This window comes from Triturus cristatus, chromosome 2_1 (assembly GCF_964204655.1).
Source record: "Triturus cristatus chromosome 2_1, aTriCri1.1, whole genome shotgun sequence".
In the NCBI taxonomy this organism is placed as follows: domain Eukaryota; kingdom Metazoa; phylum Chordata; class Amphibia; order Caudata; family Salamandridae; genus Triturus; species Triturus cristatus.
This window is the reverse complement of record NC_140581.1, coordinates 490,633,402-490,777,580: the sequence shown is the minus strand read 5'-3', so window position 1 is coordinate 490,777,580 and position 144,179 is coordinate 490,633,402. Positions and strand designations below refer to the sequence as shown.

The window sequence follows — 144,179 nt, the reverse complement described above, 5'->3', positions numbered from 1 at the left end:
GAGAGTATTAGAGAGTGAGTAGTGGAGACTGAGTAGCAGAGAGACAGTAGCAGAGAATGAGTAGTAGAGAATGAGTAGTAGAGTGAGAGTAGTAGAGTGAGAGTAGTAGAGTGAGAGTAGTAGAGAGAGAGTAGTAGAGAGTAGTAGAGAGTGAGTAGTAGAGAGAGAGTAGTAGAGAGAGAGTAGTAGAGAGTGAGTAGTAGAGAGTGAGTAGTAGAGAGTGAGTAGTAGAGAGTAGTACAGAGTGAGTGGTAGAGAGTGATTAGTAGAGAGTGAGTAGTAGAGTGAGTAGTAGGGAGTAGTAGAGAGTTAGTAGTAGAGTGAGTAGTAAAGTGAGTAGTAGAGAGCAAGTAGTAGAGAGTGTGTAGTAAAGAGAGTAGTAGAGAGTGAGTAGTAGAGAGTGAGTAGAGAGTGAGTAGCAGAGAGAGTAGTAGAGTAGTAGAGAGTGAGAAGTAGAGTGAGTAGTAGAGAGTGAGTAGTAGAGTAGTAGAGAGTGAGTAGTAGAGAGTGAGTAGTAGAGAGTGAGTAGTAGAGAGAGTAGTAGAGAGTAGTAGAGTAGTAGAGAGAGAGTAGTAGAGAGTAGTAGAGAGTGAGTAGTAGAGAGTGAGTGGTAGAGAGCAGTAGAGAGTGAGTAGTAGAGAGAGTAGTTGAGAGTGGTAGAGTAGTAGAGAGTGAGTAGTAGAGAGTGAGTAGTAGAGAGTGAGTAGTAGAGTGAGTAGTAGAGAGAGAGTAGTAGAGAGTGAGTAGTAGAGTGTGAGTGGTAGAGAGTAGTAGAGAGCAGTAGAGTGAGTAGTAGAGAGTAGTAGAGTGAGTAGTAGAGAGTGAGTAGTAGAGAGTAGTAGTAGAGAGTAGTAGTAGAGAGTAGTGGTAGAGAGTAGTAGAGAGTGAGTAGTAGAGAGTGAGTAGTAGAAAGTAGTAGTGAGTGAGTAGTAGAGAGTGAGTAGTTTAATTTAAAAGGAACACAATGAGGAGGTTCATTTTGCCATAGAAATTATGATTAGTGCGTCAAAAAGAAAAACTAGGGCACATTTTGAGTGACTTCTCAAATCCTCTTCCATTTCATTAAAAAATTCTGACATGCAGACTGAAACATGCACTTTCAATACCAGCAGCAGACTTCCCTGGTGAGCAGTAGCTTTACTACAGTGATCTAATAAGCAACTAGAGTGCTAACATTCCAAATTTATGGCAAATGTGTGACACATCTGAATGCCTTCTTGATTGAATGAAAGTAAAAAACCTGAAATTCTACAGCAGGAGCGGAGGCGAGGATTATGCATTACTTTCCTCACTTTTAATAAACAGCAAGTTAAAAGACACAATATAAAAAACAAAAGACCACAACTCCCATGAAGCTCGGGAGTAACCGTGGCAACCAGTAGTCCAATCATAGCAACGATGTAGTCCATAAACAGTAGCAGTCTCCGTAGTCCTTCCTCTTTCTTCACTGCTGGCCCGTCAGTTAAGTCCCTTCTCTCCTTACTGTGGTTTTGGGTCTTGGCTGGATGGGCTCTGTGTAGTTTTCTCTCATTGCTTGGCTTGATTCTGTTTTTGTTTTTCCACTGTGTACTGTAGCGGGTTACTCTCTCGCTGTCAGTCGCGCGGTAGGCTTCGACCCGAGCGCGTTTGTTCTTGATACGGAGCGGGTCCACTAGGTGGCGCTATTTCGCGCTTCTAGCGCACCGCTCCGTCTTAGGCGCCGGTGAAGCGCTGTTTGTGAGGCTTCGGCCTCGGTGTTTCGAGCGATCGCTCGTATTTAGATCCCTACCCCTCGCCTGACACCGCTTTAGCGGTAAGACTGACGGGCGTAGCCCCTTTTGATTAATCTACCGGGCTGACTCCTCCGCATGTGGTGTTAGTCACCAGGGGGGTGTCGGCTCCTGGGCACCGGTGAGGGGAGAGCCCCCCTTAACTTATTTGGGGCGTTTTGACTTGGTGCCCTCACCTCCTATTGTGATGAATGCTCAGAGGGAACATGATTATACTCCATCTTTGTCCTCTGAGGAGGACCGGCTGTACCAGGTGCGCAGACCTGCAGAGGTGGACAAGCTCCTCTCTTCGGCCATCACCCAGGCGCTTGCCCCTCTGCAGGAAAGCGCTGACCGTTTGTCCGCCCATGTGTTCAAGGGCACAGGTATTTTGGGGGACGGGGAAGCCGGGCCTAGCGGTGTGCCTACTTCTCTCCCGCGCAAGGCCCACAAGCGTGACGCGGGGCACCTTGAGGGCTTCAGCCGTCTGGCGGAAGCCTTTCAGAAAAGTGCGCGCACGCTTCGTGATGCACCCTACCGGGAGGAGGTTTTACCCGGAGAAACCGGCGACGAAGGCGCCACGGATTACGACCCTGAAGAGGGGTTTCCCGAATTGGGGGAGGTGGAATGCGAGGATGATGGGGATTCCTCGGATGGGTACCAGGAGCACGACAGGTCTTGGCGTCCTCAGTCTTCTGCCTCTTCAGTAGGAGAAGGGGAAGGTCCCTCAACTGATATGTTTAATCCCCTGTGCATTTATAGACCCCGGTCCACGGAATGGGTCCCCGACAAAAAGGTAGCTGATTATGTGGCTGACAAAATTCGGCGACCGCTCAATAAAGAGGTTAGGGCCCGACTTCGGTCCGAATGTCCCAGACCCTCCCTTCCCAACGGAGTCACTCTGACCCCCGAGATTGACCCCAGATTGTTTACCTTCTTTTCTAAGTATATGAAGGATCCCAAGAAAGGGATAGATAGATCATGGCGGGCTTGCCAGGACAAGCTCTTAGATGTAGTGGGCCCTTTGACTAAAGTGATCGAATTAGCAGAGAGGTCCCGAATTTCTGGGGAGCCCCTACCTGCAGAAGAGGTGACGGGTTGGGCGCAGCGGGCGATATGCCTGCTAGGCAATGCGAATTGCGCCCTCTCGGCCGAGCGCCGCCGTTCCCTGTTGCTGAAGATAGACCCCAAGCTTGGTGAGCTCTCTTCCTCGGAGGCAGGTCCGATAGCCCAGGGTTCCCTGTTTGGCGATCCTTTCGTCAAGGAGTTAGGGAAGTTTGTGGCTACCTTTTCGGCCCTGGATAAGGCGCAGGCTTCGATGAAGAAGATTTTCCCGGGGAAGGTTTTCGGTGGGGCCGGAAGAGGCAGGGGTCGCTCCTCCGGCCGACAATCGAATCAAGGCCCTAATAGAGCCCAAGCCAAACGCAATAATGGATGGCAGGACGGTCGCCAAGGGACCTTCTACCCCTCCCGGGGCGGCAGAGGAAAGAACAGCCGAGGCCGGGGAGGTGCCCACAACAACACCGGAGGATACAACGGTAAGCGTGCCTTTGTTAACCCTGGTTCGGTTGGGGGGGGGGGGAGAGAATCGCCCTGTTCTATCACAAGTGGGCGGAGATTACTTACGATCCTTGGGTACTGGATACGGTCAGAGGATTTCACATAGAGTTCTACGGAACACCGGTTCAAGGGGTCAGACCCAGACCCTTGGTGTTTTCTTCTCAGGACGAGTCTCTCATAGACCAAGAGGTTCAGGAGCTTTTATCCAAAGGGGCGATCGGCCCTTCAGATCTTCATCCCACGGGGTTTTTGAGCAACATCTTCCTGGTGGAAAAAAAGGACAAGGGTTACCGTCCCGTTATCAATCTCAGGGACTTCAACGAGTGGCTAGTCTATCGCCACTTCAAAATGGAGGGGATCCATCTTCTCAGAGACCTTTTGTTGCAGGACGATTGGCTGGTGCGTCTGGACCTCAAGGACGCCTACCTCTCGGTCCCCATTATTCCTCCACACCGCAGGTTCCTCCAGTTTCGGTGGAGGACACAGGTTTTCGAATTTCTGACTCTTCCCTTTGGCCTGTCTTCGGCTCCGTGGTGCTTTACGAAGCTCCTCAAGCCGGTGATGGAGCATCTCCGGACTCTGGGCATTCGGTTGATCATTTATTTGCACGACATCCTGATAATGGATCAGTCCAGGTCGCATCTACGCTCCCACTTACAGATTGTAATCTCCCTCCTTCAGAGCTTGGGGTTTACACTCAATCAAGAAATGTCAGACTTAGTCCCGCGGCAGAGCATGACCTTTTGGGGGTTCAGGATAGACTGCAGGTCGGCGACCCTACACCTCCCGGAACAGAAGATTGGGAAGATCAAGAAGGAATTGAGGAAGGTCCTGCGGAGGGACAGGATCTCCTTGCGGCAGTTGGCCAGGATTGTTGGCCTGTTATCTTCATCGATTCAGGCCATCTTCCCGGGGCCCCTGAACCGTGCCCTGCAGAGACTGAAGGCGTCCCATCTACGGAAGAGCCTTACCTACTCCCAGTTGATCTATCTGAATCGGGAACTCCAGTGGTGGATCGACCACATGGAGGCGTGGAATGGCAGAGCGATCTTTGGGTCGCAGCCGGATCTGGTGATAGAGTTGGACGCCAGTCGCCTTGGTTGGGGAGCCTGTTGCGGCTCGACCTCAGTGGGGGACAGATGGACGGCGGAGGAGCTTTCCCTGCATATCAACTGTTTGGAACTCCTGGCGGGGTCCTTTGCTATTCGATCCTTCACGAAGGACAAAGTGTCTTGTTGTGTGCTCCTCCGGATGGACAACATGACGGCGGTGCAATACATCAACCGCTTGGGCGGCACGCGGTCCAGGGTTCTGGTGGACCTAGCCAAAGACTTCTGGCATTATTGCCTTCAATGCCAGATTTCGGTGACGGCCGAATACCTCCCGGGAACTCAGAACTCGGTGGCGGACTGGAACTCCAGGCACTTCCGGGACGCCAGCGATTGGAGACTGGATGCAACAGTCTTCAGTTCACTGATGACCTCCTGGGGTCCCTGCCAGGTGGATCTCTTCGCTTCCAGATGGAACGCCCAGCTTCCCAGGTACTTCAGCTGGAAACCGGATCCCGGGGCAGAGGCGGTGGACGCTTTTCTCCAGGACTGGTCATCGATACCAGCTTATGCCTTTCCGCCATTCTTGTTCATTCAGAGAGTGGCGGCCCAGGTTCGGCGGCAGAGAGCCTCCTTGATCCTGGTAACCCCGATTTGGCGCTCTCAAGCGTGGTTCCCTTCTTTACTAGAGCTGAGCTGGGACCTTCCAATTAGTCTACCATTCTTCGACGAGGTCTTGGTGGACCCCCTGGGCAATTCTCACCCCCTGGTTCTTCAGGGCCATCTTCATCTTATGGCGTGGAGGATTTCAGGCGACGTTTGTCGGACGGAGCTCTTTCGCGGGAGGCTGAATTCCTCATCCAGCAAGCATGGGCCCCGGCGACCATCAAAAGGTACAGATCAGCTTGGAGGCGATGGGTAAGTTGGTGTATGGTGAAACACCTGGATCCCGTGGGCTCCAGCGTTTCGGATGTCATCAATTTCTTAACAGAGCTTTTTCAGGAAGGGCTCGCTTATTGTACCATTAACTCATTTAGATCTGCCATTTCGGCGGGCCATGTTCCCATTGATAACAATCCGGTGGGAGAACATCCCTGGGTGTGTAAACTCTTGAAGGGCATTAGATTTCTCCCCCCCCTGAGCCTCGTTATGCAGGCCTCTGGGATGTCAACCTGGTTCTACGTTTACTGATGTCCTAGCAAGACAACCAGTATCTGTCTAGAAAGGAGATGTCAGCGAAATTGGCTATGTTGTTATGCCTTATTTCATGCAAGAGGGCGTCAGATGTCAGAGCTTTGGATCTCACAGCACGGATTTTTACCCCGGAAGGGGTCACTTTTAACATCTCCAGGAGAACCAAGACGAGTACAAGGTCAATATCTTATCCTGCTTTTCCAGATTCCCCGAAATTGTGTGTAGTTAGATGCCTCAAGGCCTATGAGGATATGACCTTGGAGGTACGGCCTCCGGGCGAACGGCAGATTCTGATTGCCATTAAGAAACCGTTTAAGGCGGTGTCTTCCCCGACCATTGCCAGATGGGTCAGGTGGATTATGACTGAGGCTGGTATTGACACTACTGAGTTTGGCGCACACTCTACCAGGGGAGCAATGGCTTCTAAGGCCATTCAGGTAGGGGGTAGATTGGAGGACATTATGAATGCGGCGGATTGGTCTTCAGATTAAACTTTTAAAAAGTTCTACTTTAAACCAATCCATGAAGCGGCCGTTTTGGTGGTAAGGAGGCTTTGAATATGCATAATCCTCGCCTCCGCTCCTGCTGTAGAATGAGAAATTTCCTAATTAGCACGAAGGAAAGTTTCAATTCTAATAAGGAGACGGAGGCGAGGATTATCCCCCCCGGGCAAGTTTTTTCTCTTATGCCTTCCCACCCTTGGTAATTTCTGGTAATGGCTCTAAGAGCAGAGTGTTTCAGAGTTTCGTATCAGGGAAGTAACCTTTTGAGACTTCTATTGTCAATGATTCTTGCTGATGTTCAATACTTTGTATGCATCTGTTTTTCAAGGTTTGATGTTATATCATGCTGTGCCATTCTCGTAATATATCTATTTCTGATTGGTTTGGCAAGATTTTGCAATTGTATTGATATCATACTTAGCATGTTGACCTTGATAAATGTTATGGTTTTGTAGCAGCCTTCAATATTTTGTGCATATCATCCTAGGTTCCGACTCCAAGACGGAATAGGACCCACAGGGCTTAACTTCCTGCAGCAGAGAAAGTGGAAGGACTACGGAGACTGCTACTGTTTATGGACTACATCGTTGCTATGATTGGACTACTGGTTGCCACGGTTACTCCCGAGCTTCATGGGAGTTGTGGTCTTTTGTTTTTTATATTGTGTCTTTTAACTTGCTGTTTATTAAAAGTGAGGAAAGTAATGCATAATCCTCGCCTCCGTCTCCTTATTAGAATTGAAACTTTCCTTTTTGCTAACTAGGAAATTTCTCAGTATTTCCTACTGAGGAGACTGTTGTAAATGAGGAAATTAGGAAACTTCAAAACAAATAAGTCTCCCAAGATGGCCACCAGAGACAAAAGAGCCCAAATGTAGCACAAATATCACCGAGATGTAGCCCAAGTATAGCCCAATGACAGAATGTCCCAGAGTGTTTTAAAGAACAACTAGAGCGCTAACAGTCTTAGTTATGACAAAAGTATGGCACACCTGATGCCATCTTGATTGGAATAAAGTGGTAACACTTAAAACATTTAATTTGCAAAGGAACACAATGAGGGGGTTCATTTTGCCATAGAAATTATGATTAGTGCTGCAGAAAGAAAGATTAGGGCACATTGACTTCTCAAATACTCTTCCATTTCATTAAAAAATTCTGACATGCAGACTGAAACATGCACTTTGAATACCAGCAGCAGGCTTCCCTGGTGAGCAGTAGCTTTACCACAGTGATCTAATGAGCAACTAGAGTGCTACCATTCAGAATTTATGGAAAATGTGTGACAAATCTGAATGCCTTCTTGATGGAATCAAAGTAAACAAGCATTGAAAATGCAATAGGTCCCGCCCTCGTTTAAGTTAAAGCAATTCTGTTTGTAATTAGGTGGCTTTCTAGCTTTGCTTGTATTCGAATTTTTCAAACTTTCATGTACATACCATGCATATGTATGCATATATGTATATGTTTGCATGCATTTATATTTATATAGATATGCAGATTATATGTATATGTTTATATATATACACATATATATAAATGCATATGCATATATATGCATATATATATATATATATGCATATGTGTGCATGTACAGAGAGGTAGAGAGGTAGAGGTGTATAGGTAGAGGTAGAGAGGTAGAGAGAGAGGTAGAGTGAGGTAGTGAGGTAGAGAGTAGAGAGCGAGTAATAGAGAGTAGAGAGTGAGTAGTAGAGAGTAGTAGAGAGTAGTAGAGAGTGAGTAGTAGAGAGTGGTAGAGAGTAGTAGAGAGTGAGTAGTAGAGAGTGAGTAGTAGAGAGTGAGTAGTAGAGAGTGAGTAGTAGAGAGTAGTGGAGTAGTAGAGAGTGAGTAGTAGAGAGTAGTAGAGAGTGAGTAGTAGAGAGTGAGTAGTAGAGAGATTAGTAGAGAGTGAGAAGTAGAGAGAGTAGTAGAGTAGTAGAGAGTGAGTAGTAGAGTGAGTAGTAGAGAGTAGTTGAGAGCGAGTAGTAGAGAATGAGTAGAGGAGAGTGAGCAGTAGAGAGTAGTAGAGAGTGAGTTGTAGAGAGTGAGTAGTAGAGTAGTAGAGAGTGAGTGGTAGAGAGTAGGAGAGAGTAGTAGAGTGAGTAGTAGAGAATAGTAGAGTGAGTAGTAGAGAATAGTAGAGAGTGAGTAGTAGAGCGAGTAGTAGAGAGTAGGTAGTAGAGAGTGAGTAGCAGAGAGAGTACTAGAGAGTGAGTAGTAGACAGTGAGTAGTAGAGAGTAGTAGAGAGCGAGTAGTAGAGAGTGAGTAGTGGAGAGCGAGTAGTAGAGAGCGAGTAGTAGAGAGCGAGTAGTAGAGAGTGAGTAGTAGGTAGAGAGTAGTAGAGTGAGTAGTAGAAAGTGAGTAGTAGAGAGTAGTAGAGAGAGAGTAGTAGAGTAGTAGAGAGTGAGTGGTAGAGAGCAGCAGAGAGTAGTAGAGTGAGTAGTAGAGAGTAAATAGTAGAGAGTAGTAGTAGAGAGTAGTAGAGAGACAGTAGTAGAGAGTGTAGTAGAGAGTGAGTAGTAGAGAGTAGTAGCGAGTGAGTAGTAGAGAGTAATAGAGAGTGAGTAGTAGAGTAGTAGAGAGTAGTAGAAAGTAGTAGAGTGTGTAGTAGAGAGTGAATAGTAGAGAGTAGTAGAGAGTGAGCAGTAGAGAGAGTAATAGTAGACAGAGAGTAGTAGAGCGTGAGTAGTAGAGAGTGAGTGGTAGAGAGTGAGTAGTAGAGAGTAGTAGCGAGTGAGTAGTAGAGAGTGAGTAGTAGAGAGTAGTAGACAGTGAGTAGTAGACAGTGAGTAGTAGAGAGAGTAGTAGAGAGTAGTAGAGAGACAGTAGTAGAGTAGTAGAGAGTAGTCAGTCAGTGTCAGTCAGTGTCAGTCAATCAGTGTCAGTCAGTGTCAGTCAATCAGTGTCAGTCAGTCAGTGTCAGTCAGTCAGTCAGTGTCAGTCAGTCAGTCAGTGTCAGTCAGTCAGTCAGTGTCAGTCAGTCAGTGTCAGTCAGTCAGTGTCAGTCAGTGTCAGTCAATCTGTGTCAGTCAGTGTCAATCAGTCAGTCTCAGTCAGTCAGTGTCAGCTAGAGCAGCTCTGCTGACCTGGTTCTCTGGCTCTAAAGCAGCTCTGCTGACCTGGTTCTCTCTCTCTAAAGCAGCTCTGCTGACCTGGTTTCTCTGGCTCTACAGCAGGTCTGCTGACCTGGTTCTCTGGCTCTAGAGCAGCTCTGCTGACCTAGTTCTTATGCTACAGAGCAGCTCTGCTGATCTGGTTCTCTGGCTCTACAACAGCTCTGCTGACCTGGTTCTCTGGCTCTAAAGCAGCTCCGCTGACCCAGTTCTTTGGCTCTGAAGCAGTTCTGCTGACATGGTTCTCTGGCTCTAGAGCAGCTCTGCTGACCTGGTTCTCTCCCTCTAAAGCAGCTCTACTGACCTGGTTCTCTGGCTCTAGAGCAGCTCTGTTGACCTGGTTCTTAGGCTCTAGAGCAGCTCTACTGACCTGGTTCTCTGGCTCTAAAGCACTTCTGCTGACCTGGTTCTCTGGCTCTAGAGTGGCTCTGCTGAACTGGTTCTCTGGCTCTAAAGCAGCTCTGCTAACCTGGTTCTCTGGCTCTAAAGCAGCTCTGCTGGCCTGGTTCTCTGGCTCTAAAGCAGCTCTGCTGACCTGGTTCTCTCCCTCTAAAGCAGCTCTGCTGACCTGGTTTCTCTGGCTCTACAGCAGCTCTGCTGACCTGGTTCTCTGGCTCTAGAGCAGCTCTGCTGACCTAGTTCTTAGGCTCTAGAGCAGCTCTGCTGACCTAGTTCTCTGGCTCTACAGCAGCTCTGCTGACCTGGTTTTCTGCACTCACGATGCACGCACCTGACTTCGCGAAAGTATATTTAAAAATAATATACGTTTATTATAAGTACAAATATATTATTTTGATGAATATCTTACATAATCTCTTGCCTTAATATGTATATTAAAGACACATACATATCATTTTGGAACATACATTTTTTTTGCGGGAGTCGCGCACCCAGCGCGCCCCAGCACGTATATGATGTCACACGGGACCCGCAACTACGCAAACATCTCGTACCGTAATGCGCATGTGTCGCGAATGCGCGGGAGCAGAAGTCGCATACCAATCGCGCATTTTACGTGATATGAAATGTATATGATGTAACTGAAAAACACGCAGCCGTCGCACACCATACGCGGATCATTCATGACTTTTCTAAAATGGCGGCTAGAATGCGTGCACCAACCATGATGTGTACACTTTGAGTGCGCGACTCCGAAAAAAATTTGAATTTTTTTAAAGAAAATGATATAAATATATTAAAATAAAAACTGAAAGCAAGAAAATTAATAATATTTCAGTTTTAATTTTCAGAAAAATATATAATGTTATTTAATTAATAAAATATTTATAAATAGTTACAAAACTGTAGAAAATCAGTACAAAAAAATAGATATAACTACTATCACACTTAAAAGTTAGCATTTAAAAAACCTTTGAAATTCACTGAAAAAAAACATAGGTTTCAGAGACGTTATAGTTAGCTGCCCATTTCACTCAAATACAAAACCATAGAAATTCCTCCATTATAGTTAGTTCTGCTAACTATAACTCACGCGCCCGCAATGCACTGCTGATGATGTCACATATTGCATCATTCATGACATGGTCAGTGACATCACTGATGACATCTCAAATGACATCACTGATGACATCATCCACTTGACAATCTGATACACCTCATCATACACTAGTATAACCTTTCATCACTCACCGTAAAATACAGAGTACCATATTTGAAACCATTGACACACCAATACCAGTTACCACATACCCACTCACTGATTCCTAAGTCTACACACACAACTACCCATTCAACAACAGAATTATGTATACATGCAGTCATTAATTAATAGAACACTATCAAATGCACTTATACACATATGTAGACATTGACACATCAGCAGTCATCTTAGTCGGTTATGCAGTCAACCTACTCACTCATGAAAAAAATTTATCGCACTTAAATTTACTCACTTACACAATCATCCAACAACACCTCATTTATTCAAACACATAGTAACTCATCGTTAATATGTTAAAAAAGTACCATTACAATTATACACTCATTCATATAGTTACTCTCACAATCACTGACACTTACACATACTTATTTATATACACCAACTCTCACATACAATGCCTTTTATTTTTTTACTTTGTTGAAGATGTACAACTAAAACATATATTCACTCACCAACACACAAATAAATACACTCAGTCACCCAAACAACTGTTTCCACATGCACTCTTAAACCCATACACCTAGTCAATCAACCTTTAAGAGTGCATGTGGAAACAGTTGTTTGAGTGGGTGATTCAGTGGGTGCATGGTTTTAAGAGTGCATCTGTGATGGACTATATGGTTGGGTGACTGTATGTAAGGATGTGTTAGTGATTGAATGTATATCTCAGTTGTACATGTGTCAGTAACTACATATGTGAAACACAGTGTATATGTGTGTAAGAGTATATAACTATTTATATGTGAGAGTGTGTGATTTTGGGAGTGGCTGTATGGATGAGTATGTGCTTGTATCAGTAATTTTATAAGAGCGTCAGAATTTGTTAGTATTTTTATGAGTAAGTGAACTTTAGTGTGTTTAACTGTATAGGTGAGTAAATTGGACTGTAATTAATTATTTGCATGACTGACTAGGTGTGTCAGTACCTCAATGGATGATTGGTGGTGTGTGAGTGTCTATATAGGTGTATAAATGCATATGATTGTCCTGTACTGAGTGACTGTAAGTATGAGTGACTGTACAGGTGAGTGAGTGGAGATGTATGTAGACCTAAGAGTCAATGAGTGGGTATGTAGTTATTGGTATTGAAGTATCTATGGTTTTCAAAATGGCCGTCTAAAATTTTGAGTCGGTGTATCAAAGGTTATATTAGGGTGTGAGAAGATGCACTAATTTATCACATGGATGACGTCATCAGTGATGTCATTTGAGATGTCATCAGTGAGGTCATCAGTGATGTCACTGACCATGTCATGAGTGATGTAATATGTGACGTCATCAGCAGTGCATTGCGGGGGTGCGAGTTATAGTTAGCTGAACTAACTATAACAGGGGAATTTCTAGGGTTTTGTACGAGGGAAATGTCCAGCTAACTATAACGCCCCTGAAACCTATGTTTTTTTAGTGAATTTCTAAGGTTTTTTAAATGGCAATTCCTAACTATAACGCCCCTGAAACCTTTGGTTTTTTCAGTGTATATATATATATATATATATATATATATATATACACACACAAATCGATATTTTGTACAACTGTATTTTTTGCATCGACATTTTTTCCAATGTTTTTGTACTTACCTGTTTAATCATAGGGAGTCGATATTTTTGCATTCTATATTTTTTCATCCATATTTTTTACATTGATATTCTGTCAGTGAACCGGTTAAACTTCCTACACACCGCACAGGACACATTCTGGATGGGGTATGCTATAATTTCCCAACCCTGACAGTCAAAACCCCCTCTCCTCAAACCTGGTCAGACCATATGCTAATCCCGTTTAGCATTAAATTACCCAGTGCTAGTTCTTCCCCTACTTCCCCAACATCCATTACAATCGTGATTCGTAAATGGCCAATCCTGATTTAACCGAAAGTGTATTAGCAACCAGACCCATTTTATCAGGGAACACTACTGTCGATGCTTAGCGTTTTAAGTCCTGGATCACCAAGGTCAGTGACAAATTAGCCTCTACAGCCCAATCAAAAAAGAAACACATTCTCTGGGCCTCAACCCCTTGGTATACACAGGCATTGGCAGACTACCATTTCCATTGTAAACAGCTGGAGCGGAATTCGAGAAGAGCCTTTGAAACAGAAGAGCTATCCCAATTCAGATCGGCAATCAAAACAAACCACTTGCAAATCAAATTAGCAAAAAAGGACTATTTTTCTAAGCAAATAACAGACGCTCAACAGGACCAAAAATCTATTTTTAAAATGGTTAAATCCTTCATACACCCAAAAGCTTGAGGTAAAGTTCTCTCCTTCTCAGACCTCATGTAATCAAATCTCTTCTTTCCTAAAGAAAACTTCCATTACATCCAAAAAGATTTTAGTATTACTCAGACATCCATTTCAGATCTAGAGTTGGATCGCTCTTACATAGGACCATCTCTCCAGGCTTTTCATAGCATTAGCCTAGAACTATCTCGTCAAGCAATTCTTTCATGTAAATCTAGCTCCCCTTTTGACGCGTGCCCAACTGTTGTTCTTCATGCCATTGTGGATATCATCAATCCAGTAATTATATATAAACTTTTTCACTCGCCACAGCGGAAGTCCCTGCATACTGGAAACTTGCTGCAGTTAAATGACTTCAGAAAAAACTGGTCATTGATCCCTCTACCCTCTCCAACCTCCGGCCCATCTCCCTACTTTCTACCCTTGGCAAAGTTATTGAAAAACTGATCAATAAGCAGGTAACAAACTTCCTGGAAGAGGCCAGGACTTTGCACTCCCGACAGCTGGGTTTCCATTGTAAACACTCGACTGAATCAGCACTATTGGAAATTGCAGATACTTTAAAACTAAACCGAGATTCGGGGAAGAATGCAGTGCTGATCCCGTTGGACCTATCAGCCGCATTCGACACCATAATACATCATATCACATCGTATGAAAAAATGTGGCATATCCCATCTTGCCCTAGCCTGGCTGAAGTCCTTCCTTCAAACGGTTAATCTAGGACCCCGTTTGTCAACTGAGCGACCGATTTCCTCAGGAGTACCACAGGAATCTTCTCTTAGCCCGGTGCTATTCAACATCTACTTGACCCCTCTCATCTCATTGATATCATCTTTTAATATTGAAACAACTTCATACACTGATGACACCCAGTTGATTTTAGTCCTAGATAAAGACTCAACAGATTCGGCGAACAACTTTATGCTATGCCTAACGGAAGTCATTCGGTGAATGTAACTCAACCACCTCAAATGCAACACTGATAAGACAGAGATCATGCTGGTAAGGAAATTAAACCCCTTCAACCCGGTCTTATTGTGGCTTGAAGATGCCCCCTCCCCACCCAATACCGTAGAGGTGGTAAAAAACCTTGGTATAAAATTTGACACCTCTCTCCTTCCGCCCACAAGCACTCTGTCAGGGAACAGATCAGGATACCACTAACCTTAAATCCTGTGCACAGCAGGGGTGATGTACGTGGCTATACAACCTTTTCCCCCTTCCTGGTATCTCCTGGGAGTGTGCCAAAGACCAAAAGGGACAAAAGAAACCTAAAACAAAGACTCAGCAGTGTTGAACACACGGCGGAAGGACTTCCCCTGACAGACGGGCATCAGTTCTATTCTCTACCCAGAATGTCTAGTCCCGTGTACGTTCTACAATGCCGCAAACATCCATATGCAATAAATCAAGAAAACAAGACACTCCTGTGTCAAGAATTAGGTAGTGTACAAAGTTTGTCTCTGAATGCGTAACAGAAGAAGAAGCAATACCAAAGAATACTGAATATAGTACTTAGCTGAACGATGTCCTTCAGATAAGACGAGTATTGCAATGTGCTTCTGTGCGTGTAGATTGAATGAAGAGATTGCTTCCACACTGCTTTAGCCTCTCCAAGTATTTCAGATAGAAATCTATCAATAGCGCTCCTGCGCTATATAACACTTCAATATCGAAATGTCATTCAACCACCATGAGAAAAATAAAATACTGGTCTTGAACGCTCCTGCGCAGAAACAAACACAAAATACATACGCTTTAAATGAGTGCTTTGAAAGGCTTGAATGCGCTCCTGCGCGGAAAACAAAAGAGAAAAACAAATGTTCTCTCGTTGTTGTTGGCCCTGTATTTCCCCACACATTGCGCTCCTGCACGGGAACAAAGAGGTTTGATTACGCTTGTCCGAGCGTTGTACCAGAAATTAGCCTCAATCTTAAAGATGCACTCCTGCTCGGAAGTAGCGCGATAACTCCTTTTCTGTCTTCAACTCAAATTGTCAAGCACTGGACAATTTGAGTTCAGTGTCTTAAATAGCATGCTGCTGAGTTTGAAAGGACCCCCTCCTATGCGGGTGTTATGGGTGATGTAGTCCCTCATGTACACATCCATAACATTCTACAACCATGCCATCAAACATACCTAAGACTACAGATGTACTCAACCCTGCTTTCTGCGCAAGGTCATGACAGAACCCCCTCTCAAGGACCGACGTCCCGGCGGTCTACCAGGCTTTGTGAGATACTTCAGGTGAAAACACCTAAGGAGCCCCGGGCAACTAAGGTTACGTCTTGGTTCCCATGATCTGTCTTCAGGCCCATAACCTTTCCAGTCAATTAGGTAATGTATCTGCCCTCTAACAAGTATGGAATCTAGACTGCGTTTGACTTCCTATTCTTCGTTCCCATCTATGTCTATGGGCAAGGGTTTCAATGGAAGTCTAGTTTGCACAGGGCAGGGACGCAACAAGGAGACATGAAACACAGGATGGATGTGCCACAAGGAAGAGATTGTCAATGTCATGGCCAAAGAGTTGACTGTTTTTTCATTGAGATAAGAATCTATGAACTTAGCTTTCAATCTAGTGATTCCTTTCAACTTTAGATGTTTTGTGTTTAATCAAACCTTAACCCCCACCTCATATGTAGGTTTTAATGAGTGTTACTTATTTGCATGGTGTTTGTCTGACTCTTGGGCCTTAACCAAATGTGTTTGAGCATCCTGCATCACCGTTCTAAGATGAGCATGGTGTTCCTGTATAGAAGGGTGTTTAGATTTTATGTGTCATTCGAAGCGTAACATATTAGGATGATGTCCATTAAGGCAAAAGAACGGAAAGCAACCCAAAGTGGAGTGTTCAGCATTGTTATACGCGAATTCCGCCATCCATAACAGTGTGTTCCACTCTTCTTCATGTTGTAGTGTAAAACATCGTAGGTATTGTTCTAGGGTTTGGTTGAGTCTTTCTGTTTTGCCGTCTGTCTGCGGATGGTAACTTGTGGAAAGACAAACTTCAACCCTCATTACGTCACATAGCGCTTTCAAAGCCTATGACGTGAATTGAGAGCCTCTATGAGGGATAAGAACTGCTGGTATGCCATGAGAACACACTACATGTTGTAGAAATGTTTGAGCCAATTCCAGGGAGGTAGGTAGTCTCTGCATGGAAATGAAGTTACCCATCTTGGTTAAATGGTCAATCACAACCAGTATGGTATTGTGGCCATGACTGGGAGGCATTTCAACAATAAAGTCCATAGAAACAGTGTGCCAAGGAACAGGAGGTTTGGGTATTGAGTGCAACAACCCACTTGGTCGTTGATGTTGTGCTTTTCCTTGTGCACAAATGGCGCACTTCGACACATACTTAGTGGTATCTGCCTGCGGTGATGACCACCAGAAATGTCTCTTCATAGCTTGAATGGTTTTAGGTATTCCCAAGTGCCCTCCAAATGTAGAATCATGTATCCACTGCAAAACCTGTATTTGTAGAGGACCATCCGGAATGTACAAACACTTATTTTGGTACAGCAAGTCACTCTCAACAGTACGGTGTTCTGGGTCTTTAAATAACCATGAGTTTTGATCTATTTTGGCCGTCTGTTTGCGGACTTCTTCTAGGAAATCATTTGTAGTTACCAGTGCGAGATCCGCTTCAGGAGAAACAGCTTTTTGGAATATGATAGATGGTTAATCAGAAGACACCTGACTGTTCTCTGTCATATGGCTTGGTCTGGAGAGGGCTTCTGCTTTACCATTTTGAGGTCGTGGTCTGTACTTGCTTACAAAGTCGTAATCAGAAAAGAAAGGAGACCAAACGTAATTGGCGGGGTGGTCAGTGCTCTTGCGGTCTTCAGAAATAGCAAGTTGCAGTGGTCAGTATATATCTCAATTGTGTGTTGAGCCCCCAACAAGTTATGTCTCCACTCTTTACACACTCTTTTTATGGCCAGGAGCTCCTTGTCTGTGATACTGTAATTTACTTCACACGGTGTTAGTTTCTTGGAAAAGTATGCTACAGGGTGTAGCTGTCCTGTGTCTGGATGTCTCTAGGACAAAACACCTCCTAACACTTAGTGCGATGCATCCGTCTCCACCACAAGAGGAACAGTCACATTCGGATGTCTTAACACAGGTGCTTGCGTAAAGCGTTTTTTTAATGTTTGGAAAGCTTGGTTTGCTGCATCATTCCATACGAACACAACACCTTTCCGTAACAGATGTGTTATGGCTTGTATGATTTTTGAAAAGTCTTTTATGAATCCTCTGTAGAAGTTGGCGAAGCCTAGGAAGCTCTGCAATGTTTTCACATTAGACTGAATCGTCCATTGAGTAATGGCTTGGATCTTTTTATTATCTATGCATAATCCACCTATTGCAGGGATTCTGCTTATGCACAGAACTATGCACAGGAAACCAGGACCTCAGTGAATTGTGGTGTACCAAAAACTCACCTCAGAACCCAGAATCCCTTATCTGACCAGCATCAGTGTCCCATTCGTTATCCGAGTTTTATCTCGGCGGTCCCAATGTATAGACAACCCAGAACAAGCGACTTAGTGTATTCTCAGGAATGGTGGGAATCAGAAATACCTGTTGGTAATTATTCGCATTTCAGTCCACAACAGATTAAACAGAGACACGGTAAAGTTTAAAGAGTTTATTTTATAAACCTCGTGTCCTAAGATGCAGTACTTTGGCTAACATAAGCAGACAAATGATTAAGATCAAAACCATCAGCATAGTTACAATACCATAGGAAATTAAAGGAGTAATCATAATAAAATGACAGTGGATGACAGCCACCTTCCTTTCGCTAGTAAACTAATATTATTATTATTAGACTAATGAAAGGTCTCTAGGCTTGAATGGGGAACCCCATACCGTAAAGATCAGCTTAGTGGAATCACATCACAGGATCAGCTAGACTCTGCTCCTGGGAAAGCTCTTTTCCGAATGTGTCTAAAGCATGCAGCACTGCAATATTAAAAGCACTAGACTTTCAGGTATTTGCAGCTGCGTGCGTGTTATGGCTAAATAGTGGGCCGATCAACCTGAACCCAACAACATGCACCGTCTAGCGACCCAGACTGTTTCTTTACACAATATTCAGACCAAGGTCGCTGCTCACTGTTAGGGATGTGAACAACAGACAGTTCTCATGTGAAGCAAAGGCGAGCAAACATTTCTCAATTAATAACATGTAACTACAGTGTCGTGTGCAAAAGCAGCAAAAGTGGCAAGATGGCTTTCTAAAATCTAACGCGGTTGTGCTAACTTAGCATTGTACGTATATAAATAGCAGTCTTCACTACACACCTTTACCTATTATGTACCCCAGGAACTCAACTTCCGAGGTGTGAAATAGGCATTTCTCCAATTTGGCAAAGAGCGAATACTGCTGTAGGTGTTCCAATACCGCTTTCACATGAGAGACATGGTCTTTCATGGATGTAGAGTAAATAATGAGGTTGTCAATATAGACGATACAGGAAACATCTAATAGCCCTCTTAGTACTTCATCCATGAAGTACTTGAAATGCGGCAGGCGCATTACACACACCAAAGGGCATCACTTGGTACTCGTATAATCTGAGCTTTGTCTGAAACGCCGTTTTCCATTTGTCAACTTGCTTTATCCGTACCAGGTGATATGCTCCACGAAGATCAAATTTGGTGAGCAGTTTGGCCCCTTTTAACTGCTCCAACAATACCGGAATTAAGGGTAGCGGGTATCGATTCTTTATGGTTACTCTGTTTATTGCCCTGTAGTCTATGCAGGCTCTCAACTCCCCTTCCTTCTTCGGTATGAAAAGCAGAGGCGAAGAGGCTGGGGAAGAGGGACGTATGAAGCCAGAAGCCAATAGTGCCTCTAGGTATTGTTGAAGATAAGTGGTCTCTGGCTCTGTGAGTGCATAAATCTGCATGCATGGAATGGAGGCTCCTGGCACCAAGTCAATTCTACAGTCGTAGTCCCGGTGAGGGGGTATCCTCCCAGCTTCTTTTTGACTAAACACAGTATGAAATTGCTCATACACTTTGGGCAATTTAGTGACAAAATTCAAGGTTTATCAGTGCGCACAATGGATAAGAGACCAGTGGGGGTTTCCTTCGGATAGACCTGGAATGCTCTCTCTCGGGTACAGTGTTCCTTACAAAATGTTGAATCCGTTGTGAGAGTTCGTGCCGCACACTTTACAGATGGATCATGATGTGTTATCCAAGGCATACCTAATATAAGTTTGAAATGTGGAGCGTCGATTAGGTCAAATTGTATTTGTTCAAAGTGATTTTCTCCCATTTGCATCAATTGCAATTGTGTTTGGTAGCGTACAGGTCGGGCCGTCAATGATGTTCCATCCACCGCCTCTACTGGGTCTGGGATTTCTTTCTGGATGCAAGTGAGACCTATTTTTTGGGCATACTGTTGATCCATAAAATTACCTTTGGCCCCCGAATCCAATAGGGCATGGGTGGCCACTTGTTCACTTGTGTGTAACCACAATGTTACACATACATTCAAGTGAGCTACTGTAGACTGGAGAGTGTTAGACACTGCTGAAGAGACCTCAGCTTTCTTTGTCCTCAAACAAGGGATCTCCGTCTTGTTTGAGTTCTTAAGTTTTCTGAGTATGCTGTAGAAATATCCACCACCGGAATTCTTCTTGGCCCTAGGGTGGTCTTTTCACTGGGTTTAATTATAGCCTTACATTTTTTGATAAAATGTCCAGGCTTGTCGCAATACATGCACAGTTTTTGCCTGGTCTTTTCACTGGGTTTAATTATAGCCTTACATTTTTTGATAAAATGTCCAGGCTTGTCGCAATACATGCCCAGTTTTTGCCTGCATACAATTTTCTTAAAGTCGGACAGGTTTTCCCCGTTCCGATTTGCTCGATGCTTAACAATAGTTCTTCATGTGAGTGCTGACTCGTTGTGAAGAAAAGGTAAAAAATAGATAGATAATAGACATGGATTCTGGGACATGTGAGGAAATTAAGAAAATATGAAACAACATAGAATATGAAACTTATGTTTCCCATACAGGTCGCTAAGTAACACTAGAAGGAAGAAAACGTCCACAGTACTTCGGCGTTTTTTATAAAAAGTTGAAAATCGAAAAGAACTACAACTACCTCTATCTACTAAATTTTACGGTGAGCGATGGTAGGACCATTTAATATATAACTATTACTCTAGAGAGGTTTCTCAGCTAACAGAGCCCCTTTTAATATGTGTTCCTCAGAGAGAGACAAACTCCTAATGATTTAAAGTGGATTTAACTCTCCTGGACAAAGAACAAATACGGTGGCTTTCACGGAACATAGATAGAAAATCTTGATTATCATTAAGGTAGGCCTGTTGATTCATCTATCATACGCCCTACACTTTAGCTCTGAGAGCAATTGAATTGTTGATTTAAAATCGATTCTTGCTTATATCATAGGCAATAGAGCCTGTGGGCCGAAAATTACATTCCCACTTGGAAAGGTCATCCTCCTATCATAACTTTATCAATTAAAAAAGATGAGGTATGCAATTTCTTGTTTGTTCTGAAGTGTAGTATTTTACTTAAGTGTAATGTTTTTCTTATGTTTTTCTAATGTTTTGATTAATGTTTTTCCTGAAGTGTAGCGATTTTACTTGCGGATTTGGAAATATGGCTATATAAATTGTGCGAGTTAGAATAATAACATGTATAACTAATCACAACGGTGGTGTCGACCTATAACACCCATGTTAAGCAATTGAGCATAGGCTGTCTATAGAAATGAGAACACTGTTTATTTGCACTTTTTGTACACTAAGGTTCATATCGTCAATTTTCCTTTTTATTGTAGATTTGGAAAAACCGATTTTTAGTCCTGAAGAAGGTGGAAATATTACTATTAACACCGAAACGCTGCGTCGACTTTTAACCTTGTGTTTAGAATGAACTGGACCATTCCCTTATATAGCAGGTTATAGATTGTAACCCACTAAGGGAGGTATACAGATATGTTTTTAATGTGTGGTGCTAAGAATTTTATGATTTATAATAAATGATCATGTTTTAATTGATACGTTTGACAAAGAGCCTCTTTAATTGTGCAGATAGCTTACAGTGTTCTCAGTAACTCCAGACAGTGAGGATTACAACAGTCCTTGGTGTATACTTTTATGTTGTTCTAGATAAACGATGGAATAGGGACACTTTGTTTACTTCTTCTCCAGCTAGCCGCATTACCACCAAGATAGGACATTATAAATGCTGTATTAGCTTGATCATTGAGGAGTACAGTGGGTTTCCACATAAAATGTAGCCTACACTGGCTGTGAAAAATTCCACATTTCTTTAGGTCCCCAAAGAATCATTCAGGAGGGGCAAAGGGTAACTGCAGGGATTGAACTACCAGAATGGAAGTGGGTCCTGATTGGGATGCATTAGTGTAAGAGGTAGAGAAGTGTCCCGACCCAGGGATCCCCCCCCCTTGAGCCTGTCCCAAGAGCCTGTCCCTGTCAGTATCATGTGTTTGTAGAGAAGTAGGTAACTTCCAGTCTTTTATTAAAGATCCTCCTCTGTTACTAGTTGGGCTCTTACGTGACAGACCTGCTATTTCTCTTAGGGGCCGAGTCCGATCTCTCTCGGAAGGGCTCCGAACGCGATCCGGACAGAAAAGTACGAGCCGTACGCGTGTTCTCCGCTTGACTCGTACAGCTGTATGAGCGAGCAACTACGATGCGAGCAACGCGAAATTCGCCGACCGAATCGTTTCCGGGTCCGAACCGCACCGTACGTCTCGTCCGTAAGCAAACCGTGCCGAGCAATGGATGCGATTTCCGACCGTGCATGCGGCAGACAGCCGGATCGAGCCGAAGTTTCCGGCTCGCAAAACGTCCGGGAAGCTGCCTTTGTGGGTCGGACCTCCCCCCCCCCCCGTCACCCGCAGCCTTACGACTCGGACACAGGGAGACCCAAGGGTCTCTCCAACACAGGCTTGTACGGTGCAGATGGCACTGACACGTACCCACTGTAGGGGGCGCCCTTGTGCGAGACGTACCCATTCAGTCAATGGGAGCCCATGTACGTGTCGTACGACCAGCTCCCATTGACTTCTATGGGAGTCCGACCGAACCGAGTCCGGCAGCATGCGGCCGCATCGTACTCGCTCGGGCGGACTGCAGGAGTCCGGCTCGGTTGGAAAACACTCTGGATCCGGCTCGGTAGAAGAGCTTTCCCACCCAGATCGGAATCGGCCCCTTAGTGTTCCCATCTCATTCCTTAATTCTACGTTTTCACTACAGAAAACATCAACCTCCATTCGCAAAGTAGTGAGGGTTTCTAATACTGAAGTAAGCACAGTATTGGTATCCATTGCCTAGGCCGTAAATATACGTGGACTAACCTTAAATCCTGTGCACAGCAGGAGTGATGTACATGGCTATACAACTGTTTACCCCTTCCTGGTATATCGTGAGTGTATGCCAAATACCACTCAAACGGAAAACACAATTTTGGGGAAAGGGAAAAAAGGGACAAAAGAAACATAAAACAAAGACTTCCCGGATGGGCATCAGTGCTATTCTCTCTACCCAGAATGTCTAGTCCCGAGTACGTTCTACAATGCCACAAACATCCATATGCGAACAGGACACGAGACTCTCCTGTGTCAAGTATTAGGTAGTGTACAGTTTGTCTCTGAGTGCGTAACAGCAGAAGAAGCAATATAAGAGAAGACTGAATATAGTACTGAGCTGAACAATTTCCTTCAGATAAGACCAGTATTTCAATGCCCCCCCTGTGTAGATTGATTGAAGAGATTACTTACACACTGCTTTAGCCTCTCCAAGTATTCCAGATAGAAATCTACCAATGGCGCTCCTGCGCTATATAACACTTCAATACCGAAATGTCAATCAAACTCAATGAGAAAAATAAAATACTGGTCTTGAACACAAAATACATATGCTTCAAATGAGAGCTTTGAAAGGCTTGAATTCGTTCCTGCGCGGAAAACAAAAGAGGAAAACAAACGTTCTCTCGCTGCTTTGTGGCCCTGTATTTCCCCACCCGATGTGCTCCTGCGCGGGAACAACAAGGTTTGACTACGCTCATCCAAGCGTTGTACCAGGAATTAGTCTCAATCTTGAAATGCGCTCTTGCGCGGAAAACAAAAGACAAAAACAAACATTCTCTCACTGTTGTGGGTCCCGGTATTTCCCCACACGACGCGCTCCTGCGCGGGAACAATGAGGTTTGATTACGCTCATCCGAGCATTTTACCAGGAATTAGCCTCAATCTTAAAGACGCGCTCCTGTGCGGAAGTAGCAAGATCACTCCTTTCCTGTCTCCGACTCGAATTGTGAAGCACTGGACAATGCGAGTTCGGTGTCTTAAATAGCATGCAGCTGGGTCTGAAAGGAAGCCCCTCCCATGCGGGTGTTATGGGTGATGTAGTCCCTCATGTACACACCCATAGTCAAACATGCCTAAAGCTACGGATGTATTCAACCCCGCTTTCTGCCCAAGGTCATGACACACTTGCAGGGGCAGGGATTTGTTTCATCCGGATTTAATATTTATTTGAAGAGTTTTATATAGTGCGAACATGACCCCAAAAAGGGTATCAGAGCCCTGTACAAAGGAGGGTACAAGGCAAGAGTTTTAAAACAAGGGTCGGTACCAAATAGAACACATGAAGTTACTAAAACGTTACAGCAGGTGATACATCAAAACAGACCTGTGAAGAGAAAACATAACAAATTAAGAGTGATCAGAAAAAGAAAGATTGTTCAGCTGGCGAAGGGAGTAGATTAAAGATGGCATCAGAGATATTGGTTGTTCAGTATTAGCCACTTGACATGTTTTTTGAAAGAGGTAGTTGAAGGGTTGGATCTGATCTTGGGAGAAAGAGCATTCCAGATTCTAGGAGCCAGACCCGAGAAGGCACGGTTGTAAGTTCTTTTCTTATTAAATTTGGGTGGTTTCAAAAGTAGAGTATTAGAGCTTCTTAAGTTCTGACTCGAGCCAGATAGCTCAAGTTTTTTTGCTGATAAAATCTCTCAAAACGTTTTTGGATCTCATTCCCTGCTCTGCACGGAAGACAGTGGTGCGGCACTAATTATGTCAAGATTAGACTTCTGCAAAAGCTTGTATGCAGATGCCAACAAACAAGTGCAGCAACTCGTCTGATACTGAAATTGCCCTGCTGCTCCTTGGCTTCAGCAGCTCTAAAGATCCTGCGTTGGCTGCCCATTCATAAAAGAGAACTGTTTAAGATCCTGCTAATTACTTTCAGACAGCGGCGGCTGCTGCCAATCTGACTTGGGAGGGTAGCGGGGAGAAAGAAATAAAAAATAAAAGTTTAAACATTTACCTTTCACTGCCGGCCCGGGTTCTTATGCTCCCTTGGCAGCCCACGCTCTTCTTCTCCCTCATTGTACCACACCTTGCTGCTCCTGACACTACAATCCCCAGGAGCACAGGCTCCCAGACCCCACCCAATCCCAGTGCTTCTCCCAGCATGAAAGAAGCGCTGGGATTGGGCGGAGCACAGGGCTTTAAGTGGGCCGGGTCTGTCCGGGTCTGAGCACCGGCAGTTTTTTTTTGGGGCCCTCGAAACGGGTCTCTATCGGGCTCTATTTTCGTGGCTACTAAAGGTAGTCCGTTCTTTATTTTTATTTTTTCGGACCCGTTTTGAGGGCCCAAAAAAAAACTGCCGGTGCTCAGACTCAGACATAAAGTAAAATGGCAGACCAGGCACGTCCATTATAGCATTATAGCAAAGGGGTGCACACCTATGTGGAACACACCCCCGTCTGGAGGTAAAGGTGAGCAGGCCCTCGGACTACCCTGTTTACCTTAACCACTCGACTCGCTTCACCCGGCGCCGAGGGGAGGGGAAGAGGGGGGGGGGGGGTGAGAGGTAGGTGGGAGGATGATGGAGGCCAGGATCACTCTTGGCAGGATCACAATGCCACTCAGCAGCTGAGATTAGTGCGGAGTGCTAAACAGGCACACGAGTGTAACTAATTAATAAATGGGCGCAGCCCTAACCGTCTGCAAGGAAGGCGAGCACCGCCCCTCTTCCCCCCCCCACACCCTTCCCCCCCTCCCGGTGCCACGCCAATACAACTAGAGAGCCCTTCCTTCTCTGGTTGTCCTCCAAGTGTCTGCACACCAAACCGCCTACGGTTCATCTCCTGTTGATACACAAATACGGGCGGCGCCTTTTATTTATAGCATCATTTTAACTCACGGCTGGCACCATGCCAGGTGCCCTGCTGCTGTGTCACCGTATGGAGGCCGTGTGGCTGGCACTGATGGCATACGCTGGTGTTTCACCGTTAGGGAACCGTGTGACCACCACAATGCCAGGTACTCTCCTGCTGGCCCTATGGGGACCATGTGACTGGCACTGATGGCAGACGGGAGTGTTTCACCGTGTGAGGGCCGTGTGACTGGCACTGATGGCAGACGGGAGTGTTTCACCGTGTGAGGGCCGTGTGACTGGCACTGATGGCAGACGCGGGTGTTTCACCGTTAGAGAACCGTGTGAGCGGCACAATGCCAGGTTCTCTGCTGATGGTTCACCGTATGGGGATCATGTGATTGGCACTTATGGCAGACGGGAGTGTTTCACCGTGTGACTTCATGATTTTCTTAAGCACAGAGTGCTAGTTATTTTGATTTAGACCACCCCCCTACTCGGATAGGCCACGCCCCTTCAAGACATTAACCACGCCCCTTTTAGAGCACCCCCAGTTTTTTTTTTCCACTTAAAGCACTGGCGGAGCAGGCCAGTTTAACGCTCCGTGGGGACTGGAAACCTGTGCCATGAGCGCTGATGATTTCTCCCAGGAACAGCCTGGAGATATCAAAATGCACATGTTGGTTTGGCCAGCCATGGAGGATCGGCAAAACTTACCTGATCACTTTTAGTGCTTCTACCACTCCTCCCCCCCCCCTCACCCCCCTGACGTGGAGACATGGCCCCGCCCTTCCCCATACTCACGGTCACAGACTAGAAGTGAAAAATAAAGTGACAATAAAATAGTTGTATTGTCATTTTATTTTTCTTCTGAATGCTGGCCTTTCACCAGTGGAGCAACGCTCCTCTGCCACAGCGGAGGAGCCGCCCTGCTTTCAGAGCCTTAGCGCCAACATATTTAACCTCCAGGTTTACGCCTTATGTTACTGCCTGTGGCTGAGATCTTCATCAGCAAACTTGCTTAAACCTCCTTCCTTCAGGTATAAGACAAAAGGTGGCAAATCCCTTGCCGCCCTTGGGTCCAGCGGTACAAAAGGGGTGGTGATGGACGGAGCATCAGAACCAATCAAACACTCACACCCAGTCAACAGATCTGGGTTTGATCCATCACCATTCTTTAGCCCACTCTGCCACCCCAGTTCAGACATGGCCACATGCAAATCAGTCTGACCCTGTGCCTCATGGGAACAGTCCAACCCGAACTACCAAGCCATGCCTTCCCTGGACCGGAAACAAGCTTCCTAGGACCGGTTTCTGGCATTTCAGCCGTCTTCAGCCAGGCTTGCTTGAATCCAGTGGCAAAGTGAGCAAGGGACTCACGTCTGAGCATACCCTGCCAACTTATGGCGAACAAAGCGGTACAAAAGGGGGTGGTGATGGACGGAGCATCAGAACCAATCAAACACTCACACCCAGTCAACAGATCTGGGTTTGATCCATCACCGTTCTTTAGCCCACTCTGCCACCCCAGTTCAGACATGGCCACATGCAAATCAGACAGACCCTGTGCCTCATGGGAACAGTCCAACCCGAACTACCAAGCCATGCCTTCCCTGGACCGGAAACAAGCTTCCTAGGACCGGTTTCTGGCATTTCAGCCGTCTTCAGCCAGGCTTGCTTGAATCCAGTGGCAAAGTGAGCAAGGGACTCACGTCTGAGCATACCCTGCCAACTTATGGCGAACAAAGCGGTACAAAAGGGGGTGGTGATGGACAGAGCATCAGAACCAATCAAACACTCACACCCAGTCAACAGATCTGGGTTTGATCCAACACCGTTCTTTAGCCCACTCTGCCACCCCAGTTCAGACATGGCCACATGCAAATCAGTCTGACCCTGTGCCTCATGGGAACAGTCCAACCCGAACTACCAAGCCATGCCTTCCCTGGACCGGAAACAAGCTTCCTAGGACCGGTTTCTGGCATTTCAGCCGTCTTGATCCAGTGGCAAAGTGAGCAAGGGACTCACGTCTGAGCATACCCTGCCAACTTATGGCGAACAAAGCGGTACAAAAGGGGGTGGTGATGGACGGAGCATCAGAACCAATCAAACACTCACACCCAGTCAACAGATCTGGGTTTGATCCATCACCGTTCTTTAGCCCACTCTGCCACCCCAGTTCAGATATGGCCACATGCAAATCAGTCTGACCCTGTGCCTCGTGGGAACAGTCCAACCCAAACTACCAAGCCATGCCTTCCCTGGACCGGAAACAAGCTTCCTAGGACTGGTTTCTGGCATTTCGGCCGTCTTCAGCCAGGCTTGCTTGAATCCAGTGGCAAAGTGAGCAAGGGACTCACGTCTCAGCATACCCTGCCAACTTATGGCGAACAAAGCGGTACAAAAGGGGGTGGTGATGGACGGAGCATCAGAACCAATCAAACACTCACACCCAGTCAACAGATCTGGGTTTGATCCATCACCGTTCTTTAGCCCACTCTGCCACCCCAGTTCAGACATGGCCACATGCAAATCAGTCTGACCCTGTGCCTCATGGGAACAGTCCAACCCGAACTACCAAGCCATGCCTTCCCTGGACCGGAAACAAGCTTCCTAGGACCGGTTTCTGGCATTTCAGCCGTCTTCAGCCTTGGGTCCAGAGCCTGGATTCTTCTCTCAGCCCCTTTGATCTATCGAATCAGAACCGCTGTTTAAAAAACTACTGAAAACCTGGATCTTGGCAGCCCCGGACTCTTTGTGCGCCTCACTTATCTAAGAATTCGATGTCATTCATGCATGCTCTGAACCCTATCTGTATTTCCGTATAGCGCCAGGATGCTCCTTCCGGAGCGAAAGTAGCGCTTTATAAATACAAACACAAATCAAAATCAAAAGACTTCCGAGGTGTGCTATTTGTCCAGAGTAGGTCAGAGTATTAGGTGAAAAGAGGTTTGAGACTTTGGATGCCACTGTTTTGAAGAAAGTGGCAGGAAAGCAGAGTAGAACCAAAGAATTTTATGATGGTAAATTTAAAGTGAAATTGTCAGATGTTGGGGACTGGGTTTTAGTTCGGATTCCCACAAGGGTAAGAAGAAGTCAGTCAAGATTGTCTGCACCAGTTGTGGTGGACAGTTTCGAAAGGATCTGTGTTTTTGCATGGGAAGGGATGGTGGAGTAAACGAGTTTTAGTTAAAGTTATGCGTGAGCACGCACTGAAGATTAGGCAAATCAAAGCCTTTGGGAATTTTGAAACCTATGATTTTCGATGTGAACAAAAGTTGGAAGGTGCCTTTGCTGGTTCGTGTACTGAAGCCGAGGTACGTATGCCGTGGGCTCCGTTTCCACTTGGAATAAAAGAAGCAGTTTGTCTAAAGAAACTTCTTTGTCTTGATTACCTCACCCTATTGATCACCTCCTTGGTACAATGGGGCATAATGCAACCAGAAAATATTTATTATTTCTTGTCCGAAGCTGCCAAACTCAGAACATGTGGTGTTTGTAAGTACAAACTCGGTCACTTTCTACTTAGGGGAAAACATGTTGTGGTGGGCAAGTGGGGTGTGCTGTGAACGCGCCCATTATAATCTTGGTGCAAGCTCTTGCTTGTGCAGAACTGGGACTCTCAGAGCTCAGAATTATGCCCTACACAACACGGCACAAATGAAACGCGTGCATGCATGGTCTCAGATGTGATTCTGCATCCAATTCACATCTCTGTTAATCAGGGCTCGAGTCGGGGTACCACGCGGGTGGACGGCGTCCCCCCACTTATTTTACCAGGTTTTTACCGGGTGGACGCCGTCCCCCCTGCCCAAAAGCTGGACTTCACTCTTTGGCCCAGGAGATTCCTATCGTGACGTCACTTCCGGTGACAGCGTCCCCCCACTTCTTTTTTTAGGACTTGTGCCCTGCTGTTAATGATACATAAACGACTTTTAAGTCCTTTTTGCAAGTGTTATTACCCATTTTACCCTTTTTTACTTCCTGGTGGTTTGTGCTTGACTCGTCTAGGCGCTAGTTAAAATAAGTAGAGATTTGGAACAACCACTATCGTTGCTCAATTTAAATACAATGCAAGTCAGGAGCCTGGAAATGTTTACTCAGCTGTAGTGATTCGGAACAACGAGTTTGTTGTTTACCTGCCCGCTCTCCGTCTAGGCACACGCAGAGATCTGTGTACTTTCTCCACTACACGCCCCGCCCTAGTTGATTGTTTTCTTTTTACGCAAATACACTTGGTATGTGGCCTTTGTTTTCCCCGGGGTTCGCTGGCCGGTGGCCAGGTAGAAGGGAGGAAGCAGGTGCTCGGCATTAGCAGTTCCCGATAAGTGCGCGTGCAGGGACGGCGCGCGACGAGAAGCACCCATGGGAGCTCGGCTGCGGGGGTCTGGAGCGGAGCGGGCCGCTAGTCAGGTGAGTGGTCGGGAGCAGGTCAATATGAGGGGAAAAACAGGCGCATTCGATTCCTTTCTCTTTACACGCAACTGCTCTCGCAATGTGCTCACTTATGGTAGCAACACCGAACTGTCGCACAGGACGGTGTTTTGTATGCAATGCGCCTTCTTAAACTGAGTTCAATCCGAGAAGACTTTATGGAGGTGTTTAAGAATCTCGGCTTCCTATAGGCTAATGCCATCGCTTAATTCGTTCCGGTCTGTTATATAGGGGGTTCAGCCCCATATCACGAGGGAACCCGTGTGGGGCTGTTTCTACATTAAACACCGAAGCACTCGGATACTCGTAGTTCCGTTTTTCACATTAAAAGTATGGGACTGAAACCAGAGCTGGTAAAAAGCTACTATGATGGCAAGGGCCAGCTTGGTGTTATGTTTGTTTGTCGAGTACATGTCCTAGCTTCAGAGGTATCCTTTCCGCCTGAATCTTCCATGTTGCATTTCAACGCCCCACCGTCACCTGGCGTGCAATCCGTGCCCCACGCTTAGCTTTCTTTCTCACTCTGGTGTGGTTCCTTGCGACTTACCCCTCACCACCAAGCCCCGAAGTGTTCAAGGGTGTCGTTCACTACGGTTCTTCAAACGGCAGGTCACTCCCCTGCAGCGCTTATCTGTTCACTGGCAGACGCTGCTGCTTGCAGGTATTTCATGGTCCTCTGCTTTGTATTTATAATAAAACCTGTAAACCAGGAGATGCTGTCTTTCATAAGAGACAAATATTTCAAATGAATTGCGTCATACTGGTGGTAGGCGTATGTGCGCGAACAGCAGTTTGTCAGTTGTCTCTGAATTCCGCACCTGGAGTCGAGTCGTAGTCACAAAGCCCGCCCATCAAACTTCCCCTCGCTCTTTCAATCTCATTAACAAATTACTCCTAGGTAGGCGGACTCCGCGAAAATGTTTGTGATTTGAGCCTAAGCCAGTCGTGTGCGTTGTGGTGTTGAAACATTTTTTTGGGTGTGCTGGTCAGCTGCTTCACCCGACCAAAACGAGGTGGACTCCTGAAACAATGTGGGAAAGGAGTAAAGCATTTTATTCTAGGCAATATGAAGCTGCATCTCTGCCCACCACCATGTTTAGGTTTGGTTGCTTGTGTTCCTCACCGACGCCAAACACAGACTTGTGGCATATTTCTCTCCAAGTCCGTGCGGAGTCTGTCTCCAGTCCTGAATTGTTCCGTTCAAACCAATCCTTTCAGGTGTTAGTCCAATTAGTTCAATTGAAGTAAAACAACTACAATACCCAGAAGGCTTTAGATTATGATAGCAAAGTCAGGGTCTGGAAACGGTGTGTGTAATGAATAAGAGCTAGGCAATCACCCTTGGGGGCTTTGAGTCAACCCACCTCCGCCATTAGTTGGTTTTGGTCAGCTGCCATCAGTAAGTGCTTGAAGAAAATGTCATTCACATTTTAGATGGTGGTAGAGGAATATTTTAGTCTTACAGCTTGCAGTTGGCTAATAGGTAGCAGTCCGCTGTCTTGAGCGCTTCCACTGGCCAGTGCATGTAGAAAGAAGCAAAGCATCCATGTCCTGCAATAAAGGTCTTTGTGCACATAGAAGTATTCCACACTCTGGTTGCTGTTGCACCAAAATTGACTTTACACATAAATGGGATTTTGCTTCTAAATGTAATATTATGTTTACTTTGCACCAAATGTGATTTTTGCACCTAAATTTGATTTGTACAGCTAAAGTTTTTCTACACTAATGCTTATGGTGATTTAGCAACTACATGTGCAGATCATCAACCAGATGTGATGTCATATTGATGCACACCACTTACAACTGATACCTCTTACTAACTCCTTTTTTGGTCTCACCTGGTTAGCAGCGCATGCACTGCGCTCGCCATGCAAGGGCTTCTTGGAATCAATTCGGTTCCATAAGTCGTCTCAGCTCCACCTGCAAACTTGATTGGTATGCGTAATTTGTCGTCACATATTATTCAGAACAGACTTTGTTGATTGTGCAGGAGGGTTTTAAGCCCCTCCTGGTTGCCACCCTGTCCTTTTTAGGCCACACCCAGCGTGATTGGATATTTTACTGGCTGCGTGAGACGTTGGGTTTAATCAGTGCTTTAAGTGGGAAAAAAAACCTGGGGGTGCTCTAAAAGGGGCGTGGTTAATGTCTTGAAGGGGCGTGGCCTATCCGAGTAGGGGCGTGGTCTAAATCAAAATAACTAGCACTGTGTGCTTAAGAAAATCATGAAGTCGCATCCAGCAAAGGATAATAAAATAGGCAAAAAGGTATATTTATTAAGTATAACCCATAAAAATACCAAACACTTTAAAAAACACGCGTTGGGGTGTTGCTTTCACCAGCCCCACATAAAAACCATAAACAAAAACACCCAAGAGTAGCTTTGACCTCGCTGGCCTTTTAATGTTTGCACACATGGTGCCCAACTCTAAGAATCTAGGATTTTCCAACAAGGAAGAGCTGGCGAGAATCACCGCGGCCTGCGCATATTTTGTGTTTTATCGCCCACTGTATACTATGCGCGATGCAACGTTTTTAAAAAAAAACAGAAAAATACATTAAAATAATGATAGTAAGAAATATATATATATTTTATTAGCACGGGGTATTATAGTTCCAGTCATTGTAATGACGTCACGCCCATTCCCTTTTCCAAAACGCATCCCGGGCACAGCAGGGCCCAACTGAAACTGTAAAAGCCGCCGCGTCGCTGTTCCAAACCCCCCGAGACCGGAAGTCTGTCCATTCGCTACTTCGACTGCATTTGACTAAATGTGTATATTTTTCAAAAGTCGGAGAAATAAACTCCACCGTTACGGTCGCGTTTCTCTCGACCAAGTTGTACCGCTAATGTTTTTTTATTCTTACCCAAAGCCTCTTTCGCAGCCGGTATAAGTCTTGCGCAAATACGAGGTTCCTCGGACCCCGGCAGGCTATTTGTACTTTACTCTGCGGATACATGTTATATACACTGTATACTGTATATTAACACGCATATATTAATTAATGAATAGCCAAAAGACACTCCCTTAAATGGTAGCAGGTAAGTAAGAGTAAACCATCTCGAGGGGGCTACTTCTGGCTGTTATTCTTCGAAAACGTTGCTAACAACGCTTGTAACTTTAACGTCCTGTATCCCATTAAACGTACAAGTTACCAACCGACCTACAAAAAATGTGCTCGTTCAAGCCTCCTTTTGACTTCAGAAGTTTAAGGAGGATGCGCCAATGGGGGAGGGTGGCCACCCTCGAGGCTGCCCCTGGGGCGAGGGGGGTGTACGGAAGGCTACGGACGGGTTTTAGCCCAGGGCGGAACATTACAGGTAGGGCGAAGAAAAGCAATCTAGAAGCGTGTTGTTTTCATGGAACTATGAGCTGAAAGCTGCAAGCCACGAGGGGCCGTGTGCGAGACTCGTACAGTAACGTGGGCATGGAATGCCAACCATGACAGTGCCAGGCTCCTACTTGCCTGGTGGCGCTGCGCCTACTTTTAAAAGAGTTTAAGAACCGGGCTGAAGAATGTACCTTGGCAGCAGCATGCACGAGAGAGGTTCACACTGTGCAACCTTCGCTCCAGTGCAAGACCCTTCGGGACCGAGACGCACCACAGCACGTTGAAATTAGGTTCAGAAACACGTTCCTCATACCAACCTTCTTGCACCACGGCATTTAAGTGCGGGGGAAGGCACTCGTGCAAGGCACCTCGGAGAGTCGGAGCCTCGTGTGTTTATCTGTGTTGCAGGAGGGGAGACTCATTCAAGGCAGCTAGGTGCACGCCGAGGGGCCTTCTGTAGTGACGTCAGGCCGTGACCACTGAGCTGATAGGTTCCCAACAAGTTCAGCAAAGTGGAGGATGGCGAAGGGAGACGGGGTCAGGTTACCTAACAGTGCAGCAACAGTGGGCAGAGTCTGAGCACCGGCAGTTTTTTTTTAGGCCCTCAAAACTGGTCCGAAAAAAAAAAAAATAAAGAACGGACTACCTTTAGTAGCCACGAAAATAGAGCCCGATAGAGACCCGTTTCGAGGGCCCCAAAAAAAAACAGCCGGTGCTCAGACCCGGACAGACCCGGCCCACTTAAAGCCCTGGGTTTAATATTGGATAGCTGCACTTTAAAAAAAAAAAAAAAAAAAAAAAAAAGAAATTTTCGAAACTATTGCATGCGTTTGTGTGTAGAATGCATTCAACACTATTTTGGTACGCTACTTTGTTACTACACACTTTTTTAAAAATCTAAACAATGCGTGAATGTGCGTGACTGTGCACCTGCCGTTGGAAGATTTTTGAGGGGATGTCCGTATCATTAGCATCCAGACCGCAGACTTGGCATAAAAGTTAGGCTTTTGTGGATAAGGGCTCAGAATAAAAATTAAGCTGTAGTGTATTATGCGTTTCTGGTTTATGTATGACTTTTTTGGGTGATATCGGTTATGCTATTAAGGTGCAGTCTCTTGCGTGTGGGATGCATTTTGTTTATTCTACGCTACTTGTTGCTATATCTTGCATGTGGGATACTTTTTCTTCATTTTATGCTACTTTGTTACTATGTGCTTGAGGTGCGGTTGATGTTTTCTTTATCTAAAGAATGCGTGAATGTGTACACGCTGCTGCTGACACGCCGCAGCCACCGCAGCAGACGCCGCCGCTGCTGACAAACCACAGCTGTGTGCCCCAGTGATGTAGGCAGAATTAAATGCAGACCAATTTGGAAGAGGTGGGCATGCACAGCACATACCCACGTCATCTGAAGGAGGAGGGTGCAAGAAGCTGCCAGCACAGCTACGATAGGAGGAACATTAGACAGGTGCATGAAAGACCAGGACAAAATCCATTTGATTCCAAAGCGGAGTCACGCGGGTAGGGGATAAAAAAGTGGGTGCAACTAAAGTGGAGTAGGAGGAGGCAAGAGCTCTAATGTAAAGAAACCACTAGCTCTGTAGAGCAGATTGATGACAAGGGGTGCTACCGGGTGGACGAGGCTTTACAGAGCAGATTAAGGCTGCTCGGCCCTCACTAAGGTTAATCGCAAATGCAGGTAGAAGGGATGTTTGGCAAGGATAGTAGGGGGAGAGGACATGGGAGAGTTAAGTAGGCTTTGGAGTCTCAGAGACCACTCTGAGAGAGTCCACTGCGCTTAGGGAGCCTCTCGCAACAGAGATGGGGTAATGACACCACTCCCCCTGGGATCACAGTTTACTGGACTTTGGGCGCAGCTTTGATTCGTCTTCCGGTTTGTGTCCCCGTCACCCTCCCCATCCTCTTTCCCTCCTCCATTCTGTCTACTTTCCCTGCTCTTACCCGCCCACCCCCCCGGAATCTCTCCCTTTGCCTGCTATTTCCCTGACCTATATGTTCCTTTTTGTTTGTCTCAACCTTACTTGTCACTATATTGCCATGCTCTAATAACTGTTTAACCTTTGTAAAGATGTAACCTGCAATTATTGTCCGATACTCTTGTAAAGCGCTCTGTTACCTCCGGGTCTAGCCAGCGCTATATCAAACCTTAAAAATAAATAAAATACACGAATAGAACAAGCACTGAAAATGCAATAGGTCTCGCCTTTGATTAAGTTAGACATTTGCTTTGCTAATGGTATTGTATAACAAAGCAAATGGCTTTAACCCCTTCGACGCTCATGACGGAACGGTTCCGTCATGAGCGTCGGTTGAGCTGTGCTCATGACTGAACCGTTCCGTCATGACCACGCCCGCGCAAGCAGCAGTCAGCACCGCGGGGGAATCAGCCCCGCATGGAAGGGGTTAACTTAATAAAAGGCAAGACCTATTGCATTTTTAATGCTTGTTATTTATCTGCACTCCATTTTTCCAAGTGATTTTACATCTAAAGGATTTTTTTCTCCTGAATATGATCTGTGCTCCTAAAATTGTTTTCACACCCTTGCAGAGTTTGCACATATATATAATTCCTTCCCGTAAAGGGTTTACCCACTGTGGTTGCTGTTGCACCAAGGATAACTTTTGACCTACATATGCTGTCAACCAAATTAGATGTCATTGCACATAATTTAAACCAAAGATGCAATCTTACTATGCTTTTCCCCTCTAGTCATTTTGCATGTGGTGCAAAACTCCAGCTGACTTTGGACCAAGGGTAATTTTGTACATAAATGTGATTTATTCAAGTGCTGCTGCTCCTACATTTGATACCACAACACTTACTTTCGATGAATGTATGTTTGCGTGTATACATGATGTGGGCTCTTAAAAATTGTCAACAGTCAGTGATTTTTGCACCTTGATATGCTTCCAATCAAATGGGGCGGGGTGAAGGGGGCTTACTGATGCAACCTTTTTATACGTCATGAACAATAACCCACTACTCTCTTTCCTGAGTGATACTCCATGACTACATATTGTGGCTGTACCCTATAGAATCTGCTCTCAAGACCAACAGTAATCAATTTTTTAAATATATTATTATTGACAACTGGTTTAAAACGAAAAGAGTTTCATACAAGATCAGCCTCGGACTCCGGTATGCATGTGGAAAACGCAGAGCACTGCTGGTAACCCAGAAACCTCAATCGGTGTTAAATACCATAATCTCAAACTGGGCTCCATATATGTTTTACATTTTTATTGAGGACGTATGCTTCTGGACAGACGCATTTTTTCCTTCCTAGATTCAAAGACCACAAAAGAATCACTATCCCAGTTTACCACAACCAAAAATGTGAACTCCACTTCACCCTAGATGAAAATTAAGGTCCTGCTTCAAATACTCCATCGCCCTCCATAACTACACCTTCACCACATTCTTTGATGCACAGACAGCAGTAAATGTTTGTACAATGGCTAGAAACTTTAAAACTGATAGCATACCCACTATTCCTACTAATAAAAAACCAGTAGCAGGAGTTGGGTGAAGTATTCCGTTCTGCTGATGGAATTGTAGCAATTTTGTAGACTTCCCTCTCCTCTTCCCCCCCCCCCCCCTCTATCTTTGTGCACACCTCTCCTCTCCACCCTCCGGCCCCCATCTTTGTGCACACCTCTCCTCGTCCCCTCCCTTTGAGCACACCTCTCTTCTTCCCCCTCCACTCTCCCTCTGAGCACCCCTCTTCTCTCAAGCCTCCCACCTCCCCCTCTCTTCGAGCACCCCTCTCCTCTTACCTTCCCGCTCTCTTTGAGCACACCTCTTCTTCCCCCTCCACTCTCCCTCTGAGCACCCCTCTTCTCTCAAGCCTCCCACCTCCCCCTCTCTTCGAGCACCCCTCTCCTCTTCCCCCTTCTCCCTGTCTCTTTGAGCACACCTCTTCTTCCACCTCCACTCTCCCTCTGAGCACCCCTCTCTCTCTCTCCTCCTCATCTCTTCCCTCTTTGTGCACCCCTCTCCTCTCCCCCCCTCCCACTCTTTGAGCACCGCTCTCTCCCCCTCATCTCCTTTTTCCTCTCTTTGAGCACCCCTCCCCCCTCCCTCTCTTTGAGCACCCCTCTCCCCCTCCCTCTCTTTGAGCACTCCTCACCCCCGGATTGCTCTCTTCCTGGTTACATCTTACTCTGCACACATAGTCCTAAAACGTCGAGCAGAGGCACCAACCCCGACACTTCAGAGCATTCTTCCAATCGCATCACCTGCTAAAGAACTCAAACCACTGGAATACTTCTTGATCATAGTTCCTGTTGCAATCTCCAACTCTAAATGTTATTAACACAAAGATCGGTCTGTTTAGGAAACCCCAGAAAAAAAACACCTACTTACAATCCAGTAATCCATCTTCTAGACAGAGCATCACATCTGGCTTCTTGGGCTGCGGTCTCTAATGCAACTTTAATATCTGCACTCATGAAAGACCTCCCCCGATGCAATCTGCTCACCCTCAGTACCATTATTGTATCACTATCCTGCAGCATCCTACACCTCCCTAGAACACTACCGGGGTGCCCTCCCCCTCCCCCCCACAAGGATTCTTTTAAGTGCAACCTGATTAACTCATAAACTTCTCATTTCAGTGCTTCTCTGTGGAGATTACTAATACCAAAGGTAAATCACTGAGGCTGGTCACCTTATACAGTCCACCTAGCGACAACATTTTTTTTATAGACCATTTCTAGATTATAGAACTGATCAAGTCATCTCTTTAGTGACAACCATGCATCTCTTAGAAAATTCTTTCCATTGAAAAACAATTTACCACAACATTGCACCTTCCCTACCCGCAGTAAGAGTTCTACTCTGTACCAATTGTCATTAAACACACCACTTACAACCTCTAACCCTCTCAGATTAGATTGGTTAGAGCCCTTCTTTAGTCTTTCCAAATGTCGTGACCATAATTCATATTCCCAGTGATAAACTGGAGATGGAAATCTTAAAATGGAGACCAAGAAGACATTGCCGGCATGCATTAGCAAAGCCCACAGAGCTGGCTTCAATGTCCCAACACCAGCGTGCAAAATGCACTCGGACAATTTGTATAGTATCTCTGTGCAGCCTATCTCATTCTGTGGATTTTGTATCCAGCTTCTTTATTGCCCAAGATATTTGAATTCTAACAAGTTTGTCTGTACTTTTGGGCACATATTAGTACCAGTACTATAGTACCCTTCACTGGGTGTTAACTATGCTCACAACACTACCTGCTCACATTACAGTTGAGTCACCGTGAATCCTGCTGGTGCTTGTCAATTTCCTAATATTATATGATGTCTGAGTTTGACAGTATAACCTGTGAGTAAAGATGCTCGGAGGTCTGACTTCTTCTCAGTACTGACTGTCTGAAATTAGTCTTATCATGGTATCCATGGTTTACTGCTGCCAGACTTCAGTTTCTTCTAAGCTGCATTACTAGTGCAGGAGACATTGCGGGGTGCAGGAATAGGCACACATAGATAAGGATGCAGCGATGAGTAGAAGCCCACTTCCTTATAAAAAATGCAGTGGGCAATGCAAAGTGCCTTCAATTAGATGAGCTTCTCGACTGGAAGTTAGAGTAAGGTGCGAAGTTGCAGGGATACTGCACAGTTCTTGGAATGTGGTATAGAAGCCAATCTGCCACTTTTTAAATTATTTATAGCCTTTAAAAAAAAATGTATTCAAACTTTTTTTATAATAAAACCATAAAGCAATAGCGGCAAGGATATGTTCCAAATAATAATGCATTGCAGTGTCACATAATAAATACATTTTAAAATGTCAAGCATGGAAATGTATTTATTTTTAATTTTTATTTAACAGAGTTTTACATAGCGCGAACTTGACCCGCACCGGGTATCAGACGCTTTGCATAGCACCAGTTGCATTACATGAGGACACATTCATTTTTGTTAGGCATGGGGAGATTAAGTGATTTGCCCAGAATCACCGGATGTTCAGCGTCAAAATAGGTTAAAAATGACAAGCAAGTACATATCCTATTGATTGACAATGACAAACAAGCAAGTTCAGTCCAACTGCAAAACATATACAAACATACCTGTAGCCCACTGCAGCTTCCAACTAGCAAACTACAAATATCTCTCCCACCCACAGTCACCCCTTGCCAAGCTGTCATATATATGTGCCTCAATGGCAAGCATCTTCAAAGTTCACCACAGTAGTTCCAAATCAGCCTATTTGCGTATCCTGTAGACCCCAAGTACAAGATAATTCAGTAGCCTAGGCGAGAAATAATCAGGGCCTGTATGATCATTTTTCACACTGGCAGCCAAAAAAAGCCTACGATTTTTCTCAGACTTCTTAGGAGGCCAAAGCAGCCAGAGAAGAAAGCTTGTCATCTATCAGCACTCCTCTGTTTTTGACCACTAATTTGGGCTTGAGGGTCTGTCCCAGCAAATGAGGCCACCAATGAGCATCCCAGTCTAGAGTATTCTTGCCCACCATAGCATTGACTTTCTGACAATTTGTGTGCATACTCTTCCCTATGGCAGCTGTGAAGCCAATGGAATTTACAGGGCCTTTCCTTTCCCCAGCCGACAGGGATATAATAAGGCGAGTGTCGTCAGTGTCGGATACTAGCAACAGCCTCAAAGATTCCCCAATTTCAGCTAGTGGTCTGACACAAATATTAAACAAAGTGGGACTTGGAGTACTCTGAACTCTAGCTGGTACTTTGTGGAAGAGAACGGTGGAGAGATCACCTAGAAAGTACGGTCCTTTGAAGAGGAAGGAAAGCAAGCAAGAGCCTGATCTCGAAAGCCAACCTGTTGTATCTATCCAGAAGTAGCTCATGCCCAACGGTATAGAAAGCTGCGCTTAGGTCTTGCAAAATTAGCGCAGCTGAGCCACCATCGTCCAAAGTAAAATAGAAAAAAAAAGAATATTAAAACTATGGTTGAAAGAGGGCCTGCTCTGCAGCAACATACTGATTCACTCTCGTTCCCTTGGCCGGATGTCATACCCTGTGGCAGCTGAGCAGCAGCTTTTGCATTACCAGGCTGTGATCCCTGGCGTCTGAAGACCACCTGGCTGGGGTGTGACCTTCCACCACAGGGAATGGGGACAGCTGAGATAAAACTTAGCCTCTGGAGAAGCTGGAAGCTTCATCCTCTTTCAAGAGTGTAGTTTGAGTTTCCCTACTTCATGTGGCTTCGTGGGCACAGGTGTGCACTTCACCAACACGTCAGTGACGTAGCTAAATGTGCCGTAGCTTGGAAAAGTAGTTTTAAGTCACTGGCCAGGTTTTTATATCCATAGCAACCTAAAGAGGTCCCAAGGATCAGTTTAAAAGGGCTATTTTGATGTGATTAATGGTTCTAATTGGATAGTATATGTATTGGCCCTACACGATCTATAACGGACTTGGTAAAGTATATTTTATTGCCGTTCACTTTATTGGAATTTTTAATGCATAGTTGTAGTTGAACAGTATACATTGCTAAAAAAAAAAAAAAGTATATGTATGAACAATTCAATGTTTTAAAGTCATACAATATGGTGAACCATAATATTGTTTTATTTGTATTTTTATGGATGGCTCTGAGAATTGAGACATGAAATCCGTAAAAGGAAATGTGATTGATGTTTTCTTTTTGTGATGACGTATTTTGAAACATGGCTACCCCTCAGAGGGGTAGCAAGCAGTTTTTAATGTCAAGCCTACGAGACAGACCAGGCTGTCTGATTTTCAAAAGACCTATTGGTGGCTTACCAAATGCTTGCAGGGGCTTACAGCTGGCCTATTGCTTTTTGTTATCGCCCTAATTTTCTTACTGCTAATTCAATGGCTTTCCCTATTCCAGCTTTTCCATCTTGTTTCTCTCTTTTTTTTTCTTTTCTCTTTGTTAAACAGAAGAGTAAATGCTTTCCAGCTCTATCCTTCTTTCCCACTTGTGCTACCTTTAAATGCCCACCCCTTGAACTACATTCTCTCTCTTGTGCTTTTCCGCTGCTCCACTTGGTGCGGTTACCTTTTTGTGCTTCTCGCCGCCTTTTGGGCTGCATCTTCTTCTCTCCTCGTCCTGCTCTCTGTTCTTCTCTGTGTGCTTCTATCCCTGTGTTGCTTTCCCCCTCGTGCAATGATTTTCCACCTCCCTGCCCCAACCCATGCCTCCCCATTTGCTCCTTCGTTACCACTCTCACACAGGAGGTACTTAAAAAAAATTAATGATAAAAATAATTGTGCTTCAAAATTGTTAATTATGTACTGATTCTCATGGCGCCCGCCATTTTGGATTGGTGTATACAAAATTTAAACAAATGGTGCATGCTTCATTCTGCTGGTATGTGCACATACATAATCCGATACGTGCACCAGTGAAACGACGTGACTGACAACAGCGAGTACGTCTTTGCGTCTTTTTGCATTTTGTTGTTTTTCTTTGACAATGAGGCATAGCATCGGTAAGAAGCCAGACCCTGTCCAGCATTGTAAAAGCCAATAGGTTCCAATGGTGAGACCTACGGGCTTTTCCTAGCCCTATATATAAATAAAGAGGAACCCTTGGAAACCCAAAGGACTAGGGTTCATACACAGAACTATATAAGAAATTGTCCTCTGGAAGAAATTGAAAACACAACCTCAACTTGCGTTCATCATATTCCCGCCACTCACTCTGGGGCCACTATAAGAGACCACTCACAGATGTTTGTGTATTGGCACAAGGACTCGTCGTAAGTGGAGTATTGACTTCAGTTTATTACAATAAAATTCTTTATATACTGTATTTCATCAATCACAATTGGATAAAAGACCTTTTCATCAAAAAAAGATCACAATAAAAACATTTGTATCACAAATCAAAATTTAAAAACAATATATCATAAACCTACCACAATCTATATGCGAGAGGTTTTTGTATAGAATAACAATAGACCATAATATCTGTCATTGACTGCCACAATCAAGACCGAAAGTTAGACCACCTTGGTTGTGTATTAATATAAATCGTCAATGTCTACCATCATTACATATACAAACAAATTTGTGGCTCTTTTGAGAGCGTCGATACGTTTCGAAGGACCATTCAAATCATGCCTTCTTTTTCAAGACCATAATATTTTCGACTCCCTTTCTTTTAAAATTTAGGGCGAGGGAACTTCCCTTTGATTACTATAGTGTCTTCAATTCTATGGGTCCCGATCCTTCCAATATATATCTCTTCAATAATTATAATGTGGAGGACCAGCGCCTTCTTTTCGGCGGCCACCTCGGTTTTTGATAGATAATCCCAGGCTCTACTTCCGCTCTTATTAATGAAGATAACATTCCTATATTTCTTTGTCTTCTCTGTGTTTAACAAAACCCGACTGCTGTATTGTTCAGCTTCAATTTCTAATACGCCGTGTCTTGGCTCTATTTATTAAGTTGAAGATCCGAAAACCGGCGGCGTCTATGTACGTCCGTCCCGGTGTAGTCTATTCATCTCCTGAATGAACTGCATATGTATCTAAGAACTATAATACCTCAATCAAATATGCCAAGAATCGCTCACAAATTCACAGACCCTCTCGAGGTAAGATAGATGAGAATTATTTCACAAATTGTTTCATTTATTAAGACGGGTGAACCACATGATTCAATTGAGTTCCCTCTTCTGTAAATGGAAATCAGTAGGGGACTTAACAGTCCAATAAATGTGCCTATTGTGACCTTCAGCTCAAGCACCTACCTAGAAAAGTGGACACTCTTGTAACAGTAGTGAGATCAATACCTTGTAAAGTGAGATTCCCCCCCCTCCTATTTTCGTCTCAAAAACACCAATTCTGCCTCTATACTTTTATAGGGCCCATTTGCGATGAGCTTCACCTCTACCTTCTACATCAGTTTGAGACCTAGCAAGAATCTTAAACCACGCACTAGAAGAGCGGTCTCCATTCTTTACTCTAAAGACTTATGGGATCTGCTTGGAAAGCATAATTTAGGGAACACCCGTTATGTTCGATTGGCTTAAATATATCAGTCATTGAGGGTATTTGGAAAAAATCCCCAAAGCAGCAAGGTACCGGTATCCACTCTGAAAAACAAAGAAATCGAGATGACCAATCTATACATATGTAGGTCCTTAGTCTCCACTTCAGTATCTACTACGCAGCTGTAGATCTGCTTTTAAATATTGCCTAGACTCGTAGTCCTGATTTATATCCAAGAAAAAAACTGGTGGTGAAGTAGCAGTGATAGACAGAAAAAAACATCCATTGTAGGAATCTGAAAATGATAAATTGTAGGAATCTGAAAATGATAAATTCACCATGTTTCAGTGGAAGTTAAGAACAATACTGCCTAAATCCTCCCCTCCCACCCCCCACACAAATTTCATCAACTTCCCTTCAAGTGAAAACTTAAATTTTCTTTAACAACTCATTGAGTTCTTTACTGAAAGCTATCTTTTCCGATAAAAATAACTTTCTAGGGGAAGTTAACCTTTCCTGGGCTGATGTGGAAAAACTCCACAATGGCACAGCTCTCATTGTTTCTCCTCTGTGATCTCCATCAATGGTACAACTCCAACACGCATGAAAGTATCCACCTTTTTAATTTTCTTTTTAATCCACTTGGAGTAATAAAGATAGTCTCCGGTTCCTGAGAACTGGACCAACCATTTCCTCATAATCTTCACTCTCACATCATGCAAGTCAATTACACAGGACCGCCAAGGAGACCTAAACAATGGGTTTGAGGCAGCAAAAATAACAGCTGGAGAACAAAATCTCCTAATCCTTATAATCCATTCTATCTAATCAAGAGGTTAAATGCTAATTGATGATTTACTCTGACCTACTTAAGACCCTGAGTAGTAATCCACAATAAACCTAATCGGAATAAGGACTAAAAGATTGGCCCAATTGTTCACAAGAGAACTAAACGAAGGAATTCCCTGAGGAAAAAGAATGCATATGGTATTAAAACCCATTGCCTAAAGAGTTAGAAAATTTTCAAAATGAAAGGAGAATACAATAAACACATTTGAGTCCAAATCTTCATATGTTGAAATGGAGATTAATGAAGCCAAAAATCATCCCGAAAAGCTGCTTGAAAGTTTTAAGCAATATGCAATCCCCTCCATGAAGATAATTAACAATCCTAACACAAACTGCACAAAAATTGCTAACTACTTTGAAGAAAATGTGAAAACTCTCTATTTCTCTACCACATGTAGTTCAAACAAACCTCACACAAGTCAAGAAAATTAAAGCAACATATACTTCAGAACTAGTATCCCTATTGTAATACTAAAGTCCACGGTTGAAACAAGCCTTTGTCTCACTTCTCAGACTGCGAATTCTGTTTCCTCAAAAAATCAGACCCTCTGTGACTAATTGCTGGATAATGCTGAATAATGTCCCCTTTGCTGGGGTGAGGTATCAGACTGCCTCAAGGTGGACCAAGTCAAACCAAGGCTCAGAAAATTGGGACGGATACCAAGGATGTGAACTACTTTGACCAGTGTCTAACAAAACCTTTCAGGCCAAAGTTTTGGAGAGCTGCATGGACAGGCAAGGGAAACAGTTGATCATTGATAATGAATTGTTAGATGAGACCCATCTGGATTAAGGGCAGGTTGCAGCAATGAGTCATAAATTCTACAAGCCATGATGATGCACTACACATACTAGACAAAGGAGATTCAAGTCTTCCACTTCTTTTAGACCCGTCAGACATGTTTCTCATGGCCAACAACTCGAACATTCTCACATTTTTCAATGTAGGAATGGGAATAAATGCTGTTGTTTTAGAGTTGGTGTACTTCCTATGTAGGAAAACAAGAAGTACCATAAGATTCCAGCCTGCCTACCTGGACTCTGCATTTGATCTGCACATAGCACCTCCTGCCACTCTACTAAAAAAAAGCATGAAAATACGTACTCTGAGTGGATGAAAAATATCTCTACCATTTGCTCTCTGAATGACTCCAAATCAATAGCTCAGACTCTAACACCCACTCATTTGTGGGTGACTTGACACCAAGTTAATTGAACTCCAATAATTTGTTTTTTCTCCCGATTACCCTTCATAAAAACACCAGGCCCACACAAGAATGGTTCAACACCATGGCGGGGCTGGACTGTAAACCTGATATTTGTAGATTGTGCAAAATCAGTAGATTTCTTCCTAAACAAAAACTTGAATCTCCAAATGCTCATCCACGTGATGACAAAAGGGACATAGTAAACAGGAACCTAACCAGGAAGAACAAATGGTGTCGGAAACAATTTGATCCTGAAGAACACTGATTGGAAAGAAAGGGAAGGATTATCTCTTTCTATAGTCCCCTCACTCACCAGGGTTTCCCCACGGTGACATGCTTCATCATAGGGGTCCTCCCAGTCCTCTACGGACTGAGGCGTGCTACGACTTGCGGTGTTACGTAGGAGCACTTAAAAACTGTGGACTATGTGTAGTGTAAGTGAAGAGGTGGTGGAGTGCGATAATTAAAATAATCAGCTAGTGGGCTAAGAATAAACTTTATTAGTGCTCTAAGCTGAAAAAATTAAAAACTGGGTAATATGACAAGGAAACCTAACTGTAATGGAAAGGTGTGCCTAGCATATGTTCTGGTCAACTAGTTTCGAGCTTCCCCAGCTCTTCGTCAGGACTACACTGGGACCAGCCCAGTGTCGAGAAACTTGCCACTCCTAGTTAACCTGAATTAGGTGCAATAAGTGTGATGCCACAATTTTAAGGCATGCGTTTTAAAATACATACGTAATGTACGTCAGCACAATGGTTTAGAAAAAAGCAACACTGTGCTTCATGGTCACCGGAGGGGATGCGGCGATCTCGTAATGGAAGCCAAACCTCACGGACCGCATTCTTCCATTAGGTGTCATTGTATGCGGGGTTCGACGTACAAATGTACGAGATCGCCGCATCCCCTCCGGTGACCATGAAGCACAGTGTTGCTTTTTTCTAAACCATTGTGCTGACGTACATTACGTATGTATTTTAAAACGCATGCCTTATAATTGTGGCATCACACTTATTGCACCTAATTCAGGTTAACTAGGAGTGGCAAGTTTCTCGACACTGGGCTGGTCCCAGTGTAGTCCTGACGAAGAGCTGGGGAAGCTTGAAACTAGTTGACCAGAACATATGCTAGGCACATCTTTCCATTACAGTTAGGTTTCCTTGTCATATTACCCCGTTTTTAATTTTTTCAGCTTAGAGCACTAATAAAGTTTATTCTTAGCCCACTAGCTGATTATTTTAATTATCCCACTCCACCACCTCTTCACTTACACTACACATAGTCCACAGTTTTTAAGTGCTCCTACGTAACACCGCAAGTCGTAGCACGCCTCAGTCCGTAGAGGACTGGGAGGACCCCTATGATGAAGCATGTCACCGTGGGGAAACCCTGGTGAGTGAGGGGACTATAGAAAGAGATAATCCTTCACTTTCTTTCCAATCGGTGTTCTTCAGGATCAAATTGTTTCCGACACCATTTGTTCTTCCTGGTTAGGTTCCTGTTTACTTGACCTGTTCAGGTAGTTTTTTGATAATCGTATTAGTGGAGGGTGAACCTAACCTACAACCTCTACTTCCCCCTCATGTTCTGGTAAAAAGGGACATAGTACCAGTTAGGGCTTCTCTGAGGAATAAAACTCCCTCATCCTAGTAGGAGATTTAAAGATGGCAAATCAGTCTCTCATGTTCCCAAGATTAGACCATGGAGACGCACTAAGAAATGGCACTAAGCCCCGCGCAAAGCTTCTCTTCAGACCACTGCCAGACTGACCACGTGTAGGAAGAAATGTGATCACATCTCATCTTCATTACCTCCACTTGACTGGCTCCCTAAAAGGCAAGAGGCTTCCTCAAATTAGTCTGCGTTATAGAGAAGCAATACATACTGGCTCTCTAAAATACCTCACTCACAAACTGTCGATTTCCGATGGTAAAGGGTCACTTAGGAGTTTGGAAATCCATTGTCTGGAAACTCCTGCTTTCACAAAGGGGAAAAAAGCTAAGCAACCGTATTCTGGATATATCACCAGTCAAAAGGACATTCCATTGTTATGAAAACTTGAAAAAAGAACTAAAAAAAATGGCTTTTCCAAAAAGAGCATCTCCCATAATGTAATATGCTTCAGTCTGTGCTGTTTTTCTCAGTCACAGATACCATATTGTGTGCTTTATTACTTAAATGTTTTGTTAAATATGTTGTGTTGAAATACTCTTGTGCATTTCCACCTTTTAGGGCAGCCTCTCTATGTAATTGGGGATGTTTCTGTTTTTCCATTGTGATCGATCTGTACTTGGCAACTTTACACTTTGTAAAGAACTATTTAACCTCCTGGGGTCTAGTCCATGTTTTCTAAAAACTGCTAATCACTAAATAAGAAAGGAAAAAAAAACTCTTCAGATGCAAATCAACCACCTGGTTTGCAGCTGACCTCCATCCAGGCCTTCTGGTGGGACTGCAGCACCTCCGCAACCCCTAGTACTAGCGTTGCTGTTTAGATCAGTGTTTCCCAAAATCTGGGTCGCTACCAACTGTTGGTTGGAACGATTTTGGTGGGTTGGGAAAGTTGAAGTATTTAAAGATGCCTTTAAATTCAAAATGTATGTGATCATATTTGCTGCGCTTTAGAGGCCAAATGTCAGGCTATGTCTTCTGAGAAATTGCTGCTAATGTTTTTGAAAAAAATGTTTTTACATGGGAACAGTGGCATAACGCAAAATGATGGGGCCCTCTGCAAAATGTGATGAGGGGATTCCCAAGTCACACAGATATTCACTGGTCTAGGGCTCTGTGTGGGCCTGCTGAAGGGTTGGGGGCCAGGAAGCAAAAGACACACAATTGATGGACGGAATGCAGAACAAATCAAAACCTTCACCCCCCAGTCAAGAAATCTGGGTTAAATCCATCATTCTTTTGCTCACCATGCCACCCCAGTTTAGACCTGGCCATATGCAAATCAGTCTTGACCCTGTGCCTCATGGGAACAGTCCAGCCCTATCTGCCAAGCCAGGTCTTCACTGGACCGGAAACAAGCATCCTAGGACCGGTTTCTGGCTATCAGCCGTCATCAGCCAGGATAGCTTGACTCCAGTGGCACAGTGAGCCCGGGACCCACGTCTGGGCATACCCGGCGCACTCGGGGCGAGAAAGCAAAAGCCACACAATTGATGGACGGAATGCAGAACAAAACATTCACCCCCAGTCGAGATCTGGGTTAAATCCATCATTCTTTTGCTCCCCATGCCACCCCAGTTTAGACCTGGCCATATGCAAATCAGTAGGCCTGGGCGGCAAATTCCGTTCCGCTCGCGGAATTTGCGTAATTTCGCGTTCCGCGGAGAACGCGAAATTGCTCAAAAGTCTGCTTTTCGCGAAATTTTTGCTTGTTCGCGTTCTCAAAATGCATGTTCGCGAGATATTTCTCCTCGAGCACGCAAACAGCAATTGCGAACAGGAAAAAAGCATCGCGAACAAGCAATTCCGCGTGTTCGCGGAATTTCTGCGTGTTCGCGGAGATTTTTTACCGTTTCGCGGAGATTTGCGTAACGCAATTACGCAAATTCCACCCACCCCTACAAATCAGTCTTGACCCTGTGCCTCATGGGAACAGTCCAGCCCGAACTTCCAAGCCAGGTCCTCCCTGGACTGGAAACAAGCATCCTAGGACCGGGTTTGGGGTTTCACCTCAGCCTAAGCTGCAGGGGCCTGCTGGAAAAAGCAGAGTGGCTTTCCTGAGTGTTTAACTATTTCTTATTCCATGTCATTGCAAGCATTCTGCAAGGCGTGGAATGGCCTAACTTAGAGGGTGAGGGAGCCCCTCCAAAACATGAAACTCTGGAGTCCCCCTGCTGCTGGGGCCTCTTTTGTGACCCTGCATGGGAATTGGTGTTTACATTTTCTAACTTTGCAGTCAAAGAAAGAAAAGTGAAGTGAGCTGTGTGACAAACGTCCTGGGGTACAGAGAATGTGAATGGAGAGGATGTAGGATGTATTTTTTGTGTAACACAATATCATGTAAATACCTGTAAATGAACTGTACACCTTCAGCAGCACATTTACAGTTAGGAAAGCAAAAATGAAGCACTCTTTTGTATTTCCGAAGTGTAAAGGAAACAGATTTGCATAGCCTCAAAAGAATTGAAGACACCTTGCTTATGCACAAATTCAAATATTCACTGAAACCTGATTCCCATACATTTATCATTTGTATGCAATATAGTTTTATCAGTACAATTATATTTGTGCACATTTAGTGGCCATTTCAATGGAAAATGTCTGTAAATGACACTGTGCTACCACCGCATGATTCTATAGTTACATTAAGCAATCAACCGCCCCAATTAAGCTGGGTGGTTCAGTAAAGTTTGTCATTCTAAAAATGCGGTCAGGTTTCTAAAGTTTAGGAAGCGCTGGCTTAGATGTCTGTTCTTTATATCCATTTTTTTTTTTTTTTTGCTTTACATGCATACCTACTTCTCTTATGCGAAAGCGCTGTTAGAAAACAAAATCCTGATCTTCCTAAAGTGAGAGCCTTGGGAATCTGAAGGGCGTTGCCTGATTGAAAACGTTATACGTTATGCTAGCTGCGTTGATCAGTGGGTAATATATATATATATATTTTTTCAAATGACGGGGACCCAGAACGCGCCCGAGGATCCTGGCTGACACTCCCATTTCTCACATATATTGGCTTGCCTCGGGTGAATGGGGTCTCTCTGCTCCGCGATGGCTGCAGGGGCCTTCGGTAACCCCCCCTCCCCCCCGCCACGTGCTCTCGGTGTACCAGGACGCAACCAAGAAGTTGCACGGGCTCCGAGGCCGGTGTTTTTCCATTGCCCGGACACACCTTTGTTCTTTCGGCCTCGATCATTGCGTCCAAATTGTTACTCAATGAAATGTTTTTTCTTTGCATGAAATGTCTCCACTCGTGTTCTTACGTTGTCGCGTGCTTCTCTTCACAGATGACACTGGGTTGCCTGCGTTTGACGAACACTTGCCACCGCCCAAGTGGGAGACTCGGGAGGAATCGCCTGGCGCTCTTCTGGGAGGTAGGAGCAGTTCATTCAGGAGAGTTCTGATGCAGCTTTTCCCGAAGTGAAGGATGCCGTTTTAAAAAAGATTTCATTGTTGGCGTCTTGTGAAGTATTGAGCCGCGGTCATGTTTGCACAGAGCTCTTCTGCTCCAGTGCTTAATTTAGGAAAACAAACCTCTGCTCAAGGGCCCCGCATTGTTCTTAGACCTACTGTTGGAGCTGCTGAATGCCAAGGTTACCAAATGCCAACCCTGCCTGGTTCTGGTTTCACTTCCAACCTGTTCTTCCACTACTATACACTTTTTCTCCCTATCTCTTTATCCCAGTTTCTTTTTCATCCATGCTTTGTCACTGTTTTCGGTCTTTCATGCTCCCTCGTTTCTTTTTACTCTTTCCCTCGTTTCTTTTTACTCTTTCTCGCTGTGGGTCCGTTTAATGATGAAAAACAAGTCCTGGTCCTTAAACGATTGCGGGTGTAGACCGTCTGTGCAAACCATCTCTGCAGAGCTTCGTCACTATTGTGATTACGGTGTGCAATGCACCATCCTTCACGCACATATAAAATCGGGGTGTCATCTAGCGTTGGCAGGATAATGGGGGGCCCGAATATGTTTCTGGGGGGGTGGGAGGAGAGGGGGTCTGACACATGAAAGTTCTCTTAGACTTTAGTCATAAATACCCAAAGAATCTCTTAATGAAAGTACACCAAATTACCAAATCAGGTAATGCTTGCTTTAATTTATTGTGGTGTATTTTTACTCTCATGTTTGGATTATGAGCTCAAAAGTAAACTGTGTTGGGAGTGCGTAAGTTTGCTATAGTTCCACCGTGGTTCGTAAACATTGGCAAAAATTATGAAATGTAATGTAAAACAAACTTATAGAGCGCACTATCGCCCCACGGGTATCCTGGCGCTGATGAAGAATAAGTGTCCGTTTTTGCTGAATGTTATCAAAGTTTGAACAAGTTTCACAGTTTGTGCTCTGTGATCTAGAGGCAAAAACGTACCCCTTAAGAAAGAGGGTGGGGAGGGAAATAATAAACCTATGCCCCCCCCCCCCCGGCAAAAGTAAATCTATTGGCCCTTGGCTAAGACTTGGAGAGGTGGGCCATTTATGACTACAGGGGATATGTACCCCTTAGCACAATGTTTTATTTAATGCAGCCAATTTACCACACAGTCTTTGGCACTCAGGTAAGTACATTGCAGTAAGGTACCTTTACACCGTGGTACTTTACCAAACAGGTGAGTTGTTTATATATAATCAGTGTTTGCAAAAGTTTCACAGTTTGGGCACTGTGATCTAGAGACCCAAAAGTACTTGTTAAGAAGGAGGGTGCCATAATACTTGCAGCATTAAAAAGTTGCAAATATTGGTTATTGGATGGGGTAAAAGCATAATAAGGGTTTATTAGGTTTAAGGGATGGATAGGAGTAAAAGGTGGTCAGGAGTTGTGTAAGAGATTGGTGAGTAAAAGGTGGTAAAGGGGTTTTGGGTTCTAGGGGTTAGTAGGGTTAAGGGGCAATAAGGGCTTTTTAGGTTTAAGGAAAAGGTTGGACTCAAGTTGGTAAGAGGTTTTTAGAGTTCAGGAATGGATAGGGGTAAAGGAAGTAGTCAAATGGTTTAAGGGATGTGTAGCATGTAAGAATAGCTTTTTTTTCAGAGTAGTTTGGGACTTATTTTTAAAATTAGAATTGAGCGGTAGGGGAGTCGGTTTAAAATATTTATATATACATTTTAAAATAAGAGACTTTTAGGGTTTTCCCCAAAACATCTACAAAAAATGTGTATATATAAAAAGGGAGGGGGTGGGGGCATTTTTCCTGCAAATACACATTTTGTGTATATATATGTGTGTGTGTGTGTGTGTGTATATATGTGTATATATATATATATCACCAAAGGCCACCTCCTGGAAAGCAACCACAAGGACACAGCGGGGCAATCTTCGGGAAGCTCTTTATTCATCGGTTGCAGTAATGGCACAATGCATTTCGGCATGACCGCCTTCCTTAGGTGCTACTGCTAAACCATACAATCACCTCCTCCCTCCTTAGAGTCTCCTATGGCGCTCCCATTGGTGGGAGGTCAGCTGATCCTGCTGCGATAGGAAAGTAGTCATGTATGAGACTGCCATTCCCATCATGCATTGGTTAATCTCAATCCGGCAGCTGGATCCGATGTTTACTCAAATGAGTGCCGCTGTTTGCCGAGCCAAGGTGTATATATATACCTCAGTCTATGGAAAAGCAGACCGAACTATAACTACCTAGTGACAACCACTACTGACAACCACTACTAGCTAACATATGTATGTGTGTATATATCTCAACAAGGTCCTCTCTCGTCAAAGAATGGTGCTGATGCTTTTGGGTTGCTTCAGGTTGTTGTTTAAGTTATAATGTTGCGCAATCTTTCTTTAATTGAGAAGAGAGGACGTTGTTGCTAATTACTGGGAGGCCACGGTTCCCAACAATCTTACTCTGCCTTTGTTTTAGAGAGCACGGAGGCAGCTGCTGTACGAATCAGCACTTTTGCACGGTAAAGTACAACGTGGTAAAGCAACGCGTTGTAAAGGTACAGTGTGTTGTAAAAAACACATTGTAATTAGGGCTCCCTGTTATGTATTTTTTTTTTTCTTTTTTTTTTTTACTTTTCCGTCTGTATATCCATATTTATTTTTATGGCCAACTTATTGGTATTCATCCATATTTGATTTGTGAACAGATGAGGTGATAACAAATATTTTCACACTTAATGGATAAATGTGCACTCCTACTTCGATGCCTTTCAGGTTTTAGCACATTACACAGCTCAAAATAATATAATAAACCCACATTTAAAAATGAGCATATTAACATGTATGCTGTAATTTAAGCAAATCAAATTGAGTTTAGTAACTCCCTATGCTGCCAATATGTACAGCTATTGGCCTAAAAGTCGTTAACCTCAGCCTGAAGAGTCGCACAAAAGAAGCCAAATTACCTGCATATTTCTACTGTTAAAAATAAATATAGACAGAAATCACAATCTTTTATGTCTGTATTTAACTGTTAAAATCAGTAAAAACCGAAACGGGGATCCCTAATTGTAACGTACCACATTGTAAATGACTGCATGGTAACGTCTGATATTCAATACAGAGGCATGTAATGTTTATTTATTTTAACGTTTTATAGAGCGCGTACCAGACCCGTGAGGGTATTGGAGCGCTTTACATGATTGACGGGTGGTATACAAAAGACTTAGGAGGGGAGGATACCATTGGGATAAAAACAGGTAGATGCATTATACAAGAAATGCAAGCAGTCTCAACACGCGGGTGGTATGCCCAGAAGTGCCTGGAAGGTATCCGGAAAAGCCATGGATAATGCCGTAATGGTGGGTGGAACAAGGTCGCTGAGGTGATTGTAATGCGATTGTTAGGTGAGGAATTTGCCCATTAGGAAAGTTTTGGTCTCCTTTTTAAAGCGTGCCAAAGATGAAAGTCTTTTGATGGCAGGCGGGAGAGCGTTCCATATTCCTGGAGCGGCCCTAGAGATTGTAGTTTTTTTTTGTTTTGTTTTTTTTTCCCGGTAAGCGAGCTGGTTGGAGCAAACGGTCTCTGGCAGACCGGGAGTTTCTGGCTCCTCCGGATATCACAAGTTTCTGGGCGAGAAATGCAGGGGAATTGGAGTATAGAGCCTTGAGTGATGCAGGCCAGCTTAAGTTGGATTCTGGCCTCGAGAGGAAGCCAGTTCAGAGCTTTATGGTGGGGAGAGATGTGGTTGAATTTCTTTGAACCGATTAAGAGTCTGGCAGCGGCGTTGAGGTAGGCTTTCAATGGGCCCAGAGAGTTCTTGAGTAGACCTGCGAGAGTAGAGCATCCATATTCTAGTCTGTAGACTAGTGCCCAGATTGCCGTTTTCAGGCCGGGAGTGTTGAGGAAAGGTTTCAGGTTTCTTAGGTTACTCAGGTGAAATTTGGCAGTTTTGGCCATCGAGTTGATATGGCCATGCGTGTTCAAGCTTCCTTCTAGGGTTATTCCATGCGTGTTCAAGCTTCCTTCTAGGGTTATTCCAAGGGATTTAGCAGACTCCACAATGGTAGGAGGGCAGTTTAGCACTGTAATAGCCTTGATTCATTCCTGGATGTCTGGATTGGTTGTGGGTGGGGAGATTAGAAGAAACTCTGGGTTTTTTGCGTTCAGTTTGAGCTGGTTAGAGGTGAGCCAAACAGTCAGCTTCAAGGCCTCATTCAGGGAGAATATGTCCTCCGGAGAAGAGATTTTAATGTAGATCGGTGTCTCATCGGCATACATGTGGTAGGAGAAATTGGCGGTGCGTAGCACCTCTGTGAGCGGTTCAAGGTAAAGATTGAAGACGGTAGGGGACAGGGTTGATCCTTGGGGACTCCAACCATGATCGGAGAGGGAGCGGATAGGTTATCTTTTGATTAGGTCTCTCTGTGAGTGATTCTGGAGGAAGGACCTAAACCATTCAAGAACGGTGCCATCCAAACCCATCCTGAGTTTGAGGCGTTCAAGGAGTGTTTCGTGGTTAACCGTATCGAAGCCTGAGGATGGGTCTAGGAGGATAAAGAGACCAGTTTTGCCTTGGTCAAGGGCTTGGAGGGCATCATCGACGATGTGGAGGAGGGTGGTTTCAGTGCTGTCCAGGTCTGAACCCGGATTGGAAGTAGTCTAGTAGGTGGAAGTTGGTGATGTGTAGGCTCAGCTGCCGTGGCACACATTTCTCCAGCACTTTGGCTAGGAGTGATATGTTAAATATAGGTCTATAATTGTCTGGGGAAGCAGGATCCAGCGTAGGATTTTTAAGATGGGGGCGACTTGGCCAGCTTTAAGAGTCCGGTATCAGTGCCTGTGGGAGGAAAGCGTTGATTATTGCAGTCCAATAAGGGAAGATAGCCTGAGAGGCGGCGGCTAGGCAGTTAGAGGGGAGAGGATCATTGAGGTTATTGTTCGGATTTAAGGAGGATAGAATTTTCGAGATAGTGTTTATCATAGACTTTAAAGTTAGACCTGTGCGCTTGGTTTTTGGGTGAAGTCTGGGCGGGCAGTGCGGAGAGAGAAGAGGTTAAGCCGACGGAGTTTGGGAGAAAGTTGTGGATTTAAGTTAATTTTCTATGGCCGAGATTTTGTCACAGAAGGAGGAAAATTCCTCGCATGATATCAGAGATTTAGGAGTTTCTTTGGAGGTTTTTGCTAGTTTGTTGGATTGGTGTTTGACCAAATCGAATAGATTGCGAGGTCTATTCTTTGCGTGCTGTTCTGAACAATTCTTTTTTTTTTTTTTAGTTGAGGATTTTCCTATTGTAGGCATTTCTGTCCTGGTGGAGAGGTTTTAGATGGGCTGCTGACGGGTGCTGTTTCCAGTTACATTCTGGCTGCTGAATGGATCTCTTCTCCTTGTTGAGGGATCCGTTGAACCAGGGATTCCTGTCTTTGATCCGGGTGCTTTTTAGTTTTCACAGAGCAAGGTCATCGAGAATGTCGGATATTGTTGAGGCATAATGTTCAGTGAGGTTGTTGACTGAAGTGAAATTGGGGGGGGGGTCTGTCTCACAGAACGCAGCCACTTTACCGTGATCAAGGTTCTTGGTGTTTCTAACCCATCGTTTGGGAATCGCGGGTTGTGGTGTCCATGTCTTGTGGGTGCCAGGAAAGTGATAGTGAGGTGGTCAGACCAATCACATAGGTCTATAGAGATAAGTTTGACCGCTGATTCCTTAGTGATGATCCAGTCTAGAGTGGCGCCTTTCGAGTGAGTAGGGAGTGCGCAGGCTTGGGTAAGAGCTTGGTCGGCCAGGAAGTCTCTGATGGCGTTGACCTGAGGGTCCTTGGGGTCCTTCCAGTGCAAGTTGAAGTCACCAAGGAAAATGTCATTCGAGTTGGAGGAAGTCTTGGCTGTGATGATTTCCATGAGGTAGTCCGTGAAGGTGTCATTCTTGCCAGGGGGATGGTGAAAGATGTGCAGTCTGCACAGTTGGGTGGTGGTGTTGCAAGTGGAGAGTGCAAGGTATTCGCAGGAGTCTGTAGGATCAACCAGAAGTTCAGTAACAAGGAGGTTAGAGCGGTAGATGCAGGCAATGCCTCCCCCCCCCCCCCCCCCTCCTTTTTTTTAATTGCCTGTCCAGCCTTACGATGTTGTAATTGGGCGGGGCGAAGAGGTCTAGGCAGTGCAATGAGGATTCATTGAGCCAAGATTCAGTCAAGATCGCGAAGTCCGATTTTTGGCTCTGGATGAGATCGGCGACATCAGAGGTATACTTTACTGCTGAGCGGCAGTTAATTAGGAGGCCGGATAGTGGGGGGTCGGAGTGTGTGTCGTGGGTAAGGTTGCTATTGACCACTCCTCTGTTGCGGAGGGTTGCTGATCTGTTGGGGTTTGTTGCAACCGTGCGGATAGGGTGTTCGTCACTCAGGTCTGAGGGGCATGGGTTTGTCAGGGCAGATTCATAGCTAATGAGGAGGTCTACAACTTCTTCCTCCGAGAGGTCTAGGCATGACGGGGGTAGGTAAGGAGGAGGGCCAGAACTTCCTACTCCGAGAGGTGGCAAGGCTGCTTGCCGGGGCGCAGGTGTCTACGGGATAGTGATAATGGGTAAAGGAGGGGCTCTGAGTAAGGGGGGTAGAGTTCTGCGAGAGCCTGAGATTCGAGAAAGAGAGTTCGGTGAGGTGCAGGAGGTTCTTTAGATCCAGAATGGAGTTGTGGATGCTCAGTGTTAGTGTGGTAGCTCTGCGGTGGAGAGTATCAGTACCCCTATAAGAGGGAAGCTCTTGCGGGCAGGGGGCCGATGGTATGGGAGCGATTCTGATGGAATGTGCTGGTAGCCTAGTGGTGAGGCTAAGTCTACCAGTGTCGTGAGCCCTTGCAGGAGTTTCAATAACCATAAGGGAGGGAAGATTTTGTGGGCAGGAGGTTAAAGGTTTGGGGACGCTTCTGTTGGCATGTGCTGGTAGCATGGTAGAGGGGCTAGGACGGCTAGAAACGTGAGCCCTAGGGGGAGTTTCAGTAGCCATAAGAGGGGAGAGCTTGCAAGCCAGAGGTCAGTGGTATAGGCACGTAGCGGTTGACATGCGCTGGTGGCATGGAATGCCCCAAAGAACTATACATTTAATTCCATGTAGCGGCTGGTGAGGTTTCTGAGTGGTGGGCTGCACTTGATGGGTGGGGAGGGGGGGATGCCGTTTTTTGGGATGCTAAAAAGCACAATCCCCAAAGAATTGCACAGAATATGAATGTTGCAGTTTTCACAATGGAATAATTTAGAATAGATAGAAGGGCTAACGTAGATGGGTAAATCAGGAATTCAATAAAATGGCTCTTTTGGGACACAGTGAAGATCTGGGGACGTGCACACTGGTGTGTAGCATGGTGGTGACATTACTTCTTTGCACTGCGCTGCCACCAGACTTGCCTGTGGTGCGAGGGATTACGAACAAAAGGCCCGTTGTAATGAATTCAAACCACCACCTCGTCACTGTTCTTACCGGTGAGTGATTAGCTCGAAAAATCACTGCAAACAGCAGCAAGCGCTGGGACAGAGGCCTGCATGGACTACAGACATCCATGTCGGCATTCACATCTGCATGGTATTGTCAATGTGACCCCCAGCACCAGGTTTATTTTGTTCCCCAAAAACCTGCCCCAGAGTGATTGCACTATCCTGCTACTGATGAAGACGCCCCCTCCGACCTAACTCTCATTCACTCCTGCCTGCCCGTAGGGCAGAGGCTGAATTTTTCATTATCACCTCCACAAAATCGGTGTTTCCAGTGCCCGCCCTTCCTCCAGTACTTGGTTCTTTATTGAATTATACCGGGTTTAAATGGTATTCCCTCTCCCACGCCTCCACATTCCAAGAAAGCGCAAACACTCACCGTTCGCACAGCTGTGATTTGCTAAAAGCACCTCCATCATATCCTTTTGCACTTTACTCTGCTGGTTGTTTTCTTTTTACCTTTGGGGAGGGGGGGTCCCAGGGAGAGTGTTTAATGGAACGGCTGTAGAAGCGCTAATCCTTGGTATGAAGCCATGTAGCAGGTGAAAGGAGGCGCAGGGAACAGTGTCTGGTGCAGAGGGCGGGGGAGTCCGGGAGAAGTGCGATATTGTCAACGGCCAATTAAACCAATCCTGATGCTGCTTTCATGTTTGTATGAGTGAATGGCATAACAGCAGTACCCGAATTGGATAGGGCAGGCAGACACAGTGCTCACATAGGGACTAGGAGGCTGCGTTGATTTTACCTCCTCTCACTGAAGAGCATAGGATGAGGAGAGCTGAAGTATGCATGTCAGATTGGCCGTGAAAAACGAACCGGCCAAACTGACATGCATGCTTAACTTCATTGGGTGGCTGTTAATCATCACTCTTGGAACAGCCCATGGTACTTTATCCGATGTCCCGACCGTGGTGAGAAGTCCCTGCCGGCCCAGGTCATTTAAATTCACAAATACAACAAAAAAACTGTGCGACGGCTGTCGCGAAGGGGGAGGGAAGCAATGCTCTGGCGCACCTATGGACGCACTGCCCCTGCACATTCAGGTTTCACCTTCCCATCCCTCTCTCTGAACCTTGGGTAACGCGAAGACGTTACTGTCGTTATTGAAGCAGGGTCAGCTAAACATGCGCACTAGTGTACACATTATGCATGGTCACTGCTTCCTCTGAGAACCTGCTTGAAGTTTATTGTGGCAGCCCACAATATGTTGGATATTTCCTTCATTAATTCAGAGTAATGTGCTAAGGTGGGTACCACAGTGCAATACGTGTCCACAATATGTCATAAATTACCATTTTAATTATAGCATTTGTGGGTACATGGAATCTCACAATAGGTCCATCATTAGTACCAGAACTATTATTCTACCATTGATTATCTGAGTCTTTTATGTAATCTCACTATTTTGCCAAGATGAATATTATGACAAAGTTGGGCACCATTGGAAACTGGCGGTAGCGGGCATCGGGCATTTACCCGGGAGGCTGGAAGGGGTGAGGGATGGTTTTGCAGCGGTGCCATATCAGCCCCCAGTAACAAATGAAGCAGTGCTTCACACCTGCAACCACCCCCCCTCGCCGCAGGTGGTGGGGGGGGGGGGGGAATGCTGGTCTTACAAACTTCCCAGGGCTGCTTTGAATTCCCAGGCCCTGCTGGAACCCCAAAATATGCCAAGACGTTCCCTATACTACTAGGACCCTCCCACTGTGCCATGTGGGTGGGCACCACTGTGCCATGTATGCTCACAATATGTCAAGAATGACCACCATTCTGTTAAGGCCAGTATTTTGCCAGTGTAGTGTTCTATCATACTACGAATCCGTACAATATGCCAGGAATTACTACCATTCTTTCAGAGCAATAATGTTACCAGAGATGGGCATTTAGCCATTAATGCCTAGAAGTTGCCAAAAATTACCATCATTGCTTGAGGGACAGCATTTTACCAGGAGTGGACCACCAGGATCACCCCCTGAATGTCCACAAGTTGCCAGGCAGGAATTGGGCACGGCGCTTGTACACACTCCTCATGTGCCCCTTCCCCCGCGCACACACATTTTCTTTTATACTTGATTTCTGCTGCTGCGATACCACCTCCTGCTGGCACTCCAGGTTGGCTCTCCTCTCTCGAACGGGGCCCGACTGCCGCTCCCTGGATGGGGTCTTCCTGGAAGAGGGAGCAGCAAGCAGGGGTCCCTTTTGCAAGCCTCAATTTTTCCTCTTCCCCTGCAAATCATGCACAGGGTTTTTACAATGAAATGTCTCCTTCTAATGCAGGCGTAGGCTTTTTGTCCGTCTCGTGCATTGCAATGTTTACTTTGTTTTCCTTCAGGAACGTGTCAAGAAGTCCTTGTTCAAAACCGTGACATATTGTTTCGACTTTGTATCCACAAGGCTGGTACGAGCAAAACAAAGTCCTAGTTCAGCATTACTTTTATTTTTTTAAATCTTTCCCAATGTTTAAGGTTTAAAAACATAGTAAGAATGTTGGGCATTTGTAGAATTAGAAACCAGCACTTTTAAAATACATTTAAGAGAGGCGGGTGGGTAGGTATAGCTTTAAGTTTTTACTGCTCTGTTAGGTGGTAAAGCCCGACATTGTTTTTAAATAAAATGCTGGCCTGTCCGAGCCTTGAGGTTGTTCCGTCCCCACCCCCGTCACCCTCTTTGCACTGTGTTGAGATGGGCATTGTTTTCATTATAAAAATGCACTGAAATAGCCGACACCTATCCTGGGGGAAGGGGGGGGGCGAGGGGGGTCTCGGCTCGTCTTGTCCAAGGATGGAGGACGGGGTTGCGATTCACTTGCATTCCCTCCGTGCTTAAAGTTGGGAACTTTTTGTGTGACCCAGCCTCCCCACGGGGCTGGTGGGCATATGTCACGAACACCAGCCTTGGTTCTGCGTCTGCCGCTCGAAACTGTGGCCTGGGTACTCCTTCGCCTGCATACCTTACAGGGGGTAGCGGGGCCCTGGCAGTGGACGGCTACCCTGTGACCTGTTGTCAAAGAGAGCACGGCACCAGGCATGCCCACCCGCCTCCCTTAAATGGATTTTAAAAGTGCTGGTTTGTAATCCTACAAATGCCTAAGCCCTTGCAGGGAGGGGATTTGTTTGGGGGGAGGGGATAACAGGCAAAGCAGGTAGGATGGAACACAACCAACCCCCAACCTTTGGTAAGACCTGGGTGCTTCAAGGCCTGGACGCTATAAACCGCCTCTTTCCCCTTGATCTCCGTTGTGGGAAGGGGCATGCAATGCACCCCCCTGCCCTATCGCGGTGCTACAGAGGCCGATGGAAACTCCTCCCCGACCCCTCACCCCCCACCTTCCCTTGGGGGAAGGTAAAAGGCATAGCAGGCTGGGACAACCAATCATCCCTTGGGCAAGGTAGGGACATAAACTACTCCCCTGCGCTTGGACTAGACGGAATGGCAAGTGCCAGTATTGCTTGGGCATTGGAACGCATTAATGCTGCCAACACCAAGTGTCATTACTGTTTGACAGCACCCAATGCTCGTTGTTGGTACATTTATGCTCATTAGTTCTTGGGGCCCTTAAGGCTCAATTAGATCATTGAAGCTGCTGCCATTGAGGGTCATCATTACCCGGCAACGCCGAGGTTTGTCGCTGCTGGGGCCATGGATTCTCCTTAGTGCCTTGGGGCATTGATGGCTGGCTCACTATGTTGGCCCTCATTAATTCCTTACAGCTTTTCTTTACATTATTACCTCGGGTCAATAGTGACGCTCTATAACGCCTGCCACATTAGAGACGTTTGATCTTGATCATCTCTTACAGTAAGCCACTTTGCAGGTTCTTGTGGTTTCCTCTTCTCCCTGTTTCAACATTGGTGGGTCCATTCTATAGAAACGAGGCTGTGTGCGGTCACTTCAAAAGTTTATTTATGAATCCAGTTGTAAACATGTAATAACTTGAAACCAGATTTGCTACGTGCCACAAATTTTGAAATAACAAGTTGGCAGCCTGTGCGAGTGATTGTACCAGTTTTGATTTTGCGTGGCCCCCTTTTCCCGTGGCAACCCAGGCAGTCACTGGATGTGTGCTCTAAGGCTGCCCTCTTCTCCACGTCTCTCTTTAAGCCAAATCTGCTCTTTACCTCTCTTGGTCTTTCCCTGTCCTCTCCTGCCTCCATATCGTCTCCCTTTTTTTTCCCCCCCCTTTTTTTTTCTTTCTTCCTTTGTCATTTCTTTCTGATTCTTTGCTTCCCCTCGTTTTTATTTTTACCTCCCACTCTCCCTTTATCACTTCGCTCATTCTCCTTTTCCTCTACATGCTCTCCTCCTCACCGCTCTCACTTTCTGCACCCCCTTTTTCTGCCTGTCTTGGACCTAGAAGCCTCTGTATTAGTGCTGATTTTTGTCCAGACCAGCTTTAGCACTGGTGGCGCCCAGTGCAACCCCCCCCCCCCCCCCCCATGACCCCAATCCTCCAAGGATTCCCTCACTACCACCCTCCAACAGCGCACTTCATCTCTCCTTAGCCCGTTTCTTACCTGCATTTTATTTGTTTTATACCACTATTCATATCCGTGTAGGGCGTCAGAGCACTTTACCTCACACACACAATATACAGAGACAATGTATCATACATGTGCAAATCAGGCTATTGAGAAATGTTTATTAAAGTGTTTGGGCTGGGGAAGCAAAACTAAGTATTTAAAACTTACCGGAGTGGTTGGGGTTGGCTTTACCAATAACGATGTATTTCTACCCTTTTTTTAACAGCATCAAAATAATGAAAAACTTCGGACTAAAACAATGTTCTAACCTAGACGGTGCAGTAGCTTATTTGTCGATAGTGTAGCTGCCTTCACAGGCGGATGCTCCTGGATACAGCCATGGCTACCTGCTGGGGATATTTGACCCTGGGTATAGCCCAAAATTAACTGCGCTCCCGTGGAATGGTCTCTCTTGTGCATGCCTTCAGACCAGTCAAAACCATAATGCTGCCATTCATCAGACTCGCGGTTGACCTAACTTACGGATGCTGTGAATGGCACAAGAGAAACCCGGAAACTCTCCTTAACCTAATCAACCTGAAGAGTACAACTCTCAATTAAAAATCAGTACCAAAAAAGTTTGCTTTGACCACCGCACTCTCAAAACAAGCATGAATAACATAAGACTTCTTCTTACACTGAATAACAGACCCAGAGTCTGTCCATGTAACCCAAGTGCTATAATTTTCTAGTACTTGTAATTTGCGCTTGACCCCACCTGGAAACCATTCCCTAATGTCCAAGAATTGCCCCACAGGTATTTTCTACATCTACTAACCTGAACATGCGCTTGTACACCTTTTTGTCCATTGGTATCTCTACCGTGAGAGCTGTCCTGGCTTACAAGAAACCTTCCTGAACTCTGCCTCGTAGTGTCACTGATCCGGCATGGCTAATAGTGTCCCAATATGTTTAGCTATATACTACAACAATATACCCATTTGCTAACATAGTGCACTAAGACAAATAATTATGGTAGGGCACACATACTTGACTCTACTCTTTTGCCTTAACATCAGAAACACACTGTCAAGAATGCAACACTATCTTGTTGTGTATTTCCTGCATGGCCCATTGTCGTTATCCCGATGTTAGCCTAGTTGTGCATGTTGTAGGACGCCTTTTTCTTTGCATGTGTTAGTATATAAACGTCCTCGCTTTTGTGTCACCATTGTATTTTCACACAGAACCTGCATAGTTTTTCCTGTTCTGTCCTTTTCCTGGGATTTAGTCTGAACACCATAGACTAAGTCAACCAGGAATGCCCCTTGTTATGGTCTCTGGTCATGGTCCGTCACTAGCACCTAGACCTAACACGAGCATGAAGCTGCTGTTTGTGAGCAAACATGTATTGTCATATAATTGAGGACAGGAGTTCAAAACACACATTGAGCAAAGGTACTGAGGCAAGATTACTGCATCAGCTGAGATGTAGAACATCCATCTATATATGCTAAGGTATGGGGTCTGCCACTAGCGCCAGAGATCTTTGATATACAATCATTTAGCTTAAGTAGGAAAGGGGGAGGGTTTAGGCTAATCTGTCGTATAACATGACAGGGCTGTTTATGGTATATGGATCGTTAACCATGCTAACAGTATTTTTGGTATGTGTTTGTCTTCAAATTGTGGAGAAAATACTGTATCTTGGAGCATGATAGTTTCAATATTCTAAACTTCCTAGGTGTCACTTGTTTGTCTTCTTGTGGACAAGTGCGCGTGAGAGAGCAAAAGGATGTGTCTTTTTACCGCGATCCCTTAGAAGCTCAAGAGTGTTGTGCCAATTCACTTTTTTCTCTGGGAATGTTTGGAGGGCAAGTGAAGCACTATAGCTAGTCGGACTCGGGCTCATGGATACTGAGGTAGTATGGTGACTCCGTCCCTCCATGTCGCTGCTCTATGGTCCCAAGCATAGTTCTGTTCTTGAGTAGAATCCCTGCAATTATCCATGCCTGAAACATTTCCAACAAATACTAATAACCACTAACTCTAACCTACAAACAGCATGTATCTAATTGATCTAACAATTTCTAATATACAACCAACTGAAATATGTATAACTAGCATTTTAAGTAGCCAACTCTAGGCTCCACAGAGTAGTGAGTTACTCATTTGCAGGAGATTCAACGCCTCATCTGTGGTAGTGAGCACTCTATAAATGCAAAATGCAATATTAAATTGTTACTGTGTAAGCCAGTTCTTCCTTAGCTTTTTAGAATAGCAACCTAATTTTTAGAAAGACAAACTTTCCCCACCCACCTACATTTAACAAGCATGCGGCAGGGCGATTTCTGAATTTAACTAAAGCATCGTGTGGTAGCACATTGTCATTTACAGACTGCAAATTTAGTGGCCATTTCAATGGAAAATGTGCTATGACATCCAGTTTTACTTATAAAACTAGAAGGCACACATATGATAAAATTGTGGAAATCTGGTTTCTCTGAATGAATAATTTATGCATCACCAAGTAAGCTTGTTTTTGATACTAAGAAAACCTCTGTTTCCAGCACACTTCAGAATTAAGGAGAAAGTGCCTCATTTTTTCTTACTTAACTGCTGAATGTACAGTTGGTTTACATTTTGTTTTGTGTGTGCAGCCTTTCCTTTCACACTCCCTGTAATTCCACAAAATTGTCACATATTTCACTTCACTTAAAAATCCTCTCAATTTGCAGTCCGGGAAAGAATATTAAACACCAATCCCCAAGTTAAAAGGATAAGCAGCAATTTGTCAAAAGACAACCTGAATTTGATCTCCTTTGAAACACTGGCAAATGTTCCAAGATTAACACAGACTCTAAAGGCATTTTTATTTATTGCTTGACTTTCCCAACCCTCCAAAACTAATCTTGCCACCCACAGTTTGAGAAATGTTCTTTTAAGGTGTTTCCCTCTTTGCAGGTTAGCTGCATTGTACAGATCACATACAAAGTGGGAATAATGAGGAGAAATAAATACATTTCTTCTCAAAGGTGCAGGGTTTTGGTAAAAATCCCTGTCTACAGTTCTTTGTAGATAAAGATTTGTGTCAAAATCCGTGGGTGGATGTGAACGTCTATGTCCCACGTGTGGAATGCCCCCTTAACGCAAAGTAATGCAAGGCATTGCATTTTGTGGCTTTGTTGTACTTTGGGTTACAATCCAATGCAAATCACAATTTGCGTTGGGTTGTACATTCTACCACAACAATTTGCATCAACTTTGCATTAAAGTAACAGAAACCTGGCACAAAGTGTTTGTAAATCTGGCCACAGGTGTAGGCACTTTCATTGTCTGTGCAAATAATGGCATAAGTGGCATAAATGTATTTCGGTATCACCAGGTGCAATGGGGATTTCTCTACCTTGAGAGCCAGCAATTTCCTCTTGAACTGCTATCTTCTCATGGTTCTGTGTTGATACTTTGTCACAGGAATGTCCAGATTGCCCCTTTGCTGTCTCATTGTCTAGCATTAGAATATGAGCTTTAGGACTGAAGATTTCTTCCTAGTTACCGCCTTATCTTCCTTGGGGGCCATAATGTGGTAACTTTCTCTGCGTCTGTTTAAACCAAACTGTACTTCCAACAGCAGATACCTTGTACACTTTCTGTCTAGGTCCTCCGGTTCAGGCCTCTGCTGATGAGGATGCCTCTGCTAAAGCCCATTCACTTTCGAGCTATTTTTGCTCCTCACCTGCCCTACCTCCCGGTGGCCTCTTATGCCACAACCTGAGGGCCAAGTTGAAGCGTGATGCAGACAGCCTGATTGGACTGTCTGTTTCCTTGAAACACTCCTTGATTGGTATTGGAGACTCGCACTAGTGCACCTTGTGAACTGGCAGGTGCCATCTTGGAAATTCATACTGTTGCACAAGTTACGACTTTGGTGTAACACTACAAGGGGTGTTTTCCCACCCATGGGTGGTGTGAGTGAACTTGGTTCAAATGCACCAGCAATGAATGTAAAAGACAGGATATTGTAGCCCCGCAAGATGCTATTCAATGTGTAATTGACATAGAAGTATTGCTTTTGGGTTACTGATAATCTCATAAAGGAATCGGGGGGCAACATGGAAACAATAACAAACCTTATTTCATTAGTCACTGTATCTCACGCACTGTACTAACAAGAATTAACACTTTTTAATCAAAGTATTTATTACTACAGGTACGTCTAAAACTACACAGAATATTCTATAATGAGCAAGCAGACACATGATAAATAACAAGAATAAAATGAACATTTCTATCCTGCTTTAAAATGTTATTTAAAATCGGACACCCTAATGGTTATTTCTATGAGCTACAGTAAAAGAGCATGGAAGGCAGAGCAACTTGCAGTCTAGAGCTTCTTAGGGAGAAAAGATGCACTGCATAACTTGTTGACTGCAAAGGCTTTATCAGCTAAGTCGTGAAGACAGAATTCCCTGAGGAGGGCAAACACCCGCTGCGGTAGCGTTCAGTTACTCTTCATCGCGAGTACGCTTTATCAGCTTCAGTGAAATGCAACATCTGCGAGGTGTGCTGGCAGTAGGTGAGACTTGCCTCTGGGAGAATCTTAGACGATAAACACAGTGAAGGACCTCGCCGGTCAAGTGGTCATCCTTGTATACTAAATCCTATCCGAAATTGGAATTTCTGAAATACATTTAAGAATGTCTGACACAGATTATGTGTATCAAGGTTTGCGTCCCAGACGTTTCCTTCTAAGCATACAAGGTAAATGAATGTCAATTAAGACTACACTATTTTTGTAATCTGTTTGTGTGTTCATAATTAAACTGGACATGATAGGAAATAGACATTTGATCTAGAGAAATGTCACATTGATTGTTGTATCTGTCATCAATCGCATGACTTGACGCTTTCACAGTTCTTAGAAAGATGAGACGACATCTGCATTTACCAGCAAACGTGACAATGATTCTCCATAAATCTGTATAGATGACGACTTTCATTGTTTGAGGGAAGATGGTGACCTTTAGTCAAGATGGAGTCAGGGCTTATATAAGATGGAGTCGAACCCTAGGGACTTTACGTTAATACGGTTGAGGGAGGAGTTTTTCACTGTTGCTTGGTGGCCTGTGAAGGGTAAGCAATACAGAAAACAGTGGTCCTAATGGACACTAAGGATAGACAAATTTGACGATACTGAGTCAAAATTCAATAAATATAGAATACCATGGAGTTTGCCTCAGGACAGTTGAATTGTTCTATCCTTACTCAGCATTAGGGCTGTTGTTTTCTGTATTGCACTGTACCCAGGTCCTCAAGATTTTTATAGGTTATCTCAGTATTTTGTAATGGCTGTGAAGAGTAAGAGGCAGGCACAAAGCACATCTGCAGGAGGAGCTTCATCTTTTGCACCTTAGGCTGAACTCACCTTCTTGTTCCTCCCCGAGTTGGTAATAACCGCTCTACCGGTTTGAAAACCTAGAGATAAATCTGTTTGTAGTGTGTGATCTATTGATCTATTATTTGGCCCGAGCAAAAAAATGTCCGTTTCCTGGTTGAATGAGACTTGCAAACAAAAAATATAGCTCTGTGCTTGGGGCTTTACCCAGTGCTTCCAACCTGGGGGAGCAAAGATTTTTCCCTCGGAAAGTTCTGTAATCTTTGCAAAACCTATGATTTACTTTTAATAGTTCTCAATTTCCTGCATTTGGGTTTTCACTTACAAATCTTTTCTTTCATATGCATTTTTTTCCTGCAAAAAATAGAAAGAATTGAGAGAATCAATCCTGTTTTAAAGTTGGAGAGCAACTTTTTTAGTAAACGTGCAAGAAAATGGCACACACCATTTCAGCGCAAACGACCAGTGGCAAGGAAATGGTGAGAGTTTACATGGAAAAACAATGCCATGGTTTAAAGAAGGGAAAGCCAGAAACTATTAGCTAAGGGTTGATAAACAGTCTACATCTGTGCATGACCTCACTCACTGCATCATTGTCAAACCTGTACATTGCAAGTTAGCCAAAGATGTTTCCTCATGCGACGCAGGCAAACTACCACTAACATTTTCACTAATCACTGTAGAAACCTCTTCTCTGTCTGGGTCTATACTGTATTTTGTGACTGAATTAGAGCATCATCTTCATATGTTTGTGACTGCCTTAAAGTTTCCTCATGCATATTTTCAACAAGTTTTGTCACGATTATTCATTTTTCCTAGTGAATCTGCACTACCGCAGCCCCCACCTGAAGGCTTTGTCATCGACTTATGACTGAAATGCCATTCATCCTGTTTATATAGCTGAATAACGTTTCCTGACCTGGTTTAAGAACCACAATGGTACTTTGATTCCACCAGCCCTTCTTGTGTAATAACACTGCACTTCCTGAAACTCTTTCAACTTGTACACACTTAGGGTATTTCAATGCACTTTTTTGACCTACACTTGGTTTTTTAATACACACCCAACTTTTTTTTTTTTTTTTTTCATGAACATTTTGGGTTTAACCCAATGTACTTTTATCATGATTCTTTCCCTTTCACAAGTTTTTCATACAAATTATTTTTGGCTTCTTTTACTACTTAACCAAACCCATTGCTCTCCGTAACCAATTTGCAAAAGGTAGGTGTCATTAAGGTTTGACCTTCCCTCCCTCTCATCAGGTAATGGATGGAGAAACGCACATAACCAGATGTGGAGTAGTATGATAGCTCCACTATTTTTCTTTGAGAAACTCTGTAAAATCCTGATTATTTGCCAAGGCAGCCTGTATTCCTTCTTTCAAAAATCTGTTAGCCCTCAACTTGGGACAATACAAAGGCCCCACTGTCAGCTAAAATATCAAGTTTTTCTAAGAAATGCAACATTTTTGAAGATGCAAATTGCACCCGATTGTATGACATGAATATTTTAGGAAATCCTTCAATTTGAAAAGTCTTATCCAGAAACGCAATTACCTCATCTGTAGTGGGATTACTCACGAAACTGTGATGGATCCATTTAGAAAAGTTGTCAACAAGCACAATTTAAAACCTATTGCTCTGTCCCAAAACATTATATGGCCTGCAAAAATCGATGGAACTCTTTTCCCACAGTTTACTTGGCACTTCTTGGTGTTTCACAAGTTCACAAGATACCTTCCAGTGTTTGTCTGACTTCACACACGACATGCATCAATCAACTTAACAACCACATCCATACCTGGCCACCAATAATGTTGCTTGAGCACCTTTTTGTATAAGAAACCTCTGAGTGCTCACGGTGAGCCAGCTCAATCAATTTATGCCAGAGTCCTAGAGGTGGCCCAAACAAATTGGGTCATTGTTAAATACCATTTTCTGCACTCAGTTCACTAGACACTTGGCAAAAGCTCTTAAGGCTAGTTCTAGATTTTGACTAGGTCGCCATCCATTCTCAAGATACTGTTGAACTTTCAACAACTGTTCATCTTTCTCACACATATTCAACCACTCAGATTAATTTACAATACCTCCACACTTGTCCAATGCACCCACAATTGCAACTACACACTCCTGCTGATCTGGAATTACTTCCCTTTTATCACATTCCTGAGGAAACCTTGTTCGTTAATCATCTGTCACGTTATTGCCTCCAGCTATATGTTGGATTTTGAAGTTCAAGTCTTGCAACTTGACTATGAGCCTCAACGATCGCGAATATGCTTTTCCATATCTGATGCCATTCATTGTGTAAACCAAAGGTTTATGATCCATCAGCAATTGTATTGGTTTGCCCCAATAAGAAGTTCTTACATTTTTCAATCACCCAAACTCATGCTAATACATTTCTCTATAGTGCTGTAGTGTAATTCTGCACCTCTTCAAGCTCTCAAGATGAACAAGACTGCACCTTCCTTCCCATTGACAACTTGACTAATAGAAGCTCCCACTCCAACTGAACTAGCATCCACGGTCACATAAGACTTACCACTAGGATCAAATGTTGTAATAGCAGGCGCCTGTACTATTCAGGTTTTCTCCTTTTCAAAAGCATTGTCATGTTGCACCGTCCAATCAAACAGCACACCCTTTCTCAAGAGTTTACGCAAATGCTCCACAAAAAGTGCATTGCCATGTACAAATCTGGTGTAGTAATTTTCCTAGTCCCAAGAAGGATCTCAACAACTCTTTGTAATATGGTTTTCTCGCTCTGGTTATGGACCAGTTCCATTTTGGAAGAATACCCTCACTGCTAATTCTATGACACAAATCAATTTCTTTCTCAATTAACATGCACTTACTTCAACTGACCGTCATTACTCTGCTGTCCAGTATCCAAAGAACCCTATCAAAAACCGATCATGCTCCTCAAATGTTTTAGCAAAAATCAGGATATCCTCCTGGTAGGTCTGCACCCTGCTTAATCCTTGAAAGACAGTCTATCAATTTCTCAACAACTGTCCTCGGAGGCCAGCTCAGCTGGTATCCTCAAACACCTAAATACTCCAAGTGGAGTTACAAATGCTGTCAAGTCTATTGATTCTTCTCCCAAAACCACCTGGTGATAAGCAGATTTGAGATCTATAATGGAAAAATATTTAGCTCCATTGACTGCTGCTGTATCTTTGGCAATTCCACCACAATATTTTTATTTAGTGATCTCAAATCAGCACTGAGACGCAAATCCCCATGTTTCTTTAAACTATTACTACAGCAGAAATCTACTCTGAACTATTCATTGGTTCAATAATACCCTCTATACATAGTATATCCAAATGCTGCTGGAGTTGTTGATTTAGCCCCAACGGCAACATAAGTACTTTGTGTTGTACCGGGATTGCACCCTTTTGCGGTTTAATCCGATATATAAACCCTTTCACTTGACCTACCTTATCGGCAAACACAGCACTATACTTTTCAATCACTCTTTCAACATTGGTTTGCCGAATTTCCACATGGTTCAACTAAAGGTCTCTAAAGACAATCTGGAAATCATTTCCTGGACATAACATCACGCTAAGCTTTCCCAAATCATGCCATCCAACAATATCCTTGCCATTAACGCCAATATATATCTTTGTATATATAACCCTTCCTGAAACTCTAAATTGTCATAAAAGTACCCTAGCATCTCAATGTCAAAATTTCCAAATGCTTTCGGATTTATGTCTGCTTTTTCCAAATTTTGTTTCCACTTGTCTCTGAAACTAATCTCTGAGAGAAGTCACCAGGGAACCCTAATCGGCCATTATGGCTGTATTACCAATGTGTACAACTCCCAATGGCGCTTTGAAGCTCGAATTAATGGTATATATATATATATATATATATATATATATATATATATATCAAAATCATTGAAAGTGTTGTATGATGTAAGAAATAAATTATCTAATGTATCACTAACCTCTTCAACTACATTAACATTTACATCACTGTTGGGTTTCGAACTTCTACAAACACTTTGAAAGTGCCCAATCTTGTTGCGCTTATTATATTTTCTTTTAAGTGCAGGATACTATGGATTGTTACTTAAATGTGATTTAGAACCACATTTAAAACGGCAAAAGTTTTGTCTATTTCCAACAGACTTTGGTGCATTTCTTTTCATTTGAACTGCAAACACTGGCAAACTAGCACTAACCTCCTCACACGTTCATGCTTTTGATGATTGTATTGATCTATCAGTGCCCTTTGCTATACGAAGTACCTCTGAAAGTTTGGAATTACAGCATGCTAACAACCTTTCTTGAACTTTTTTTTTTTGATCCGCAATTAAAAACAAATTGGTCCCTTTTGTATGTGTCAACCATCTGTCCAAACTCACAATTTGCAACAAGCATCCTTAAGCCGCAAGATTCTCCTCCACGGACTCTTTCCCCAAATTGTTTTGTTTGGGGGGGAAAAAAACCTATGATGATCAATCGTCACATTTGGCCAATCCGTACATTGTTTTTCCAGTCTAGATACAGCTTCCAAAAACACATCAAAAGGAACATCAACTGAGGCAGGAATTGGTTACAGATTTTCAAAAATTTCAATAGCAGCAGTTCCCAGAAAATAAATAATAATGCCAATTTCCTTTTGTCTAATATTTTTTCCATCTATAGCTACTATATAGTTGTCAAAAGTTTAAAACAATTTTTTCCTAATTAGTGGTGGCTTACCTGGTGCTTGTAAAACAGATAGAAGGTTGATCAAGCATTTGGGTATTAGCCATGACTACACTGTACTGTTTGTATTAAACCCATCATAACCGATTATGTTTCCCTAATCATGTTATGTCACAAATATTTAAATAAAGTCTAACTTCACACCTCAGTTTATTGTGCAAATAGTGCGCACATCACTGAATTAGCGATGTGATATGCACTTTTCTTCAAATTGTCAGTGACACAAAATATCCTCCATTTACCTTCCAGAAAACACACCCCGTTTTCCTTCAAGTGTGTGTATCACTGTTGTTACATGATGTGCGCTGTTTAGTAGTGTGTGTACCACTGAGGTTAAATACAGACCAACTAACCAGTGTGCACATCACTGCCGAAGCAAAGCGCCAGAGTTATGCGCCAATGTCAACAATGAAAGTGTGTGCATCATAGAAGTAAAGTGCTACAATCCAATTGACAAACACTTAATACTATTGCGCCAATGTGAATAATGCAAGTGTGCGCTTCGCTGAATAAGCACTGTGCAATCCGACTAACGTGGTTTAAAAACAAAATTACATTCAAACTGGCAGCCACGCATATGGCTTACATGTGGATGTTGTCACACTGTGCATTAGCAATGTCTACAGTGTCCACAATCTTTCGCAGCACAGTTTAGTTGTTTTTCTCTGACATCATTAGGAAAAAGATCTCTCCTACATGACAATATGCCTGACACGATTGTGCGCTTGACCTCCCTTGCTGACTATAGATGGTGCAGAGTAACTGCTTTCACATAAACCCCAAAGGTAAATTTTTAAATCGCAGTACCTTCTACTGCCGTCTTCTATATCTGTACCTTGTATAACAAGGTTAGTATCGGTGATAACAGCAATTCAGATTTTTTTTTTTTTTTAACAGTCTGCTAATTTGCCAAGAATCGCCGTTAGTCGTCAGCTTAACTCTCCACAGTGGGCAGATACTTCAAAATCGCTTGTTGCCAATTGAAGAGTCAATAAATGGGAGGAAGCGATGATGAAATGCCAAAATGAATTTATTAGAAGTATCTAAGAAGACCCACTGGTGCAGAGGGGTGCAGCGCAGCCTTCTGCTGCCAGTACAGATCAGTTTTCTCTCCATTACTGTTCACTCTAAATAACATTCCAAATTCTACATTACCTCATTTAAGAATGCATTGACATATTGCAGAATGATATGACTATATCATGGCATGACCTGACGTTCCCTCCTACACAGCACTGTTTTACCATGATTTACAACTGAAGCAGGTGCATTTTGATTATATATGCACATTGGCTATGGAGTCATAAAGGAGTGGTACAGGATAACTGAGCTTTTCACCTCCAGGTTAACATGGCTTTAGACTTGCACTGTTTTTTCATCTTTGGGCTGGATGGCTCAGAGCAGACCAGTACCTCACGAGATAGCAGATTAACATACAAAGGCTGCCAGTTCTTGAAATGGCTGGAGAGAAGTGTGGGTATCCCTGTCCCAGAGTACCTTCCTTCAACTCTGAAATGCTCGTAGTCTGTCATCAATGCTAATGTGCTCTCGCTCAGAAGTGCTGGTTCTAAGGCTTTAAAATAAGTGTAGCTACTCAGAACCTGACCGTACCAGCTCGTTTAAAACTGAATACTTTGATTGCCAAATAAATGTACCTTGCCCTGGTGTTGACTTGAATTACCTGCACTCACATAGATACTCTTACTTTTGAACCAATGTTGGCAAAAACAATAGGTCTGGCCTTGGCAAACCTGTATTTATTTTTTTGCAAATCGGTAACAAACATCAAAAGTGATAAAGTTTAAAGGTGGAATGCATGTTTGTGTAAATAAAAAAAAAAAAATGTGTATAAAAATAAACAATTGCAAAAATAAATAAATGAAGTAGAGATTAACCCAGTACTGAAGTTAACTATATATATATATATTTTTTTTAGTTGGATGTGCACAAGCAAAAATTACCTAATTTATATTACTGAGCCTTTAGCTGAAATGGGTTGACGTATTGGCCCTTGCTGTATGCTTGTGATTGTTATTAGAGAAACAGTGGTTCACTAAGAATTCATTTGGAAAAGTATTGTTAAATGTAATATGTTGTAATTTGCAACACCTTGCTAATCTCTGGTCACAAATAAGGGACTATAAAGTCACCTCATTCTTGGTGTCAATAATAATGTGAAGTGCAACTCCTTTACTGGCAAAGTCTGTGGGTTACTCCCCATCTCAGTCCTTTTCGCATGTTATGAGGCAAACTGGGGCTTCTAAGATTCCTTGGCTGCAATCTATGGAAGTCTGTTTGGGTCAGATTGGGTACTCTAATTCATGATCTTCCCCTGGCGATGCTAGGTCAATCTCCAAATCTGAGCTAAAATGTGTATGCAGGCAATTTATTGATAACCAGGTATTGTGCTGCTCAAGCGAAGGATCGCTTACTGACACTTTTCTAGAATTTAAAGCAGATTATTGTATGAAAGCATATTTGGATGAGATTGAACCTCCACTGGCAGAGACTCTATATATTAAATTCCCTTTAGGGATTTTTCCCATACGTGCCTTTACTACCAAATGAAACCATCGCCCTGGTGTTGGAAATAGCTCTTGTTGTTTTTGCCCTATTATTGATGAGACGTTTGAGCATGGTATTTTCTTTTGCCCTGGTTATCAAGCAATTGGAAAAGTCGATTTTACCTGTCTGCCGCAACCTGGGGATAAGAAATTATAGGACTGCATCTAGAATTTTAAGTGTTGACACCAGTGAATGTATTGTGTTCTGTCTCTTGACTGTTGATGCATATGTGGAGGTATAGACAGAAAAATTCACTAAGTTAATGGGTGTAGTTTTTATACTCACAAATTCCTGTTCTTTTTATGAGTAATGTGTTTTTAAGTTTAAAGTGATTTTAATTTGTATTTCATATTTTATGTATGTGTAAATGTTAGATATCACGGAATGATGCATGTCGGTGCGTGGTCAAAGGCTGGCTACAATAATCTAAGAATTGGAATTCTCTGCAACTGTTTTGCTCTTCTTTTTATTGTATGTTGTCTGAGTCTTAAGTAAGATAATGTAAGTGTAATCTTACCCAAGGGTATGTCCTCTGTGATTGCATCTGTTGCATCAAGCGTGACGTCATGAGCATTGCATTTGGTGTGCGAGTTCTGATTTGCATGGCTGTTTTATGACTTCTGGGTTGTTAAACTATCCATAAAATCCAAATTTCGTAATCCTTGTTTTTTGTTTAAGTGAATTTAAGTTTTTTTTAAACGTTTTTTTAAACGTATGTTAGTGTGCTATAACCAATCCTAACTGTACTGCAGTTCTTTCAGTGGAGACGTGTGTATGTATACTTATGTCTCCCCTGAAAAAATTACAAATAATAGCTAGTGTGGAATTATGGTTAGTTCAAAGTGTCCATTTGAAAAGCAGTTTTTGTTTTCATTATATCTCGAGTATCGTTGGAATTTACACAACTTAAAAAAAACAAAAAAAAAACAAAAAACAACCCCTCCCACCAAATTTGGGATCAGCATCTCAAATAGTCCTCTTGTGAATGACTTATTAGGTTTCTTTTCAGCCCAAAACGGGCATGCAACAGATGTCTTTCAGCTGTCACTGAGCTCTAATCGAGGTTCCAGTTTAACAATACTTTATTTAGGCAATTAAGTTCATCAAACTAAAATGCAGCTTAAAAATATAACATTGTAATAAATGTAGGCAGTACATTCTAAAACACTTCCTGGGTAAGGGAAAGAGTTCATGAAAGGGTTGAGCCATAGATAGGGTGTGGCAAAATAGTGCAAACAGGTGAATAAATAACAAGTTCTCGAGGGGACTATGAACGTTATGGCAAATCAGAGCTTCTTGTTCCTTATGCACATAACTGTACATCTGTAGTCATGGAACAGACTCTTGCAAAATAGAATACTACTGTGTTGTATAAATATTGCCGTATTAGGTAATAATCGAAGATCTGCACCCAGTGGGACAATCTTTTTGTCACACATTTTTGGGACACATGATTTATGTTGGACCGTGTTTCTGTATATAATATTCTGAGACGCATCCTGCACATACCCCCAGGCACCCCCATGATTTTGCCCAGGGACAAAACAAGATCATAACACTTTCTAGGCAAAGGAAAGAAAAACCAAATCACAACACTCCTCTCTGCTGCGATGCACGTGAGAACACTCAAAAAATGAAATCCCTGCTGAAACATTTCATCTAGCATGACCGTTTCAAACTGAACATCCTGTCATAAACTCTCCATTCTAGGTGCAAACATAGACCGCTAATTTCACCTTGCAATGGGGGTTTCATCCTATGTTTCGTGAGCACGACTCTTTCTACATAATACTGTTTATTTAGAGAACATAAATAGTACAGACCTAGCCATAAGGAAGCAATGTGCTTTATAATAACTAAGTTAAGTGATACCAGTCCTATTTTAACCTTTGATGCTGTAAGGTTATTGACAGGAAGTGGGGGCTCAGTCTCTCAGCAATTTGGCTGAGGCAAAGCCAATCTGAGTCTTTGGAAAACCTCATGGAGTTATACCTGTGCATATGTGGCTAATAAATTAAGACATTTAAAACCGGCATATGCTTTGTACTCCATACATGCGGGCAACCTACTGCCCCATGCTGCAAAGGCAACTTTACCACCTCCTTCAAAAATCGTCCTCACCAATCCTCTGTATCAAAGCCAACCACAGAAAGAAAAACAATTCCCTTCCTCTACATCATATGAATATTAAATTCTACCATTATCCGATCCTTTTAAAGAGATGCTCTTTCAACCCTCCCCAACATCCTCAATTTCACCCGTAGGATAGGAATCTTCCTCGATGAACTCAAGGCAAGGGAAATCTTTCTCCTGCTGAAGAGACTGATCCTAGACTAGCTGGCCAACTTCTGAGCCATCCCCACAACAACCGTTTGTAGGATTAATCGGCAACAATGCTGTCTCAATCCAAATACAGGCCCAGATCTCCTGCAGGATTGGTGTTCTGGCCTCAAAGCTGACTTCAGCCTAGAGACTGCCACTCCTGGAGGAGTAGATGACCACCTCCTCACTAACCATGGAAATGAACCCTTCCTCCTCATCCTGTTTAATCTCTCTTCAGCCTTCATCACAGTCCAGCACCAGTCACTCATTCACACTTTGAAAATTAACTGGGCTTTTCCAATGCAGTTAAAAAATTGGTCACCTTCTTTGTCACTAAAAACCAATAAGTTGTACAGACAGAAACCAAACGAACCCAGAAATACCTAGTTTCCTAAAGAGTACCCCTAAGATCCATCTTATGTCCCGTCAACTGTCTCTACATTAAACCGCTGGGATTCTTACTGACCACGTCAAGGTACACAAATATGCTGACAATACTCTTTTCTTCCTAAAAGTCTTTTCAACCAGTGACATTGATAGTCTTAAAACCTGCCTTGACCTAATTTAGAACTGAATGTGAAGTACCTTACTAAAGCTCAGCCTGCCAAAGCTGGCCCTTATTTCCGCACGTCATTCTCGTAGGACTAAACCAACAGCTCCTTGGTTCACGAGGCCCTTAGATCAAGTAAAAAACAATGTAAACATCTTGAAAAGAAATGGACACTGCAGCTTACATGATAAAAAGCTTTCTAAGCTAGCACTGAAGGACTATCACTCAAGGGAGCATCAAGCCAAAGAAGTCTTCTTTGAAAAGATTGTTGAAGTAGCCAATAAATCTAAGGAGATTTTTAAAATTGTGAAAACCTTTCTCAGGTCTGAGGCCATCTCCGGAGATCACCAACGTTTGGCAGAATGGTGCAATGAGGTGGAATAATTTGTTTATGCTAAAATTTCCACCATCAAGGCAAATCTTCCCGTAGCGGGGCAATCAGCAATGATCCATTGTGAGATAACACAGGTTCCTACTCCCACCAAGGGGAGTCCAACTTTTGCTAAATTCTGTCTTTTGCCTCTTTGGCTGCTATTAAGAGTCTGAAGTCAGGTTTCCCTTCCGATCCACACCCTCCCGCACTGCTGACCAAACTAGCCCAGGTCATTAACCAGATCGTAAAGAGATGTTTAATACTCTGTTTACAATCTAGCAAGGTCACGGCCCATTATAAAAACGCAAATGTCATACCATTACTTTAACACAGAGCGGACCTGAAAACGCTGGCTAACTATAGATCCATCTCTCTTCTCCCTGCTTTTTCCAAAATATTGGAAAAATCGGTCAATGCACAATTGTCACAATTTCTGGAGAGACCAATCTCCTATATCCTAGCCAGTCGGGTTTTAGGCCTCACTTTAGTACGAACACTGCGCTTTTAGAAGTTTTGGAATATGTAAGAGGCGCCTTGGACACAGGAGGCAAGACCATCTTGATCATGCTGGATTTATCGGCAGCTTATTGATCGTCTCCAGGCAATTGGGATTAAGAAGACTTTCCTAAACTGGCTTACCTCTTTTTAGGATGGCAGAAGCCAAGAGGTATTAATGCCTCCTTTCTCTCCCAAGGCATGTAAACTAACAGTTGGTGTACCTAAGGGCTTGGCTTTAAGCCCTACTCTATTTAATGTACATCTTGCACTACTGGCGGAGGTTTTGGAATCTAAATTGATTTCTTATGCAGATGATACCCAGCTCTCTTTTCCTGTGGAAAGGGAAAAGAGTTTTCTGGGGAATCTATTAAAAACTGCCTCTCTAAGGTGTTCCAGTGGCTGACCATTAATCCGATAAAATGCAACCCGAATATGACTGAGATTATGCTCTGTGGTTCATCTCCCCCCTAACCTTTGGAGATGTTTCTGGCCGAAGGACCCTCCGCTTCCAAATAATATATTGCCCTTTCCTTTTAACCACAGATCCAGGCTCTGATAGTTTCCTGCTTTAGGACGCTTCGGATGCTGAAAAAAAATCATGCTTCTTGTCAGTCTTCCAAGATAAAGGCAATACAAGCAATAATAACCTCTAAGTTGGAGTACGGGAATGCTCTCTAGTTGGGCCTCCCGAAGTATCTCCTAGGTAGACTACAGGCAGTCCAGAATTCGGCAGACAAGTTGCTTCTCAACCTCCCTCTGAGAACACACATATCCTCCCATCTGAGGGCGCTCCATTGGCTTCCAATAAAAAAAAAAAGGATATTGTTTAAATCCTTAGTCCTGGTACGCAAAGCTCTGTATGGCTCACGGGCCGGCTAACTGAGGGAGAGGATTAATGACTGTCCATTCCAGAATTATACGCTGTTCTCCTGAACACTTGGCTTGAGTCTCAAACTTTTGCCGGCCTAGAATGGGTGGCAGATCCTTTTCCTATCTGGGGTCCGTTACATGTAACAAACTTCCAAGTGGAACAATGCACAACGCGTGATCTCAGCCCCTTTCAGAAAAAAACAAAGACCGGCGTCTTTCTACAAGCTGCATAGGTTGTCGCTGTAGGTGCCATTATGTCTGTCTAGCACCAGGAGACTCCTTGGAGTAGCTGCGTGCTGTATAAATCACAATAACAAGATAACAAACGTGGAGCTCTTTCTGCTCATTAGCAGTTCCAAATATCACATCCAAGCTGGCAGACCTGAGGTTCTAAGGACACATCACCAGGAAAAACAAGACTGCGTGGCATCATTTGAAATCATAAGGTGCTCCGCAAGGTGCATAAATAATTGTCCATACAATATTTGGGTGTACAACATGTTTCTGAAGACGCGAACAGGTTGCTGAAACACGCAGGTCACAAACTCTGCCTGACCGAGCTTTTTTTTACATAATTCTATTTCTTTTTGCTATGTGAACCTTGTTAAATATTGCACTTGACAATACATGGAATTCACATGAATGGCTACTGACTTGTGGTGTTTGCCCTCATATAATAAACTTCTTTCATCAGATCTTTGCCATTTCAATAGCTTCTCTTTGACCAACATAATCCTTATGACGGGTGATCCTATGGGTACATGTACAGTAAAAGGTCTCGCTTGAGTCCTTCTCTCCTTTACACTCATTATGCACTATTCTTCCAGTAACACCTGACAGTTTACTGATCGTTCCCAGGTAAATTATGAACTATCCGTAAACCATCAGGTGTTACTGGCAGAATAGTGCATGATGACTGCTTAATGGATGGAATCCCGGCAGTTCACTTACAATACTAGTTATCTCAGTCTCGCGCTCATCTGCAGCACTCCTCCCGAGGACAGGAGGTTGGTGCACTGAAACACATCGGGGTATAAGGAACCAGGGACCGCTCTCAGGACAAGCATGAGGGAAGCCTCAGGTAATTATTCAAAAATATGTTCCCGAGTGGCTATCTGCATATAAGCTTATTTCAGGGTTGCCGGCATAATCTCTGGCACCTGGACTCCACCCCCCCCTCTGATTCTATTTCCAATTTCTGTCTCCTCGTTCTTATTCTCCTGGTGGCCTCCATTGTCTTCTCCTCAGCACCAGTAGTCCACTGATGACATCAGAGGCCCTTCTGCACTGGCTGACTCTAGAATGTTCTGTACCACAGCAATCACAAGGACATCACTCAGAACAAATACACGGACACCATAAATCCTGTGACGTGCATCTCTTGTTGGAAAAACAATTTCATGTTGCAGTAAAGACTAGTCGGACTGACACGTGACAAACCCAGTAGCATTAGTCGTTCGGTAAACTATTCCTTTGCCGGCACTGGCGTAACTACCCTCACAAAGGTTGCCCTGTGACATTTTGTCATTTACTTAACACGTTTCCCCACACGAACAGGATATAATGCTCTACAACATCAAAGGTAAGCAAAATGCACAATTCCCACAGCCACCTTCAAGTTCAAAAGCTTTATTCGGTATGTAAAATACAACCATAAAAGCAGAACAAACATTTTTAAAAAACATATTAGACTAGGATGTCATATACACAGGACATTACAGAAAAAAACAATATTTAACACATAGTTAAAGTGCATAATGCTTCATTAAATAGTCCAGTATTAAACTTAATTTCCAACGAGCATTCACATTGCATTTATAACAAAGTGCAAATTCCAAGTGAATTGTCTAATATGTGCAAGTAAGCATGAATAATAAGTGTAGTACAATCCTATAAATACTAAGTTCATCTGGAGTTATCTTATGCTACCAGGTGCATATCATAATCTGGGGGGTACCTATAAGTACAGAGTATATAGCAAAAGAAACTATTCGATGCAGATTAATGATTTCCTTATACTCATACATTTAAGCACATAAGATGCCACAAAAAAACAAGTATCCGGACTTTCTAGAGTTGTAAGGAACTTCATTGCTGATTCAGTGGTGCGTATCTTGTTATTTAAAAGAATAGGTTTTAGATAAAATTTCCTAAAATGACAATAAAACTTACAAAACAATAAAAAGTGACAACAGCTTTGTTTTGAAATGTTATCACAAGGACACAGCATATTGGATTTGATCTTTATGTCCGGGAATGAGACTAAATGATGCACAATCCCGAGCCACCTTAAATCTTACAATGCCACCAGGTTTGACATTATTTAAATAGGAGGGAAATTAACCAGTAGTCGGAAAGTTTCTGACAGCTCCGTGTACACTTCGAATACATCAATTTGGTAATTTTTTTTTATGGGTGGGTAGGGACAAGAAATGCCTACTCCGCGTCAGTTCTGTTAAGAAGATGGCTTTGGGTCCTGGCTGGATTTTGCTTGTTGTGGGTTAATGTATTATGAATGTATTTTTAAGTGCCTGTGTGTTTGAAGTATGGAGCTGTGCTGGGTCCTAGTTCCGGATTTTTATGCGGACTTTGTGCTACTTTTAAAGTGGGCGGTCATGCCTCTGATACCAATGACGGTGTGTGTACCAGAAAACACCGGTGTCGAGAGTGTGCCGATGCTTGCCTCGCGTTGAAATGTGCGCAGTTTGTTCGTGATGTGCCCTGTCTGTGTGGCACTGCTCAGCCTGTCCGTGAGATCAGTTTGAGAGGAGGCTGAGAAATGAATTACCTACTAGCAAACAAACACAAATATTTCACTCACGTTTTTTCAATAAACCGATCCGTTTGTAAAAAAAAATATATATATATATATATATATATATATATATATATATATATATATATATATATATATATATATATATATATATATATATATATATATATTCAGTGAAAAAACCATAGGTTTCACACACGTTATAGTTAGCTGGACATTTTACTCGTAAAAAAACCATTGAAATTCCCCCGTTATAGTTAGTGCAGGCAACTATAACTCACGCGACCGCAATCCTCTGCTGATGCTAATACTGTATTTAGACACTTATTTGCCCATGTCTTCTTCCATTAAATTTTAGCTATACATATATTACAAATATTTTTTTTTTCATAAAGACACATATGTCATCAGCAGAGGATTGCGGTCGCGTGATTTATAGTTGCCTGCACTAACTATAACGGGGGAATTTCAATGGTTTTTTACGAGTAAAATGTCCAGCTAACTAACGTGTGTGAAACCTATGGTTTTTTCAGTGAATTTGTACGTTTTTTTAAATGCTAAGTTACTTTACGCCGTTCGTGGCGTGCGCGCCCACTTTACGCAGTTAGTGCCGTGCACGCACGTGCCCACGTTACGCTAAATGGGCCATGTACGCACGATGCGCTTCGCGCACCGTCCGCACACGGAGGACATATTATGCGCTTCGTTGAGAAACTTAATATATGCGGGCACCTTTTGCACACGGGGGGGGAGAATGTGGATGTTTTTTTTTTTTATTTAATTTTAACGGTAAGCGTAATCGGCGTTTTTTCGAAAAAAAATAAAATTTATTTTTTTGCCTTGGGGGATCTTGTGGGGCACCTTAATCAATGCTAGGTGGTTAGGAGCTGTCTAACATGCTCCTTTACATATTTTACACCTTTGTTTTTCCTCCCCCCACCCCCCTTCAGAGTGCGAGAGAGAGAAAATGGCGGCCGCCGCTTCCTGGTTTCGACCGATTCGAATGTTTACTAAGATCTAACAGCCAATCAGAATCGCGCACGTCACCGTACGCGTACGGTAAGCTTACGGTAAGCGCACTGTAAGCTGCCACAGATATATATATTGATTTAAAGGCTATTTTCTCAGGAACTACTGAACAGATTTACACCAGACCTACAAAAGGCACTTCCTTGACCTGTAGACTACCTCTCTGCCAAATTTCAAGTAACTCTGTTCAGCCGTTCGGGCTGTAGCTGTGTCTAAAGGTCCTATGGAAAAATGCATGGGAAAAATGCGTTTTGGGACCCCCCTTTTTTCTCAGCCCCCACTTGACGAATCCCCCCGAGACTTTCAGGGTAGGAGCGGAGCGGAGCGTAGCGCCCCATTAGTTTTGAAAATTTCGCGAGGATTCGTCGACCGGCGCCAAAGTTATTCCAAATAGAATGTTGCGGTTTTCCTATGGAAACAGGGTCCTAACTATAACTACCTACTGGCGACCGCCAGTAGGTAATATATATATTTGTTTCAAATAAACTCCATTTTGCCGGGGGCCCCCCAACCTTGCAGGGCGGGCTCTTGTAACAGGAGCGGAGAATCCTGTAAACATGGGTTTCACCAGAACAAGCAGAGCCCAATTCCGACTTCCATTAAAGCTGACTTTATTTCGTCAAAAGCGTGGCAGCAATGAAATCACTCATTTATACCAAACATGTTTCAGCTAATCGCCTTGTTCACAGGTGAGTGTAAGTATTCAATCCCAGTGGTCACATGGCTGTTTCTCAAGTTCATACCAGCCCCAGAATGCATCACAATAATGGTGTCGTGACGTGACATGGTGCTAAATTCATTAGTGCTCCTGTAGCGTTATTTACAAAACATCAATGTCACGTATATTACTGCCATAGTCCCCTGGTGCACACTGTTAAAAATAATTTGCAAAGTGCATAGTGGCTGCCACGCTGTATTTATACTTGCTCAAACTGCGGAATCTTCCGAGACAGACCGAGGCCTCTCTCTTCTCCCTTTCTCGCTTGCAGTGCCATAATTCTCCTCGGAAATCCAATGGCTGGCACATAGTCGAGCAGGTCATGCCCCCTCAATAAAATGTTCCAAATAAACTCTGTTTTGCCGGGGGCCCCCAACCTTGCAGGGCGGGCTCTTGTAACAGGAGTGGAGAATCCTGTAAACATAGGTTTCACCAGAACAAGCAGAGCCCAATTCCACCTTCCATTAAAGCTTATAATATATATATATTTTTTTCAACTGGCCCTTGGAATTAAATGACCCAACAATAGGAACCACTTTGCCCAGGAATGTCTCAATTACCTACAGTAGGGCACCCTTGATGCGTGACAAATTCGTTAAAACAAGCCCAGAGTTGATTGAAAGCTGTAGCTGGCTTAAAATATATAAAGGGGTTTTCAAATGTAAAGTATGCAAAGCCTGTCAACCGGGGATTAACACAACCGCTTACACAACCCCTTTTAGCCCCAAGCAACATAAGATTAACAAACTTCTGACTTGCAAAACAGAATATATAATTGATGTCCTAGTCTGTCCGTGTGGCCTACAATACATAGGGAGCACGAAACTCCAAGCCCACAAGCTAATTTTACAACATATCAGAGCTATTCACAACCAGGACAATATATACCCTGTTGCCAAATACTTCAAGGAATACCATAACTCAAAGAGTGAGGTTTTAAAATGCTTCCTTATAGATTCGGTACCTGCAAGCAGAAGAGGGGGCATCAGGGAGGGACAGCTACACAAGTTGGAAACCAGATATATCTTGGAGATGGATTCAAAACAACCAGGGGGGCTTAACATTACTGAAGACTTACACACCTGCCTCTAGAAGTATACACAAGAGCAGCACTGGTTAACACAAACCTAACCGGGTTTTAATTTCTGCATTTAATTTTTGTATTGGATGTTTTATGATATTTATATATTTATAATGTATTCATATATTTGTACATATTTTATTCAATGTATAAAATTTATACATGTCGTTTCCATTGCAGATATAAAGTAAATGCCAAAACTATATCGTTTTTTATTTTAACACCTCTTAGAATCGTATGGTCTGTTTGAAGCAATTTATGTAACAAAAAACATCAAAACCAGGATCTCATGGTATTCAAACTAAGAGTTATGGCAGAACTAATGGCTAATTAAGCCTAATAGTTATCGACCTATACACAAATGTCATAGTACGACATGTCGATCTAAACGGATACAATTGACAAGTGGATAATGCTATACAGGACAAAAATAACTAGATATCCGATGTCAATGATCAGCACTGCACTTTGCACTTAGACTCACTAGCATGAAGAGCACTTGTTGGCTGTCATCACAAAAAAAAGAGACAAAACTTGATCAAGCCATCAATGCCATGGCACATAAACATTTTGCACATTGCCTAAACTTTGCACGTTAATATCTTAAACTATGCATTCAATGGATTAATTTAATGGCAATAACTTTAACACGTGAAATATATATGAGTCATAAAGTAAACATGATTTTAGTCAACAGTATTTTTTTTAAATGACAAGACGGAAAGTAAAATTTATACATTTATGTATTTATTTATTGAGATATTTGTCTATCAATTGAATGTAACTGTTTGACGTTCACTGACATATAGGCTACGAATTCAAACGTTATGGATTTTAACCAGGTCATTATAAATGTACCGTGAAACTACAATTTAAGTATTTCTTCCATTGTCATGACAGTCATTTTTGTATGCACACGTAAGCACAATGTCACTTTAAAAAAAGGAAAAAAATTACTGCAACAAAGTCATGTGATCAAGGCTCCTTGCGAGTTGAAACGTGTTATGGCGGCATCCTAATAAATCACTAAAAAGAAATACATTCTGTGGTCCGGAAGAATCCGAAAGTACTGACGGAGAGTGCGATTATTTATTTATTTATTTATTTATTTATTTATTATATATATATATATATATATATAGCCCTTCTCCATGGGCCATAAATGAGGCGCACACTGAAGGATTATATTACGCTTGATTTATTCAAGCCACAAACAAAACATACAAACATGTATGTGTGTGTGTATATGTGTATGTATATATATAATTGCACGAATAATACACGGTATTCAAAATATAAATAATGCATAGCTTGTGTAATATGTTCCAATATTGCTGTCTTGGGGTTCAGGTGACCTTTGCAAACCAAGACACCCTAACTGGGTACGGTCTCTGTGTGGCTAGATATTGTACCCATCAATGGTGTCTGGTGACCACACCCTAACTCCATGGCAGGCTTGGCTCAAACCCCTTAAGGTGAAAAATATACCCCCCCCCACCACACATTAGATATTTCCATATATGTTACAAACAGACCTGGAAAGCTATACAAAACCTGTCTTTCATAACAAACTGAAGGTTTTCGTAAATGCAGCAGTTGCAGGGCCTGCAGATTTGGAGTTAACACCACCCAAATCTCGGCAGAATTCAGAAGCAAACCCATAATGATGCAACAAAAACTCACATGCAGAACAGAATTCGCAGTGTACATTCTTACTTGCAGCTGCGGACTAAAATATGTAGGGAGCACTAAGATCCAAGTGCACCTACAGAGTTTGCAACACATCAGAGCCATTGTCAACGGTGACCCGACATACCCTGTCGCCAGGCACTTCAGAGACACACCAGAACAACTTAGACCACCTTAAATACTGCGTCATTGATAGCATTCCGCCACTCAGACGGGGGGGCAACAGAGCGAAATTGTTGAGACAACTGAAGTCGAAATACATATTAGAACTCGACACTAAGGCCCCGGTAGGATTAAACATCAGTGAAGACCTTTATAACTTCTTCTAGTGTCCTTCTACAATATTCACTCCAGTCTTGCGCTCTGAAAATTTCGCCAATTTGACATTTTTTAGAAGTCGGCTGACTTTGTTAGATGTCCAGTTTTTAATCCACTACAAACACCATTTTTAACTATTCTGCTCCAATCTCGCTTATTCCTTTAGCGACTGTTAGGATTTTTGTTTTCACCACATCTCACCGCACCAACACTAAGTTTTCCCACTATTATGCACTCGTTTTAACTTTACCCGTAAGTGACTGCACTGTATAGCATTTTTTTTACTTATTTGACATATTTTTGGGCAGTTGAATCTATTTCCATACATCCGGCTCAGCCCTCAACATGTTAAGATTAAACTCCAGCAACATCTAGGCCCTTCGTTCGCACCAGCACTAGGCGTACAATATACAACCGTATTAGTTGCGCGCTGGCCGATACAGAGACTTTGGCATTGGCTTCCACACGCTTTTACTAACATGAATGGTTTTTATACATTGTTCCCCTCCTAGTTACGATGGTACACCGCATTCCTCCCACATTTATTTGTGCCACATGGCATTCATGGTTTCTAGGATGTATTCACATACCCACGATTAATGAGGGATACCGTTTAATTTTGTTTTCCATCAGGCATAATTTGGGAGACTTCAAACCCAATTCTTGCATTTATTTAGCATTTTAAAAAAAATCTTTTATAATGCAGCCAGCACCACCATTACACAAGCTTACCTTCTAGTTTACTACACACAACTGATGTTACAGAACATATGGCCCTTTACACCTACATATAGAGGGATAGTCTTTTCTCTATGCCTGCTACCAAAACTGCTTGTCATTGCTGCGCCTAGTCATCACTGTATGACGTTTTACTACATGCTGCAAAAGTGTAACATTGTCTGCCTTGTCACTATGAACATAGTAAAGTCACTCATGTCACTATAAATTGTATGCCTTTAACCTTAGCACACTGTGATCAAGACCACAGGCTTTTGGTTGGAACGCGTCATCCTGACATGCTAAGACAAATTCTCTTTATTGCATCTTCAACTGGAGTCTGTGCCCTTGTTTGGCCCACTGCGGTCGTTCTTTGGGATCATGGCTTTATTCTATCTATTCTATCTATCCTCGCTCTCTCTAGCCCATTTTCGTTTTTCAGGTCTATTTTGTGCAGATGTTTCAAGGTGTTCTTCTTTGACTTCATCCCCAAAGCAATAAGGGCATCCAACACTCTTTTCTGTAAGAATTGTGGGTTCTAGATGGTAGCTAATACTCAATTTCGTCAGCTCACGCTGAAATACTTTTTAGGGTTACCATAAGATTATTTCTGGTTTCTACCACCAAGAAAATCCTCCTGTGAGCATGACTTAAGGGGCTACAAGTTGAGAACAAACCCTTCATAGCACCTCCTGTAATCAATAAGCCACCAGCTCCCAACGCCCACAGTCCTATAGCCATTCAGCTTTCCCGGTGTCGCAAGTCAACAGGCTTGTTTCCAAGTGTAGTTGTAGAGTGAGAGGTCATGGTTCTGATACAGATGATAGTGTCTGTACCAGAAAACAGCAGAGAGTATCTTTTCATCTGGTCTTCTGGAAAATTAAACTGAAACCCAGAAACGACTTTTCTAATCTACCCAAAAAATTATGGTGATAGCAAAATGCCCTTTATCGAATGTTCCTTTGGTAGAACTGGCAATGAGCTTTTCCTGTTGGGACAGTGGACAAAATGGCAGAAGTGGCCAAATGTATGGGGATGTTGGATTTTAGGAGCCTTGCCTGTAATTGGCCCTGTGCTTTCTCCCCCTCCCCCCCCCCTCCCCCTCCCCCCAAGGTATCTTTATAAAGGGGAAAGGACATCTTGTTCATTTAAGGAAAAAAATATATGTATTCTGGGGAGTTTGCCATATGAAACAATTGACATCTACTTTGCACCTGCTTATAACCCATTTATATAATAAGGAACACCAAGCCCAACACCCTAAACTATGGTTGACCTGCAGGAGGATAGTGGGTTAAACTCTGGCAATTCCAATCACGTCCTACCTTCTTTAGTCCCCCTCTGAGTCCGGCTGGGTCTAGGGGCGAGGCCTCCCACAATGTCACACCAAAAATAAAATCCGAAAATTAATACAGCTCAACCCCCCTAACCTGGGCTGTGGTGTTCTCTCCACCTTTCCCATACTCTGTCACTTTTTGGGGCATCCTCTGCAGGTTTGACCACTCTTGTCTCCATGGACATATCTATGCTTGGGAGCCATTGACATTTAGTTGGCAATTGTGACGCACCCCACAGCTTGGCAATGTCCCTCTTTGCTAACATGAATCCCAGATCGCAGAACAAGAGGTGGGCTTGGCTACATCACAAGGGGCTCCCAATAGGACGAACAGCAGTGTCTTGGGCATTATTCCCTCTAGGAAGGCCTCCATTTTTAGGTCTCGCCTGAACCAGCGCGCATGCACTGCTCAGCGAGTTTTAGTAAGGACTTCCGAGTTTGACCACACTTTTTTTTTTTTTTTTCTGCTGACAGCCTAATGGCCTTTGCATGTGTCTTTCTAAGAAAGACAGCACGCAATTGGGTAAAGGCGGGTTTTTGTCCCACCTTTTCTTAGAATGTTGACGCCTCTATCCTAGACCTTGCGGTTACGCGCAGAGGCATGCAGTGTGCCATCTGCTTCGGGTCACATTTCAAAGCTTGGTTTTCGTCGCTGCATTCTTCCAGTGCGAACACCACTTGTGGGACGCTGCAGCTGCATTCCTCGCATCCCACGGCGTTTTGCCTGCGGGAGCGAACAGCTGTAGTGCCTCCTTGTTCTTGGTGTGACCGGGCGCACTGACTGTATGGAGGTGTTTGAAGTAGTTATCTGACGTGTGGCCTTATAGCAGCTTTATGAAGAGCCTGGAAGCAAAAGAGACCTGTTTAAGGCGCTATTTATAAGGACACCCCAGGGGTTCCGTGCCGTGGGTGGTCACCAAGCCCATTGTATGAGTTGCCCTCTTAGAAGCAAGGGCGCTGTAGCGGTTTTTCTTCTTCACTGCATTGTATGTTACCCGCGTTCTTGCCTACTATCTGATGTCTTACCTGGAAAAAGTTAGAAAGGGCTAATCGCCAGAATCCAGCGCTGTATATAATATCAATTTATTTCGATGGGGCCACTCCTCCAGTGGTTAATTAAAAGAATGCCTTTGAGTTGGGTATAACTGCCTGTAATTTGCACGTTACGAGACAGATGGTTTATCTCGTCTGCTATGACTTAAATGCTTATTTTTATTCCCTCCTTGGTCAGGTAGGGTGAGCCGGGGCCTCGACTTGGATTTATTTACGGTTCCGGAAGAGATTACTGAGGCCTGCCCGCCCACACCCCTATGGCCCGCACAGCTGAGTGCACTTATTTATACACCACCAGAGCGCCCGCCCTTGCACCCTGCTTCTGACCCCCCTGGTGTCCTGGTGGGAGGCAGGGCCGCCCGACCTAATGTTCCACTCCCAGCGCCCACCTGCATCCATTCATCGCAGATCTGATCCTCTGCAGCTGCCCGGCACAGAGGCGTGCAGTGCACACCCGCTGTCAGAAGCGCCGTCGGAGGGTTCATGCACCTGCTGCAGGGCACAGGTCTGAACCAAGAGTGCGCCAACCTGGGGGTAGATTCAGTAAGTGTCCTTTCTATATGAACTCTTTCAAACTTGGCCTTTTCGAGGACAGACTTGTATGGATCCTGGGTGTCTGACCCATCATTTGCTGTTGTCCCTACAAGTTTCACAGTTTTTAAAAAATGTTTGCCATAGTCAAGCGGCTCAAAATCCAAGCCGCCACGTGAATACTGACCCCAGCCGACCTTCCTGCGTTTGCTGTCGACAGGCAAGGCAACCCCCACCCCTAATCTGCTCTTGCGATCAGGTGGTCCCAGGGCTTTTAGTGGGGATGAAAAAACTAGAGGGTCTCTCAAAGTGGCGTGGCCAATACAATTAAGGGCGTGACTTAAAACACATAAGCTAAAAATCTGTGCTTAGCATAGTGTGCCACCCGACTTTTATTTTGCTGTTTTTGTCATTACATCCAGATATGATACAACAAGTAACATCATACCTACAACAAGTCGTGACTATTGGCTTATTGTATATAATATTGAAAAAGCTTCCACTTGAAGCCCTAGTGACACCACGACAATGTTGCTGCTCCTTAGTTTCAACAAGCATTGGCATAGCCAATAGGACTCGCCTGTGTTTAGTTATCCAGCACAATATCCTTGGTGCAACAACATCAACTGTTGATGGCTAAACACTTATAAAGTCCCAAAGGCGAGAACTATTGGCAATGCCAATGCTTGTTTTAATTGGTGGCACAGTACCTGGCGACAGAGGGGCAAGACCAGAGAGTATGTAGGAATGTACCCTCCACTGCCCCACACTGCAGACATTAGAGATTCGAAGCTCTACACATTTGATACAATTGACCTCTATTCTAAAATAAAAATCATATGTAGGATTAGTCAGCTTTATTGTTTATAATAGAGTGGTATGTTTGGGTGACTACTTTACTGAGCATCTCTTCACCAAGTATGCTATGTTCCAGGGGGCTGCCATCAGGCACCACCTGCCGGTCAATGCTCTCTTCTTGCAGAGCATGATGTAACTGTAGGAATCTATATTTCTGCTTGAGACTCTGATCATATTCTTGCTGTAGAACTTTAAGCGATTTCACCCTGCCCGCCTCAATTACATCTCCTACTGTGGAGGCTCCTAGAGCAACTGGTGAAATCCAGTCCGCTTTCTGACCTCCTATAACGTGTCCTATCCACAGTGGTTTTTGCTTGGTCACTTCCCCCACCTATCCAGATGTCTGTTGGCCTTGTCCCAAATGCCTAATGTTGCCTGTGTGGTGCACAACAGTGGCTACCTGTCACATACAATATTTTTATACCAGAAAAAATATATATATGTGTGCTCGTCAATCCCAGCCACTCCAGTCTTGCTGCAGGGTCATGCCTCGGAGCAAACTCCCATTCATTAACGTTCTGTAGCTGTGCTACCCACCAGTACACGCTGACCTCTGGTAGCGCAATGCCTCCAATAATAGACTGACCAGTGCAAGGATTGAAGGACTATCCGCGATGTGCCCCCTTCCCAGAGGAGGCTGCGCATAATTCTTTCTAGTCTATTGAGATAAGATTCCGGGATGGGAAACTACTAGTTTTGTAGGACATGGAGCAGCTTCAGGAGTATTATAATTTTCAAAATTGCTGCTCTCCCCATCAGGGACAGTGGCAGCCATTGCTCCACGTCGGCCTAGTATTTCTTTAGATCCCGATCAAGGTTCCTATGTAGGAATGGTCTAGTGTTCTCAATCCCCGGATAACTAAATCCTTCCCCTGTGACCCAGAGGCCACAGTAGGAGTCTCCTAAATTGCCCCATGCGCCGAGGGTATACAGAATTAATTTTCCCCAGTTTATCCTATAGCCAGAATATTTTTCCAAGGACTGGAATACTGACAATAATGCTGGTATAGTCCTCTCTGGATTAGATAGATACAGCAGGATATTGTCAGGATAGAACAAGATTTTCTCTTGCTGCCCTATTACATCAGGAAAGCCTGTTGTATCCGCCCGTAACTGTGCCCAACATGGTAAAGCTTGTATGCAGAGGACAAAGAGGAAGGGGTCCTGCATAGTACTCCATCTCAAGGGGAACGTGGTGGACATGACTCCATTAACCTACACTGCCGTCATGGGTGTGTCATAGAGCAGGGCCCCCATTTACAGAAGTGGGGGCCAAATCCAAAGGCGAAGAGTGTCTGAAGGTATGTCCAATCAATACATTTCAAATGCTTTTTTGCAGGGTCTAAAAATATGGCCAGTGGTTCATATGTGTGACCCACTAAATCTAACGAGTTGTGCATTCTACGTAAGTTATTTCGAGGCTGCTTGGTCTGAATTCACCAGGGAGGTGAATATCTTCACAAGACAGTTGGCCAGTGTTAGCCTTAGCATCATTTGGCATGTTGCCCCTGAGTTTTAGCTTTCTAACCTCCTGGTTTTGACTCTGTTTGGGCTGGCTTAGTGTTTCTACGCACTTTTCTCACTGCTGATCAGTGGTAAAGTGCAAGTGCCACTGTGGTAAAATGTGTTCTGGATTGGTGTTTCCATGATTGGCTTATTTGATTTATGTGTCAGTCCCTAGTAAAGTGAACTGAGTGTGCCAGGGCCAATAAATCAAATGCTGTTAGTGGGCTGCAGCACTGGATTGTGCCACCCACACAAACAGCCTGTAAATGTAGCTCTGGCCTGCCATTGCAGAGCCTGTGTGCAGTCTGGGACTCCCATGTCGACTTGGTAAGCGTACCCACTTGCCAGGCCCTAACCTTCCCTTTTCTTACATGTCAGCCACCCCTAACGTAGGCCCAAGGTATGCCTGTGGGCAGGGTGCAGCGTATGTGAAAGGTAGGACATGCCCTGGTGTGTGGGGCATGTCGTGATAGTGAATTACTGTCCATTTAGTTTTTCAGTATTGCAAGGCTACCATAGGACAGAATGGGGAGTTTGTTTATATAACATCTTATAAACATAACTGGCCCGGGGAATTGGGAAGGAAAATAAAGGTTAGTTTCCCTGATCTCCAAATCTAAAGATGCATCTTTTAGTGAAGGTGATTTTTACATTCTGTGTTTGAAAATACCACATTTAGCAAGTCGGTATTTTCTTGCTCAGTCATCCAGTATGCCTCTGCTAGAATGTGGATTGATTGTCTGGGTTTTGGATGACAGAGGCCTGGGGAGCAGGAGTGGTTCTGGATAGTGTAGGTGAGTCAGAAAAGGGCTGAATAGACCTGGGCTGTATTTAGAGTAGGGGGAGGAGATTTCCTTGCACCTGAATGGGCCTGGTCTGCCTCTGACAATGCCGTTTCCACCTCCTGCCAGGAAGCCACGCCAGAGAAGGCAGAACTGGTTTTGGCTGGGCACAGACACACTCTGCCTAAGAGATCAAAGGATTTTGGGATATAAATATTGGGGCCCAGACCCCTGAACTTGAGAACTCTTTTGGACCAAGAAGACTGCCAAGAAGAAGACCTGGAGAAGCTGTGAGGAGGAACTACCACTTTGCTGTGTTGGCCTGCAGTGACTGCTTCTTTCTTTGGCAGTGAAAGGACTGGACTGAACTTTCTGCAATCTACATTTGTGAGTTTCTCCAAGGGCTTGAGGTAGAGCTTGCCCCCTGTTCAAGAAGTCTCAGGAACAGCAAAGACTTCAAGCTCTTCTGCCCCCAGCACTGGGAACTGTGCGTTTTGTGCTGCAACAGCAGAAAAAGCAACCAGACGGCGTCTACGATGCTGCTGCTGACTCCGTGTCCTGGAGGCACCGCAGAGGGCACAGCCACCCCGCGGCCCTGGTCTCACCGACCACGCCTGCTGACGCCACCACCGAGCCGCTGCTCGCACCGGGACCTGTGAGCCCCGCACTCTGCACGGCCTCGCTTCACGATAACGCCTTGGTATCGCCGCCGCTCCATGCCAAAATCTATGCCACTGCTTGCACCATGGTTCGAGGGCACCGCTTGTGAAGTTACACGACGCACCACCCTCATCCCGCACCACAGCCTTGGCCTACTGACGCCGGTGCCATCGACTCCAGTTTGTTAGCCGATAACAGCGCTTGTGCAACGCCGACGCTGTTGCACCGTGACCTGCCAGCACCGCGACGAGCACTGCATCACTTCACACCGCAACCCTGGTTTCACTGACACCATATGACACTGCCACTGAGCCGCTGCTCGCACGCGACCTGAGGGCACCGCACGCCGCACCGCTGCACTTCACACCGCAGCACCCGATGCCTGCTGATGCCAGCGCTCCTGACTTCAACAGAGAGGAGTTCGATCTGCAACACATGTGACCTCGAGGGCCCTGACGAGTCCTGCACCAACCCCTGGTGATGAGTACAGGCCCCAGCTAGGCCCGCAGCATACAAGGGTTCGCTCTCCTGTAACGGAAGCTAGAAGGAAGTTGGCACGGAAACTGCAAAGTACAAAGACAAAGTTTATTAACCCTTAAGGGTGGTCCTACAACCTATACAACACTCTTCAGTATTGCATAGAGTAGCACAAAGAACTTGCGTACACAGTCCCCTTTTATACACAACAGAGGGGCTCATAAGTGGGTGGATACAACATGGAGCAAAATGCATTACCTTTTATGGGCATTTTCGATACAGAATCAATATGTGGGCGGAGTAACTAATTTCCTGAGCCCGCGAAAACATGGTCAAACAAGGACTAACTGATAACAGATGTGGTCAAGTCTGGGCATGCGGCAGACGGACAAAGGAGCTATTCATAGACTGTTACTGGGCAGATTGCAAGAGCAACTAACACGAAGATAGGACTCGTCTCGTGCTGAGCACGTGGAGACACGACAATACAAAATGGAGTCCAAACATTAGTCAACATAAGTCGAGAAACTTGGTCCAAGAAAGGGGAATTTATGTCTTTAGTGAATGCTTAATCATATCGCTGTTTCAATTTTCAACAGACGACCCTTTCAGCATTTACTGAAGACATTCGGTTTATTAGGATAATCATCATATATATCAATTTTCATCATCTCTTCTACTTCTTTAGTTAAATGTTTCTGATAGGTGACATTGGCAATAGCTTTCTTATCAGGAATACAGAATGACACACATAGGGAACAGAGTAAAGGACCACATTGGACACAAATGCAACAAGAAAACAGAATTGCTACGATAATGCAGAGGCCAGTTAAAACCTTCCATCCCCATGTAGTAATCAATGCCCAAAACCATCCAGAAAAGGTCCAAGTGCCATTTTCTGTATGGATTTCAGCTGCAATTTTATGCAATTTATTGATAGCATTATAAACTGATGGCGTGTGGTCAGGAATAAACACACAACTACTTCCAATAATTTTACATGCTCCACCTCGGTCAGCTAACATAACATCTAATACCATACGATTCTGTAATGCAACAATTCTAGTAATTTGCAATTCTTCCGTAAGATTCCCAAGAGCAGCAGCGGTCTGATTTGTCACAGCCTCTACAACTCTTGTTAATCTTCGAACTTTCCTACTATTTAGGGCAGCTCCAACAAAGAAAAACATTCCTAAGTTAAAATCAATATACTGTTGCAAACTCGTATCAGTTTGATCGACATCATCAATAGCTAGAGTACGTCTATACCTATTTACAGTCACATTATTCAACAACTTCAAATCTTTATGATAAGATGCAGGTGCTAAAAAGCAAAGTATACCATGCTCTACAAGAGCCATTACGAGAAAAGGGAAGAGGTATGAATGGCGTTCCTCCTTTCTTGTGATGAGCTGGCATCATACCACATATCCAACAGTTCGTAGCATTTGTAGCAACATGGGTATGATGCAACATCTGGATGAAAGTGTTATTCAAATAAGACTGACGATGCTTCAATTCTTGATACGGAAGGGTATAAAAGTAGTGCTCCTCAGGCACTGGGGTGGTCAAAACAAGCAACTCACGGGCAGGAGTCACATCCTCAACAAACCATGTGGTTGTACCAACAATAGCCACAATGATAATAAAGCTTGTCGCACAAAGAATCTTCTTCTTCTCCATCTTGTAGTAAGAAGTCAATATCTTCCTGAAACTAAAAGGTTGTCAGAACTCTTCCCCTTAGGCAGCCGTTGATTTCTTCACCAGCGGGCCAAGACGGGTGTCGCTATACTAATGCAGGGCTGATCCCCCCCCCCCCCCTTGCCACATTGGCTCTCCGTTTCACTAACCTAAGGGCCGTTCTGACAACTTTGGATACAGCAATCACTTTCTTGGTCTGAGGTGATATCTTTTTCCTCCAGGAATCACCTGGTCCGGGAAGAGCTCCTCAGTGTCGTTCGGTTCCACAGCACGGCCTTTCTCCGCAGTCAGGATTTCTCGATGGTCGGTCAACACAGCAGGCTCCACCAATCCAGACGGCACTTTGCGACAGTGCAAGGAGTGGATCCAGTTCTTCCGATTGGAAACCCGCACGGCTGTCCTCGTTGCGAGCAAGACTTGCTCAGGACCAACCCATCTCGGCTCCAAACTGTTCGTCCTTTCGAAGACTTTGACCATCACCTGGTCGCCAGGTCGGAGATTATGGCCTTCACCGGTGGACCTATCAGGGAGCGCCTCTCGAACCTGTTGATGAATAGAAACCAAATTATCCGTTAACTGTGCCAGATAATCATTCATCATTACACAAGGTACATCATACACGGACTTAGGTTTTGGTGGACCCCAAATATTCATTGGGCGTCCAAAGACGATCTCATAAGGTGTGAGACCGGTTCGAGAATGCGGTATCGATCTAATTGACAATAACGCCAGTGGCAAAGCGTCTGGCCAAGTCAAAGAAGTCGAAGCTTGGATCTTAGCGATCTTGAGCTTCAGAGTACCGTTATACTTCTCAACCAATCCTGCAGACTGAGGGTGAAATACTGCATGGAACTTCTGAGTAATGCCTAGACCCTTCAGGACATACTTTATAACATCTGCTATAAAATGAGGACCGTTATCACTCCACAACAATCTGCAAACACCGTATCGGGGGAAGAACTCCTTCAATAGCATCTTGGCTGTAGTCATTGCAGTATTGTCTTTCGTAGGGTATGCCTCAACCCATTTGCTGAAGGCACAAATCACTACTAAAACATACTTCAGATTGTTACAGCGCTCAAGCTGGATGTAATCCATCTGCAAAACCTCAAAGGGTGCAGTAGGTGTCGCAAATCCTCCTGCTGGAGTTCGGGTACCCTTTCCCGGGTTATATCTCAGGCAAATCATGCAGGTCTGCTCTACCCTCTTTGCCGTACTAGCGATCTCCGGATGCTCCCAAACTCGTGTGAGTAATTTAACAATTGCGGAAGCTCCGACATGCGCTAGTCCGTGTGCCATCTGAACCATAGGTTGTACGAAGGCTGTAGGTAACTTCCATTTATCCATCTGTTTATTTCTCCAACATCCTTCGTCATCTAATTCTCCATCATTGGACCATTGCTCCCGTTCCTTATCGGAAGCGGTCCTCTGTATTTCCAGCACTTCTCTCCTAGCATCGTGCTTCTCTCCTAGCATCGTGCCATCTTTCTGCCTGTGACTTCACAACATACATTGCAGTAGAGTCAGGCTGCATCGCAGTCTCTCGTGCCACCCGGTCTGCAAAAGCATTCCCTTCTCCAACTTTATCAACCACTTTCTTATGGGCACTACATTTAATTATAGCAATCTTCTTTGGGTATGTTAATGCAGTCAAAAGGTTGTGAACTAACTCCCCGTACATTATCTGCGCTCCATGTGATGTTAGAAACCCTCTCTCCTTCCAGAGTAGGCCGAAATCGTGCGCTACTCCGAAGGCATAGCGGCTATCTGTATAAACATTCACACACAATCCTGCACTGAGCTCACATGCTCGTGTTAATGCGATCAGTTCCGCTGCCTGAGCTGATTTCTGCGGTATGCGTGCTGTCTCCACTATTGTTTGCAGTGTGGTGATTGCATACGCTGCTGAAGTCGTACCATCTGGTAGCTTCAGGCATGATCCGTCCACCCACAGTTCTCCATCTACATCTGTAAAGGCCGTATCATGGAGATCGATACGACCCTTTGTCTGTTCCTCCGTCACAAGAATACAGTCGTGTGCTTTCCGTGCTTCAGATTGAGTTTCCGGGAACGGCAACAATGTGGCCAGATTTAACGTTACACACCTCTTTAACGTAATATGAGGAGCCAAAAGCGTCCACTCATATCCCGTTAAACGGGCACTAGTCAAATGCTGCGTCTTTGACTGATTAAGCAGGGCATCAACAGCATGGGGGACTAATACCAACAATTTGTGAGATAACACAATTCCCTCACTTTGGCGTATTGACACAGCTGTCGCCGCAACCGAGCGAAAACACCCTGGTAATGCTCGGGCAACAGGATCAAGTACAGCCGAAAAATATTCACAAGGGCGCTGCTTGTCGCCGTGCATCTGCACTAAAACTGATAATGCACATCCATCTCTCTCATGCACGTACAGTGAAAAGGGCTTCGTATAATCAGGGGCCCTTAACACTGGTGCTGAACAAAGGGCCTGTCGCAATTGCTGAAATGCAATTTCACACTCATTTGACCAGGGAAGAGGAATTGGTGTGTCCTTTGTCAAAAGGGCTAACCATGGTTTAGCTATGTGTGAAAATCCCAATATCCATTGCCTACAAAAAGAAACAAGACCCAAAAATGCACGCACGTCCTTCTGTGTGGAAGGCACTGGCGTGTCCAAAATTGCTTGAATACGATCTGGTGTGAGTGCACGCCGCTCCTTAGACAAAAGGTGACCCAAATAAGTCACCTTTGGTTTACAGAATTGAAATTTCTTCTTCGACACTTTGTGATTGTGAGATGCCAAAAAAGAAAGCAAAGATAACGTACTTTTCACACACAGCTCAGGGGTGTCAGCCGCCAACAAGATGTCATCGACATATTGTATGAGGGCGACACCCCCGGGCAGAACAAAGGAATCCAATTGCCTTTTCAATGCTTGACTGTAAATGCTAGGGCTTTCTGTGTAGCCCTGAGGAACTCTACAAAATCTATAAGACCTATTATTCAAAGTAAAACCAAAAAGGTATCGGCTATCGGGATGAATAGGGATCGAAAAGAAGGCATTTTTCAAATCAATAACTGAAAACGTGGTCGCCGTTGGCAGGACCAAAGTGAGCAACGTCGTGATATCAGAAACCACTGGATACTGAGGTATCACAATCTTGTTCACTTCCCTTAAATCAATGATAAACCGATAAACCCTGGCATCCGTATCTTTCTTCAAAATGGGTAAAATAGGGCTGTTGCAAACATTATAGGGAACTTCTTCCACTACCCCCACTTTAATCAAATCCTGCACAATCTGAATGAGTGCCTCCTCCCCCTCCTGGGAAATGCGATACTGAGGGAGGCGCGGTAACACCGCACCCTCCTGAACACTAATATGGACCGGTGGAATCACCATCTGTCCCACATCAGTATCTGAAGTAGCCCACAAAGAATGAGGGAGGGAAGCTAACACAGTATCCTCCACGACCACACACATCCGGTCTGTCATTGGGTGATTATCATTTAATATCACACGTACTCCAGCGGGGGAGCAGCGGATCGTAGCTCTGAAGTGCTTGAGCATATCAAGACCCATAATGTTATCAGGCGTGTTCGGGGCAAGCAGAAACGGACAGGGTGCAGAAAAGGGATCAACATGGAATGCAAGGGGTCGGGAAAGAGGGCTTCGAGAGAGTGTACCGTCAAATCCTACCAATGTAACCATTAAGCCAGATGGGGGAGCCCTCGGAACCAATTGTTTGGACAGCGCACTGCGGGTCGCTCCGGTGTCAACTAGGAACCGATCAGTAGAACCCAAAACCTTTGCTGAAACATAAGGACCCTTCTGATCGACCGGCACTTCAACTGATTCTAACCCCCATCCAACGCTGTCCTATGCGTGCTGCGAATCATGGTACCCAGAGCGGTCAGTCCCTGACATTTGATACTGGTGCTGTCGATCAAATACGTTGGGTCTATCTCGCTGCTGCGCATTAGGTTCAAAACGAGCACGATCAGTAGAATTCCCTCTGAAATTCGAAAAGCCCCCTCTACCTCTCGGTGGTCCCTGACCACGTCCCTGACCACGTCCCTGACGAGATGCATACAACGCCGGACAATCTCTGGCCCAATGGCCCGACTGTTTACAATACGCACATTGATTCCTATTTACATCTGACCGACCCGAAGGGGGACCATAGAATCCTCCCCTACCTCTGTCGACACCCCGACGAGGCGGACCATACACTTGTGCTAACATCACCTTTGTTTTCAAATCTTTCGATTTCTTCTCCTCCTGCCCCTTCGCTTCTTGTTCCTGACGCTCATAATACTGAGCCATAGTCAGGAGGGATGCCGGAGATGAGGTGGACCAAGAACTTTCACTCGCTTTTAAACGAGCTGCTATTCCCGGTAATAAATTTGCCACATATTTATCCACAAAAAGATGGCGACCCGTATCATCGGTAAGTGACTGACCACTGAAATCATGAAACGTCTCCTCAAAGCGCGTAAAGAAATCTGAGACTGATTCATCAACCTTCTGTTTACACGATGCTAACATATTTCAGTCAATCTTTTTAGGGGGGATAATCGTTTTCAACTTAGTCAAGATAGCAGCAGGAAGATCTAAAATAATCCGCGGTGGTTTTTGCGCGGGTTTTCTCTCCCTATCCTCATCCTCAATCTCGGACCACCTAGCCTTAAAAGCGGGAACATCATCCACCTTCCGCACAGATCTCCACATATCCGGTGGCAATATGAGCCCAAAGAACAGATCTATATCTGCTAAAGTCATAGTACAAGAATTCAAGGCCCCTTCGACCTCTTCATAAAAGGCCGCTGGGTTCTTGCGGGGGTCAGGCAATGCATTTTTTAATGCCATAACATCAGCCCTATGCCAGGGAGTATAAACCCAATTGTACACAAAGTATCCCTTAGCATCGGCGGAAGTAATATCCGAACTAGTTCCCGCTCCTTTAGAAGGAACATACAAAGGTGCTGCCTCTCGCATCGGTTTAGCATGCACTAGTTCGCTCTTATCTGAGTGAGAGGTAGATGACTGGTCATCGCTGATACGTGGATCCGACTGCTCCTCCCCTGCCTTTAGGCGCGCTCTCTCTTTAAGGTTACTCGCCGCGTCCCGCAATGCAAACAGCCGTCGGACCGCATCAGGTACCTTAGAGGGAGAAAAAACACCATTACGTAATGCTTTAGCATCTAATACGACATCATCAGGCTCAAAAACTTCTGAATATTTCCGAAAGGCAGTAATCACTTCATCAGAAAAGGCTCCCAAAAAATACAACTTCTCCCTGTCCTGCCACTGTTCCAAAGAATCCAATAACTCAGTAAGGGATAACTTGCCCTTAAATGCACGAAGAGAAATTTTCCGAAGCTCACCCATACGATCAACTGATAACATAGACCGCGTGTCTACCTTAAAGTGGCTGGCGGACAGCATATTGACCCGAGACTTGCAACCTACGCTCTTTCTCTTGTCTCTCCGCCAGTTCTCTTTCTTCCCGACGCTTCGCTTCCTGCGCTCTCACATGATCAGTTTTCCGTTGCTCTTTATCAAACAGCGCTTTCTCACGTTTCTCTCGCTCGCGCACTTCCTTCACCCATAACCGTACACACTCAAACATGTCTTGCCGAGCACGGCGTTTACACATACACTGTTTCACATACTCAAGCTTACGCATATCAAACGATCCATACAAAGGCCAGCGCAACTCAGGATCCTTTTTGGTGTATTTCCTCCATACTGTGCTGTACATTATAGAAGAAAGACCATGCTTCACATACATATCCCTATTAGGAGTCCCCCTCCGGGGGGGCTGGAGCAGATTCCTCGAGGTTTACCCGGTTTCCAAAACAACAGCACCACTTACGGAGTGCGCTAAAAGCAGGCATGCTCAAAAATAATGCAAAATATGCAGTATTATCAAAAAAATGGCACTTAAACTTTGCGCCGTTCAAATTTACACAGCTCCGGAGAAATATCTCCACATTACCTGCCTATATGTGTTGCAACGCATATATTCTCACAGTAATCAATACAAAATATGACCGGTCATCACAAAACCAAACTCAAATAGCCAACCCAGGCTTCAAAACTCGGAGCAAGTACCGTACAACGGTTCTTACCAATCAAGAGTGTCCAGATTCCAACTGCCAAGTTCCACAATTCGCCCAAACGGCTATCGCGGCAAACCGACAGAAGAGATCTCAGTCGAGGACCGGCGCCACCCAGAAGGTCAGTTCGGAAGGGAAGGAAGAAAACCTCGGGATGCCAGGGCTAAAAGACGCCGCTGGCAGTGATCGCATCCCCGGCCAAATTCCTCACCTTCGCCCCGACCAATCCTTCGAGCATCCGAGTCGCCGATGAGCCCCACGTGACGGGCGCCAATTGATGAGTACAGGCCCCAGCTAGGCCCGCAGCATACAAGGGTTCGCTCTCCTGTAACGGAAGCTAGAAGGAAGTTGGCACGGAAACTGCAAAGTACAAAGACCAAGTTTATTAACCCTTAAGGGTGGTCCTACAACCTATACAACACTCTTCAGTATTGCATAGAGTAGCACAAAGAACTTGCGTACACAGTCCCCTTTTATACACAACAGAGGGGCTCATAAGTGGGTGGATACAACATGGAGCAAAATGCATTACCTTTTATGTGCTTTTTCGATACAGAATCAATATGTGGGCGGAGTAACTAATTTCCTGAGCCCGCGAAAACATGGTCAAACAAGGACTAACTGATAACAGATGTGGTCAAGTCTGGGCATGCGGCAGACGGACAAAGGAGCTATTCATAGACTGTTACTGGGCAGATTGCAAGCGCAACTAACACGAAGATAGGACTCGTCTCGTGCTGAGCACGTGGAGACACCACAATACAAAATGGAGTCCAAACATTAGTCAACATAAGTCGAGAAACTTGGTCCAAGAAAGGGGAATTTATGTCTTTAGTGAATGCTTAATCATATCGCTGTTTCAATTTTCAACACTGGAACCGACGCCTGTGGACGCCGTGCTTTCAGAAGCTCAACTAGAGGTCGCAGACTCCCTGCATTTCTAAAAGGTACTGTTTGCAGGTCTTCCAGACACCGTAGCTGGCCCGCGATGCTGCAGTCAGCCAAAACTGTTTAGATTTGTTTGCTCACGAGTCTGTGATAGCCTTGGACAGAGCTATCGACATCAAGGAACTGTTTTTCAAGCATATTTTGATAACTGAAGATTTTTAAGTACTGTATTGTGGATTTTTATTGTTTGTGGTCTTGTCTTACGTATATAAAAATATTGGATATTTTTCTAAACTGGTGTGGTGTCCTTTTGTAGTGCTTACACTGTATTAGTGTTGGTTTTGCGCACATGCTTTACACACTGCCTATAAGATAAGCCTGACTGATCGTGCCATACTACCAAGGGGGTGAGTAGGAGTTATTTTAAGAGTGTGACTCCCTTATCCTGACTAGGAAGAAGGGTCCCTATTTGGATAAAGGTGAAAACCGTTCCCAACTAGAGACCCCCATTTATAACAGCCAGCAATTTGGTCAATAGCTTCACTGCTATAGAAAGAAGTTAAATGGATCTATAGGAGCCACAGCTGTTCAGGGGATTGCCAGGTTTCGGTATCACCAGTATAATAGCACAACGTCGATCTGCAGGCAGTGCCACCTATCTGCTTGCACCTTTGACCATATGCGTACCAGATAATCCAGGAAAGCCTCTTGTACATTTCAAAGGGAAAGCCATTAGGCCCAGGTGCTTTCCCATTTTGCATGCCCTCGATAACATTGGTGAGCTCCATAAGGGATAACTCTTCTTCCAGGGCAAACCTATCGTCTGTAGAACTGGTCAATGTAACTCACATAGAAAATCAGCCATGGCCAGGGGGCTCCTGTCTGTCTCCTCCTATATAATGCCAAGTACTTCCTTGCAAACTATCGCGTTAGTACAAAATCGGTTCTGATCATCTGCCCGTTCTTAAGACTGATTTCTCCCACCCCTCTTGATTATTCCTAACTCCTACTCAGCCAAGACCGCAAGTGACCAGATTTGTCCCCTGCCTTGTACAGTCTTCTCTGCTGTGCTAGGTATAGGTTTTTGGCAGACTGGGTAGTAATATTTTTATATTACTTCCCCAACATCTAAGCATCTCTGGTCTTCCTCCCCGCCTGTAGTAAAATATGGAGCTTTTTGTTCTACAAGTTCATGCTTCAATTCTTCCATTCCCGGATGGTACCCTAAGCCACCAGGTTTTGTTCACCATTTCTAAGAACGGTTTTGTATGCTTCCTTTAGAGTGACTGGGGAAGTCACTGTGGCTAAATCTTCAGTAAAATCTATTTTAGAAGCTATCCTCAGGCCCTTTACCACCACTATGTCCTTCAAGTCACAGGTACTTAGACGCTACACAAGGTTGCCCCAATTCCTGGTCAGGTCCCGGGATTATTTTGAGAGGGGACTGATTGGAGATACCCATGGCTAGATACTCTGCCTCTTGTATGGCTGTGGCCTGGTCAGTGGGGCCAAACACATTGTCTAGTCTTGACATTCTTATGGACTCCAGAGAGGAAGGGGTAGTGTCTGTCTGTCTGGTGTTTTAATCTCCGTAGGTCTGTCAGGCCCAGGGCATGTATGAACTGTGCCATGCCATGACTGGATGTTTGGTGTCGACAGGTGGTGTATATCTGTCCATTCCTAATTCTAAAACATTGTTAAGGACACCCATATTATGTCTTGTGGCTGTGGATTCTGGTAAAATAGGGCCTATCATTTCAAGGACCTGTTATTAAAGCCTGGTGGGGTATATACATTAAGGACCAGAGTGGATTGCCTGCCCCTCGTGCCTTGGAGTCTCACATAGCACCAGCCCAGTCCTCCCTCATTCTGATGATCTGGAATGGAGGATTCTTCTGCATTAGGATTTCAACACCCTTTGATCCCCTGGTAATTCCAGTGTGTGCCAAAGACACACAAGGGCCCCCGCTGGAGACATCTACAGTGGGAACCCAGTAGGTGAGCTTCTTGCTGCAAGAGTAAGTCAGGTGCCTGTCTGTGGCTATATTGGGCCCCTCTTTATGTTTTTGGCCAAATCGTTGAAGTTCCAGGAGATGATCTTTAGGATTGAGGGTTCTACCTCTTCAATCGCCATCGGGGCGAGACTGTCCGTGATACCAGAGGGTTTTCTCAGGCCATTTCATGTTCCTATGTGGTAGTCTCCCTCCTAAAACAAAAACATGAAAACATCCTCACAACTGCCCCCCTACACACATTTCCTCTTTGTGGGCTTAAAACTACCCACTTCCGCAACTTCGTAAAAGTCTGACACCCACCAATATTGCTCACCCTTACAACCTCAAGCTAGACACGCAACCTGTATAACTCTGTGTTGGGATCTAAATAAACAAACTCAAACCAGAAAGAGGGTGGAGGAGTGTCCCCTAGCATTCTCCGGTATTAGGATATTAACTTTAACATAAGATTCACATTATCATATTATGTTATGTCAATCGGACGGGGGAGGCTCAGCCCTCATCGGAGCTGCCCGGCACCTCGAACATCTCTATGGGGTTCCAGCATCTCTAACCTCATGGGGGATTCTCCTCTCTAGAGGTATCGGGCTGCTCAACCTCCCCAGCCATTTTATCCAACTATGGTCTCCTATTTACCCCCGGTCCGTGCAAGTGTGTTTATGTTCAGTTACAGACCATTTTGGGGAGTCTCTGGCTCCAGTGCATGCACTAGTTAGTCCTGTTCCTGCTGGGTGGGGGGTCCTAACTGCCTGGGAGGGGTGCTGCATTGTCCCAAGAGGACAGTGTTGGAGATTTGTAATGTCGTTGTTCCTTTTTTTTTTCAGCTGCCCTTTTCCACACTGCCTCTGGGATAAAAAAAATAAGTAAAACTTGAATTGACTAAGTACTCTGAGTTTGGCAGGAAAGAGGAGTATGTATGACAGGTTCATGTCTTAGAGTTTCTGTTTAACTGCCTCAAATTACTTCTGTTGAGTTCGAACCCGCCTGGTGTAATCGGGGAACATCATTATGCGTGAGGAGCAGTGGAGCAGCTCATCTTTCTTATGTACCTCCTGCAGGATCACATCTCTATCTTGAAAATTAAAGATGCAGGCTGTCTGGGGTCGGGGCCCAGGAGAGGGTTTGTGCCAATGGTCATTGTGCCCATTGTTCCTTAAACAGTGTGACAGTACTCCATTAGGTAGCCAGGACACAATCCCGCCTTCCTGTAATTTTTCTCGAGACCAGGAGCCCTCCACCTCCGGGAACCAATGAATCTGAGGTTGTTCAGCCTTGATCTATTCTCACCATCCTCTGCTCACGCTTCCAAGGTTTTGGTAGTTGCAAGTAGCGTATTCACGTCCATTCAAAGGGTAGCCATTTCGTCTTCAAGCATGGAAACCGGGACCTCTGCCTCTGAGACCTGTTGACCATATTTCGGAGGCCTTGTCGTAGAAGCGACACGTCTGCATACCACTTCTCCAAACTTTGTGTCAACAGCCACTCTGGAGGCCTGGATTTCTGGCATGACCATAGCTGCGTCAGAGGCATCTGTTAACGGTGGGGCACCATCTCCTCCGAGCGAACCCATGGGGGGAATAGTGTATCCGTCAATCTTCACTTGCGTCGAGGTCCTTTAAGTTTTTCCATTGGGCCATTTAGCAAACGCAGGTCAAACCCTGGCAGCACTTCCCACTGATCAACTTAGCCTGAGAAGATTAGCAACCCCGCTTTCACCCGACCTGGGCCGGGGGGGGGGGACACAGCAGGTTTTGCCCAGCCACTGCATTGCCCAGTCCTCTGTGCAGGGTTCGCCCCAAGTGCACAACCCGGCTCACTTGCACCATTCACATATGGCTGGATGGGCAGCATGAGCAGCCAGGAATGGTTCGTGTTCAGTGGTCCATAGAGTATCTACTCGAAAGGGCCCACTCAGCCCCCACAGTCCCACTGCTACCACCCCACTGCCCTCCACTATACACATGGCTTTGTGAGAGCCCAGCCTCAGCAGGTACGGGATACTTAGGGGAATCCCAGACCTGTTCGGTCTGCCTGCAGTCTGTCGGTGGGCCACCAGTAGTCTATCTGGGAGCACCCAGGAGGGTCCCTCACCCGGTCTCTCCCTGTCAGTGTGACGGTACCTAGGTCCCAGATCCAGGCGGGGTGCCTAGTCCCAGCCCCTCTCACCAGGCCGCCTGCGGACAAGCTCACTTCCCGGGTTCGCTGCTTCAGCAGGGCCGTGAGTGGAGAGGCCCTAGGTTCAGCTGACTTCAATGCAGAGGCTGGTAAATGATCACTGGGCACCGGCCTCCCGACTGGCATCCTCCGTACCAGGTGCTGACCTCTCCATGTCCCCTCCAAATGGGCCGCAGCTATGTCTGCCAGACATTGGTCCCACAACCAGCGCTCTCAGCCGTCATACACCAGGCAACCCTCGCAGTGTCCTACTCCAAGGACACGCTGCTTATTGACACCCTACCATGCCGGATGGTCTGTCTTCTGAACGGCCAGCCCCTTAAGGTTACCCCCTAGGCCTCTGGTCATCAGCATAGGCTCCATGACAGCAGGATGATGCAGGATGGCAGAGAACACTTGGGAGCTTAATCATGGTGCACCAGTCATCTTGGGCTGCTCGGCCATGCCCCCGATACTTTACAATTTACTGTAAAAGGCTGATAAGAGTTATCATGGTGAGTAGCTTCAATCACATTGTCTCATCCTTCAGCAACTGCACAGTGCCTTTTGGCTGTTATTGTATATAGAAGAAACAATGGTTCACTAGGACATCAGTCAAAATGAGAGAACATTATGTCTTTATTGATTTTATTAAGTACCCAAGGCAAGCTAAAAAACGTGAAAGCAGACAGTAAATACTGTGTAACAGTGTATTTAGTAATTGCATTCTTTTTTATAATCTGCATTTTTAGTTTTTTGTAACAAGATCCAGTGCTCACACATAGGTGAAGAAAGGTGCAGTGATAAGTGATATAAGAAGAAAACTGCATTACACGTAAAAAGACGTATGACTCCTTTTAAATATTCCTTCAGTTTACAGAAACCGGAGTTTATGTACGTCTATTGTTGACCGCGTTTTGACCTCTGGCAATGTGAGGTGGTCATCAGAATGGGCGTGAGAACCCAGTATCTGGAAATAGTATATACAATTAGGACTCTGAAGGGATCAAGATGGGACCTGTTTAAGGTAGAGAGAGAGAACTTGCCGGGGTCAACAGAAGGGCCAAAACGAATTAGCCTTGCAGCACAGTGACAGAGTAGATCCTAGGGCATCTAGTGGTGCCCTAGAATAAGAGAATAATATGCGGAGGGTGTACAAATGGCAGCAGAAAAATGTACTTCCCTGCAGGGGCGGCTCCTCCACTAGGGCGAAGGAGTGTCGCCCCACTACTTTCTTGCAGTGCCATAAGCAGAAACATAAAATGGTAATAACTTCCCGTTATTACCATTTTATGGTTAGTTGTGAGTGGGCGGGCCTGCTCTGTGAGCAGGAGAGGAGTGGTGTGCCCACTCCTGAGGGCGCAAACAAGTCATGCGCACTCTACCCTTTCTCCATGCTGTCTGCAACATGGAGAAAATGACCTCCCCTTAAGCTCCTAGCTGGCCGACATCCCCACCAATCACAATGCTGCTATTACCACCCCCTCCTCCCTGCATGCCCCCCCCCCCCCCCCCCAAATCCACAACTGCCTCCCTGACTGCTGTAATGGCATTGAAGAGGTTTCTTAATGTGGGCATCCTTTTTGTATATACTTCTGGGATTTCCATTCATCCGTTGTGTATGTACATTTGATTGAGCATGGTTGGTAGATGTTTGTTCAGTAGTTTGTGTTGGTTGATAAAGTAAAATAAGTTTGATCCTCCTAAATCTGAATAGTGTTAAGTGCATGGTTATATGACACTGTCGAGGTAATTAATAACTACCTACAAAAATGGCACCTCTTCTATGCCAGCTACTACAACGTTGGCAAGGTAAGTATATAATTACTAGTCTAACGCACACATCTATTTACCCGGACTTGAGTTGTAATACAGTCATTTAGTCGATGTAGGGGAAGCAATATTTTTGTAATGCGATAGACGCATTTGCTGTAGTGTGGGGATACTGTGATCTGAGTCGTTGTTGACCACTTCCAGACTTGTGCAGAGTTTTTCTGGACTGCATCACTAGCCAGGAAAGTGGCAATGATTTGAGTTTTTTGCGTATAATGGTGTATGTTTGAGCTTGGTTTATTTGAATGCTTCTAAGGTGCGTGGTGTGGTGGAAGGGGACTTCTACTGAGTTGGCAGCTCTTTTCCAGGATTTTATTGCTTTGTTGCCCTGTTGCAAACATGAGGGTGTCAGGAGATCTTTCTGGCATCTTGTTTGAAAGAGGAGAGTTTGGAGTGTGGTTGGTAAGGTACTGTGTAGCGAGTATTGTTGAGTGCAAGTGGTGAATGTTCTCGGTTTCCAAAATTGCTTATTATATTGCGTATAGGGTTATCTAAAAAATGCTGGAGCTCTGTCCAGTGTGTTGATTTTAATGTTATACAGCATTGAGTATCATGGTGACGTTGGTTTTGGTGATGGCATTGATAGTCCGCTATATGGTAAGTATGTAAATGGAACCAACAGTTCTCGCACAGATCTCTGCATTGAAATAGAACAGCTAAAGCTAAAAATTGTATCTAGATCCCCAAGAACAGAGTCTGACTTGCAATACAAGGTCTCTCTCTACCACTGTCCATGATGTGTTTCCTTCTCTATCACCCGTGCTCCATTTGCCAGTTTTTACAAGTACTACTTTTGTTGTATGAGCAGATGCCTTTGTGTGGTACACAGATTGTCATTCATACACACACCTAACAAAAACTTGATATTCAAACCACTGCTTTGAAGCATGTAAATTTTAATGTGTTCTTGTTCCTTTTTGTTGTAGGTCTTGCTGACCGTCTTTGCGTCTGACCAGTAGAACTGAAGCTTGTCCACAATGTCTCCATTTTCCATCCCCATATGTTTTGGAGATGGGAATGCTGGACGTGTCACCAAGTTTGTTTTTGTTCTTTTTGTTTTGGGGGTATTTCTCTTTTGTGCTGGAGTTTTGCTTTCAATCTTTGGCTTCCAGGCATGCCAGGTGGAGGGGTTCCATGAGTGTAGCATGACCCTAAAGGTTTTGGGGCCTTCTCTTGCGGCACTTGGTCTGTGCTCCATCTTAATAGCCAAGTATAGAGCAAGGCTTTACCTCCGGCAGAGACCATTGCAAGGCGACCAAGTGGAAAATGACAGCTTCTTTCTTTGTGGGGAAAACAACCAGTTTGCCCAGTTTCTGATTTTTGGCTTTCTGTTTTTAGCCAGTGGACTTCTGATCAGTGTACTAGGCATGTGGGTTCCCGGGTGCAGTACGGGGTCACAGCACGAGCAAGGGAACAATGCTACTACGCCAAACATTGAGCTCCAAAGCTGTGGGTTGCTTTCACTGCAGATCATGGGACCTTTGATTGTGCTTGTTGGGTTGTGCTTTTTTGTGGTGGCCCATATCAAGAAGAAACACGTTCCAACTCCCAGCGAAGAGGCATCTTTTGAGGAAGAACAGACAGCGCCTACCTCAGTGCCGTTCCAGGTAACACAAGGTAGGTGAATAATTTGAGTTTATTTGTAGTTAACTTTAGTGATTTTAATACATTGATTACACATTAAAATAGGCCTAGTAAGTGTTTACTATACACTTTATTGCCTAAGATAAGTGGTATGTATATTTAATGTTTACCTTCAAATTATTACATTCTGGGGGGTCATGCAGTAGGAATGTTCACATGATTTAGCCACAACATATTAATCAGAACCCAGTAAGCTTGTAGGACTTGCAGGATTTGCTTATCATTGGCTACATTCCTTCAGGACCACCCTATTTTCCTTTAGCCTAAATTGGGCCCTCTGGCTCGTCTTCTAGCTTTAGTTACAGTCAACGTCTCACTGGCTTCATCCTTCAATCATGCTGCCACTTCCTTACTGAAGTTACTGTCCAATGCACACTGTCACCCATCTCCCTTATTCGGCTACTCCCTTTGTGTTCTGTTGCTAAATTTCTTCCTTACGTCTGTCTCTATGGTACAGCTGTAGAATCATCATGGGCCTGCATTTAGGTTCTACACACCCCCCACCCGAGCATTATTTTTTAACATAAGGTCCTGGAATTTGGATGTTATTGGTCAGCGCTTCCATTTTTTTTTATTGTATGCACCATTGCATTGTATGCATTACACATCATCTTAGACATTATGGCCCTCATAAATGGCATCTTAATTCCCATGAAGGGGTCAACAGCAGTTACCGACCCCATCAGAATTATGAGATTCCAAAAACAGCAGTCACTTCACTTTCACAAGGAGATTTCATCTGCTGAAAACAGGCAAACTGTGTGAAAGTACAAGCGAAAATGAAGAATTACCAGGAGGATCAGACCCGGAAGTACTGGATTCCTCCCTTCCTAGCAGGAATTCCTTATTTCTTAGTGGACCGCTGGGTCCAACTTGTAATGGGCCATACTTTCCCCAGCCCTGCCATTGCTGGCTTCACCTAGTATCACTTACTCCGAGGGTAGGGACATTCTGGCCGATTTGCCAGACCACTTGTGATAAGGGCCCATATTTTTCTTGCAGAATGTTCTGTCTTGTGTACCTTTTAGCCTTGTATGTGCAGGTACTCTAAAGAGATGTTAAGAAAATGTAGGAGGACTGCCTGCAGGACAGGTAACTAAATTCTCCACATACCCCTGCATAGACACACTAATTTCTGCTGTTCCTGTTTCTGGCCGGCTCTTGATTGACGAGCACCAATCACTTAAATCACTTTACTCGTATATTAGCTAAAAAATGCAAAATTGTATCAAGGAAGATATCTTTTTTGAAAAAGCGTTACTATGGACAGACGTGGCTTATTTTATGAGATACAAAACCATCTTTCCTTCATTAGTCCTATGAATGCGCCTGAACCCTCCTGAAGGCTTTTTTTCAGCAGCTTGGCAGCCTACCTCTAGTGCTGGACAATTTCATGTACTGTAGCTTCAAGAAAGTTTAACTTGTAGCACTGACGTGTTGTGGTTTGAGAGACCCGGGCCCCTGCGGCCCTTGCGGACCTCCGCTGGGAACCTGCTTGCCTGCCTTACCTGGGTGTCCGCATCTTTCACGCTCCTGCTGATCTCTTCGAGGGCAATGTGTGTGGAGCGCTAAGGGGACTCAAGGGGAGTATGGCGTTTTGGAGCACCCTCCCGTTGTCGGTGGCCGGCCGAATAGCGTTGCTGAAAATGGTGGCGCTACCGCGATTGCTCTATTTCTTCTGCACCTTGCCGATCTGGATCCCGGCCTCCTTTTTTAAGACGCTTCGGGCGCTGATAACGGGGTTTCTTTGGGGCACGGGCAGACGTCGGGTGGCGTTGAACACCTTGATGAGACCGAGGGTGGAGGGGGGGGCTGGCGGTCCCGGACTTTGAATGGTACTACCTGGCGGCGCAGTTGCAGTGCCTCACACAGGCTGTGGCACGCGAGTTCAGAGGCCCGGAGGGCCCGGAGGGCCCGCAGGGTAGGATTATCCCTCGGCATGTACTGTCATTCATACTATTGCAGCAAAGGCTCCGGTTGGATCAACTCACGCTAGAGGAGCGCACGCTTCGGCTCTGCTGGCTCCGTAGCCAGAGACGAGCGGGCTTTGCGACCCCATATGCCCCGGAGATTCCGTTGGGCATGTGCATGGCTCTCCCTCATGGTGGAGACTGGTCGGCGTTGGCAGGTTGGGAGGACAGAGGGGTTCACATGCTTGGCGATCTCTATCGTGACGGAGCTTTGTTGCCGTTCCACGAGTTGCAGAGGGATTTTGATTTGCCCAGGGGGGTGATTATCTCCTCCACTCGGCTCTGGTGGCTGGGATTCGGAAACACTGACGGACGAGGCTGTCGGAACCCCCGACGTCCCTGGGATGCCAGTACGCCGTGATGGCGGCGGGTACCGTGAAGGCCATCACCTGCCTCTACGGGCGGCTGTCCACGGAGAGGCTCGCGCCCCTGGCGACCCTGCGGGAGCGGTGGGAGGGAGACCTTGGCAGGCCTATCTCGGAGACGACGTGGTCGCAGTTGCTGCAACGACCTTGGAAGGGCACGCGCAACGCTAGATTTCAATTGGTTCAATTCTATACTCTTCACAGGGCCTACTTCACCCCGGTGAAGATTCTGCAATATTTTGGGGGCTCCTCGTCGGGCTGCCCCCGGTGCCACACGGAGGGGGGCTGATTTCGGCCATATGTTCTGGTCCTGTCCGGGGTTGGGCTCTTACTGGACGGATGTGGTGGCGTGCCTGAATCAAGTGACTGACCGAGTGTTGACAGTGGACATGGGAACTTGCCTTCTGCTTTGGTTCCCACATACCCCCCGTACAAAAATCACGAGCAAATTTATCGATCTGGGGCTGATAATGGCGAAGAGGGAGCTTACCATGCACTGGAAGGCAAGAACGGGGCCGAGTGTTCGGAGGTGGAGGGTGAGCTTCCTGGCCTGGGCGGGGACTGAAGGGACGCTTCGCCTACAGCTGGCTAGACGTACTTCCAATGACAAAGCGCAAGAGGCCGCCGGGGCGTGGGGGGCGCAGGTGGAGGAGCTTCGCCGCTTGGGGGACCGAGAGGAGGGGGGTGAGGGCCAGGCGGGCGCGGCCCGGTCTGGGAGGAGTGTGGAGGGACCTGCTGGGACTCCCGGGGAGACTGCCCAGGAGGGGACTGCCTGAATATTCCACGGGGGCTATCGCTATTTGTGCAAATTTGTCATGTTGTGCATGGTGGTCCGGTTTCGGGGTGGTATGCATGTGAGGGGTAGAGTACAGCCTTTGGTACTTTTGGAAACGTGGGTGGGATTCGCCCTCTGATTCCGAGTTTAGCTCCCTAGTTGCGTGGGGCACCTTACACCCCATTGGATGGAGAACCCGTGGCGGGCACACTGGCAAGGGGGGGTGGGGGTAGAGAGGGAGTGGGGTGGGGGGTTTGGAATGGTTTTGTTGCGAGCTTACTGCCTTTGATATTGTTCCCACTGGCCTGGTTATCCTTCACAGGAATACTGAATGTAATGTGGACTTCATGTTATACGTTGGGAAAAACTAATAAAAATTGTTTAAAAAAAAAAAAAAGTGTTGTGGTTTGAGAGGCCCTATTTCACTCTTGGTGGTAATACCGGAGCGCTCTTTACCTGGGCCACAAAGGACAATCTGCTCTTTGATCCCTCCTAAAAAAGCTCTCAACTTTGATAAAGGCATTTCAAGATGAGGTTAAAAACCTAAATACAAGCTTTTTATGACTGCAAGAGCTGTGCTTGGGAGCTGGAAGCGAGGTGGGCTCTGCAGACTTAACTGCAAAATAACCACATTGATGCACCCAACAAGTCTGGTCTTAGTGGGATGCTGAAACGACAACTATAATGTAGGTCTTCGCAGAGTCGCGTTTGTAGGACATGCATTGTTTGAAGCTCGGGTGCACTTTAGATTTAGGATTAACATTTACAACAATAGACGCACGAGGTTTAACGTGAATTTTTTGTTGTAAGGTTTAACTTATTGTTAGTTTTTGTTGGCCAGCATTTCAGATCCTACTTCTATAGAAGCTACAGGCATGGTTTGGTAGGTGCAAGTGTCTCTGAAAAGAAAGGTGTCTGGGGGGCACCAGAATTCCTATTGCTGCTAAAACCAAGAGCATGTAACCTTGTTTCTTCCATGACCCTCGAATATGGTGGGACTTTGCAGAGGGTTTTACGTGTTTTTTTTAAAAAAAAGATTATACATATATTTTTTATTGATCAATTTTAACCTCGTGTTTTAAATGATTGCAACCTCTAACACACGACAGTATTGCAGGACATGTTGCGGCGCACACCGAAATCCCTTCTGCGGATTCTGAAATGATTTGTCTCCGTTGAAAATGTAACCTTATCTAAAAGTGGACGATTCGGAAGAGTTTGGTGGGGGAAATACAGTCCATTTTCATTTTCTCATCGGGTTACTATATGCAAAATGGAGGGAAAAAACTACGATCATCGAATGTGTTCATTCCCCATAGCTTTCACCACGTTGCATCTTATGTTGCCCTTCTTTAAACTACCCTGGTTGTTTGGTGACCCGCCGGCTCTGAAGGCAGATGGGAGCGTTCAGTGGGCATATTAGTGGCTGGATTTCATCTTTATCCATTTGAATGCTTTTCTGTTCGACAGTTTTTACTTTCAACAGTCTTTCTCCTATTCTGCGAAATGTTAATTAGTGTTTCCAAGTACACTGGGAGCACATCAATGCAATCATTAACAGCCCTTCCCAAATTCTGTGCAACGTTGATTACTTTGGAAGTCCGACCCTTTAAACTCTATTAGCAGTTTCCTGATTATCATCGTGTCGGCTTTCGTTTGGTTGCTGCTAGTTTGAGTTCTGTTCCTTTTGTGCCGAGCTGGTTTCCGCCTGCCTGTTCAGGTTGGTTTTTGCATCTGCTTTTCCTGGTAGTAAATCTCTCCTGCACACGCGCGCATGCCCGGTTGTCCTCTTTCCCACCCACGTCTTATTTGTATTTCAAACATAGGCAGCCGTGGCAGGTTCTGCTGCTATTTTAGGATACGTTTTAGCATTAAGAGTTCGTGCTTAGTTAAAATAACAATAATTTATAAGAGTATGAGCTTGGGAGCCCACCGCCACTGCTGCAAAGTGCAGCGCTTGCCACAAGGGAGTAGCTAGAAAATCGAAATGCTCCCACTGTAAACCAAAGCTCTGATGGCAGGAAGCAAGTGAGCCCGAACCTCCCTGCAAGAGCTCCTCTGTCTAGTCCACCCAAGCATCTATCCAGCCATCCTTCCATTCACCCACTGATATGGACTATTCTGTCGTCCATTGATTCTTTCATCCATCAGTCAGTCACCATTGCATTCATCATCTATGTAGGCATCCACCAATACATCCATTAACCCATACAGCCATCAGCCGGGGGGTGGGGAGCTCCGGATCGGTCAGAGAGCCAGTTATCAATCCATCCATTCATCCACTCAGATTTCCATTTACTTTGCCATCCATCCTTTCAGGTTTCTATTTATTATGCCATCGGTCCATATACTCAGATTTCCATCTACTCTGCCATCCTTTCATCCACCCATCCATCATTTCAGATTTTCATTTACTGTCTCCCTTTGACCCATTCATCCTTCCATTCACATCACTCATCCATCCTTTACCCACCCATTCCTTTCATCCACCCATCCTTTAACCCACCCATCCTTTAACCCAAACTTCTCACTCGTCCATCCCCTTACCCAGCCATCCTTTCACCCACTAATGCATCCACTCTCCAAACCTTCTTTCCTGTTTCTATCAACACCTCCTTCTTTCTTCTTTTAGCAATAATTAATTATGAGTTTTATCTGCCAACTTGCAAATGAAGGAGCCCCATAAAAAAAATCCCACCCCCACTGTAGCTTCTAAAACGGGGTGTTCACGACGTCCCGGGGTTGCTGATACCAAGGCCGCCTCGTCTTTCTTCTACCACCTTACACTTCGGTCTATTTAACTCACTCTTGCAGGTTCTTTTCCATATCTACTTTCACCTATTGCAGTTTTCCTATCTTTCTGTTCTTCGACTTTCTCTCTTCTGCCTTTCTCTCCTTTTCTGCCTTTCTTCCCTTTGCTATAGGTCAAATGATGAGAAAATAAATACTGTTACCCAACAATTGGTGTCCATGCACACCTCCTGCAACTACCTACCCAAATTAACCACTATGGGATATCATTAGTGTAGCGGCATCAGAAATGAGGAGACTGACAGGCCCACTCTACCCGAGGTAAAGCTACCTTTGCAACGGGGAAGCAAGGGCACTGTTTTCCTGCCTTGATGTATCGCCCCGGCAACCCTTGCTTTGCTGCTGGTAATGGGGCAGGCAGATTCGCACAATTGTTTCAGGTTCTTTCCGCAGAACATCAAAGGGCAGAATAAAAAATATTTTCAATGGCTCTCCTTCCTGTATTTCCATGTACTATGCTGGCAGTGCACTTTTGTGGCGTTGCACCACTGACGGAAGTCTGGTTGTCATGACCCGGCTCCTCTTGAAACTCTAATGAGCAAGGCTTCTTGTTTGAAGTGGTGGCTGCCTCCTCGTTCAATTGCTTTCCATGAGCAAATGTAAGTTTTTGGTTTTTTTTCGTATTCCTTATGTATTGGAGTTTTGACAGGGGAGTCAATTTACAAAAATAAGAAAATGTATTTATAGTTGAGAATTAACAATTTTTCAGTAAAACCCAAATCGTTCATGGCTCTGTATCAGTGCAAGACTCTGATTTAGAAGAGAAATCACTCCATGGACATATTATAGGTAACAAGAAAAAGGCGAGTCTTTAAAGGCCTCTTTACTAACTAGACACACTTCACAATTATAGGGACTGATGTTAAAAACCGGATAATAGCAACTGAAACCTGGCTGCACCCTGTCGCTCCACACTTGGAAAACCACGAGGACTGCTTAGGAATTATTGACCTGCCTCTTGGGATGCTAAGGCCAGTAGGACACTTGGTCTTTAGAGCCCTGGTTTCCAGGTAGAGGATGGAACATCCCCGATGGCCTTGACAGATCTTGTGCGAATCCATTATTTCTCCGAATAGGCATTGAACAGTGAGGTCACAATGCTAAATTTCAGTGATCAGGTTTGAGTTGCTTCAGTGTGATCTGGGTAGTAGCGTTCAATGACTTCTAATCCTACAGCTTTGGAATATCTTGTTTGCACTGCAGTGGTTTCACTCTGGAACCTTTTTGTTGAAGGTCAAGTCTCACACGTACTAAGTGCAGGATGTGTACTAAGTGCAGGATGTGTTTTCTTAACTTCAAAATGGTAACTTTAGAGAAGAGCTAGCTTGCTTTTGACCTTGGCCATTACATGGCAAGACCAATGTTGTCCAGCTAGTGAAATGATTTTTGCTGCCATGTGCAGAGTGCCATATTACCCCTCTCCAACTCTCGTGCCTCTTTGGTATAGGGGCATCCTTTCCTGCTGGTGGGGGGGATATCTAGGTTCCACAATTGGTAGAGCTTAGGCTGGTTTCAAAAGCATGCTTCACCTGAAAACTAATTGGGATTGTTGAAGGCTTCATTTTTTGATAAACCCATAGAATATGCACATCAAGGCAACCGAAATAATAACTTCTAAATTGGTGATTGTTACACTCCAGCATTGGAAGCTGAACATATTTAACTGAGCAGTGAAATGCTAAATCCCTAAATATACTAATAGTAGAACTTCTAGGGCAAGAGCATTAGGTAAATATGGCAATAGCTGTAGTGCTAAAATGGCAGTACTTGCTTGTGAGTTTAGGACTATATGGGCTCAAGTCCAACGTGGACATTGTGGAGGGAGCTATTACAAGTATATCATTCATAACCTTTTTGAAAAAGATATAAACTGTTTGTCGATTAATATCTGCAATAATTCGCAAGTGGCTATGATGCACCAAGGGCCTACTCTCATTATTGAGATTAGTACAATATGTGAAACAATCTCATTCTTGGACAGAGGATGATCCTGGGTATCGTCTAATTTCTAACCTCCAATGAAACCATTCCCGTCAAATTTAGCACAGGCCATAGCTCTGGGATAATGCTGCATATGGCCTTTCTGAGGATGGCTATTTACAAGCACTCACGGCCATTGGTGCAGTGATGGCTCTTCTGCACAGGTACGGGGTGCAGTTGCAGTGTAAAAAGTCACAATGATGCTAAGGTGATTAGGTGTGCGCTTTAAAAGCTAATTGGCTTGGAAGGCTGAAGAGAAAGTAGGAGATTGCACCCATTATTATATTTATAAAGGGCTTGCTACTCCTTTGAAAAAGTAATTGGAATTTAATGGTATAGAGGTGTGAATCTCCATACATCAGGCTGCAAATGTGTTACGTCCCTGTCGCTTCCATGCGGGAGAGGGAAAAAGATGGATGTTGAGGGAGAGAGAGAGGAAGAACTCTACCAGAATGATCCTTAAAAGAAGAGTATTAACATGCTTGATGCCATGGAAGAGTGAGAGAAGGCTGGTGAAAGCATGAGTGGCCAGTGAGTGATTGCCTAAAATGGAATCCATCCTGCACATGGGAGAGTGTGGGGAGGGATATGGGGAAAATTGGAGCTCCAACATATGTGATTATGTATCTCAAATCAGTAGAACTGCCCAGGAGCAACAATTTATTTTTCAGTTGTGGGTACCTAAATTATGGCTGTGTGCAAGCAGGAAGATTTCTGAACTAGTCAAGAGGACAATTTCTTTGAAGTATTTTTTTCCGTATTACTAATTCGATCTGATTTTTTTTTTTTTTTTTTTCTAAACCTTCTACAACAGTAAGGCTTGATTACTCGACCTAGCTACCCAGAGAGCTTCTACAACAGTAAGGCTTGATTACTCGACCTAGCTACCCAGAGAGACCAATCTACAGCAAAAGTCCTTGGCATTCAATTTATCAGCACAGTAAAAGTTTCTGAGGCTTGGTGATAACGGGCACTATTTGGTGCAAAGATTGCTTGGTAACCTTAGACCGGTCTGGACAGACCCCGAACTTTAGATTTGGGAAACTTCATATACTGTTCAATCAAATATCATTTCAGCAGCTGCCACCAGGTAGGACATCTTTCATTTAGGCCAAAACTACAATTTTAGGAGACACCGAATTATTATTCTATTTTTTGCATGACACACTAAAGCCAACAGTTGGCTCTGGATAATTTTTTTTTGTATAGAGCTACATAGCTCAGCATCTACGTAACCGAACAGCTAAACTAATGCTGGCAGACAATGGAGTGTCTGAGTCCCAGTCAGTTGGTTTCATATCGCAGCACGCGTCCAAGCCTAAGGTGTGTGAAATAAACCGTCCTGCACATTATCACGGGACAATGGAAAATATATGCCCAGTATCCAGCACTGTGGGGTCGAGCGCATGTAGACTACATTCAGATTGTGGCCCCGCAGGCTCGAATGTTAAGGGTGCATGCACAAAATAACCAGGTTTATAAAAATAACATTACTCAAAAACTTCCCTCAGAAGGACGTCATGTTAAAAGAGCAAAGAAGCTCACTACAATAAGCCAGGTATGAAGAACATCCTATGTGCATATTTTAAAGGTCATCTGTTGCTCCATGCAATGCTTGGATTTATCTCCGCCGCAGGCGGTCGCTGGGGCGCTCTGTCTTGAGTGGCATAGTGTGCAAAAAACACACATGGACCAGAGTCTCGTTCAACCATCTCACCCATCACTCTTGTGTTTTCCTCGTGAAGGTCCGGTGTGTATCCTGCTCTGCTGGACTTGGGTTCGAGCACCACTGAAGGGGGATGTCGGCTGGATTACATTTAGACGTGCGTATATGTAGCTCTGCCTATAGGATAAACCATTTGTCCACGCATGTCCCTGAAGCTGCGCAGTGTTTTTCTTGTGAGGAAAGTTATGATGGAATGTGGCAATCTGAAACCAGGCTTGCATCACACTGGAGGGAAGGACTTGCGTAAAAGGTGCTGTGTGAGGATAGTTTTCCATCCTATAAGTGAATAAGTAACTTTTAAAGATTTAGCGGTGACTTGTAATGGCTACAAGGCTGAACACGAGCGCTGTAGACTGTGCCTGTGGCCTCGCCCCCCCCCCCCCCCCTGTAATGAGTTGCTGCTGGAAAGAACCGTTCCAGACTGCGGAGCGCGAATGTATGCGGTGGAGCCGATCAAGTTGCTTCACTTCACGTTTTGGGACGGAAATTATGGTCCATTTGGGACCAGAATGAAAGGAAAAACTCATTTATATTAAAGGGGAAAAATAGGAGTCCCTCCGACACGTCACAGCTGGACGGTGTACTAGGAGGTGTGGAAATCCGCCTTCCTGGCACCTTTTTTGAAGTTCCGGCATCAAGAGCATCATGGCCTTCGGTCGGCGTTTGCCTGCCCGCAAATCTGTACTGCACTTCACTAGTTCATGTGAAAGTCTGAGTGACTGGCGGGAGTGTTTTGTGTCCTGGTTCAGGCTGCTCAGAAACGAGTCCTGCACTTTTCTGCTTTTGTGGTTGGCGCCGTTTCCCATCCGAGAATCTATTGACTCAAGCCAGGTGTTCATTAACAAGAAGCTGCTCTTATTTTTCATTTTTTTTTTTAAACTAAGCAGTTTTATTAAAGCTTTACCCAACAGATAAGTAAAACAAGAAACCGGGATGATTCAGTTTTGACGTTCGACACTGCAGAAGAGCTGACGAAATCCACACTATCTACTTTGTAAGGAATTTTAACAAGACATTTAATATTTCCAACCTAATGCTAGACATCTGGAAAGATTAATGAACGTGAATGCATCTCTAATCCGGTCATGGTAGCTAAAAATGCTCCCACCACCCTCAGTGTTTTTGTGTTTAAAACAACCTCAAAGAAGCTACTCTTACTTTGAAGAGAGGAAAGAAAATGGAGGCAGGCGCTGTACAGAAGATTCTTCGAAGAATTCGTCTCAATCTGAATGCCTGATCGTTGGGGCAAGCAAGCCAGAGCTGTTACAGCAGGAACTCCTTTCTGGATTTGGAATATTGCAAGCAGGCCGCAGGACTGGTATGGACCATCAGATGGCCTGTACTTGAAGTTATTACAGATCGGTGGTCGCCATGGAAGTAACGCCAATCCCATCAAGTTCTCCGGTCCTCTCAAGCCATAAGATGGGCCACCACTCTAGTACAATGAAGCCTGGGTTGTAGTCTGGTGGATCGAGGGTGTGGAGGCGGAAGAGAATTGGTTGGCTGTCAATCTGGCAACTTTGTGAGTTTTGTCATGTCTCTCGTGTGTTGTCTTTAGGCATGTGATTTATTCGCTGATCGAGAATAAAAACAAACATTATAAATACCTCCTGTTCTACTTCTAGACGTGTACTATATTTTATGTGTTAAGTACTTTACTAAGTAGTTTTCACTTTATTCTTTTGCTTAACCATATCTTGGAAGGCTATTTGCTTCACTCCTTATGGCGTATTTTACTATGTGCAGGTAAATCCCAACATGTTCTAAAGTATCTGGACACTGGCGTTTCTTTGAAGCGGGCTCCTTTGAAACTGCACTTGCAGGATTTGTGACCTGAGTGTCCATCTCCATTTTCACCAATGTCCGCTTTTACAACCATCTTGTATTTCTATGATCTACCTTCAATATTAAATGAGGTCTGCAAGATCCCTTGGACTCCAGAAGTAGAAGCTCCTCGTTGCCAAGATTGACACTTTCATGAAGACATGATTTACTTCCCTGACCACATCTTGGGAGCGGTTTACTTGATGGCCAGTTTGGGATGTGGGCACTGTCTCCACATTACTAAATACTCCAGCTTGTATTGTATGGCTGCCATGATTTTTCACATCAGAGTTTGCTGCAAACGGGACAACAAGCTTTAATGAATATGAAGCCCTCAAAGGTCCAGCTCGCAATACTCTGATGTTTACTACCACCTTGCTTGTGTCCCTAATCTAGAAGGATCTTCAGATGTGGTTCCCTCGAATACATTCATGGAACTTCAAAACTTAAGCATATTATCTGTTGGAACCTAAACATATAGTTTGGCCCGCTGTCAGTGGTGCTTTAAACATCCATTTCACAAAGAAGGATAAATGTATGAACATTGCCTGTCATACAAATCTTAATGATTTGGGAAGTATTCATCTCAAAAGAAAAATCCCTTCTGTTACATGGATTGCCTTCATCCTTTTAATGGCTAACACATTAACCCCTTGTGTGCCCCGCCCTTTCCACGCCTTGTGCCGGGCGTTTCATTAGCAGGCGGGGCTCATGACGAGATAGTCTCGTCATGGACACAGCGCAACCGCAGCCCATGACGAGACCATCTCGTCATGGGCACTCAAGGGGTTAAAGAAAGCTCTTGCTAATACCTAACCCTCAAATTACTCTATGGACCCTACCCATTTTTCAGTAGCCAAATACCAGGCAGATGCCCCCTCGCTTCCCTCTGGTTCCACATTATCAACTCTTTCTTAACGAATGACTCATTTCCTGAGTGTCAAAACTGGACATGTTCATCTCCTCCTCAAGAAGTTCACTGTTGTAATAGAAGTGTTGACAAATTATGGACCAATCACGGGCCTTCGTTTTCTCAAAGATCCTTGTTGTATTGTCAACCAACTTGATAAATATACCAGCAAAAATAACCTCTCAGAGAATATGGTTTTAGCTCCACTCATGGCTACACATTTCGGTCACATTATGCTTCTTTGGCGATCGCCATTCATCCCTCCTTTTTTTTTCTTGCCATTTTCAACATTGTTGACCTCAACATACACCACAAGACTCTATCACAAAGTTGGTGTAGTAGAAACAGTACTCAAATGGGATAAGTCATACATCTTAAACAGAATTCAATGCATAAAAATGGGAAATACTTTCTCCATGAATCATTCTGTCCCTTCTGATGTCTTCCAAGGTTCCATCCGCCTTTGCCCCGGATTTCTCTTTATTATCTCTGTAGAACATCTGGGTACCACATTGATAAAACGGGGAATATCCGGTTGCCAATAAGCTGATGACACCTTGTTATATATAAAACGACTTCACTTTGCACAACTGGCCTTAAGACCCTTATCGCCGCCTTGAAGGATGCACAATCCAAGATGACCCCCCTTCAGTTAAAATGAAATCCCCACGAGAGAACTCTTCTCCTCTAGTAGAGATGAACATTTTAGCAACAATTCATGCCTGGCTCCTCCCAAATCAACCCTTCATGCTGCAGCGCATCAGTTGTACACCTGTATCAGTGCGCTCCCTTGTTTAATACTCGATTCTTTCCTTTACTCTATCAGTGTGATTTTGGGGTGTCACCCACTGATCTTGGGGGCATGTACAGATGTCAAGTAGTTAACCGTCCCGTAGCCAGGCCGTATTTCCTCACTAGCACCACTGTTATAGTTCTTTCTCTGGGTTTCTCCTTTTCTATGCGATTCAATACTACAGTGTTCAGTTATGTGGAATCGCTCAAATCCATTCACTTTTAGTTTATTTCCTTCCTTGTTTATTTTCCAATGTTTTAATTTATAAACCTACGATTCCATCCTTAATGTGCTTTGTGCCTATTACCAATGCATTTCGGACCTTTCCATGGTCCTTCGCTGGGGGTGTCTGCTTCGCATCGGGTCAATCTGCGTGTTCAAAAGCGTGCCTGGTATGTTGGGGATTCCATATGTTCTCGCATGCCAAACGTTTTGAGCACGTCCCACCTGGCCATCCAATGGCACTTCTTGAAACTCAGATTGGTCTTCAAAACAACGTGCACGTCATAGAACAAAATTCATCATCGCTGCACACCAGCATGGATATCTCTCGCAGAAACTGCATGCATCTTCGAGTATAGAAGGTCGTGAAGCCGTACCATGCTGAAGATCGACCTTCAGAAAAGTGCCAACGTTGACGCTCTTTCTTAGATAGTGTTCCTGGGATTTAAATGTCCTCCCACGCCACGTCAAAAAGGCTTTCTGAATATCCTTCTTCAAGAGGTTATTGAAGCAGGACTTCCCGAACAATACTGCTCTCTCCATCTACTCTCCGCTTGTCTGGCCAGTCTCCAGTTGCACAGACTTATGTTACACTCAGTCCTCCGATTTTGATTTTATCTGCATAATTACTCTGATTGGATCTCCATCTAATGTATACTTTGTTTTTCTAATGTTTAATCACTCACTGGTCCTAATTTTTGCTACCTTGTGTATGTCTTGTCTGTGCAACTTCAAGACACTTGTTAGACCAAATTTACACTCTGTGTACAGAGTTCAGCCACCCTAAAGTAGGATTTGAAGCTCTGTTTCAAAAGCCAAATATAATAAAAATGCAAAGCATCATCTTTGGGTGAAGACCTGGTTACAAAGATTGAATATCTTGCTAGAACTGGATTGAAGTCTGAAATGGCACGCTGAACTTGGGGAATACCCCTGGATGCCTATTGTCTTATGTAGGAACACATTCTCCACAAGCTTGGTCTGTCCTTTGTTTTCATGGAAGTAAGGCATCTACCATTAAACATCCTGTATTGTATCTGGGAACTGGACGTACAAAAACCACCAGAGACTCAGTCTCTTAATTCTGGCTCCAAACTGCTATGTGTACTTACTCTTAGATTAAGTACCGAATCTGTGCCATTATTTTCCTGTTTAGGATGGGTAATGTGTACATTTTTGTATAGAGCTAACCTAACCAAAAGGCAACGAACAGAGCACTGTACATGCTCAAAGACCAGCATAGCTTCAACGAGAAAGAGGAGGAAGCTGGGATGTGGGCGGTTAATGCATTGTGAAGGAGTGCTCTTTAAAGAGGTGATTCTTTAACTTGTTCCTAAACTGGAGTAGTGTTGTGCCGGACCCATTGGATGCAAGGACATTGTACCATAGCCTGAATGCACATATGGAAAGGGTCCACTGTCTTGTTTTTTATTTTTTCACACTGGTTAGTCTGCAGTCTGAGTGGCCTGGCTGCGGATGTGCTGAGAACCATCAGAGATGGTGTGGTTGCCTGTAAGATGAATGGGGCGAGGTGAGGGCTGCTGTTTGTTGTAGCTTTGTAGGTGATGCAGCTGGTTTTCAAGATAGTGTGGGCCTGCAAGGGGAGACAATGGAGTTCGTTCAGGATGGGGGGTGATGTCCTATTTCTTCAGGCCCTGTATAACATGTGCTACGAAATGTAGGGTTCCCTTACGGGGTGCCAGTGTAGCATTCTGGAAGGCCATGGAGTAGGGCATTACCACCATCCAGATGCAAGATTACGAGGGCTTGAACAGCAGTTCTGAAGTCCCTTTATGGAAGAAATGGTTAGATTTTCATTAGAAGAGAGAACTTGTACCAGGCAGTCTTTGTTTTTTGGCAATGTGTTGCTTGAGGATGAGGTTAGTGTCCGGGATGAATTGAATTAACTTTGTAGTTTGGGAAAGATGGGGTTTGAAGCAGTGAAGGTGTGTCATTGAGCCAGGTCTGTACTGTATCTTGTTTTATTGTTCTTGGTGAATAACAGAAATTCCTTCTTGGTTGGTTTGAGCTTCGGGTAGTTGCTGGACGTCCAGGTCTGGATGATATGCAAACAGTGTTTTAGGCGTTGGCTGTCTGAAGCAGAAGAGACTTTAAAATAGAGTTGTGTATCTTTGGCATATTGCTTAGCCATGATGCGGGTCTATTTGAGTAGTCTCTAAACAACAATCAAATGCCAATATTGATACTCATTCAATCTAATATTCAAACTTGATAACCACACACCTCAGTTGTTCTAAATCATTTCATGATTTTTCAGACGTTTTTTAAAGAAAAAATGAGTTCTTAAATTTTGCAAAAAGTTTCTTCGAAAACTTTTGAATAGATCCAAATTTTTACCAATTCAATAAATGCACCAATGTTTACACCACAGAGACACAGCACTAACAATATATACAACATTGAATAAAACACACACTCTACAAATTACACATAAGACATCATAGTACAAAACACATCATAGCTCTGGTTCTGTGCAATCAAAAAACTTTGAAATGTGACAATTGATGTTTTTTTTTCTTTGCCTTTTTTTTCTTTTGATTGCACAGAACCAGAGCTCTGATGTGTGTGGGTCTGGCCACCTATTATCTTGTGCAACGTTCTACTTCTGCTGGATGCTTCTTTGATGGTATTGGAATAGTACTCTGCTTTCGCTAATGTGATAAGCTGTCTGCATATTGAGCGAAGGGACTTCAGACTCAAATCCTCAGCAGTTCCGTTTTTCATCCTTTGTGTTTCCTGTCTGCTGATGTTTGTCAGTGAGGTCTTTATAGTACCAGGGTGCTGAAGGCTTTTTGATCGCACTTGCCTTCCTGTGGATAGTCACATGGCTTTCCAAACAATTGTTTAGAATGGTGGTGTCTGAGATGGAGTTGTTAGGATGAGAGATGAGTTCAGACACTTGGTTGTCTGTGGAGAATTCTTTAAATGATCTGATGGTTGGTCTTTGTGTTGACCTTGATTGGCTGGTAAGATGCTATGCATGGAGATAGGGATGCCAAACTGGTCAGTCCAGTCCAGGGGTTGCATGGTTTGTACTGGATTTCTGGTGAAGTTGAGAAGACCAGATCAAGAATGTGACCTTTTGGGGTGTGTTTGTTGTGTAACGTACTGTACCAGATCGAGTGTATCAATGAAGTTGAAGGGGGCGTCTCTTTAAGTTTCTGTTGTCTGAAGTCACCTAAGAAAGTGGTGTGGCCACATAGGATAGATGAGGTGGGCTTTCTTTCACTACAATGGCAAGCTGGAACACCGGTCATTGTGTGGATGATTCACCTGACTGCATTCTACACAACCCTACAACCAACACTTCTAACACCCCACCCAAACGCACACTGGCAGAAACACCCCATACCCACAGATATTCTCCTTGCGGCCCCTTCCAGAAGTACAATACAAGGTGCACTCGTATGTAATATATTCTAATGCATGTGTGTGAATGGAGATTCGTTTTTAACAATGTGCGTGATCCGTTCTCTGCATGTATGTAATAACACACAGGAATGTCCGTGAGTCGACACACACATCCCCTCAATGCACTCAAACATGTATTTAAAAAAAGGCCATATATGTGCCTCTGTCTGTTGGGAGTGAACTGTCTCTATCAGAAGAACTCGCATACACTCAAAGATACTCCACACGTCTGTTGCACCAAAATCCTGTACTACACACACCTAACACTCGGCCTTATATCAAAGGACCTAAATATAATCAAATCCCAGAGAGAAACCGACGCTCGCAAACAGAAACGGATCATCCGCACTCTTCAGTCCATAACCCCAGCGTCAGCCATCCTCCTGACACATTACCTTACTCGGAGATGCAGGCACAGACAGAAGCTTTAACATTCGCTGGCTTGTAGAAGTGTGCCACCTTTTTATATTTTTTAACTCGGGCTGAGTGGATGTGAAACTTGCTGCACCTCTGCCAGTTTCCACTGGTTGGGCATCCCTCTGCGCCTTATTTTGCAAAAAAGGCCGAAATCTCTGCTCAACAAAATATCCTTGTTCCGTGCAATGAGACCTGCATGGAGCAAGGAATTCTCATGATGCCCAACACTTTAAGGGGCTGGTTAATGTAATTACCGTAATGGTGATTGCGTTTAGTTAATTATTGTCTTTTATTGCCCCCGACGGACTATCAAACCAAAGTCTCCAGATGGGGCGCCAGTGCACGGTGCTTGGCTCTTGCAGCACCAGCAGGTGCTGCGCACTGGCTTCCATATTAAGGACGTTTCTTTAAAAGTGCGCCGTCAGTGGTCCGAGCTTTTTATTTACCTTCATGCAAATATCATTATGATCATACATTGCTTGGCTCCTCACACTCCACCTAAAAGTAATTGTGTTCTGTTTTTTTCTGCCTCCATGTTTGTGCTCTAAGAGCAAGAAAAGGACTGATTTCGCGTATTTGCAAATTCGCTTAATTATTTTACGCACTTCTGTTTGATTAGCTACCACAGAGATCCTGCCTGCAAGTGGACGTGTGCGCACACGCACACAATGTGCACGAGCATATTCGCAAACATTTATATATTAATGGTGATTGGCACAAAAAACATTACTAGTCTCTAGTTTCTTGGACATATGACCTTTAATATATAGTTATGTAATCGAATTTATTATCAATAGAAAGTTTTGCTTTTAGACCACCATGATGGGTTTCTACAGATCTTGACAATTAGACTGTAAGACCAGTTGTGTTGCTTGCAGGGGTGCAGCGAGTTACCTTAAGGTCGCGTATGTTTGAAGGCTTCACATGAATCATGTCTCCAAAGAGAAGGTGACATGAAAGGGGTCTTTGGTAACCTCAATTATAGGAACTGAAAAGAGGAGTAAAAGCCTCTCTCAAGCAAACGCTGGATTTGAAAATCCGAAATATCTGAAAAGGTAACCACAATGCAGCCTGAGATACGAGGGAATGGGCTATAAAGAAGGGGAACTGTTTGCCGCAGACCAGTTCCACCTTGGTGATGACACAGCGATGTTGTTGTCGTGACTACCTTAAATCCTATTTAAGTACAAGATTATGGTTGAGCTAATCTACGCCCTAGAGTAATATAACTGAAGGACCAATGAAATCCTTTGTGTTTGCCTGAGTTTAGCTCTCTTTATTCTTTCTTTACAATATCAGTCTCAGGGGTAATACTTTACATTTGGGGATCAGACTTTTTGAAGTATGCAATATCATTGAGAACGTATCCAGCAGGGATATGTGTATGTCTAGATATATTATGTGTATATATCGTGATATTCTTGCTGCATGATGAATAGCACTGTACATTTTATTTAGGTAGGTGGAAAACGTCTTGGTTAAAAAAAATCTAAAAGATAAAAATATATCAGCGTTGTTCCATATAGCAAAGCAATTGTTCCAAAGGATAGATGTTTGTGTTGTCTATCCTAGAAATAAGAGGTTAAGCACCTGTTGCGCACACAGCAAATATTGGCCATTGATACTTTTAATATTTTCCCAGGTGATGGTGTCTTTGTATTACCACCGTTCCCTCCATCCTATTTTGCTGATTCACCCTCGCCAGGGAGCAACAATCCGAGCTTCCACTTGCAAAATGGTGAAAACCCTCCCTCTTACAGCAGTATTTTTGATGGCAGGTAAGGCAAAGTTCAGCTAAATAAGGTGTAAACTAATGGAAACTTGTTGTGGAGCTTTTAGGGCTCTTTTTTATTTTTTTTTATTTAATATTTTGCAGTTTTATATAGTGCAAACTTGGCCTAAGAGCATTAGAGTGCTTTATATGGGCATCAGTTTTCATTACTCAAGGTCAAATTCATTTTTTTTTTTAAAGCACAGAGAGATTAAGTGATTTGCCCAGGATGGGGTCCAAGCTGGGGTATGATGTACAAAAATTCCCTTTGCAAAAGTAGTCACAAACTATGCACCAGCTTTTTTAAAATTTGAAGGAATCTTGCAAGCCAACCTATGTATTAATAGGTCATTTCACATAATCTTGACTCGTAGTGGGTTATAATCGAGCTACCTCGTCAATGATCATGAGGTAAGTTGTAAATTGGAACTCTCTATAATTGGATGCCTTCACAGAGATGAGGGATAAGTAGCCTGCAGGGCTCAGCACAACATCATGCCATGATTGCATTTTAAATAAAATAAATGTTTTTTTTATGCTGACCTTCTTACTTAAAAGAAACAGGAGTGCATTAAAACATTTTTGTTCTTTGAGAGTTGGCAGTGATAACTTGGACCACTGCCTTATCCCCCCCCCCCCAAAAACATTTAAAAAAACTAAAGAAATAAATCAAAAGGGGATGGGGTCCCAAGTGGACACTTTCCCATTGCCCAATTTGGTTAATACATCCTTTGCGGTATAAAAGTAACGTTTTACAACAGCATTTCATCTGCAAAACATTGATACAAACCTTAATCAGTCGCTATTTGAAAAAACACGTCTTCCAAATAGCAATTCATTATGAGTTTCTAAACACATTTTGTGATTTGATAACGTGTTTCCTAATACAAAAACGAGTTTCGCACATAACAACTAGCCATTTTGATGTCTCAAACCCTGTAATTTTTGAGAATTGCAGGCTGTGCCACAGTAAAATGGCTTTGGAGATTAGGCATCGGCTTCCCAGTTCCAGAATCAGCACTCTGGCCGTTAGGCCAAATCTCCACCCATTTATCGTTTATTCTTATTTCTATTATAAGCAGTGTTGGAAAATGGCCTTCTCTAAAGGGTCAACCTAAGCTTTTTGCCTTCATCCTCCTCTTTTTCTGACGTTGTTTTTGTTGGCTTTAGGACTCTGAGCACTTTACCACTGCTAACCAGTGCTAATGTGAATGTGCTGTCTCTTCTAAACATGGTAACATTGGCTCACACCCAATTGGCATATTTAATTTATTTGTAAGTCCCTAGTAGAGTGTACTACCTGTGCCCAAGGACTGTAAATACAATGCTACTAGTGGGCCTGCAGCACTGATTGTGCCACCCACACTAGTAGGCCTTTAAATCTGTCTCGGGTCTGTCACTGCAGTGTTACTGCCATGTCCACTTGGCATCTAAAATCCCTTGCTAAGCCTTAAACTCCCCTTTTATTACACATAAGTCACCCCTAAGAAAGCTCTTAGACAGCCCATAGGGCAGGGTGATGTGTAAGTAAAAGTAGGACATGCACTGTTAGGTTTTGCATGCCCTGGTAGTGAAAAACACCCCAATTCATTTTTCACTAGTCTGAGGCTTACTCCTCTCATAGGTTAACATTGAGAATTCCGTAATTTCTGATTGAGCAGGAGTAGCTCTTTTATGTTTTACATCATTAGAATGGCAATTATAAATTCTCTTTGCTGGTAAATTTGAATTTAACATTACTATTCTATTATTGAAATTTTAGAAAGCTGGTATTTCTCTGCTCTTAAAGCTGTTTGTGTGTCTGCAGCCAATATCCAGTACACGTCTGGAGTTGGTGACCGCTTGACTTTGTGCATTTCCTCTAGACCGCCACACACAAAGGTAGGTTAGTATTGAGTGCCCATCTGCATCCTGACGACTCATCCTGGGCAGGATAGGAGGGAGGAGCTGACACACTTGAATAGGGAGTGTCCTGTCTCCACAGAAATAGTTGATTACCCCCCTGTTGTAAGTCTGGAGCCAGGGCTATGAAGAAAGGACATATATGCACTTCAAAGACCCTTCTTTGAAGTCAACCCAACTTGAAAGACACAACTGGTTACAAGTACTGGGTCTCTCACCTCACCAAATCGGGCACTTCTGGACCTGTAAAAAAACTGTCGGGAGGAAAGGACTACTGTGTTGCTACAGGGCTGTCTCTCTGCTGGACTGCTTTTCTACTGTGATGTCCTGTAGCTTGCTTTCCTCTGAACCTGCTGCGGAAGAACTGGAATCTACTTAAACCCATGACCTCTAAGGGTTTGTTGACTTGCCTCCTGTTTTTGAGACTCTGGGATATCAAAGTCTCACCACATGCTCCTGTGCCTGTTCCATTGGATTGGACCCAGGTGCTTGCTGCCGTCAAACTAACTCAGCTCCTGTCTGCATGTAGCAGAAGTGACGCATCTTCGCTGTTGTGGGAGCAGAATCGGCGCATTGCACTCAGAACTAGCGCATAGCCTTAAAAACCGACACATTGGAACAATGCATCGCCGCCGCTGCAGTGTGGTAAGATTGAAGCATCCTCTAGACTACATGGAGGAAACCGGGCGCATCGTCTAGGAATCCAACGCCTCTCGGTTCAGCGCATTGTCTTCAGAATCTGCGCTTCGCCACTACTGCGTCAAGAAAACAGACGCATCACCTCGGCTACAGAAATTGACACAATCCTCGCTCAGCTGCACCCCGCATCTCGCTGTTGTGACAAGGATCAAGGTACTTTGTTCAACGTCCTTGTGTGGCTCATGTATCCAGTCTGCACTCCATCGCGCTCAGCCTGAACTTTTAACTTTGGCCTGGACTAGCGTGACCAGTTAATCCTCATAGGTGCTTATTAGTTCCAAGCGCTATTTTTACATTTAATCTTTAAAAATTCATGTCTTGACTTCTGCTTATTGGATTTTTATTTATAAAACCTTTTTTTCTAAAGTAGTGTGGAGTTTTTGTGGTATTTTCACTGTGTTCTTGTTTGAAGTGTTGTACAAATACATTACACATGCCTCTTATGTTAATCCTACTTGCTCTTTGCCAAGCTACCAGAGGGTGAGCGCAGGTTAATTTATAGTGTGTATCTGACTTACCTTGACTATGATTGTGGTTCCTTCTTGGGCAGGGTGCATAACTCGGCCAACCAGAAACCCAATTTCTAACCAGTAGAAAATGTCTTCTGGAGTCTATCCATGTACACTTGTCCAGGTCATGCAATGATGCAGGGTTCTATTTTGGATGCATTGTCCGGTATGACGAGCTTAGAAGGATATTCTTTAAAAACATAACACCAGTTCTTCTAATGGATACCGTTGGGATCCTGGTCTTCCGAGAGAGCCCGACCTATTGATTGAGATTCTAGTCTTCGTTTATCGCTTTAAGAAAATGTTTTGGTACCTGCTGTTTAGCGGACTTGAAGTGAACGGTTAATATTTAACTAATCGAGCCCATGGCCTCCCTCTCGCCTACTCATTGGGTATTTGCATGCAATGTGTTCTTTAATGATACCTGTGAGTAGGTCTATCGTTGTTTCGAATGACAATGAAACCGAATTAAATTATTCAACTTAGAAATCAGTGGGCTTAGCGACTGCCCGGAACCCTGCCTGTCACAGGGTAGAATACCAATTAGGCTGGCTTAGCCTTTCCTTGCATCCAGCCTGGTACTCTAGTATGTGGAGAGAATTCAGTGTGTTGTGTGCTTTTAATACGTGTGGTTGTTACTTGTATCGAACCAACATGGTAACACGTCGGGTCAGGGTGCCTTCCATTGAAAGAAGATGCTCTTTGTGGTAAAGATTCGAAATAAAACCATTTTAGGGTTAGGTGTTAAAATTGTCATAGTTTAGTGCTAATGAAGACCTCACACTATTCAGAAATTAGAATTGATATGGCCTTCAAGTTGGACTATGCAGGGACACCTTAAGGATTTTGGAGGCACTGGGCCAAACGTGTTTTGTGGGACCGTGTTTGGAACAGCTTTGAATTATTTGTGATCCAGTTTCAGCCCTTTTATGCCCTCTTCGGCCAGGTCACTGATGCACCACAGGTTCTTTGGTCCAAATCCTAAAGGTGTTTACATCTAATGTTCAAGGATAATGACCTGTGTTTTCAATATTGTAACACCGCAGCAGCTCACTAATATTACAGCAAATAATCTCTGCAACAGCCTCCCCTTTCTCATCGGTGAGGTCCTGTTTTGATCTAACAGACCATCTTTTTATGGACGTTGCATGAAACAAACATTTTTCTGCAAAATGTGTGTAATGGATTCTCTCACATCGCCCACATCAAAAACAAATGATTGGAAAACGACGGTATTTAAAACCATCTGTTTAAGAACTATTGAAGGTCATCAGGGCAAGACTCTGCAGTGCTGAGCTGGCTCTATAGGGGGGGGCCCCCTGAAAGGCTGGGGCTCTGGGCCAAAGCCCACTTTGCCTATGCCTTAAAAGTCCCTGGGGCTCGTAGGCACAGTCGAAAGATGTGGACTTGGAATCCGATATTTCTGAGATTCTCTGTAGCATTCTGGGATCGGGGAAAGAGTGGAGTTGGAACAATTAGGATTTAGTGAGGTTCATCTGACTTAAACTGCACCTCTGGCAAGTTTATACTAGAATGGACCATTATTCGCTAGTTTCCGAATATGTCGGTTAAGGCGCTTTTCAGAATTGTCCCGCTATTTAGAATCTTTGACGAGCAGGGCTGTATTTTGGATGCATTGTCCGGTATGACGAGCTTAGAAGGATATTCTTTAAAAACATAACACCAGTTCTTCTAATGGATACCGTTGGGATCCTGGTCTTCCGAGAGAGCCCGACCTATTGATTGAGATTCTAGTCTTCGTTTATCGCTTTAAGAAAATGTTTTGGTACCTGCTGTTTAGCGGACTTGAAGTGAACTGTTAATATTTAATTGCAATCGAGCCCATGGCCTCCCTCTCGCCTACTCATTGAGCATTTACATGCATTGTGTTCTTTAAAGATACCTGTGAGTAGGTCTATCGCTGGTTAGAATGACAATGAAACCGAAGTAAATTATTCAACTTAGAAATGAATACAAAAAACATTTTATTACAAAAATTTGAATAATGCAAAATAATGGGAAAATCGAGAAAGTCGGCCTAGGAGAGGTATTTAAGGGAGTAATGGGATTTGGATGCAAAAAGGGTAGGTTCAAGGTGTTGGAGGTGCAAGGGAGCATTCGCCCTATTTTTATAGTCGGCAAGGGTTGGTAGCAAGCTTGAAAGGTGGAGAAGAGGCAGGTGGGGAGGTAGTGCGAAGGTGGGTAGAGGGGCTGCCACTGTTTATAAAAATAAACACCCAAATATATTTACAATGAAAATTTAGAATTTTAAACCATTATAAGTTTGTAAAGCGTTTGACTCAAAGGAAGTTATTCTAGCAACATGATTTGAACTAATAACATGGATTTGATTTTAATCCCTGTAAAAAGGCTTTGTTTGAGCTTTTGTCATCGGTGTTTCCAACTCCACCCTAGCAGGACGGCATAAAGTCGGCTTTAGGATGAGACTTTACATTCATCAATGAATTTCGTAAGATGGATAAATCTGTAGGTATGTTAAATATCTTCGTACCTTCTTGTGTCCAACATGAAACCATTTACTCCACTGAGTTGTAGCTCTGGATATCAGGGTAACCTCTCTGCCTCTGTTGGGTATGCATCCACTCTTCAGTCACTGGATAGGCCGGACACAGAACACACAAGGTCTGCCAGACCCTCAGTAGGTGTTTCAGATTATCTTCGGCCATACTTTGACGAATCCTACCTTTACATTTAAGAGTTAAATGGCCATAATAAGAGATGGGCTTGCATACTTAATAATGTATCATTGATGCATAGAAAGAAACCCATTTGATAGATTTTGGCAGACGATTACAAAAAGTAAAGTTTTTATATTGGTGGTCTTGTTACTTCATGGCACAAACTGTTTGGCGTCCTAGGGCACACCGAGGTCACTCGGCCTCAACCCAGGTGGTTGAGACCTTTTACCACTGGTGTCTAGGTGTCCTCCCTACTCTGATTCTAAGAACTGAGCTCCAAAAAACACCCTTTCAGCACGTGACTGAGTAGCTAGGAAAGTAGTCCAGCACTTTCCAGGGAGGTATTATAGGGTATAGACTCAGAACTCAACATAACGCAATAGAACTCAACATCTGACCAGTCCACTGCATTAGCTTTGAGAAAGTGCTGTAATAAACCGGGTATATATGACTACATAAATAGATTATGCCAGGTCCTAATGAGGTGCTACAGGCAAGGCAATAGTAATCTAGGAAGGTAAATGATGGATGCAGGCTCACAGTGGAAAGTGCTTGCCAGTTACCGTGTCAAACTCGCAGACTTGAACTCTTAATGGCACCTGGTTTCTTAGTGGTTAGGAGCAATACTCGAGTCTCGGGTTACCTTCTTGTGCCTCTGAGGCAGTATTCAGTGAGCATTTACATTCTTGGGTGCAACGGGGGCCAGGCACAAGTTCCTCCCAGGATGCTCTGTCAGTGGCCCTGCCCATTTTCTTGGCCTTGCTGCTAACCAGCAGGTGCCACAGGCATTCAGCGGGGGTGGCTGCAAACTCTGGTGGCGCAATTCAGCCCAAACACACAACCCTAGCCATCAGCTCTGTGATAACGCACCTGTGGGAGAGACAAAGGGCACCAACAAATGAGTGAGGCCACAGGCTCTACCTCTCAATACAGTTCATATTTTTTAATGGGTGCTCTCAAGAGGGACCAATTAGCAGGCCACTACTAAAAGGACATTTCTATAGGATGCCCTATTTCCATTCTCCCACACTTTAATATCTGGTGTTTCATAATCTTCTGGACTGTCAGAAATTCACCTCGCTTGCTTGGAGGAGAGGGGGAGGAGGGAGGTTAGCCAGCTTCTGTTTTGTGCTATACTTACCAGAGGAAGTCCACAATGGATCCCGCTGGTCTCATAGCCACAGTCGCATGTTATACAGTTTCATAATATCTGTGACCGCCACCTAATACCCCTTGTGTCTATAGCAAGCACTTTGCCAGCCAAGGACCTGATCATGGCACGTTAGCTGATCTTTGGATTGCACACTCGCAATAACATGCAGGAGAATCTCTGTCCCAACTTTAGAATTGATTATATTGTTCTTTATTTAGTGAGCAATGTGTCAAACCAGACCGAGCTTACGCACGTTTGAAAGAGAACTTCATTAGTGTTTAGAGACTGGCCCGTCTTGCGTTTCCCAAAGAAAAGTGTTCTCAAATTTCTAATACTCAATAGTAAGGTTTATGTCACCAGGAGGTGTGAACTTTGGGCCAAGACCCAGAGCTGGGAAGTGGCTGGAAATGAGCATCGGTGCATTCTTGATGTGAACCAAGCAGTTGGTGGTAACGCAAAGCTCGACGGCAGTGCTTAGGATTTGTAGATGAAAGGTCCATAATCTGCAGCATGGACATGAGATCATTGCTGCGCTTTCAAGGCTAATAAAGACCACCTGGGCCTGGCGCCTGGCCAGGGTTTGGCCTTTTATGGTTCACCTTCACACCTGCAACAATTAATGTGGTACATCTTTTCTGTACAGAACACAATACTTTCTTGTTTCTCTGTGTCGACCTAAATTAAGACGCTTGGCCTCTGCAGTCAGGATATGGTCTTCATCTTAATCAAACGCCAGCAACATCAAACTCTGAGAGAGGCCTGGAAGGCGTCCAAGCATGCCTAGCAGTCTTGTTTCAACCGCATGCCACTGCTTGAACTCCTCAGGATCTGTACTGTGCACAACAGTTGTAGACCTTCCCGTGGCATGCAATCTGTCCTTCAAAACCCGCGGAGCCAATGACAGCCAGTGCATGGTCCCAGCGGGGTTCCTGATGGAACTCCCTCTGCAGATCTAGGCCTCGTCCACTGGATATCGCAGTGTGATTAGATAAAACCATCAAGATCTGCACCCACTCACATACAGTATATCCACCGAAAGCAAGTCCCCGTTGTCACCGCCAGCTATACTCTAGAGTCTTGAAATGCTCCCTTTCAATCTCCATGTGTAGAGCTGGCCCTCTGTGCTTGCCCAGCAAATGTGCTGTTTGTACAAAACTCTGCAGTCAAGGGGGAGCAAGATTGGCATTCAACAAACCAATTACAAATCTAATCAATGTTCTTTAAGTGGGGGTTTATTCTGTTTACCAATGGCCACTTGATGGCCTGAATCCACATTCTCTACTCTGTAAAAGCGGTCATTGATTACAACCATATTCAAAACCCAAGGTTTGCAGACACCTTTTAAGATACAGGGGTCAAATGTGCATGTACAGGCTGTGGGTGTCGTGTGGGCACCATGCTGCAACCCTGCTGCTTGGAAAACCGCCACTTGTGATCTACCAGTATATTATTGTTATTGGATACCTCCGTTTCCATCAACAATACCAATCTTGTGACAACCTCGAGTCGTCGCCTGTAATTCAATCCCCGTGACCAGGAGCTTTTCATAGCAATACTTTTTGATTAGCCTTCTATAAGATATTGGAAGCTTAATGAAGCAATAATGTAGGGACGAGGCCTTGGGCGGATAGATTAACAGAAATGACTCTAAGGTTCGTGGACTAATTCCTGACAGCTGGAAAATTGCACAGGACGTTGGTTTTACCTATTTTAAATGGCTAAATGGCACCCAGCCCGGGGCTTATGAGGACCCACTGAAAGTTACCGGGCAGACTGCTCAAGTCAAAAGTGCCTGCGAGTAGACGAAAGCATGCACTGCTGGGATCTCTCGTTGGCTCCCATAGTTGCAGGTCCACTCAGCCTTTCATCCTCCAGAGGTTGGTAAAGTATACTTGTGTTGGGTAAAAATAAACATCTGGGGGTCTCTGCACTGAAGGCCCTCAAATGATGGGCGAAGCAATGGGAATGGCTGAAGGTGTGCATGGAATAGGGGTGCCCCGGGTCACCCACTGCTGACTGAAGCCTGCCGGTCTAGCATTACCACGAGGCCCAATGAATACGCTAGGTAAACAATGAAAAGCGCATTTTTTCATAATGTTTACTGTTTAGCATATTTCTTTTCTTTGAACGAAGAATCTAAACTACATTCGCGGGAAAGTGGATATTAATCCCCGCTGTGACGAAGTACAAATCCTGGTTTGAATTCGAGCGGTGTAAAAACCTCGGTTCTGTACATAATTTCGAGGGTGAAATTCACTTTATTCATCCTAATATGAGCTTGGAATGCACTCGTGGATAAGAGACCCAGTCTGTACTCACCTAGGCGCTGCCTGTACACATGCCAATAATTAACTACATTAACTACACGGCAGTCATTCATCCAAGATTTAAACCTCACTCAGCTTCTGACCACTGATCACCCAGACCTTCTCACGACGCTGTTCTGAAACCACAAGAGAGGTGATGCTTGTAATCTGGCTTGCTGCACCAGGGACAATAGAAAAAAAATGACTTCTGGCAATCCAGTGTGTAGTGGTGCAACACTTCAAGAGACTTCTAGTGAGCATGGACTGTTCCTTTCATTGGGCATCTTTTATGCCCCTCGAAGTGTCCCTGTGCTTCCTTGTTCCTTTAGTGGGAAATATGTATTGGGCTAATACATCTCATCGCTTCCTACGCCCTGTGCATTTATTGGCGTGTCACTGAGTGGCGGTGAATGTACTAGCCGCTTACCTTACCAAGTGGCGCAAGAAAGTTTTAGCAAATGGGGGTGCGTGCAGTCCGTTAACGTCACTTCACTAAAGCATTAAGGATATTTGAGTGTTTCTTTAAAAACCCCAAATTTGCTGCCAGACGAAAAAATGTTGACGGACCCCTTTATTGCACAAGTTTTATGGGGGTCCTGCACCCCCAGTTCCAGCGCATCTAAATCTTTAAGAATTGGTATTTCTGAAAGAGGGATTTTTTTATTCATCGCAAATTTTACAAATCCCACCAGGGTGTCTGGACGTGAAGATCAGGGCAGTTCTCCATCATTTCAACGTTTTACTTCCCACATTCAGCACAGGCTTTGGGTCCATCCATATTGTGATGCCAACTGCAGATGTTTCCTCGCGCTGGAGTTTCTCAAGGCAAAGTCTCACGCACACACAGCCAGTTTCCTGCACCAGGAACTTCCAGGTCATCCCGCAAGAGGATCTTCAGGAAGTGGCCCTCTAGCGTTCTCCTCTGTTTTCACATCTTCCATCCCTGAGGGAGTTTAACTTTCGCACATTCTATTTTGTATTTGCTAGTGCCTCTCCTCTTTGGCCACCCCTACATTGTCTTGCGCCCTTCCTAGCAAGCAGTGGTGTAGCAAGGGAGCCATGGGCACAGCTGCAAACAATTAAAATGGCCTCCGCCTCACAGCTGGGTGTTCACTAAGACAACTAATTTTGGTGCAGCGTGTCCCTCGTACTCCAGTGCCCCTGTACCTGTTCAAAGGCATGAAGGTGTCGGAGGAGGGGTTCCAAAGGCAGTAGGTATATTCTGGGCTTCACGTCTGACAACCGCGCCAATGAAACCTAACTCAGACGCTAAACCCACTGAGCTATCCTGATGTTGAAGAGAAGTTGAGAAAAATACATTTATTATAAAGTGAAAATTTGTTGACCGTTTTGTGTTTAAACATGACGGATTTGGGTTTAAACATTCAGTGTCCTATTGGGCTAGAAGCACATGTTTTTGCACAAGTAATATTCTAAAAAAAAACTTGTTTGGTAAAATATGGTACATTTTTCCAAATATTTCAACTTGTTTAAATCTTGTTTGATAAGTTTACGTGTGTTGTGATAGGTTTCAGCGATCAGAAGTGGTTAACAGTACACACAGGGGAGTGTTAGTGTTTAAAGGCTAATCATTGCATTGCATGACCCGTACACTTATGGCCTCCAAAAGACATTTTCTACTGGTTAGAAATTGGGTTTCTGGTTGGCAGAGAGAATTCTGTGGCTCAGTTGTGGGTATTTGAAGTGAATTTAAATCCCCTGGTAACATGATTTTTTTTCTTTACAGATTGATTGTTAATAGCCCGGACAGAACAGAGGCTAGGAGTCCTGAATCTGTATATACAATTTTCATGACCAACCCATCCGAGATTCTTCCAAGTCCCTTCTTCACGTTTGATCCTCCTCCGAAATATGAAGAAAAAGTGGAATCTGCCACCCTGCCAACGCCACCTTCACCACTTTCTCCCTCTTCTGCACCACCATCCCCTCTCAGGACTGGGATCTAACCAGAGGGTCTCTTCTTTAAATCCGGCTCCATTCCCACCACCTAGAAAGAGTGCTTTTAAAGTTTTTAACTTTTTAAAATGTAGAACCAGAGCCAAGGCAATTGCATCTATATTTGACTTCTGGTGTGCAAAGAATTAATGCATTGTACCTGCTAAAGTTTAGGAAACAAATGGTTAAAGTATGAATAGCACAAGCCCATGCTTTATAGTTAACTTGATCTTTTGAAGCTATTTGGGGGTTGATTTAGCTTTTGCTGTAAAATCAACAAGACCAAAGTAGAATCAGCTGCCTCTTTGCCTCCCTCCCACATCGCTACTTCCGCCGGAGAATGAGGTGTGCCAAACAATAATGGTGTGTGTACACGTAGAAAGACAATTGCAACAGGTTCACAGTGAAATCCAATACATGTCTCTGAACATTAACCAAGGGTCTCTGCGACATGTGAGAGTAACTCAAGTCAACTATTCATGCAAAAGCTGGTGATTTTGTGTATTATTGCGAATCCATTCATTTAATATTTTTTATTGAAATAAGTGTATTTTAAAGTTGCTCTTTGGTTCTGTCCGTTGTCAGTTCATATTTGTGAAACTGGACAGATTTACAGATGTAAATGTACAAGCCTCTGCTGAATAACTTGTCATATTTTGAATTAAATTGCCTTTGTTTTTAGTGCTCACGTTCTAGTATGATTTATTTATTTATAAAATGGAACAATTATCTCTCAGAAGGACTGTTTGATTATACATGCCTGGAGGAGTTTCAATGTGTAGGAACTATGCATGGTGGGAATGTACCACCTTGTCTGGAATAGAGGATGCAGACATTAGATGGCAGATGGGACTTTTGGCCTGGAAGATGGCGAGGGGACGCGCCTGGCTATCCCATAGCGGTTTCAAGGAAACAAAAGTTCGACCCTTCATGATTCTGTCCACCAAGCAACACCTGGTTTCTCCAGCTGTGTTGTTGCACAGGTCTACAGTGACCAGGATGAACACCTGCATTCTGATGGACAACTCTAGCATTATGGATCGGATTCACAAAGCAGTTTACTACTGTAATCCAGCCTTGATGGATTTAAATGGCTCTACTAATGCTGACGGATGTTCACAAAAAACGATACCTTACCAGGTGTAACTGGCTTTACTACTGCAGACGTGTGTGCAACAACTGCATATAATTTGCACTAGTAAATCTCCTACAAGGGATGAGTAGTGGGAGGATCAAGAATGCCTTGAAAGGTTGTGCATGCCCAAAAACACACCAGTTTGGGGAAATTCACAATCTCATCTTCGAGCCTTTCCCATCCAAAAATGAACATACATTTACTGCAGGAAAATAACTTTCCTTCCAGGGTGGGAAGGGTAACAGTACTCCTTAAACGTTGTGGGGGGTTTAGACGAGGGTTTTCCCCACCTGGAAAAATGTTTATCCCGCTTCCCCAAGAAGAAGAAAATGTACATTTGCACATTGGGCTGCCTTTTCACACGACAGCATTGTACACTATGTATAGTTGGGCATTGGAGAAATCACCGCATTTAAAGACTAATTAAATTCCCCCAGTAGTGCAAATAAAAAGCTGTGACTGGTGCAGGGTACCAATCGTGCAACTCCTGAGTTTGTGCAGTTTTTAAATCTGCGCCTGTGATGGAATAGTACTTCTAGGAGTGCAGTTTTTAGATGCCCTTTATGAACAGGGCCTTAAGGATTTGACATGAGCATTTAATAGTTGTTTTAATTGGGATTTTCAGATTAGGATTAAAATGGTTAGCCCCATAAAGTGGAGGTCCTTTCCTGTATACTGTTATGTTTAGAGGTTTTTCATTTTATTTGAGGTTTTTTTCATTTTATTTGATTGATCTGTTAATGTTCAATGAAACAGTTTTGATTCTCAATTACTCATGTTAACAATTTGACCGTATTAGCCGCACTTTTCAAAGCTGATGTTGCGGAGGTAATGTTGCACACTTTTTATATTTTGCATCATGTGCCATTTACAGAATAATATAGTGCTGTTGGTCGCTTCAGATGGCGTCATGGAAGTTTGTTCCAGGAGTGTGTACTCCAATGAGCGAAGGATCGTTCTGTGATCTTCCCCTATAAGGGTCGGTGTTTACTGTGTGCTCATGTCCCGGCCTTCTGTCTTAATGCTGTTGCTAGTCTTGTGAGTTTTGTTCTTGATATGAAGTTTGTGTTCATGGTCGTTCTAAGGTTCCTTATTGAAAAGTGAACCCCTGTCTCCCCTCTGCCCAGTTCCTGTTGTCTTCTTTTTGAGTTATTGCAGTGAATGTCCCTATTAAAAGTTGTTTCGAAGAACCTTTCCCCATCCTGTGGGCAGGATTCCGTGTGGACAGTAATGTTGGTGTCGGTGTCCTTAGGCTGTATGGGCATATCCTAATTACTTGTCACCCTTTTCAAGAGTTGAGCAAGCTGTCTCCCTTTGGTCCCGGTGACTACCCTGTGTTCAATATGTTATTTCTATGTTTACGGCATACAATCTACCATTGATAAAGCATCGCAGTGCTTTTCGTAGTAAAGGATTGACTTTTCAAATGGTTTTTAAATATTCAGTGCCGACCATAGTTGAAATTACTTTTGAGGATGTGCCATCAGTTGTGTCAATTATGTTCTTATGTTGAATGTATTTATCATCCATGCATTATAGGTAAAATGGTTGGAGTTTGATG

At 44.2% G+C, this 144,179-nt stretch overlaps 1 protein-coding gene across 1 annotated transcript; it reads left to right on the top strand.

Moving 5' to 3' along the window:
* Positions 1-29,559: 29,559 nt before the first annotated feature.
* TMEM171 (transmembrane protein 171) lies at positions 29,560-142,171 on the top strand. The gene is made up of 5 exons (XM_085632341.1): positions 29,560-29,698; positions 50,044-50,130; positions 110,546-111,236; positions 130,131-130,266; positions 141,275-142,171. The coding sequence occupies exons 3-5, from the start codon at positions 110,597-110,599 to the stop codon at positions 141,492-141,494; spliced, it is 996 nt and encodes a 331-aa protein (XP_085488467.1). The 5' UTR covers positions 29,560-29,698; positions 50,044-50,130; positions 110,546-110,596; the 3' UTR covers positions 141,495-142,171.
* The last annotated feature ends 2,008 nt before the right edge of the window (positions 142,172-144,179 follow it).

Bases quoted from the DNA above. Each gene is read 5' to 3' on its own strand.
- TMEM171 (XM_085632341.1), top strand. From the start codon at position 110,597: ATGTCTCCATTTTCCATCCCCATATGTTTTGGAGATGGGAATGCTGGA. The intron at 111,237-130,130 runs GTAGGTGAATAA...ATATTTTCCCAG, and splicing joins GCCGTTCCAGGTAACACAAG to GTGATGGTGTCTTTGTATTA. The intron at 130,267-141,274 runs GTAAGGCAAAGT...TTTTCTTTACAG, and splicing joins AGCAGTATTTTTGATGGCAG to ATTGATTGTTAATAGCCCGG.